Source organism: Chroicocephalus ridibundus, chromosome 12 (genome assembly GCF_963924245.1).
Source record: "Chroicocephalus ridibundus chromosome 12, bChrRid1.1, whole genome shotgun sequence".
In the NCBI taxonomy this organism is placed as follows: domain Eukaryota; kingdom Metazoa; phylum Chordata; class Aves; order Charadriiformes; family Laridae; genus Chroicocephalus; species Chroicocephalus ridibundus.
The window spans coordinates 14,944,815-15,085,649 of NC_086295.1; the positions used below are offsets into that span (position 1 = coordinate 14,944,815).

Sequence of the window (140,835 nt, forward strand, 5' to 3'; positions counted from 1 at the left end):
AAGTTGGCGTTGGGTTTGGTTGCTCCTGCTGGGAGCAAGGGCTGCGTGACATCACTGCGGCCACCAAAGTGAGGCGGGCACCGGGCCTCGACCTCACCTGCAGCCCGAGGAACAAGTAGGGGCTTGCTAGGGACGTTCTCCAACACTTGATGAGATCACGTCTTGTCTGAATATCAGGGATCAATAATTTTATGGATTTCTTGGGATAGATCTCGTTGTGCTGGATAGAAACACTCTCTTGATGTGAGTGAGCACGTTTCCCCGCCTGCTGTGATGCCAGTGGTCTTCCCACTGGTGTGGGCCTGAGGATTGGTGTCCTCTTGGAGAAGGCAGTGGGAGAAAGGCCCAGGACTGTGTGACTCGGCTGGGGTGGTGCTGCTCTCCGGGAACAAAGTACAGGAGGTGATGACCGATGACCATCTGCTGCTGCTGCTGAATCCATCACAAAATACCCGGCAGTATCATAGAATCAGAATTGTCTGGGTTGGAAGGGACCTTTCAGATCATCGAGTCCAACCAAGAGTCTAAAAGAGATACCTCCAAAAGCTGTTGTGTCTACAGGATTTAGCCAACATCTGAAGACTTTTGGTCATTTTGGGGTTGCTCAGCCAAGGTGTTCACCCCAGGAGGGATTTTGTCCTCTGGTGATGAAAGCCCCCAGCTCTCCAGCCCGAGAGACTGTCCCCTGTCAGTCACACCGCACTCGTATGGAAAAATCAGTGGTCCAGCAATTTATCTTCTGGGAAATAAAAGCACCTGAACTGAACCGATATTGGAACAACTCCATCTTATTGCCTGGGTGCAGCTGGGCATGCGGGGCTGCCACCACGGTCCCCCAGGAGACCCCCAGCCCCTGAAGGGGCCACCACAGTGACTCTGCCCTTCCAGGGAACCCGTGGTGCTCAAGCCTAACTTTGGGGTGACCGCCAGCGTCCTCGCAGATGCACAAAAGTGAGATCTTGCAAACCTCTGCGTTTCCCACAGGAGGGAGAGGCTCCGAGGGAGGACAGCCAAAGCACCACCCCAGCTCCATTTGATGCTCTCCAATTAATTTGAAATGATCCCAGCTTTGAGGGACCCATCAAGCCTGAAAGGCAGTCCCAAGGAGCTGGGCAGGCCAGCTTGGTCCTGCTCTGCCTTGCCTTTCCTAGGGTGTTGTGGTGTTTTCGCCATGGAGAATGTGTAAGTTAAGTTGGACCTTGGTTTACTGCGAACCTCCCCCAAAATGCCTACTGCAAGTTCCCAACATGATTTCTGAGGCTGCCACGAACCAAAAGCAATGGAAAACATCTTCCTGTTAACTCATCGGCACTTTCTCATGCACGGGAGCTGCATCATCTGTTGCCTTCACGGGAGCTCACCCTTCGTGGGCAGGGGAAGGCAGAGGAGCTGCAAGCCTGGCTTGGGAAATTAAAGAGCCCAAACTGAACCGATGTCGGAAATATCTTCATGTTTTCCATTTCTTCAGTATCTTCATCGCCCACATCCCTTTGCTGCACAGCACTGATGGGACCTAGAAATGGGGGTGGCTGGGGGTACCTCGCTGCAGCCCCCATCGCAGATATCCCCCCATTGTTCCCAGAGAGGTTGTTGTCCCCATGGGGATGTCCCTGGCCATGTGCCGTGCCGTGCCGTGCCGTGGTGGGGAGGCGCTCCCGGGTCCTCGTCTGTCTCTGGGACGCCCTGCGGCGTAATGCAAGCTGATATTTTTCTCCCACTTTAGATGTGTGTTTGCGCTCCCTTTTCCCGATCCATCAGGAGATAGGGTTGCTCTCATTTCGGACAGATCCGAGGCTGGGGGCCATTCTGTGCCGCTTCAGTCGAGTACATCTGGTAAATCTCAGATTTCAGAGCAGTTTCATGTGCTTGCAGGACGTTCATTTCCCAGTAATAGGGCTCGAAATGGCAGCGTGAGCATGACAAATCAAGAGGGTTATTTCTGCAGGAACGTGTCTGTGTTAGGAACACCTAAAATTTGTTTATGTGTAAATAAATCCAAACCAAACCAGGGCCTTTCTACTTTTTTTTGTTTAAATATACAAAGGAGCCGTCAGTCCTAACTTGCTCTGCCCTTACAAAAAGTGTAATAAAATGAAAAAACCCTAACACGTTTGCCAGTAAGGTACCATCAACACAACAGCATAACTAGAAAAAAGGTTTATTGTCATCACAAGGCACACAGTTGTGTACCTACTGGAGTAATATAATTACTTAAAGAATTTTCACAGTGCATTTAGGATATAACTGTGAGGCTCCAACAAAAGCAGTGGGGCTGGGCTTGGTTTGCGACCTGCGTTAATGAACGTTAGAAGTCGTCGATTGCTGGTGAAGAGCGGGTTGTGCGCTGCTTGTGTGCAGCCAACAGAACAACAGCTGAACACCAGCCTCAGATCTGCGTCTTTATTCGGACTTAATTTTTCACTAATGCAGCTTTGGGAGTGGAGCGAGTATATCCATGTGTGATGCTCAGATCCTGCAATCACAAAACTGGGAAATTTTGAATTATTTCATTGACGCCAGTGTGCTGCCCTGCAGATTCTCATTCTTTCTGTCTGCTCTACGGAGTTAGATTGATGGTTGGACTAGATCTAGGTCCCTTCCAACCTAGGCAATTCGATGATTCTATGATTTCCTCCTGTCAGGGAATGGGAGAGGGAAGGGGCTGGTCTCTAACCCAACCTCCTGCTCACAGTGGGACAATCCCTAGCATGAGGTCAGAGTGGCTGTGGCTTCACTTAGCCAAGCCCTGAAAACCTCCCAGTATGGAAACCTTGGTTTCCATTGGTTTCATCTCCTTGGTGACCTGTCCCAGGGCTGTACGATGCGTTGCTGGATTGCCTGGGAGGAAGACGAGGACCTTTCCTCGCTTGGCCACTGACTTGCTGATGACTTTGAACAAGCCCTTCACCCCGGACCCCGTCTGTGCTGGAGAATCTTCAACCCATCTAACCTGCGGAGAGGCTGTGGGTGGATTTAGACCATTTATATATACATACATACACATATATTAACCTAGAACATGACAGCTGAGGAGCGTGCTGTGCTCACTCAGGTGCTGCTCGTGCCCTCACCCTGGAGCAGCAAGGGAAAGCCCCAGGCAGGGGCACCCCGCAGTGGGACGCATTAAGAGCGGGGTGTAAAGGCAGCCCCCGACCCTGGGACGTGTCTGACCGTGGTGGAGAGGTTCCTGCAGCCCATGGGGGAGAGGTTCCTCCAGCAAGCACTGGGAATGCCTGTTGTTACACTCGGTCACCCTCCCCACATGGGTCATCACCAGTGGCCGGACCAAGCTGAGAGACCACCATCTCTTTATCCTGTTACCAGTGCCAGGACTCGTTCAGGTCGCTGCAAGCGTCTTACCTCTGCTTTTAGAGATCTGTCTCTCAAATAAAGCTCTGTGATTATAGCTCTCTAACGCACCCACCTTGTCTCTTTTCTGGACTTGGGAGTCCTGCTCCCTTTTTCCTCTCTGTCGTCCCTTTAATCGATAGCTGTGGATTCACGCCTTAATTAATACAGATCCAGGCTGTGAATTGGACTGGTGATCCGGCCTTGTCTTCCTGGAAAACTGCCCTGTGCCGGGAGCCTGCTCAGATGCCACCACGGGGCAAGGGCTGTTTGCCCATGAGGGATGGAAGTGAGGAACAAAGTCCAAGAGTTTTAATGACTATGCAGAAGGACAGAGTTTACTCAAACAGAAGAATTTCTCCTCTTAATCCTTGATCCTGGCAGGGTTCTGAGTCCTCCTTCCTCTCTGTTTGCTCTGAAAGTCTGAGAAAAGGAATAAAAAGCTTGAGTTTCTAAGCAAAATGTTGCAAAAAATAGTCTGGTTTCACCGCAAAAAGTTGGAAAAAGGTGCTGCCCTGTCCTTGGGAGTTCCCAGAATGAATGCACCCTGCTCAGACTGGGAAAAGCCTTTTTTAAAGAGACCTGTGACTTGCCATTTCTTTCTCTTTTCCAAATTCAGTCTGGAGAATGAGATCTTTTCAAAGTAATCCAGTTGCCTGGGGAGGATTTCTACATGCAGATAGCCCATAATCTCGGCTACAGCGTAAGAGAGCCGCAATGCAGCTCAGAGAAGGTTAAATGATAAAAAAATATGGCAGACATGGTAAGTACTTGGCATGTTACGTGCAACAAAAGATGAACAACAGCAACTGGGACATTATCTTTATTTGCTAAAAATAGAGTCCCACAAAGTTTAAAGAAAAGCGCTTTATACTTGTAAACCTCTCCTCTAGCTGTTAAAGAGCCTTCAAAGATGAGCTTTGTGGCTTTGGGATGTCGCGTCCCCTTTCAAAGGCTGCCCAGGGCTCAGACAATTGAAACTCAATACAACATCGGCCGGAACGAAGCGGGGGAATGAATAGTTCTGGCATGACCCTGCTTTTCTCCCTCATTGGAGACTGACGTGTGAACGGGGGCTTTGCGGCGGGTACGTCCCCCCCGCAGCCACATCCCGCAGCTGGGATGCTCCTGGTCCCCCAGCCGTGCGGGACAGAGGGAGCCCAGCACCGAGGGCACCGGCGGAGCCACCAGAAAGCGAGGAGATCGTTTGCCCACGACGCTGCCGAGTTATGCACGGGCATTTGATACACTGCAGCTGATGGGCCGGTTGTGGAGCTGGGTGCCTGGCTGCCCATCCGTGCCTTCAAAGAGTCGCTCATCAGCCGCACGCGGGCACACTCACTTCCCCTGGTACCCTGTAACGGGGGCAAAAAAAAAAATACATCCTTTGCTCTTCCAGCCGCAAAGAAACCAACTTAGCCAAGTCTGAGGTTTTGGCCAACTATGTTGTATCTCAGGATATTCGTGCATTGATGCAGAAACTCGGTTTCACAATAGAGTAGTAGTACCGAAGCCATTAACTTGACCCCGCGAGCGGAGGGGATGATGTGATGTTCGGCACCAGCCAAAGAAAGAGAGAACAATGGGGCTATTTTTGTGGAAGAGAGTTCAGAGGGCTCCCCGGGGAGCCAAACCTCTCGCTGGCCCATCATGCGCAAGAAAAACAAGGCAGAGCTCTTGCACCCTGGCTTCTCTGTCGTATAAATGCCAGCTTCAGCCTGGGCATGAAAGAAATCTATTGTCTCTAAGGACGTATTTCTATGCGAAGTGCTCTGGTAAGGCCAGCAATCTTAAACCCGCCACACGTGTGCCTATTGTTTGAAGTACAGAACAATTGAAGGGTGCTCTCATGGGCTAAAGATAGAAAGGCAGCTGGTGCTGTCCTTTTCCCTGTAACTGAGAATAAAACAATGCCCAAGTATTGTCTGCATTGCTGGAGCGATGACATTGGACTCTCTGCCAAGAGAGCATCTAAAAGATCAATGAAACCCGGGTTATTTATAAACGGGTAGTGTCATTTCTTCCCCCAAAGTAATTTCACTTCCTTAGCTTTTCCACCAGGCCTTTCTGCACCGTGAAGTGGCCATGGAGCGAGGTATAAATAGCAGCGAGCCAGGCTGTGGGAGAGGCAGCGGGACCGGCTGGTGGAAAACGAAGCTGCTGCGCTGAACCTGCCTTTGGCTGCACTTTCGCTTCCTCGAGCCGTGCCCGAGCTTCTGTGGCACCGAGGTGGGGACCAGCCATGGATGCTGATCCCCTTCTGCTGGTGGGGAGCAGGTCCCTGCAGCCACCGCCACAGCCGCCCTGGCCATGCATGGACCCAGCAGCTGGTCCCCCAGAACCCAGCAGAGTCCCACCAACACTAGGACTTGCTTCCCAGGGGAGCTTTTAGGGAGGTTTATTTCATCCACCAGTCAACAAACTACCTGTGTGTGTGTGTCCAGCTCAGCTGCCCTCCTGGCATGCTCAAGGTAATCCTTGGTAATGCCATGGAGCAGAACTTTGCTTCAGGGCAGGGGACACCTTGTAGGGGAATGCTGCTGTCTGCAAGATGGCATCCCACCAGGACATAACCAGACTAGAGACTGGAAATCAGACGTTTCCTGGTGTCTGATGGGCCACAGTGATGTGGGAAGGTCTCCTGCTGTGATGTGAGGACATGTAAGAATATTGATCCCTCCTACGTGACACCCAGTCTTAAGGAAGGTCCAAGCCTACCAGATCCCATGAGCAACTCCCACTCTTGTTGCCACTCCTTCTTGAACAGTTGTCCCTTGCCATGAGGTAGCTGAGCTCAATCTAGTGTGAGGCTTGATGGCCAAGCGCATTGGGGAGGACAAGCCAAGCAGTGTCTGAGCTCGCAGTGAGCAGAAGGATGGGTCAACGGGCCAGGAGATCAGAGCCATGGCCTTCACCAGGCCAAGGAAACAACTGCTAAAGCCAAGCAGCACACCCCAGCCCAATGCAGCCACTTCCATTAGCTTATCTCATCAACGTGACCCTACTCTAGTTTCCCATGGAGCAAAGAAGAAGGTGAATGAGGAGTGAAGGGAGCAGGGGGCTATGATAGGATTGCCCCATGGACCGACACTCTGCGAGTGGCTGGTTGTGTGGGCTCGTTGTGTGTGCAGGACACCACCCACCCTTGTGCTCCCAGATCTCAGAGCAGATGAAAACTGATGCAAGACCAGAACAGTTTGGGCACTGCAGGGGCAGATCCTCCCCGTGGACTGGCAGAACTGTGTCCCGGATCTGCTTCTGCTCCGGCTCTGTGCCTCCCTCACAGCTTCCGAGGCAGCTCTTGGCCATGATTTCCAACAGCTGCTGTGTGCCAGGGTCTGTCCTGGCAGGCCCGCTGTAATTAAGGTGCTATTAAGTATTCAAATGAACGGGGCAAGATTCTCTTTTCTCTCATTGTTTTGAAGTGCGTTGCCAAAACCTCAAGCATCTTCACTGAAGGCTCAAGCATTCATGTGATTTTTGCAGTGTTCAGTACAGCCTTCATTCTTAAACAGATGCTTTATGGTGTCAATCCCACTAGAGAAGAAAACCGCTAGAACCTCAGATCTGGTAAATTCAAAGCGAACAAATGAAAACTCTCCAATTTTACCATTCTCCAGGTGATCTCGCTGTCTCCGTGCCTGTGTGTGACCTTCCCAGCACCTTGCTTGCTAATTCTGGCCAGTAATTTCTCACATCATGTCTCTTCCAGGTACTTTCTCAATCTGATATTCATTTTGGAGACTCCTTGAATGCAGTGTAAGGCATGGTGCCCAGAGGCTCAGCCACCAGCATGCCAATGCTGCCCAAACCTCATGCTACAGTGAGCTGTGTCCCACTCCATGGAGGCATTTGTGGCACCAGCAGCTTCAGGAATGTTCCTGAAGGTTCATAGAAGCAGCACCTCACTCCCGATCGAAGAACAGCCAGCTCAGGGCAGGGGGACCGGCACTGTCCCTGGGGTGGGATGTCCTGTCAGCAGAACACTCATGCTGGGAAGTGCCCAGGGAGCTGTAAGACGAGGGGATCCAGGGCTTGTCCCATCCCAAGACCCATTGGAGCACCTGCCCTTTGGCGCCCCTGCAGCAGCATCACTGCTGCACCCCTCTCCTGCTGCTCAGGGGTGCATGGAAAGCTGTGCTGGGTGGCTGCCGTCTCTCTCACCCTGGGGGGAAAAAGGTTTGGGGATTTTGGGGTTTGCTTTGGAGGGAGCCTTGCATGGCCAGGCTGAGCCAGAGGGACGCTGTCGGACTGGCAGCGCTGGCCTGTCACCTCCGCCTGTCTCGCTGCAAGCAGACATTCTCGCTCGATGGAAATATGCCTGAAATAGCCCCTCCGTAGATTGTCTTTATCTAATCAGCCGCCTTCGCACTCCCCTCCAGTGCATTTCAGGGAGCTGATAGCGGTGATATGTTAAGTGTGGAAACCTCTAGCAAACTGCCCGACACGTAGAGTAATTCTCCTTCCTGCCACTTATCGGAGCCTGCTAATGGGAAACATTCCTCCTGGGGGTCGGGGAGCTGCCGGGGGATTTCACCAGAGAGGTCAGCTGAGCCCCTGGCACCCTCCTGGCCCTCCAGGACTGGGTAGGAGCTGGTCTGACCACAAAATGCTCACTGAAGGCGCAGCTCTGCTGCCACTGGTGGTGCTGGTGGTGTCCTGTCCCATGGGAAGAGGCTTGTCCAGCCCTTGGGGGCATGGCTGAGGAGCCCCATCCTCTTCCATCATATTATGGGACACCAACATCAAGCATAGAGCTACAGGGGGAAAAGTGCGGGTGCCTCAATGGTCAGGGTAGATGCTTCCACTGCTGAGGTTGGTCCTGCAGGGCTGTTGGGACATTCGGGCAGACTGTTTGCTTTGGGCAACAGCCACCTAAAGCAAACTCCCCTCTGCTCAAGCTAGAGCTGTGGGCTCTTCATTGTGCCCTGGGATTTTGTGGGAGGTCCATAGGAGCCCTCTGTGACCACTGCCCCACTGAGGATGCCCCATCACACCTGTCTGAGCAGGGCACAGCTCAGGCTTTGCCAGCAATATGAGGATGAGCTTCCTACCACCCTGAAAAACCACATCACAAACGCCAACGCCGAAAACGCCCGAACCCAGTGGAAGTGCACTTCAGCAGCTGCGGGAGCAACCATTCCACATTTCCCCTTCTACAGATCTGCTTGGCCTTTGATGGACCCTGCTGGAACCTCTTCAAAGAGGGAGAGAAACTAGGGCGAACAGAAGGAACTGCAGAAGGAATCTCCGAAAATAAAATCGCTTTAAAGATAAGGCAGGGGAGGGGGTGAGCAGAGCGTGGGGCGAGTACATGCCCTGAGAAGAATGTGTGAGGCTGGACCAGCTGGTAGGTCTGGACCGAGAGCTCGTCCCACTGCTGGGGTGCTTGTGGCAAAGGTACTTGGCACCGGACCTGCCAAAGGGTCCTCTAGGGTGTGGGTGGAAACCTGACTCCAAGCCCAGGGCAGAGGGGCAGAAGACCACCAGCATAATCTCAGAAGGACCTGTGCTCCACCAGTGCCTGTGGCTCTTCAGGACACCGAAACTCTGCCATCTTGGCAAGGTTGAGCACCTCTGTCACACCATGGTCAAGAGGGATCTCAGGAGTGGTGTCCCCCTGATGGTCTCCCCAGGGGAGCTGCAGTAGACACATCTGTGGAATCCATCTCCGCACCAGCAGCTGCCAAATCCCAATGAGGACCTGAGCTTCTGAACACCAGCCTGGTGCAAGAGTGCCCACATGCAACATGGAGATGGGGGCTTGCACCCCATTTTATCCTGCTGTGCTCAAAGTAACCTTGTTCATGCTACAGGCTCCTCTCCACGGGAGCATTTTAATTCATGGGGAATACTGGCACCGTGCAAAGCCATTACATTACACCCCACAGCCAATGAAAGCAACGTCAACGGACCCCTGAACCCAGCCATCCTCTCTGCTGGGGCTCAAGCCACAGGGGACAGGTCTGGAGTCCTCCTCCATCCGATGAATCTCCCTGACTTCACTCCAAAGCAGGGTGGGAGGGCAGAGGACCCGCCTGTCAGGGCAATGTGGAGGAGATGGCACTGGGAATCCAGACTCCCAGGGTGTAGCAGCAAACCACACCTGTGTGCTGGATGGAAGGACTGACCACGGCTGGGTCTTCAGCAGAACAACCCCTCCAGTGCCTGGCTTAGGACTGGGGCATGTTCCGGGGCTGCAAAAATCTCTGCAACCTGGGCTGTGTGCCCAGGCTGAAGCCACATGCCCTAAGCAGCTTCCAGTGCTGCTATTTTGGCCATGGCGGAGGCCACGCCACGTCCAGCCTGGGCACAGCACTGTGCAGCTAATCCTTCATCACCCCGTGCCTCAGTTTCCCCTACTGTCAGGAGGATACAACCCCAAGTTACTTTGGAGTGTGAGGGGTACTGAACGGGGAATAGCAAAACCCTGCAGCTATGGGCCCTAGTTCTCCAGTATCACCTTTTTGGGGTTATTTCTAATTTTTATGTCTCCAGGACATGACCACATGACTGGGGAGCCAAGAGGCGGTTTTGGATCCTGGCCGAGGATGGGGGATGCATCTATCGAGACCACCTAGGGGGGCCAGATGCTGCCCCTTCCTGCACGGGCGTGTGGGGGTCCTAAGTTGCCCAGCTCTAGTTAGGTTGATTTCCAGCTCCAGAGGCAGCTGCGGGTCGTTTCATATGAGTCTGCGTTGAATCCAAGCAGCCCACGAGTGCTCCCATAGGGGATGTGGGGTGGCTTTTTGTCCGGGAAGGAGCAGAGCAACGCTGCAGAGAGGAGATGGGGGGCAAAAAAACATCCAGCCCTGTTTTGCTTTTTAAATGCACCAAAGCCAAGGCAAAGAGAGGAGCGGAGCGCTTGGTGGGCAGGAATAAGCGTCCTTCATGGTCGCAGCAACAAGGCCAGCCCAGAGGGTAGAAACCTCACTGCGTTTTGGATGCCAGCAACTGAAATGGCTTTTCCTTGAGCCTGGCACAGAAATCCCCGTGGCATGGCCATGGGGCTGCTGGGTCCCATTCCCATCGTGGGCATCCCGTGATGGTGCTGCCAGGATGGAGGTATGCTCACCACCTCGTACACAGTGTCTTTGGGTGCTGCCCGGGTAAAAACGATGTGGAGGAAACCCAACAACCTCTCTGTTGAGAGATTTTGAATCTGGCCCCAACGTGAATGAAGCTCCCACGCCGAGGTGAGTGAGCTCCGGGAGCAGGACCTGGGGGGTTACTGCTGGGCAGAGTTTGCCAAAGGCAGAGCAGGGGGCTCGAGCCCCCCTGCCCAGCAACGTGCCTGCCCCGGGGGGCTGCCCTTGGGCCACTACAGCTCAGGGGAGCGTCAGGCCCCTCTGACAAAACTGTTGAGTTTCATGCATATAACCAGAAAAGTAAATTCTGGTGTTTGCAGTGGTTGGTGTTAAATGGGTAGCGGCTGGTGTGCCTCGGGAAACAAGCCAAGCCTTTTGAGAAGAAGACAATGGGGTAGCAGAGACTGAGCCCCAATGTCCTTCTCTGGTGCCTGGCTCCCAAGCAGCCTGGCTGGGGAGAGGCTGAACCAGGAGCTGAGCGAGAGGTTGGGATGCTCCAGCTCGCCAAGCCAGCGGCTGCACACATCCCGCCAGGCAGCAGCTCTCCTGGCGGGATGCGGGGAAGAAGCAGGAGGACCGATTGCTCAGGTGCAGGAGGAAATGGCGAAGCTCTCATTCCTCCGCTGCCCGCCAGAGCAGGCAGCACGGACAAGCCTGGAGGGTTGCGCTGCCTCCCCGGGCTGGAGTCTCTCACTCTGCCTTTGTACTCGCCTGACAATACAGGAATAAAAATAACCAGGCTGCATTTGCAGAGAGATAAAAGCGAAGTTTGCCTTTTGTGTCTCTCCGGGCAGTGGGACAGCAGCACCAATGGAGCTGTGTGGACATGACACATGGGAATTTCTGACATATCTTTTCCCACTCTGACCTTGACAGACACAATAAAAAGGGGCTTTGCTGCACGCACACAGCCACTCAGTCCTATCACCAAGGTTAGTAATAAAGAGCATGTCTGTGTGCACGCTTGTCCTCTGCTACTAACCCGCTTCACCTCTGCAGGGTGGATGTTCCCGGAGGACAGGGGCTGACTCTGGCGGTACCTGGGAGGGTGGGACAGACCTGGATCGAGAGCATTTTTGCTAAGGTCCACGCGCTTTGCCACGTTGCTAGCCACCAGCACTGGTCACGTTCGTGATCGCTGCGGCGTCTTGGAGCTCTGCTGTGTGATACCGCATTAGATGGATATTAGAAAGCACTCTCATAAAAGCGCTTTTCCAAGCAGCTGTCACGGTGGTCTTCTAGAAGAGATCTTCCCAGGGATAATACCTCCAGTCTTGCTTTTGTCATCCTGCAATATTGCTCTGCAAAATGGACCTGGGTCTTTGCAGAGATTTTGTGCAGGGCACCAGGGCTCCAACAGGTCTGTAGAGCTGAAATAGGTTTTAGCTGAGTTTATCAAGAAAACGAGTGTCGTTGATGATCTCTGGTGATGCCTAAAATGCAAATGTGGATTTTGACACCAAAGCGATGCTGGCTTACCCAGCTGGGACTTGCAGTGAGGGGCTGATAGCAGCAGAAGGGAAAGTGTTCAGTAATTGTCTTGTTATTATAGTAATTATTAGCTAGTATTGTTGTCAGTGTCTTCTCTCGCTCTCTAAAATTAAAAGCGCGTTTGATGACGGTGGTGCTCTTGGTTAGCAGCCCAGCGGCGGGTGCTTTCCCCATGCACTGACTCCTTGTCCCTTCCCTCCTTCCAGCATTCAGGTGCTTTTCACTCTTTCTTCACTGCTGCCAAGTCTTCTTCCAGCCGGGCAAGATGTCTATGCTGGACATGACCGAGTTTGGGGAGGCTGCTGAGTACCTCCGGAAAAGCTACACAGAGCAGCTGAAGCTTCAGACAATTCCGTTCGATGGTAAGACCCCGAGGCACAGCCCCGTGTGTGTGCTCCAAGCCAGCCCCTTGGCCATGGCTCTCTTTGGAGAGCATCCCCGTCCCTTTCCCAGTGCTGGTACCTGTGTGCTGCAGAATTGCCCCCACCACCCTGGAGGACAGGAAGACCTCAGAAGTAGGAAAAGCAGATTTTTGACTGTCCTCTTGTCTTCTGAGGTGCAGGAGGAGGTGATCCTTCATTTCCCCAAACCCTGAGGAGCTGAGAGAGATGGGCTGAGGGACTGATGGCAAACCTTTCTCCAGCTCTGTTTAGTTTTGGAGCTGCACAGAGCTCGCCCTGCAGCCCTCCTGCTCTGTCCCTGCCAGATCGCTGTACCGCGACTCCCTGTGCTCCAGGGCCCGGCTCGTGCTCAGCCTTGATCCTCTTGGCTCAGCAGACATGGAGAGTTTTGCTTGCTCTCGCCGTCCTTTTTTCACGGCAGTCTGAGTGCGCGCATGTGTGAAGCAGCAGAATTCTGTCAGACTAAAAGTTGGTGCTGGCAAAATAAACAGCTGCCAAACATGAAAAAGGCAAAGAAATCCCAGCTCCTATGACCAAGAGCATAGGAAGGAATAATGACTGTCCTTCCATGTTACTGGACTGCGTTCATGTGGCTTTCAAGTTGACAATTTCAAATGCTTCCCTACATTTCAACCTGTTTTTTCTCCCTTCCCTTCCCTTCCCTTCCCTTCCCTTCCCTTCCCTTCCCTTCCCTTCCCTTCCCTTCCCTTCCCTTCCCTTCCCTTCCCTTCCCTTCCCTTCCCTTCCCTTCCCTTCCCTTCCCTTCCCTTCCCTTCCCTTCCCTTCCCTTCCCTTCCCTTCCCTTCCCTTCCCTTCCCTTCCCTTCCCTTCCCTTCCCTTCCCTTCCCTTCCCTTCCCTTCCCTTCCCTTCCCTTCCCTTCCCCTCCCTTCCCTTCCCTTTCTCCTCCAGGAAAGAAGCGAGCTTGGATCCCAGATGAGAAAGAAGCTTATATTGAAGTGGAAATCAAAGAAAGCTCTGGTGGCAAAGTCACTGTGGAAACTAAAAATAAAGAAGTAAGCAAAATATCTTTCCTTTTCCAAGGGCTAGCAAGCGTGTGCGGAGGGGGGATATGTGTGACAAGACTACATCTGAAAGTAGCCAAGCTCTTGCTGATAACCTTCCACACTTGGTGATCTGTCATGCCCCGAGGGGACACACACCGCAGTGTGTCAGGACACGTAGGCCAATTACTTGCCAAGAGCGGTAAGGGTTCAGCATCCCCCCATGGAGTGTTTGCTTCCAAACACGGTTTATGTGCGAGACAGACGGAAGGGGGACGGTGGGGCTGGCCCAGCACAGCTCCTGGCCATGGGAGGAAGGGCTGCCCGGCTCATCTTGAAGGTCGAAACAAGAGGTAAGGGTCCGATTGGCCGATTCCTGCTCATTTTAGCTGGGATTTGCAGCGGAGTGAGCGGGGCTGTTGGGGGAACGGGCACTGGGCAAAGAGGTAGGACCAGCTGCGTCTGGTGGGGAGGCTCCAGCTTTCCAGCAATGGGAGGGAGGCACATCAGCTGAGATTTGTCAAGATAATATCCAGTACAAATAGCTGCAAATGAGCTTAATTAATATTCTTTACTTAGCTATGGGAGCCGCGTGGCCTTGCAACATCGTTACACTGGTGTAAAACTGGGAAAAAGAACAAGGACCTGACCAGGCAGTAAATGGGAGACTTCGTTATTTCTGTGTCTCAGCTAGTCCTCATGGCACTGGGAAGCGCTTGTGTCTGCTGTATTTGAAAGAATTATATGTAATTGTCTTGGAAAAGTGTCGAGGTTGTGAAAATATTTTTGTCTGAAATTGGGAAAAAAAAAAGAAAAAAAAATTTCCCTCGCCAAAAGGAAATTTATTGGGGAGGGGGTATCGATTTTAAAAGTTTATTTTGATGTTTAAAAGATCCTCAGCTTCTGCAAACAAAGTAGTTTCCAAACCTTTTTTTGCTGTTCCCTCTTGAAACTGTTGGGTTTTTTTTGGACAATTCGTCATGGATTTACAAAATTTAAAACTGTATCTGCTTTCCCTGGATCAGCATTTCCAGCAGAAACAGTTTCAAGAGACATAACCCCACCCTTATTCTTCCATCCACCTTCCCTCTTCTAACGTCTGGCACTCCGTAACACCACGCGCTTCATATTCACCTGTAAAAAAAGGTCTTTGAAATTTTCGTTTAATTTTTATTAACAAGACCATTTGCAAAATCCAGCTGCTTCCATTCAGGCTGGACATGTAACACAATAGTTTCCCAGTGCTGGGATTCACGGGATTAAATCAATCCAGTTCTAAATGATGGGGTACAGCCTTCAGCTGGGTTTCAGGCTGTGAAGAAGAGCCCAGGATGGGGGTGTCGAGCACATTGTGGGGTGACGTCTTGATGCCCCCTAGCTTGGACCTCCTCCGCCGGGCTTGGCTACAGCCTGTGTCCCTGGGGAGGGGACGGGCTTGGGGCTTGCGTTTCCCAGCTGGGCTTTGTGGCCGGGGTGCTGGTGGGACTCCCCTAGCCTGGCACCTCAAAATGGAAGGCAACACTCTTGGGAGGACAGCAGGCACAGGGCTAGGGTTGTCCCCAGCATGGGGCTGTCAGTATGTCTGTCCAACTGGCAGGTTTTTGTGGGGAGAGGGTGTTTGGTGGGGTCCATCTGACATGTCCCCCCCTCCTCTGGCAGACGCGGGTGGTGAAGGAGGATGAAGTGCAGCCCATGAACCCCCCCAAGTTCGACATGATCGAGGACATGGCCATGCTGACGCACCTCAACGAGGCCTCTGTGCTCTACAACCTGAAGCGCCGCTACTCCCACTGGATGATCTACGTAAGCCGAGGGCACCAGGGAGGATAGGGGATCACCCCGTGGGGCGGGGAGGTGAAGGGATGCTGGGTCCCCCCATCCCTCATCCGCCTCCTTTCCCCCCGCAGACCTACTCGGGTCTCTTCTGCGTCACCATCAACCCCTACAAGTGGCTGCCCGTCTACACTGCGCCTGTGGTGGCCGCCTACAAGGGCAAGCGGCGCTCCGAGGCCCCCCCGCACATCTACTCCATCGCCGACAACGCCTACAATGACATGCTGCGCAGTAAGCCTTGGGGACCACCATCTTGGGTGGGGGGGATCCCCAGGCTCCTGGGGCAGGGGGTTAAGGTGGGTGGCACCAGCCTAATGCCTGCTCCTTCTCTTCCAGACCGTGAAAACCAGTCCATGCTCATCACGTAAGTGCCCCTGCATGCCAGGACCCCCACACCGTGCTCCTGGGGGACCCCTGGGCACCCCCCGGCCGTCTTCCCCCCCCTGCCCCAGCAGCTGTCGGTCCCCGCCTCTCCCTTCCCCCCCAGCCCAGCCTGCCGCCACCGCGCCAGGTGACAAAGCTTTGTCTCCCCCGCACCCCGACAGCTGCCATGGGTCACCCCGACCCTGCCAGCATCCTCCGAGGAGTGAGGGGGGAAGGAGAGATGGAGGCCAAGGCCAGAGGGAGATGGCGGAGGGGCGGCGGCGGGGGAGGAGGGTGACGTGGGAGGGTGTAGGCCAGGTTGATTTCAAGTGACATATAGATAAGGGCTATATAAGGGACTCTAAAGGACGCTACGCCGCCGCCAGGAGCCACGGCCATTTTTAGCCTCGGCCATAGCCTAATTAGGAAAGGCAGGGGCTGTGGAGAGATGCTTGGCGCGTGTCCGGCAGCAGCTCTGCTCCCCAGCCCCCCCCTTCCCGGCTCTTTGTGATCTGGGATTACAATGGGAGAGCGGCTAACTATAGGCATGAGCTCAGTGGGGCCCGCCGGCCGCCCGCATCCCGCGCCGGGCACGCCAGCCCCCGCGCTCCCCCAGGCAGGGTTCGCCCCGGCGCGGTGCCATGGCCATCTCCAAACCCCCGCAAAAGAAAGTGGGGCGTGCTGAAACCACCCCGGGAGAGGATGGATCCTGGCTGATCCCCGACAGCTGAAGCCCCGGGGCCAGGGCCGGACGGCCTTGGTGGGCGCCGGCACCTCCCGCCATATCTGCGGCGGGCAGCTGAGCCCCCGCGGCACCTTCATGGGGACAGGCAGAGCCTGGGCTTGCGGGTGGGGGATGCAGCGAGGATGGAGCTGGGTTTCGCTCCAAAGAGGAGCCCCCAAGGCAAGCACGTACACCACCAGGCTGGAGGGGATTGATAGTGCTGGCCTCCCCGTCCCCCCGATACTTCGCTTCTCCCTCCCGGCACGACGAGCGGGGCGGCAGGTCGGCAGGGTCTCTGTTTGAAGTTTTGCCTGTTCTTTGCCTCATGCCCTTGATCTGTGTATTTCTGTTACTCTAAGCGGAGAATCTGGTGCTGGTAAGACTGTAAACACCAAGCGGGTCATTCAGTACTTTGCCATTGTCGCAGCCTTGGGCGACACACCGGGCAAGAAATTAGTAAGACCCTCTTTTGAAACAAGTTCTTGCTGTTTTCTTCCTTTCTTTCTTTTTTTTTTTTTTATTTAATTATTTCCCCCCCTCCTCCTTTCTTCTTCTTTTTACCTTTTTTTTTTCTTCCCCCAACCTTTTTTGCATTTGGAAGCGTGTTTTGGTCTGACCCACCCAGGGCTTGGCTTTTCCCTGACTTTTGAACAAGCAAGGCTTGAAATTATTCTGCTCAAGGGGAAATGGATTTATTTTTTTTTTTACGTGGCTGCTCAATCTGTGCAGCCTGGAGAGCTGTTTTAGATGGTCTCTTTATCTTCTCTTCCTCCTCCAACACCCCACTGATCTTCTTAAGGAGCATTAAAAGAATGGAGTAAACCTGCCATTTCCCACCTTGCCTCTTTTAAGCCTTGCTTTCGTCCTTTTCTCCTTTTTTTTTCTCCCCTTGTTCATTTTGACCCTTTTCTACCTTGTGCTTTTCTTGCTCTTGTTTTGATTCTTGCATTTCTTTGGTGCTGTTATTTTTGAGCTGCCCTTGCAATTGCTTATTTCTTCTTGATCCGTTGAGGCCCCAGCCTGCTTTTCCCTTGTAGAAGCAAACTGGCTGCTTTAGGTATCAGACGAGCAATACTTCAGCATTATTTTCTTTACTCTTCTTTGGGTTTGGATTTAACTGTTCTTGCTTTTTGACGCATTTCTTGATTTTCTTGAGCTAATCTATTTAACAACTTTTTGGCATCTCTTATGAAGTTTAATCCTCCCATTTTTTTCTTGGACCTTTTTTGGCACTAAGTGGTCATGCCCTGCTTTTCTGACCATGCTTCTTGTGGTTCTTGCCTGGCTTTTCTGGATTTCTAAAGACAATTTTCTTTCCTTTCTCTAGGCAACTCTTGCCACCAAAACTGGGGTAAGTGTTGTAGACTCCTAGTCTTTAACACTGAGGACAGGGTTGTGCTGCACCGCAGAGCTACGGTGGGGTGATGGGGAATGCCTGTGTGGGGCACCTGCCTTGGGTCTGGGAGAAAGGGCTGCCCCAAGCTGCTGGGCAGCATTTAGTTCTCTGCTTGGCTTTGTATCTCCTCCCTTCCCATAGTTTGAAGCTTTGGCGTTTCATCTCTTAGTGACTTTCTGCCTTCCTGATTCCAACCTGTCCTTCAAGGGATCATTACTCTACACTCGTTTCTAACCAGCACGGTGTTTGCCTAGGGGTGGTGTGGGCTCTTCCAAAGTCAAGGTGAAGCCTCCACCCTCTGAGCAATTAGTGTCCCCCCCGCAGCCTGGAGGCCCAGCTGAGGGTGATGGTGCTGAGGGGCAGGAGAAGAGCCTCTGCCATGGGCGGCACTCTGCTCTGGCTGCGGACCGGCAGAGGTCCACACGATCCCTGGACATGCCACCCCCTGCAAAGTCCTGAACTGCCCCAGCCCACCACATTGCCGGCAGCTGATGACCTTCTCTGGGGTGCATTTCTGAGGTGCTTGCCCAGCTCCAAGGAAACAACTGAGTGACTTTGGAGATCCAGCAACGGTTCAGTCCCTGGTGCTCCCAGCACCCCAAAGGCTCAGCCGTTCCAGCAGCTCAGTCGTACATCCTTGGCCCTCAGTTTCTCTGAGATCTAAGCGACAGCCTTGAGCTGATGCACGCTCCTGGGTGGGCGATGCTCACTAACACAAGAGTCTCAGACCACCTGGGCAAACTCACTAAGAGTGAGGTAGTCAGTGGGCTGAATCTGTGGGTCCCGGAGCAGCCCATGGGGCAGCCCCCATGGCATCTCACAGGCCAGGCAATTTTAGATCACGCTGAATTTCAAGATAGCAGATCAAAGGATATCCAAGTGATGTTTGTTAGTAAAGCTGTGATTCGTAGCTGCTCCCTGTCTCTTTTGCCCTTCACACGCCTGGAGCTACAGAGGTGGGGAGCAGTTGTGGGCCCAACATTGAAAAGACAGGGCGACTCTTGGTGGGCAGAGCCCAGAGATGGTGTTTCCCACCTAAGGAAAGCCCTATGGACTGTAATGTGTCAGAGCATGGGCAAAAGCTGTCATGAAAAATCCTGCAGGTGCCTGTGCTACCAAACTCTGCTGCTGTTGTCAAACCCCAATGTCCTTCATGTGTCTCTTGCTTCTCTCCTTGAATTCTTGTCCTGCTTTGCGTGCATTAGGTGGACGCTGTCGCTTTCTCTTTGAACTGTGCATATGAAAAATGAGTGGAAAAATGAGGTTGGGGGAAGATTAATCTTGGGCCTTGCTCAGGAGAGCTCCAGGGAGTTCAGCACATCACACCAGCTGGGACTTGTGATGTGTTGCCATCACTCTGTGACCCTGCTGCGCGTGTGGTTGGTGTAGGGAGTTGTAGATCAAGCCTGTTTTCTGGATCTCTTCTTTTGCCATCTGCTGTGATGTGAATTGTCCAAGACTTTGGTTTGGTGGAAGAGGAAATGCCTGGCAGAGCCAAAGAGCCTGAAATGTTTCAGGCTGTTGTGGTGATAACATGTGCTTGCGCTTGGTTTGCATGCTGTAGCAGCCAAAAAAGGGGCTAAGGACTGCTGTGTGCAGAGAGGACAGTAGTCTGGATCTTCAAAGGGACTGGTTTAGGCAAGGAGAAGCCACCTCTGCTGACCCCTAAACTGAGCTGCATTGCCTAATGAGACAAGGAGATGCCTCAGGAGCAGCAGGCTCTTAGAAACAACTAAAGTGCAGAGGAGGCAGATGGTGCAGGGGCCCCCACTCTCTGTTTCCCTGTGTTGTTGGTAACAGATCCCCTCGGGCTGGGTGGGAGCTCACACATCCTTTGGTTTTGTTTTCCAGGGCACCCTCGAAGATCAAATCATTGAGGCTAACCCAGCTATGGAAGCTTTTGGCAATGCCAAAACCATAAGAAATGACAACTCCTCGCGTTTTGTAAGTGTCTTAGCAAGACAGAGGGCGAATGGGCTGCGTTTATGTAAGCTGAATGCATCACTCGTGGTATTGTGGTTTTGTACAACGTGAGGCAAAGGCACGTAGCAGGAAGCTAGCTCTGCTTCCCAGTGGGATTGGGCTGCTGGGGCCAAGTTTCTTCTTACATCAGTAAATGGTACGCTGGTCAGAGTGAATCGCCCTGACGTCACAGCCTGTGGATGGAGAGAGGTCCCTTACAGGACCAAAACTGGGGGGGCCAGTAAGCACAGCCTGGAATGCTGGACAGACAAGCCTGCTCCTTCCAGGCGGTAGCATCCTTTTTGTAAGCCCAGCCTGGGCTTACTGGGCTTACTGGGGCTGCCGTGGGATGCAGAGCTCATCAACCACAGGTGGCTTTGATGCCTGTTCTTGTGCCTTGGAGGGAAAGGAGACACTCCTGGGTGAGATTCTTCAGCACGCCCCACAGCAGGAGGCTGTGGGCAGACTCAGTATCACACTGCCCCGCAGAAGTGCTTAGCTTTAAGAACAGGCCTGAGGACAGGGATTTATCTGCTGTGAGTGATATTTCTGCCTACCTAGTGTTTAAAGCCTTATGCTCTCTGACTCCCTGCACATTACAAGCCAGACAACTTCACCCGCCTCCCCCTCACAGAGCCCAGTAACTTGCCTGGCATCAGCAGAAGCCTAAGAAGTGGGAAATTACTAGTGTCTTGTAGTTACAAGAGGTTCCTTGGAGCTGTACAGAATTGTACCCGTGTAGCCAAGCCCAGTGCTTAGCTCCCCGTTCATGTTTTCAGGGCAAGTTCATCCGGATCCATTTTGGCCCCTCAGGGAAGCTGGCCTCTGCGGACATCGACATCTGTGAGTAGACGCGTGCCAGCTGCAGTGGGGAGGGATTTCATCTCCCTGTTCATGCTGATGCTGCGTCGGTTCCAGGAAGGAACAAGCCCTTCTCTAACCCCTCTGCCCTATTTGCTTGTAGATCTTCTGGAAAAATCAAGAGTGATTTTCCAGCAGCCCAAAGAGCGAAGCTACCACATCTACTACCAGATTCTCTCTGGGAAGAAACCAGAGCTGCAAGGTAAGGCAGCCAAAGCTGCAGCGTAGCCTTTATGGCACAGTGGCTTGCAAATAGCCACAAAGAGCTCTGTTGTCAGCTTTGGGGTCCACAGGGAATGAGCAAACCCAGCTCACCATGCAGGTACTGCCCTGCAATGCTTTGCTAGCTACGCAGGATCATAGGATTGGCAGATAATTCAGGGTGGAAGGGATTTCAAGAGGTCATCTAGCTCAGTCTCCTTTATCCTCACAGACTGAGCAGCCAGACTAAAGCTCTTTCTGCAACTGTCTAGGAACAGAGAAGTGGTCACTAAGGGTCTATCTGCAGGGTGGGAACGTGCTTTGCAAAGCTGCCTTGCGTAGACTCCTCATATGGTGACTCAGCATGCAAAGGCTGGATATTTATTCATTTTGGGGTAAGGTAAAGTGTTTTGCAGCCTCCTCTGAGCTCTTTCAGCCACCCTAGAGAGATGACCTGCCTCAGGTGAGCTTGAAAACAGCTGCACAGCTCATTCACTCACTGGTATCCCAGATGCACTCCCCAGGACAGCCCCAGCTGACGTGAATTTGCAGTGGGGCAGTCCTGTGCTCTAAGCAGCCCTGCCTGCCAGGTCACACGGAGTGCACAGGAGACCTTTCCACAGTGTGGAAAGATGGCTGGCACAGTCCCCTGGAGTGGTCAGCCTCTTGGCTGCAGGCTCTTGAGCTTGCTGCTGGCTCGAGAACAATACCTTATTAGGCAGGTCTGGAAAGCTGTGCAGAGCAGTAATCTTATCTGGTGGTCACAAGGACATGAATGGCCACTTCTAAATCAGTCTGCAGCCAAGCCATATCCCAAGATAGCAAGCAGGAGGCACATCATGGAAGAGATGGACCCATGTGTGGACCTGCCTGGGCTTGAAGAGGCTGTTTCTCTCACTGGCTGGTGCCCTCTGGTTGAGGCCGGTGAAGCCTCGCCTCTTCATCTGGGGCCTAGGGTTGCCCTTGTGCCCCAGCTTTGTCTCTGTCAGGCTGGCCTCACGCCCTGCATGTCTTCCCCCCAACAGATATGCTGCTGCTCTCCCTCAACCCCTACGACTACCACTTCTGCTCTCAGGGTGTAACAACTGTGGACAACCTGGATGACGGCGAGGAACTCATGGCGACAGATGTACGTGTGCTTCCTTCACACCGCACAGCCCGAGGCGGGGGCCTGGGGAGGGGCACAGCCTCATTGCAGGCAGACATGGGGATGTGTCCTGGCTTTTCTGTGTCTCTCTCTAAATTAGCTGTGAGCTCCCTCTGGTTCCTTGGCTAGGTGCCCACCAGATAGAGCACCCTGCCCAGAGCCATGGGACAGGGAGGGCACCTCAGGAGGTGGTGGGAGGACCAACCTCAGAGCGGTGATTTTGTTCTATCTATACTGCTCTGTCTCTCCTCAGCACGCCATGGATATCTTGGGCTTCAGCAATGATGAGAAATACGGCTCCTATAAAATAGTGGGCGCTATCATGCACTTCGGCAACATGAAGTTCAAGCAAAAGCAGCGAGAAGAGCAGGCAGAGGCTGACGGCACTGAAAGTGAGTTTAGCTCCATGCTGCCAGATCTGCCCAGCCTGGGCTGGGCATGCAAATTCCTCCAAGGGCAGATTGTGATAACTTCATAGAATCATAGAATAGTTTGGGTTGGAAGGGACCTTTAAAGGCCATCTAGACCAGCCCTCCCGCAATGAGGGACATCCTCTCCTGCAGGGACATCTTCAACTAGATCAGGTTGCTCACAGCCCTGTCCAACCTGACCTTGAATGTTTCCAGGGATGGATCTGGCTCCTCATGCCTTTGTACTGGTTTACAGGTGCTGACAAAGCTGCCTACCTCATGGGAATCAGCTCAGCTGACCTCATCAAGGGCTTGCTCCATCCTCGTGTGAAAGTGGGCAATGAATACGTGACCAAAGGTCAGAACGTGGAACAGGTGAGTGTGCCAGGGCATGGGCTTCCTGCTCACACTGGAACGTGACTCCTCCGCAGGCAGGCCCACTGCATAATGTTTTCTGCACAGGGCAAATGGTGCTTCAGTTCAGTCTCTTGGGTTTAGGAGGAGACTCAGAGCAGCATGAGAAGATGTATCCAAAGTTACTGGCTTTTAGCAGCTGGGGAAGTTGGTGGCAGAGCTGTCAGATAACTTTGGATATTAACCAAGGTGGGGGGTTCAATTCAGTTTCTCTGAAATGTGGGTTACATCACAGCCAGAAGGGGTCCAGTTTCTATGGATCTGCTTCAGAGACAGTCACGCTCCCATGAAGAGTTCAGCTCTGGAAAGTAGAAAACTCATCTAAATACTCGTCTAAAACTCATCTAAACTGATCTTTGCTCAGTTGCACCTCAGTTGGAAGACTCAAATGCACCAAAACTGTATCTTGTCAGATTCCAGCCACATCACAGGAACTCCAACCTGCCCTGGGTAGCGCAAGCCAGTCCTTGAGTAAAACTTAAGAGGACCGCAGGAGCTGGTGTCTTATCCAAAGTGAGCTGTAGGCTTCTGCCACGCACAAGGCTTCTGAAAATATCACTTTAGATTGAATCTGTATCCTAAGATCTTGGAGGCTAAGATGAGGCCAGCGACACAAGAACACACTTGTGAGCATGTGAAAACTATCTTGGAGGCTATACTGTAACCATGAACTCCCTGGATCTGTCTGTCTGTCCTTTGTGTGCCAAGAGGAGCTCTCTTCTTTGACCTCTAGCTCCTACAAAAGTAGGGAGAAGTGTAAGTGCTCATGACCTGCTCTATGGTTTGCTTTGGCAGGTTGTCTATGCCGTGGGAGCCCTGGCTAAAGCCACCTATGATCGCATGTTCAAGTGGCTGGTGACTCGGATCAACAAGACCCTAGACACCAAGCTGGCCAGACAGTTCTTCATCGGAGTACTGGACATTGCAGGCTTTGAGATCTTTGACGTAAGTTCTGCAGGACCCCTGCAATGGGCTTGGGGGAATGTTGTGGCTAGACAGGACTGAGAGTCCCCTAGTGTCCGACAGCTCTATGTCCTCCAAGAAATTGCTGGCCCTGATAAGAAAAATAACTCTTCTCTGAATTAATTTATCTGGAGCAAACAGGCAGATCACAAGGACTGTTCTAACATTGCTGTGAGCACATCTCCAATGATTCCTGGCTTCCTGTTCTGGGAGCAATCCAGCTGAGCCTAGCAGAGATCACTCTTCACATCCAGACAAAGCAGAAGGGTGAATCCCTTCACATCTGGAGATCCTCCTTCTGAAGCAGGTTTCTTTTATTCTTGCAGTTCAACAGCTTTGAGCAGCTGTGCATCAACTTCACCAATGAGAAGCTGCAACAGTTCTTCAACCACCACATGTTTGTTCTGGAGCAAGAAGAATACAAGAAGGAAGGCATCGAATGGGTCTTCATTGACTTTGGCCTGGACCTGCAGGCTTGCATCGACCTGATTGAGAAGGTAAAGCATGAATCAGGGCATAGGAGTGGTACTTCTGGTAGGCGGCTTATTTGCAAGACTGAAACAGTGAGGGGTGCTCTGCTACCAGAAATTAAATTATTCCCTCCCCAGGCAGTGGCAAGTGCCCAACTTTGTTTTCCCCACACTTAGACCTCAGAGCTTCCGGATCATTGAGTCCTTTTTGACACAAATTTTGAGTTTATGAAACGACGAAAATTCTGTTCCTACCCACCGGTGACCCACAGAACCTGGGGTGACCTTCTGCTCCAGAGAACAGTGATCTCTACGCCTTTTTTTCTACCCATTTTCTGCCCCTCAGTGTCTCTTACTTGAGTACTTGCCGATTCAGGGCAGCTTGTATAAAAGATTTCCACCCTTGCATGGAGGAAGCTCACCTTTTTTTTGGAAAGGAGCAAACCTGTCAGAATACTGGAGAGGATTTTCCTTTCCCAACAGTCCTATGGAACTGGGCAAGCCCCCGTGTCTGGCAGAACTGGCCAGGCCCACTGTGTCTGGCTGGAGGTTAGATGCAGCCTGGAATACACCAGTGATAGTTTGCCCCATGGTCAATGTCTTGCAACATTTGCCTGAATAAGGACGGCATCTCCCAAGTCAATCCCTGTCACACCTTGCTCAGTGGCACAGAGAATCCCCCATTCTGGGATGGGACATGGCAACACTGAGCTCAAACCTCTTTATACCACCTTCTCCCTGCAGCCACTGGGAATCCTGTCCATCCTTGAAGAGGAGTGCATGTTCCCGAAAGCCTCTGACATGTCATTCAAAGCTAAGCTCTATGACAACCACATTGGGAAGTCGCCCAACTTCCAGAAGCCCCGACCAGATAAAAAACGGAAATATGAGGCCCACTTTGAGCTGGTGCACTATGCTGGTGTGGTACGTCCCTTGTCAGCTCTTCCACAGCATTCACTCCTTCCCCCTTGCAGGGCTGTCCTTACCTTTCCCTCTCTCCTCTGGTGACAGGTACCATACAACATCATTGGGTGGCTGGACAAGAACAAGGACCCCCTGAATGAGACAGTGGTGTCCGTCTTCCAAAAATCCCAAAACAAGCTCCTGGCCTCCCTCTATGAGAACTATGTGGGCTCTACTTCAGGTGAGGAACAACCTCACCCTTCTTTTGACCTCAGACTCTCCCTCCCTCTGCATCCAAGCCTCCTCACCCCCACACCCAACTGCTGGTGCAGCATTCCTGCACCTAGCAGCCTGGGCAAAGGGAAGACCTACGTTGTCCCCTAAGGTCTCTCTGACCTGGGTCGGTGGGTACTCTGGATGTGCAGTGCTGGCCTAGGGGCTTTAGGTGGGTGCTCAGGATCAGGCTGAGCATTTGCGATGCTGTAGAGCTGTCCTAGTGGCCCTGTGACCTGGAACATGGAAGGGGTCTCCTCTTACCAAGAGCTGAGGAGCAACACACAGAGTTGGGATGCTGTGGGAGATGTTTTTGGTGGTCTGCGGCTTTGCTCTGCAGCAGGGCACTCTGCTTTACAGAGAACAGGTGCTGTGGGCATTTCAGGGGTGTTTGAGGGAGCTCCTGAGTCCTCCAAGCCAAGCAGATGCTTTGCTGATGTAATTAATCAATATTTCAACCCAACAGAGGAACCTCACAAGCCAGGGACCAAGGAGAAACGTAAAAAGGCAGCTTCTTTCCAAACAGTGTCGCAGCTGCACAAGGTAAGAGCCAGACCCTCATCCATGGCCTTGAGGGAAGCATGCTCAGAGAGTCCCAGTATCAGTCCCACTTCCCTGCCAAGATTCTGGGGTATCTTGTAGTTGAGTTCCTGGGGCCTGAAGGACCACCAGGGCTCCTGAAGGACCACCACTAGGCAAAAGCTCCTAACACCCTCTCATCCCTGGGAAGGGACCTGTGCTCGACAGAGTCCCAGCCCTGGTCCCAAGCTGCTAGAGAGGGACACAAGGCTCCAGGCTGGGAGAGCGATGGCTCCCTTTGAGCTGGGGTTTGCGCTGCTTCTGCCCACGTGATGCTTGCGCTGCTCAGCAGCTCCTTCGCCTTTGAGAGAGCGGCAGTTAAGACTTGTAGTGATGTTTAGATAATGTATTACATGAACATCACTTTAAGTCTGTGCTACTTCTCTCCTCATTCTTGTCGGCGGGAAGGACAGCCTTTGGGCAGAAGAAAATGGAGGAGGATCCTACAGGTCTCTAAGCTGGCAGATCTCTGCTGTCCTGTCCAGGGAGGTGACCTGAGCTATTTGACAGCTCAGGATAACACACACCCTAATTCCCATGCGCACCAGAGGAGTTATTTGTGCACCCCAGAGCTTAAGCAACTGGAAAAGAGAACAGAGGGGTGTGTGAGCCCAAAGCTGTGTCCTGCCATGACAGCCTTGTGGTGACGGGCTGCTCAAAGAAGGCAGCACTTTTGTCAGAGCCCCTGTGCAGGAAGATGCGTGACTTTCTTCCTCATGGACAGCCACAGGCCCTGGGGAAAGGTGTCTGCAGCGAGAAGTTGCCCCATGATGACATGGAGCTGTGGGAAGGCATTCCCTTCCCTGAGCTGGTCCTGGACAGGCTGAGCCTGTACGAGCCAGGGAAGGCAGCCTGGAAAGATCGAGGGTGCAGATGCCCTTCCCACAAGAAAAGGCAGGGCCGTGTCTTGGCTTGAGCCCTGCCATGGAGAGAAAAGGAGGCCCAGGCTGGATAAGCAGGGCCCCCCGTCAGAGCCGAAGGGCATGGGCAGCACTGCTGGGGTACAGGGAGACCCCAGTGAGATGGCACTGTGGCTGATCCCCTGCAGCAAAACTTTACCTACAAATCCTCAGGAAGCATCTGCCACCTCTCTGGCATAGCAAAACCTGCAGATGCCACTTGGCAAGTCTGCTGGCCCAGTCCCCTCTGTCGTTGCTCCTACCTTGGCAGAAGGCAGTGGTCCTGCTACGGGGCTGCACAGGGAGCAGCCAAGCAGAAGGAAATTCCCCCTCTCTCATGAAGAGTGGGAAGGGGCTCTCAGTGTCTGCTCTCTCCTATGTGAGGGAGGAAAGGGGCTGGAGAGAGTTGTTGTAGGGGACCAGAGCTGCCGCTTCATGCCTCATCCCCCATGTCTGCCCTACAGGAGAATCTGAACAAGCTGATGACCAACCTGCGCTCCACTCAGCCCCACTTTGTCCGCTGCATCATCCCAAATGAGACAAAGACCCCAGGTATGCATGGACTGAGACTGCACCCTGGCAGTTGCCTTGGGTGACATCCACGGGTGGGAGCTGGCAGGGACTCTTGCACCCACCTTCTCCCCAGCCCTTTCCTTGCGGCAGTTTTGCTGCTGCTGAGACCTGGCCCATCTCAGTGTGGAAACCCCTGTGACCAGCGCCAGTCTCCTTTACTGGGGAGAATGAGTTTTGCCAGGCTTTCAGTTTGGCTGTGCATTGATGGTTGGGCTGCCTTGCACTCGTGTATAACAGCAGGCAGGGATGCACAGGCTGACTTCCACCGTCTGGGGCCCAGGCTGCAACACTGGTGCTCAGCGCAGGTCTGCAGGGCAGGTTAACACCCATGTTCAAAACCGTGGGCTGTTTCCAGAGTTCAGGCCCATGCTGCAGCTCCATTTCCCCTGTCCTCTTGGGCTGAGTGCTCCACCTTTTTCTCACCCTATAGGAGCCATGGATGCCTTCCTGGTACTGCACCAGCTGCGGTGTAACGGTGTCCTTGAAGGTATCCGCATCTGCCGTAAGGGATTCCCCAACAGGATCCTCTATGCAGACTTCAAGCAGCGGTAACTCCCTTTTCTTCCTTGCCCAGCAACCCCTACATGTTCTGAAGGGAGACAGACTTGCCCTGGCTCTGACCTGCTCCCCAGCTTGTGCAGGGCTGGTCTGAACCACCACAATATGCCCAGTGAGTGCACAGTTTGGGATAGCTCTGCTGCTGGATCTGTGGTGCCAGACATGGATAGTTTGGTGCCAGACATGATGAAACAGCAGGGCTGCTGAGGTTTGAGATACCGAATGCAAGGCTGGTGCAGGTGGATGGTGGCAAGGCTCAGGTCCTCCAATCTTGGCTCGGATTTCTCTCTGCCCTTGGGATTCTCCAGGCTGGCTCCATTCACCCTGCTTGGCCTGGGCCTTACCAGGCATGGTGAGGCCAGCGTCCTCCTCCGCCACAGTCTTCCTTGTGTTCAGGGACTAAGATCTGGCAGGGTTCCCTGGTGTCTGCTCTGCAGAAGTGCCCATACCTCACCCTGGAGCTCCTGGTTCATACATGGCTCCAACCTGTGCTGCAGCAACGTGCTTCCAAGGGGAACTGGCATGACTGGGGTACAGGGATGACGATGGAGCCATCAACTCTGTGCTGAGGTTCTTTTGCATATCCTCCCTCTGCATTGTCCCTGCAGCTACCGTATCCTGAATCCAGCAGCCATTCCAGATGACAAATTTGTGGACAGCAGAAAGGCCACAGAGAAGCTGCTGAGCTCCCTGGAGCTGGACCACTCGCAGTACAAGTTTGGTCATACCAAGGTGAGACCAGGCAGCTGGTCATAGGGAGAGAGACATTGCCCCTCCTGTCGGCAATCCCAGTTTGCTTTCCGTACTCTCTGCCTGGCCACAGCCCTGCTGAAGCCCTGTGCTCTGCAGGTTGAGTGTATCCCTCAAAGGGATTGAGGAGGGCAGAGGAAGAAACAGGTTGGGAAGAAACAGGTCTGAGCAGAAGGTCACTGCTGCCTGATCTCATACCACCCAACACGGCAGCTAGTCCCCGCTGGGGGGTGCGAGGGGATGTGTGCAGTGCAGGGAGATTTGATGCCCAGCCTCGCGTGGGTGCATCTCCGACCAGTGCAGAGCGGGGATGTGTGCCCGTGCAGGGAGGGCACCTAAACCTGCAGCGTGTAGCCCTCACTGCTCCGTGTAACGCTGCTTAGGGCCACATGTCTGCCTGACAGGTCATGTTACCTCTGAGCCCTCTGTCTTCTCTGGTGTTGACTCTGTCCTCACTCTCTTGCCTGCAGGTATTTTTCAAGGCTGGTTTGCTGGGTTTGCTGGAGGAGATGCGAGATGAGCGTCTGGCCAAGATCCTGACCATGCTGCAGGCCAGAATCCGTGGGCACCTCATGCGCATTGAGTATCAGAAGATCATCAGCAGGAGGTAGAGTTGTGGGGGGAGGCAGAACTTTTCTCTCCTTGTTCTTTCTACATGTTTCAGTGGGTTTGACCTCTGGGGGTTGCCTATGGCTCGCAGTAGTTGGGTAAAGCCCTGTCGTGAGGGGATGGAGGCAGATCTGTAAGAACTCTGGCATGGGCCTGGTAGGGAGGGTCAGCGTTTCTAGGTGTGGGGAACCTTTGGTTTGCTCTGGAAGATTCAGAGGGTTGTAGTGAGGGGACCTGGCAGACAGACCCCGCACCACCCATCCCACTAGGGCCACTACAGCGTGCAGACAATGTGCCATTCATTCAACATACTGCCATTTGCCCTCCTGGTGGAGAACAGAGTCATGTCCAGGCCTGCAAAAGCCAGGTCTCTGCTGCAGTGAGGATGGGAGTTGGGGAATCAACACCCATGATGGTGCTGTGCTTGTATCCCTCCAGGGAAGCCCTCTATACCATTCAGTGGAACATCCGGGCCTTCAATGCTGTCAAGAACTGGTCCTGGATGAAGCTGTTCTTCAAGATCAAGCCTTTACTCAAGTCTGCTCAGACTGAGAAGGAAATGTCCAACCTGAAGGAGGAGTTCCAGAAGCTGAAGGAGGCTCTGGAGAAGTCCGAGGCTAAGAGAAAGGAGCTGGAAGAGAAGCAGGTGTCCATGATCCAGGAGAAGAACGACCTGGCTCTCCAGCTGCAGGCAGTGAGTGGTTCACCCTCTCTCTAGAAGTGTAAAGATAGTGCAGAGTCCATGGGTAGAAGAAGGAGCAGAGTGCGCTAGATCACGTGCTTCAGCCTCTCGTAGTTCTGAGACCCCCTCGTTGCCACTACCTGTTTGAATTGCAGTATTAGACTCGGTGCAAACCTGAAGCAATGTCACAGACCTGCCATCTCAGGGCTGTCACGGGGATTCATGCTCCCCTGGCTCTGGAAAGGGTCATCTCCTCACATTGGGGTGGGAGGGATAGGAGTGTTTGCTTGCCAAACTGTGGCTAATCTGTGCCATTTTTGTAGGAGGAAGTGTCAGTCCAGTGTTTCCTTCCTCTGGAAAATTTAGTTGCGGTTAGCTCTCTCACCCTGGTTAGTGTTAACTGTTGTCCCATGGCCCTTGAAAACGGGCAGTGGCTGGAGCTGTCTTTTTTGTACACCTGAGCACCTTGGCTTGCTCTGCCCTTTCTACAAGGAGACCTCCAGCTCTGGGCCAGGATAGCACATCTGAGAGCCTGCTGGTATGCTCTTGGGGCAGTGGATGAGCGCTGGCTCTCCTCTGCCTGCCCCAGGAGCAAGACAACCTGGCAGATGCAGAGGAACGCTGCGACCTGCTGATCAAGTCCAAGATCCAGCTGGAGGCCAAGGTGAAGGAGCTGACGGAGCGTCTGGAGGATGAGGAGGAGATGAACTCAGACCTCACTGCCAAGAGACGCAAGCTGGAAGATGAGTGTGCAGAGCTGAAGAAGGACATTGATGACCTAGAGATCACACTGGCCAAGGTGGAGAAGGAGAAGCACGCCACAGAGAACAAGGTAACTGACGCTCCCTGCAGAGTACAGCCTCATTGCCCAGGAGCCTCGGTTCTTGTGCGGCACGAAAGAGAAATGTCAGGGGCAAGGCTACTGGTGTGTGGGAGCTGGAGCAAGGCGGAGTGCAAAAAGGTGTGGGAGAGGGCAAGATCCTCTGGTGACCTGCCTCACTGCACAGGAGCGGTATGGGCAAACGGTTCTGTGCAATGGCAAGTGATTTGGGGCATTGGCAAACCACCTGGTGGAGCCAGTCTGGCCAAGGGGAGTGGGGCTGTTAGCTGCTGTGGTGCTGAGCTGCTGTTGATCATGGACTCCTGCCTTCCATGGGTCAGGCTACTGTGTTAGCTTTGCTTCCCCTGTTTCTGAAGAGATGCACTTAATTTTTGACCCCACTGATCTAGGTTAAAAACCTGATTGAAGAGATGGCTGCTCTGGATGAGATCATTGCCAAGCTGACGAAAGAGAAGAAAGCACTACAAGAGGCCCATCAGCAGGCTCTGGATGACCTGCAGGCTGAGGAAGACAAGGTCAACACGCTGACTAAAGCCAAGGTCAAACTGGAGCAGCAGGTGGATGATGTGAGTCCATAGGCCAGTGGCACTGAAGTGAGAGAGGTTTGAGCCAACATCCAGGAAAGCCCAAAGGGTATCCCTGAACAGTATCCGGAGCGTGGGATCGTTATCAGATCCCCATTTATTATTGCCAATTGATGAATAACCCCATTGACAAACTGCCCCTGAATCAAGAGGTGGTCCAGAGTAGCCCATGGAGAGCAGTCCTGGGCTGCGGAAATGGGACTGGAGACCAACTAGGCAACCGCTGGGGATCTCGGGGATGGGTGAAGTTCCCACAGCAATGGACACAGGGAAGGTTGGGGCTACAGAGGGCCTTTTCCCTCCCTAGCCTGTCTCCTTTCATTCTCCAGCTGGAAAGCTCTCTTGAACAAGAAAAGAAAGTCCGCATGGACCTGGAAAGAGCAAAGAGGAAGCTTGAAGGAGACCTGAAGTTGACCCAAGAGTCTGTAATGGATCTGGAGAATGACAAACAGCAGCTGGAGGAGAAACTCAAAAAGTAAGTGTGTGATATGTGCCTGGGCTGTGTGCTTACTCTGCTGGGACTATGCCCACCTCTACATCAAGTGGATATGTGGCTCCTGCAAGTGCTAAGGGGCTGTGGCTTTGAGCACCGCTGGTGTGATCAGTCCAGACAAAATGAGGACTTGGTTTTCCTGGGTACTATGCAGAGGTGCTGAGGAGCTTGGAAGCTGCACTGACTGATGAGGGTGCTATAGAGCTTCCTCTGCACATGGGGTTGGAGAGGAGCGACTTGCCTGGTGGGATCCCAATGCAGAGCTGGGACATCAGCTACAAGTACAGACTTCATCGCTCATGTCCCATTCTCACTGGGGAACTGGACAGCAAGGCCTAGGGACCTCACAGGGAAAACCTCAGAGCCAGAGTCCGCTTTAAGCCTCCCTCAGAGCAGTCCATGTGCTGCTTCTTACCCCCACAGTCCCTTTCCTGTATTGGTTGGTTTGTTTGTCCTCTGGACCTGGGTGCAGGGAACAATCTTCCTATGGCTTCAGGAGCCAGAGGGACTTGGCAGGACAGCATCTGTCTGACCAAAGGCTCTGCCTTCTTTCCCTACAGGAAAGACTTTGAAATGAGTCAACTGAATTCAAGGATTGAAGATGGGCAAGTGACTGAGGCCCAGCTGCAGAAGAAGATCAAGGAGCTGCAGGTATGGTGGGAAGAACTGTTGTCACAGCCCAGGAATCATAAATTTCCATTAGATGTCATGTGCTGAGTAATCTGCATGGGCCAGTCCTCTCACAAAATGTGGTGGACTGCAAATTAAAGACTGAACTATTGAGGTGAACGCTAGCACCAGCATGAAGAACAGCTTCTAGGATGTAATCCTCTGTCCAGTGTAAAACCTTAAGTCTAGTGCTCAAACTCTGAAGATCCAAATCTAGTATGTTGGGCTTCTTCTGAGCAGAGACAGGCCCCCAGGTTCAGGCTGCTTGCATGGAGGCTTCCCACCGAGAGAGGCTGGTATCAGCCTGGATCCTGATGGCAGGGCGTAGAGGAGAGCAGAAGCTCTGCAAAACAGTCTACCATGGAGCACCAGATATGCAAGCCTCAGAGAGTCCCAAAACAGCCCAAGTATTTGTTCCAGGCTGGTGGTTTGTTGCTCTCCAGCACCAGAGGAGACACTTTGCTCCATTGCGGGAAGCAAAGGTGCCGGAGCTTCACCAAGTTGCTGCCTTATTCTGTCTCTGCCAGGCCCGCATTGAGGAGCTGGAGGAAGAGCTGGAGGCTGAGCGTGCTGCCAGAGCCAAGGTGGAGAAGCAGCGGGCAGAAGTGTCACGGGAGCTGGAGGAGCTGAGCGAGCGGCTGGAGGAGGCCGGTGGGGCGACGGCCACGCAGCTGGAGATGAACAAGAAGCGAGAAGCAGAGTTCCTGAAGCTGCGGCGGGACCTGGAGGAGGCAACCCTGCAGCACGAGTCCACGGCGGCTGCCCTGCGGAAGAAGCACGCAGACAGTGTGGCGGAGCTGAGCGAGCAGATTGACAACCTGCAGCGCGTCAAGCAGAAGCTGGAGAAGGAGAAGAGCGAGATGAAGATGGAGGTGGATGACTTAACATCCAACATTGAATATCTCACCAAGAATAAGGTGAGCACCGGTTCTGCATGGAGCTGGTTCAGCTCTTCTGTGAACATCAGTGCAACTGGTTGTAGTGCATTCAGCACAGCCATGTCCATGGGTTCTTGTCTTGGGTTGCTCTTTGCCATGGCAAAGTCCCTCTTTTTGACTAGGTATAGCTTGTCCCTGTGTCACTATGGCAGTGCTTGCAGGAGGCTTTGCTTGTCCTAGTCAAGGATGGAGGATCTGGGAAAACATTTCCTGGGAGAGTACTGCAGAGAGCCACTCTTCACTTAGCAGAGACACAAAAGCTCTGGCAGGCTCCTGCTTTGCCTTGTGTGCACATGGGATCAGCTGAGCCGGGCAGCGAGGTCCCAGTGTGATGCAGTGTCCTGGTTTGAGGGACATAGAATCATAGAGTCGTCTAGGTTGGAAGGGACCTTGAAGATCATCAAGTCCAACCATCAACCTAACACTGCCAAAACCACTACTAAACCACGTCTGCCCGTCTTTTAAATACCTCCGGGGATGGTGATTCCACCACTTCCCTGGGCAGCCTGTTCCAATGCTTGACAACCCTTTCAGTGAAGAATTTTTTTCCTAATATCCAGTCTAAACCTCCCCTGGTGCAACTTGAGGCCTTTTCCTTTTGTCCTATCACCTGTTCCTTGGGAGAAGAGACCAACCCCCCGCGGCTACCCCCTCCTTTCAGGGTGTTGTGGAGAGCGAGAAGGTCTCCCCTCAGCCTCCTCTTCTCCAGGCTGAACACCCCCAGCTCCCTCAGCTGGTCCTCATCAGACTTGTGCTCCAGACCCCTCACCGGCTTTGTTGCCCTTGATGACATGCAGTCGCTGAGCCCCTCATGGGGTAACGGTGCTCTCTGGGCAGCGCTGGGTCTCACACGGGCTTTGCTTGGTGCCTGCAGGCCAATGCCGAGAAGCTGTGCCGCACCTATGAGGACCAGCTGAGCGAGGCCAAGTCCAAAGTGGACGAGTTGCAGCGACAACTGACTGACGTGAGCACGCAGCGGGGCAGGCTGCAGACCGAGAACGGTAGGTGGGGGTGGCAGCCGTGGTTCAGCCGGGCAGGCTGTCCTGCTTCTCCCACGGATAAAAATAAATTAGCAGGAGCTCCATTTGGAGTGGTGGGGAGTGGGATGTCTGTCTTGTGCCTCCGCTCAGGCCTTGCCGAGGTGCCGTATCGGAAGAGGACCTCTATGGTGATGCTAGTTGTGCTGAGGGATATGTTGTGATCTCGGGCATCAGAAGGAGGGGTTCCTAGCTGTCGTACTTCACCTTTAGCTGCTGACGTGCACCTCTGCCCATGGGACCCAGCTTGCCTGGGTGGGAATACAGCTGGGACTGCTGGAGGTCTCCATGCAGCTGAAGGCCACAGGCTCTGGTGGGTGTGTGGGCTAATGCAGATTGCAGCATTTAGGCCCCAAAATAGTTGGTTTGGCTCTGTTTGAACACAGGGGAGCTGAGTCGGCTGCTGGAGGAGAAGGAGTCCTTCATCAACCAGTTGAGCCGTGGCAAGACCTCGTTCACACAGAACATTGAGGAACTGAAGAGGCAGCTGGAGGAAGAGACCAAGGTGAGGCTTGCAGGACATGGCTGACCTCTGAGTGACACAGATTTCAGAATAGGACGTGTCCCACTGTGGCAGTGGCCCAGATTCTTGGACTGGGGAGGTGGGACACATGAGCCCCAAGGACAGCTCTTAGCCTGGGGAAAAGAGAAGTTCCTTCCTGCTGCCCCCAGTGCCAGCACCATGGCTGGTGTCCTGGAGCCTGGGGCCAGCGGCTCCTCTCATGAGCCCCCCCTTCCTCAGAGCAAGAATGCCCTGGCCCATGCCCTGCAAGCCTCTCGGCACGACTGTGACCTGCTGCGAGAGCAGTATGAGGAGGAGGTGGAGGCCAAGAGTGAGCTCCAGAGGAACTTATCCAAGGCCAATGCAGAAGTAGCCCAGTGGAGAACAAAATACGAGACAGATGCCATCCAGAGGACGGAGGAGCTGGAGGAAGCCAAGTGAGTCTCATGGCAGGAGTCTATTCCTTGCAGGTGGCAGGTTTCCATTGAAGGATGGGGCTTTCCCAAACCCCAGGGTGAGACTGCATCCTCCTGACCGGACCTGGGGCTGTTTGGGCAGGCTGTGGCCTCCTCTCCTTAGAGCAGTGGGGTGGGATGACACTTGGGCTGGGAGCGCTCACCCCTTGCTGCCATCGGCAGGAAGAAGCTGGCCATCCGGCTGCAGGAGGCGGAGGAGGCAGTGGAGGCTGCCCACGCCAAGTGCTCCTCGCTGGAAAAGACCAAGCACCGGCTGCAGACAGAGATCGAGGACCTCTCGGTGGACCTGGAGCGTGCCAACTCAGCCTGCGCTGCCCTGGACAAGAAGCAGCGGAACTTTGACAGGATCCTGGCGGAGTGGAAGCAGAAGTATGAGGAGACCCAGGCTGAGCTGGAGGCATCACAGAAGGAGTCACGCAGCCTGAGCACGGAGCTCTTCAAGCTCAAGAATGCCTATGAAGAGTCCCTGGACAACCTAGAGACCCTCAAGAGGGAGAACAAGAACCTTCAGGGTAGGTCTGGGCTCAGGCTCTCCCCTCAGACTCTGTTGGCTCCCCGGGGCCCTGCTCTCACAGGCAGACCATGGCTCCCCTGTTCTCAGCCATGTGGTGGGACGGGGGTCCCTTGTAGGCAGGGAGCAGACCTTGCTGCTCAGCCAAGCCTGGCCCATTTCCTCCTTGGAGGGATGCAGCAGCCCCACCAGGGACAGCATGTGTCCTACCCTCCTGCCTGGGACACTCCGGGCCAACAGGCAGTGTCACCCGGTTCTTGTTTGCAAATGGTGCGCGGTTTGCCGCTGGGAGTGCCATGGCTGTGGCATGACACTGGCTTGGGGGTGTTGCTCTTGGACAGCCAGGTCTCCATGGGTCCCTACACCTCTCCCGTGCCCTCTCCTTCACCCAGACTGCGGGGGAGCACAGCAGGGGCCAGCAATGAGGGCTGGTGCCTCTTGCCCAAGCACAACCTTGTCTGCCCTCCAAGGGGCCGGGAGGACACGGGCCAAGCTTGGGCAAGGGGATGGGGAAGCCATCTGCATGGGGCTGGCTCTGCAAACCCTGTCCTGACCAAATGCCCTTCTGTCCCTGCCAGAGGAAATTGCTGATCTGACTGACCAGATCAGTCTGAGCGGCAAAACCATCCATGAGCTGGAGAAGCTGAAGAAAGCCCTGGAGAGTGAGAAGAGCGATATCCAGGCAGCTCTGGAGGAGGCTGAGGTGGGTCCATGTTTCCCACTGGTGCTTGCACATGCCCACTGCCCTCGAGAGCCCCCATCCCACCCTGCAGAGCTAGTCAGACAGTGCTGGAGCAGTGACCCACACCGTGCTGGCAGGGTGACAGTCCTGAGCTGGGCTGCAACCCCTGGTCCATGTTCGTGGGGCTTGTGCAACCCCAACAGGGGCCTGGGGTGGCTCCACCTGCCCTGCTCCCCATAGCTCTGGGCTGGGGGGCAAGGCCAGGCTGGGCTGTGTGGCTAGAGAGATTTCCCCCTCCTGGAGCCACCTTCTCATGACTGCCACTGTCTCTAGGGAGCTCTGGAGCATGAGGAGAGCAAGACGCTGCGCATCCAGCTGGAGCTGAACCAGATCAAGGCTGATGTGGACAGGAAGCTGGCGGAGAAGGACGAGGAATTTGAGAACCTGAGGTGTGTGCTGAGAGGGGATAGGCTGGGCCATTGCTGTGGGGGCCGAGCTGGCACCATGGCCCTGTCAGGGCTGCCCCAGAGTGGGTGTCCCCGGGGGGACAGGGCTGATGCATCGTCCCTCCTGCAGGCGCAACCACCAGCGCGCCATGGACTCCATGCAGGCCACGCTGGATGCAGAGGCCCGGGCCAAGAATGAGGCTGTGCGTCTGAGGAAGAAGATGGAGGGAGACCTGAATGAGATGGAGATCCAGCTGAGCCACGCCAACCGCCAGGCTGCCGAGTTCCAGAAACTGGGCCGCCAGCTCCAGGCCCAGATCAAGGTTGGGTGGCCGTGGGTGGACAGGCTCGGTGCTGTCCCTGCTGCCAGCCTTGGCTCCCTCCTGTCCCCACTGACCCCACACTGTCCGGCAGGACCTGCAAATTGAGTTGGATGATACTCAACGCCACAACGACGACCTGAAGGAGCAGGCAGCTGCCCTGGAACGCCGCAACAACCTGCTGCTGGCAGAGGTGGAGGAGCTGCGGGCAGCGCTGGAGCAGGCAGAGAGGAGCAGGAAGCTGGCGGAGCAGGAGCTGCTGGAGGCCACCGAGAGGGTCAACCTGCTCCACTCCCAGGTGAGGAACCACCAAATCCCGGGTCTCTACTGGCACTGGAGCCGCAGGACACTGGTGGCCATGGTGAATGGCCAGTCCCTGTGGCACTGCTCTGCTCTGTCTGCAGAACACGGGCCTGATCAACCAAAAGAAGAAGCTGGAGACTGACATCTCACAGCTGAGCAGCGAGGTGGAGGACGCAGTGCAGGAGTGCCGTAATGCTGAGGAGAAGGCGAAGAAGGCTATCACAGATGTAAGAGTGCAGTGGGGGTGGTGCCATATGGTTCGGCAAGGATGCCCAGCACCCTGTGGGGATGGTGGGCAGCAGGAGAGAGGAGGTTCTCAGAGCTTCTCTGGCAGGGCTGCCTGGCCACGTGGTGATGCCTCTGTGCTCTTGGTCTTTCAGGCTGCCATGATGGCAGAGGAGCTGAAGAAGGAGCAAGACACGAGCGCACACCTGGAGCGGATGAAGAAGAACATGGAGCAGACCATCAAGGACCTGCAGATGCGCCTGGACGAAGCAGAGCAGATTGCTCTGAAGGGGGGCAAGAAGCAGATCCAGAAGCTGGAGGCCAGGGTGAGGTGGCAGGGGCAGGTCCCTGGCTGTTCCGTGCAGGAGCGGGCTCCTTGCACTGCCCCAGCCCCTGTGGCACCAGAGTCTGTAGGGCACTGGTACTGCCCCATCCCTCTGGGGCCAGGCTGGGCCACAGGGGGGACTGTGGGCAGTGAGGGGCAGTCCCTGGGGACCTGCAAGACCTCCATGTCTTGGCTTGGTGTGGCTCAGCCTTGGCTGTGGCTACTCTGATCTGGGGAAAAGTGATTTGACCTCAGCTGGGGCTGGTGCTAAGGAGGAGAGTGCTGAGCTGGCCTCTATCCACCCGCAGGTGCGGGAGCTGGAGGGAGAGCTGGATTCGGAGCAGAAGAAGATGGCTGAAGCCCAGAAGGGCATTCGCAAGTACGAGCGGCGGATCAAGGAGCTGAGCTACCAGGTACGGCAGCACCGGGCACAGCTCCAGCCCAGCAGGACTTGGCCCCGCTCTCCCTGTGCTCAGAGCCTTGTGTTACCCAACACCCCAGCCCAGCACAGCCCTGGCTCGCTCTGGGGGCTGTGCTGGGACCAACAGGGGCAGGATGAGCTTCTCCCTGGCCCAGCATCCACCACCTGCTCTGTGTCCCTGTCTTGCCCCTTTGCTGGCACCTCCTAAGCTGGGTGCTGGGCGACTGGGGGTGGGTTGGTGGGGCTGGGTTGGTGCTCTGTGTATAAAGGGTCCTGGACCCACTGGGACTCCCTGATAAAGGTACTGGGGCAGCCGGAGCTGGAGGGGTCTGCTGGGGTCCTGCTAATGGGGCTGGGGCTCTTGCAGGCTGAGGAAGACCGGAAGAACCTGACACGGATGCAGGACCTGATTGACAAGCTGCAGAGCAAGGTCAAGAGCTACAAACGCCAGTTTGAGGAGGCGGTAAGTGCCTGTCCCCGTGCAGATCTCCTCTGAGGGTGGAAGACAACGCTGTCCTTTCCGGGGGCGGCCTGGGATGGCCACAAGGACCACGAGTCGGCATGGGGAGCTCGGAGCCTGGTGGCCCGTCTGCGCCCCACGCACCCACCTCTCCCCTCACCCTACGCAGGAGCAGCAGGCCAACTCCAACCTGGTGAAGTACCGCAAGGTGCAGCACGAGCTGGACGACGCCGAGGAGCGCGCCGACATCGCCGAGACGCAGGTCAACAAGCTGCGCGCCCGCACCAGGGAGGCCATCACCTCCAAGGTAAGCCCACCCAGCCCCGCAGCCAGCGCAGCAGCTGCGCAGCCCACGGCCTCATCCTGCCCAACGCCGCCGTGGCTGCCACGGGTGGCAGAGTCCTCCCTGCCCCCAGGCCCAGGATCTCACCAAAGCCCTTTTGGGGACTTTTTTTTTTTTTTTCTTTTTTTGCCAGCACGAGTAGAGAAGCCCGGCTCCTGCCCTGTCCTGGCCCCAGCTCCCTGCTGGACCTTGGAGGCAAATGGCTGCAACAGCCACTGCCAGCTTTGCACCAGACGAATAAATGTAGATGTCCCAGGACTTGCTCTGTTGTGTCTGTCAGAGGGTAACGAGGGATCTGGGCTCTGCTGCTGGAGATGTGGGGGGCCAAGCCGGGGTCTTTGGGGCCATCTTTCACAGCCAGGAGAAGCACAGCCTTTCCCCAGCCCTGCTCTAGTGCCCTGGCTTGCTCCAGGCCTTCGGTGGGTTTTGGAGTAAGAGCCCTTTCCTCATTCCTTCCCACCAATTCAGCCCCCTCTCAGCCACTGAGGGGTGAGGCCGGAGGACACAACAGCCCTCACCGACGCCGTTACTCCTGGGGCCAGCACAAAAATCCCTCCCTGCAGTCCTGCAGGGCCGAGGGAGGGTTGTTAGGGCTTTGGCAAAGAAAGACATCTCCACTCATTTCTTTAAAATAGATTTCTTTAATAGTTTCCATTTAATACGTTTATTTGCAGTTAGTAAATTGGCATTAATCTGGGCAGCACAAACCTCAGCAATCCACGGGGATAGTGCAGACTTCCAGAAGTATCGGTTAATGACAGGGGTGTCCCCCCCCCCAGCCTCCGCCAAAGCCTGTGAGTCCCCCGGCACCACGCAGGACCCTTCCTCCCCGCGCTCTCCATAAACAAGACAAAACAAGGACGAAGGACAGAGCTGTCTGGTCCCTCTCAAAATGAGATTCTGGAGGCATCTGGCACAGGCAGATGCAGCCCCCACTTAAAAATGTGCCCGTGACGCTCCCTGCGCGCTCATCCCGCCGCAGGCAGAGCCTTACACATGGAGACCAGCGCGCTCCCTTGTCGGAGTTTCTTTCTTGCGCCCTCCTCCGCAGCCAGAGCCAACTTGGCCAAAGCGAAGCCGAGCTGCCTGGAGCAGGCGAGGACCCAAAGGTTACCGTGGTCCCAGGCCGGGGAGGAGGGATCCCCCAGCCAGAAGGGAGGCTGGCGCCATCGCAGCTCAGCCCCCCGGCCAGCGGCAGCTTGGCCCCTAAGTGTACAATACGTAAATAGAGAGATGTAAATGAGACTCGGCAGGTTTATAGCAGCAATCAGTGGATGCACCAATTAACTAGACTATGGAAAAGGCATCCCTTAACTTAAAAGCCTTTTAATCTGAAGCATTTATTTTTAAGTGTACATCTATTACAGTTAAGAAGAAGCAAAGATACACCAAGAACACAAATACCCCAAGAACAAAAAGAAAAAAAAAATACAGATGAGAAAGAAACTAGCTCAGGGGAAGAAGGGGGTGACCTGGTGAACAGAGAGTTGCAGCTGCCGCAGCGAGGAGCTCCCAGAAATGGGGCGGCACCGGGGACAACCTCACCAGAGTGGGGCAGAGTCTGCCCAGGGGGGGACACACAGATCCCCAGGAGCCCCACAAGGATCCCCAAGAGCTCCCGCAAGGCTCCAGGTCTGTGCACAAGCTCAGCAGCTCTGACCCCCCCTACAAGCAAAGCACCGACTGCAAAGGCAAGGCAGGACAGTGAGGTGTGAGATAAGCCAGAGGAGAAGGGTGACTTCTAGAGAGCAAGTCCTGCGCCCGGGGCTGGACGCCTTGTCCACTCGTCCAGGCCCCAGCTCAGGGATCCTCAGCGCGGGTTTCATTCTGCTGGCAAAGATCAGAGACAAAACGCTACAGCTCTGGGACATCCTCGTCACGGGGCCCTCTCCAGAGCCTGGACAGAGCCGAAGTCAGGTCGTCTCACATCAAATAAGTTAAGAAAAGGTAAAAAAAAAAAAAAAAAAAAAATCAGATGCATGTTTGAAGGAAAACTGGTTTGTTTTAGCTTGAACTGCAAGACACACATTTTTTGACTTAAATGCAGTGGCTCAGGACTTCAGACTGTATTTCATTCCTGGGAATCTGACTGTCTTGGAGCAACGCAACTAACATCGGTGAGCGGGCAGGGCATGCACAGGCTTGGCAATCAGCACCGCCAAAACCCGATTCCCCCTTTCCCAACGTATCCTACAGAGTTCCTTTCAACCAGGAGTGTTTATTCCTAGCATTTAACACATTCTGATTAAAATAGATCCAGGAAGAACTGACATCTCCAGTAAATATTGCACTTCAAGATTAATGTGTGTGTTGATATTAAAGACTGAAAGCAGAGACTGACAGAAGACTTCCAGACATAGCAGGTTAGCGTCAAGAGCAATGGTCCTGAAAAGGATTTTAAAACCAGATTAGTTACCCAAGAAGGGACAAGCCGCAAGTTGAAAAAATTAGTACGTTTTAATGCTACTGCTCCGTGAAAAAGCCAACCCCTGTTGCAATTCCACCACTGCTGAAACGTCTCTGTTCTCCGCAGCACTGTAAAACGCCTTCGGATGGGAAGGATCTGCAGGAAAGACAGCAGGGGCAGAGGTTCTCTCCTAGTGCACAAACAGACAGATTTAGTACCAAATGATCCAGAAGTAGATGGTAAAGAGGTGACTGGAGCTAGGGCTCTCAGGAATGGAAAGCGCACACACACGTACGCACACTCACACCCTAACCAACCCTAAACCCCTAATTCCAAACCCCAAGAGAAGAGTCACGCCTGCAGGGAGTCCTCCTGGCGGCTCTGCACGCGGCTGGTGTGTCGGGGTCCCAGTCAGCCCGGCTCCTTGGACCTCACATTTGGAGGGCAATTTCTGTGCTTTTTGACTTGCTAATTCTGGTAGCCACGAAAGACAGCCGCAACTAAATTGGCACATACAGAGTATCCTCATCTGTCAGGAAAAACATCTCTGACCAGCCCCGCTGGACTGGGAGAGGGGAAAAAATAATAATAAAGAGGCTGGTTTTTGTAGGTCAATATTTTTTATCCCAGAACAACTGGAAGATACATCCCTGAATGTGTTGCCCAGAGCGCTTTCAAAGCCTCATCCGTCAGAGATGGGGACCGGGAAGGGGCTGGGGTTTTGACAATGCAGTAATGCTCCACGGTTCCAAGCCGCACACGCACACACACACTACACAGCGTATCCCTGAAAATCCACGGGCTGCGAGGTACCCTCCAAGCGCTGTCCATCAGAAGCCGGAGTGAAGAATTACTCCTCGGAAAAGTCTCTGTCAATGTCCATATATGCCTCGTCGATGTAGCTAACTATGGCACAGGGGGATGTCCGGTCTGGACTGAGCAGTATAGATACAGTCTCTTTCCAGTAGGTAAAACTAATACATGAGCTCTGTGGGAAGAGATGAAGAGACTGGTTAGCGTGGTCCACAGGCACCAACATGCAGCAGAAGACGCATCCCAAAGGCACTCAGCAGAGAGAACTGAAAAATCGCCTCTTATTCGGCCCGACTTCCCCAGCCACACAGTTTCACAGCCCTGATTCACCCTTCTGCCCATCCTCCCTGGGGCGTGGAGCAGGAGGGGTGGACGCTGAACCAAGTGCACCTTCTACAACCAGCCTCCCGCTATCCCGCTGCAGGCAGGGGCTACCAGCACCTGCGGCAACTATAGCCCTGAGAGCAGCACAGGGTGACCACCAGGGCCGCCCAAGAGCAGTACACACACACACACACATACAAGCCCAAACTTCTCCTTTGCTCTTCAATCCAAACACAAACTGGGACACTGCGGTGGTGCAGATGCTGGCTGTAGCTCCCGCTCCTAGGGAAGACACAAGGACAACACACCCTCCCCGCTCACATCCCTCTTGCATCGTCCTCTGAAGGCCAAAAGGCCTCTCTGGCAGCCCTGCACCACAGCATCTATTACCCAAAGCCCCGAGACACTGGACGACTATTTCCACCCCACCAGTGGCCCAAGACACAAGCAGCACCATAGCATTCATGCACAGCACAACGCAGCCCTGAAATGCCACAATGGCAGAGAGCTTTGGTCCTGACAGCATCTCCCCTCAGCAGCTCAGTCTGCCGTGGATGGGTCAAACCATGGCACGGGCATTGTCACACAGCGCCCCAAGTCACCCTGCCACTCCCCAGCGTTACAAGTCTGCACCATTCACTGCAACTTCTTCTCCTTCCCACATGGGACTCCCTCCATTGTACTTCTCCTTCCCACATAGACTCCCTCCATTGTACTTCTCCTTTCCGGGGAACTGAAGCTCCTTATTTTATCTACTTCCAAGCCCTAACTCTGCCCCTCTTCAGGCACCCTGTCTATAGGAGACTGCCGGCCCTGTGCTCACGTCACAGCCGTGGGGACGTGTGCTGCAGCGTACATACACACCAGAGAAGAGCTTTTACATGAAAACACTAAAAACCTGTTAAAGCTGCAACCCGAGCACTGCAAAGTCAAGGAAGAAAGCTGTGCAACCTCCCTTGAGCCTTCTAGGGCATATACAAGGGAGTCACCTTCTCACCACAGGTCATTTCTTCCTCTTAGTGCCCAAGACAGAGCAGCTCTGGAGTGGAAGCTTGCAGGCTGCTTTCCACAGGGCAGCTGCCGCCTTCTACCAGCTACACCAGATACTTCTCCTGCGCTGTTTGCCACACCAGGGAGAGAGGGGACCGCCTGGTTAAGGTGCTAACTAGCCTGGGAGCTGGATTCTGTCCTGCCTCCACATCCCCGTGCAGGTCTGGCCATCTCAAACCTGCTCAGCGTTGGCAAGTCTCACTTCTGTGTGCCAGAGCCAAGACCTAAGGTGTTATTTGCAGGGAAAACCAGCACTTAACTTGTGGTAGTCTGAGTGCTTGCAGAAGGGACCTGGCTGGGTAAGCGGGGGTGAAAAGCACTACAGAAACCTACACGTGGGGGGCAGAACTTGCTCCTGTCTTTCCCTTCACCACCTCTCACTTCCCATTTTTGCTAGGTGACCAATAGGCAGATATTGCTATAATCGATTCTCGCTGTGCTAAGAGGTTCACATACATTTTCTAAGCAGGTGCTGTCTTTATCCTTGTTGAGGTAATGCTGTTGCCAGAATCGCAGGAGACTGTGGAAGTTGTTCAGGATGAAGCCTGGGTATTTTTCTGTATATTCCATCTGTTGCAAAGTGCGCAGGTAAAAAGGTAGCTTTTCTTTCCTTCGGGCCAGCATTAGGATAACTAAACTTGTGTTCAAACAACTGACGTTTTCCTAAAAGTAAAAATGACACAGTAAAATCAAATAATAAATAAATAGAGACATGGGTTATACAAATCCTTACAGAACGTGCTCGTGGTAAGCATGCAGAGGAGGTGGCTCCTGCATGCATCAAGAAAGGACAAGGGTCTCCTCAAGAGAAACCAGGTTCCTCCCTGCTCCCAGCCCAGCTCATTACTACACAGCAAGACAACTGCAAAGTTACTGTCAGCTCTTTACCTGTGTAAGTGTCTGTACATGAATAATATTAATGAGACGGAAAAGAAAGGACATTCTCATGGACATCTGGGACATATATGATAACAGGCGGCACTCTGACAGGACTTCTGCAACTGCAACAAGAGGAAAAAGACAATCATCAGGTGCTTAAAGTTCAGACACGCTGACCCAAGCAATATGCATTAGAACTGGTGCTCAGGCTGTGGCAAAAAACCTGCAAGGTGCCATTTTTTTGGTCTAAAACCAGACTTTTCAAAGCCCAGACTTAAAATAACCATTATCACTACCAAACACACCCACCCACCCCATTTCTTACTCTTTACCTTTAGCATCAGACTGATTCTCAAACCGGTCCAGGGACAGTGTAATGCAGCGAACAAGCATGTTTGAGTCAACCAATGAACTGTTGATCTGATTTAAAAATATCTGGAACTAAAGAGAAATACTCTTTAGTGTTGCATTAGAAAACAAAAAACCCAAAAAAATCCACCCTCCATGAACACTCTGAGGTCTGACAGAGCAGCATTTCACACCCTTTTCAGAATGGCCAGGAGGCGTACTGAGCCAATCACTCCGCTGGCACAAGGGGAACAGGCCAGCGAACCCAAGGAGGGAGAGCTACGAACAGGGATTGGCAAGTAGGGCAACAGTAAGCATTCTCCAGAATTTGGACACCGAGAAGAGTACAGTTCTTGAGGGTTACTGGAGAAACTGCTGTGAATTCTGAACACGAACACCTAAAACATGCACTTCACCAACATAAGGCTTCACAAACATGGCCGATTTCCCCTTCCCTTCAGAAACAAGGGTTAGATTCTGAATGCCAAAATACTCAAGAGTCATTCCCTTTTTGTTACCTCTAACACGAATAAGAGGAGACACACACTCCCAGGCCTGCCTCATCCACTCCAAGCCAATACTGGCACTGAGAGCCGATCAAAGCAACCCTACAGAAGTGCCCTAAAACCGCTATGGAAGACACATGCCAAAGTCCCGGCACCGCTAAAATCTCTTTTGAAGCTGTGTCACTTCAATGAGACCAAGATTTCACACACTATTTGTTTTCAAAGAGGGAAATGAGACAGCATGGCTGCTGGCCTCTGTAGCTCCTCCAGCTCTGTGTTTTCCTACACTTATTTTGTACAGCAGACAGTGCTGGGGAGGAACACGGTGAGGGATTCATACAGAATGAGAATTAAAAAAAAGTTACAGATCAATAAATAGGAAGCACACGCAAAATATAAAGACACATACTCTAAAACGTATGAATTCATTTACCAGAAAACAACCTGAAATTAAATACATTTTTCTTTTAAATACATCTCCGCTTGTATTCTGCAAGATCTGCCAGACCTAACAGCAACCAGAGAGAAATTACAGTAGCAAGTAAGAGCATGAGGTCATTCAAACCCTACCCAACAGTTGATGTTATATACACAAAGTGCATAAGAGCATGAAACCACTTTGCATAGAGAGCTGCCTGTTCTTGATCTACACATGCAACTAAGTTTTATAGGTCATTACATCAGCCATGACTTCTTAAAACGTCTGTAAGTTCAAATAACATCAAACATAAGACGGGTCTTTCCATGAAGAACACTCTCCCCCAGGCTACAGTAAAAGATTTTTTTGGAGCCTGTTTCAACGTCCACAACTATCAGCTTAACCCAAACCCCAATGACTTCACAGGAAACGTTCTACCATCTTTGAGCTCTGATCTTAGACCTGATCAAGTAACAGGGCAACGTTTTCTGAGCAGCTCATCCCCCGCTGACTCGGAACAGCTGGGAGCACTTCTGAAAAGAGGAGTGTGTGCAGCAATGTACACGCTTGTGATTTGGCAGCTTACTCCTCCAGGTTTACTGTGCACCAAGCTCAACCATCACACCAAAACCGGCAAACGCACCTGAGTTTCTTAGTGCTCCGTTTGGTTAGAGAGCATGTAATCTGACCCACTCGGGGCAGGTTTTACAAATATTTACCTTCTCATCTGTGTTGATGTACTTGTTGAACCTCTTGAATGCATCAATATTGAATTTCATCAGTTCTCCCAGAAGGTCAAAGTAACTCTGAAGCACATCTCGTGATTTGCACTCACTATCAACAATGCAGTAGAGAATATGCTGCCACGGGAGGAAAACACGTTATTGCCACCGTTTAGCCCAAGCCAGCAGTACAGCACAGACTCGGATTTAATCGCTATTTAAAACATTTGTCTGCAGGTTTAGTTCTTAAATGACAAAACTGAAGACAACAATTCAGATCAGTCTTTTGTTAAATTAACTCCCCAGTGACGCAGGCTATAGAATTGGCAACCCCACACCTGGCTGCCACAAGCAGAATTCACAAATGCTTTTCAAGAATTGCCCTATTCCCAGTGAATATTTAACACTACATTTTTACCCCCTTTTGAATTCACTACAGATTAATCCTTCTTGGTTGCTACAGAGATACGTTACAGAGGAAGCATGACATATACTTCATTACCTCCAGGAGTCCTCTCTTCAGCAGGAACATCTGGTCTGCATAGGAGGTGGTGCCTCGCAGAAAACTTTCAACTGCCCTTGCTTGCCAAAACCTGAGAAATAGAAGAAATGAGGTTTTAATTTTGGAGCGAGGGGAGTATTTTATCACAACTACAATTTAAATCAAATTGCCTAATCACTTTCATTCTAATGTGAAGCTGGCTTCAGACCTGTTGATTCTGCAGAAAAATCACTGCCTGTACTGGGGACGAGGTTCAACGCAAGCTTTGGCGTTCTCACCTGCACTGCCATTGTGGCCAAGTGCAACGAAGACAGATCTTTTCACAGCTTATGATTTTCAAGCATTTTCAACTGCTGTAAGCTGTATAAAAACAAACCGACTTCACAGACAACTCCAAACAGCATGTTCCAGCGCAAAGTGAACCCACCTGAAGGAGGATTCAGCTGGTTCCTTCTTCATGACCTGAAGCAGTCTGGTCAACAAGCCTCTTTTCCCATCACAGACAAGACTCCTAGAGCATGTGAAGAAATTACAGCATGAGTGGAAGGGCTGGCAAGCACTGTACCTTGTAGAACACTGACTCCGGTCTCTTCTCCAGAGCTTTTAATGATCAAAATCCCAGTATTAAATACACAGTACAAATATTAACTTTCATTACTAGTTCTGCCAGTGGAATAGTTCTCCTCACTGCCTTTGGTAAACATCTGCAATACCTGCAACACAATTTCCAAATAAATCCTAAAAAAAAAAAAAAATTTAATTTCTTCTGAAAATTTTAATGATTTCAGAAATACCAATTCATAGCTTGCAGGAATTAAGAGAATAGAAAAAAACCAACATATACCAAATTTGAGCTTAGGGATGAAAGAAAAACATGCCTCTCTTGCTCAACAAACATAAAGGAAGCTTTAAGTTCCGTTTAGGAGGCAGAGCAGTATGGAAACCTAGATGGTACATGAGGTAGCCTTCTTCTGTATGTAATAGTGAAAGTACAGAACCGCAATATTACTTGAATTAAACAGCATCTTCAGCAGAGTATCTACCTACAGTAAGCCTGTGCAGAAGCAAGGCCTTAATCTCCTCATATATCAAGAAAAGCAACATGAAAATGAAATGCTAAGGGTGGAAAAGAAACCAATTTTAGGCCAGAAACTGAGTAATGCTGCCTGCCTGGCTATACAGACCATCCTGCCGATGGTTCAAGTGGCACTCTTCTACCCCAAAACCACCCCAGCACACAACATTCAGCAGACGCAGCCAGGACAAGGGCTACGTACTCTATCAGCACCTTTGCTGGGCACTCAATAGCCGCTGACAAAGCCTTCGTGGGAAGCTGTTTTCTCACAGCGTGACAGTCCGTTCCACTAACACTCGAGAGACAGATGAGAAACTCTGCAGGTTGGAAAAAGCTGTGTACACCCTTGATACGCTTCCTTTCGCTGTGCTCCTAACACGGGGAATTTTTCCTCCTAAACACTTACACCTTTTCAAACAAAGCCAAGAAGGTGCTCAGAAGGAAAGGATCCGAGTAACACAGGCACCATTTCTTCCCAATTAGGCACAATATTATGATGATAATTATAATCTAAAAAACCTCTTAGAGAATTCCCCTTTGAAGCGAGGCAAACCTGCTCTGTGCAGACCAAGTCCCCGCTGATACTCTGGGAGCATTCTGAGAACTAAATCCTGCAAACAGTGTTTCACCTTGGGAGATTTGTACATCAGAATTGCGTATTAAAGAGCTTATTAAATCCAAATAGTCAATCTAGCAGATACTCAAATGTAACACTAGAGATTCTGTAAGTGGTTTACCACGTTAATCTAATTTAGCTTATTCTAGTTATTAGCTGCTCTTAAAATAAAGGCTCTGAGCAGGCACATTTAGATCTGTTTATGCAGACTGCAAAGGGACATTGTGTGTGCACAGGCTGCTCTTGAACCTCAAAACTAAGATTTATTAGTAGTAACAATTCATGCATTAGAAAGATCCCAGTTTACTTCATAGGTCTGCAATGCCTGTAGTGAGCAAGGCCAGACAAACAGGCAGACCCAGCACAGTCTGGGTTGCGAATAAAAAAAACCAAAACATTTTAGGCTGCTTTTGTTTTTAGGGTGCCTTACTCTGAGCACGAGCACACTGTAGATTTGCTAATGACCACGAGCACCGTACAAACCTAGACACTTCCTACTGAAACGCATCACTGAAATTAAAGCAAGCGAAGTGGAGAGAAGGATCGAAAATAAAACAGGTGACATCAAACCTCCACTATTAAGTGCCTGCAAAATGCTAGAAGCTGCTGACCTAAAGCCTCTATCCCTACTCACCTGTCTGTGTTGACAACTGCATCAACTTCAGGGATGTTGGCTTTATGGGAGATCGCGCTCAGCTCATTCAGTTCCTGGCTGTTTAAAAGGAGATACTTGTTCCTAAAGCAAGACAGGTGGGGAGAAAAATATGATGAATTTAAGAGGCAGGCAAACATCCAACCCCATGAAGAGTAAAGCCACGCTCCTGCAAGAACTGCAGGACCAGGCAACCAGCTTTCACTACCCTGGCTCTTCACACTCCCCTCCACCACAGCACCTACCAAGGCCAACTACCTGCTGTTTTATAAGCCTCCTCCAAAATTCACAAAATTCAGGTTTTACCACTGACCAGCTTTGTGATGCTGGTTCTTTGCGGACCGGCTCAGGATCTTACGGTTTTGTTGTGTGAATATTTGCTTCCAGATGGCACTCGTTTTTGAAGATCTCAGCAACATTTTGCTGAATTTCAGCAGACTTTAAAGCAAACTTTTTCACAGCTTCCTACAGTCTTCCTCTGCCATATAGAGACTATGCTTAGCAGTAATAAACCTCAATTAGAAAGCAGAAACTGCAAAAAGTACTCAATCATCCCTGGTATTTTATTACTTGGAGAAAATTGTTTAATCTGGAAATATTTAAAAGTTTCAAGAAATACAGAAAGTAAACCAGGAATAGAACTAAAAACCACTGAATTTACATTAAGTATTTTATTAAAATACTGAACTTTTTATAAGGAAAACCAATCTGTAAAATAAATTAAATGCAGAAGAAGTCTGACAAAGTAGAAACGTAGTCCAGAAGCTCCCTTTGCCAGACTCCCTGTCCAGTATCAGTGTGCTCCCTTAGAGCCCTCCTACTTCCAAGCGCTCAGAATCAGACCCAGATTCCCCTAGACCCAGGGGAACCCAGCATGCTGTGGGGAGGGCGTGCAAAGACAACCCATTCACCAGAACATAGCAACTACACAGAGGATAAATTATTAGACCAGAAAGGTGATGGGGATGCCGCCTTGCCTCAAACACTATCTTCCGGATTAGTGCCCACTGAGGCTGTCACGTGAAGCTGCTTTTGATCTGGATCAACAGGTTTCTGTAATGAAAATGCAGCCTCTCTCTCCACCCAATAAACAGCTCTGCAAGTTTGGTTTATACACAGTTTTACCAAAGTTAATATTAGTATATAAATACTTGCTGTCATCCTGTCCTCGGCTAACTCAGCTTATCTGTGATTTCCTAGAAAGTTCATGTAACTATTTGTTTAAAGCCCGAACCAGATTCCACACATTCCACTTGGTCAAATGCTAGAGCTGAAAGCTGTCTTCTGTTTAAAGAAGCCTGAGATCTTTGCAATAATGACTGAAGTAGAAACATCATCTAAAGAAACTTTATTGGAAAACCTGGAGTGATTCCTGGGCAAACAGCGTCTGGCATGGAGGATTTACAATAGGTCAGCCTTTCCCTTAGGTTTACAATACGTCCAGCAGCTCCCCATTCTTAAAGCCAATATTTACCAATCAAAAAGGCTGATACTTTCAGTTTGTGTATCTAACAGTACTAGATAAAGCCTACACAAAAATATCACTCCGGCTGTAGATAAGACCTGCTAGACAAGAAGCAAAGGCGTGTACATATTTAGTGTAATATGCCTCAAAATGCAGGTGTCTGTAAAGAATAGGAAACCATCTTGCAGGACTGAATTAAGCGCGACAGGACATTTGACAGAACACAAGATGTGATTCTGCAAGTCAGAATAGAGCAACAAGTACCTCTGTACCAGCAGAGGAGGTGTGATTCTTGAGTAAATGCACTAAAAAATAAAAATAAATTGAAAAAAAAGATATCTGCATCACCCTTCAACTACTCCAGCAGACTCAAGCTTTGTAAGTATGCCTTTTGAAGGCAAACAGAAGCTTTCTTCCTACTTCCAACCTAGGTTCCCAATGGCTACCCAACAGATAATTGTTTCCCATCCAGTTTAATCAGGTCTTCTCCATTTCTGGCATTTAGACAGCATTCACGTCTACCCAGCCTTTTTGCAAAGGCAAAAGAGTATTGATTAAGCCCATTCCAGAAGTACACTGTCTTTAACCCTGATCTTCCAACAGCCTTTGTTTCATGCTTGTTCCACTCTCAATTAAACCTGAACAGGTCCTCACAGGGCACACGTTCTCTTGCGAGCACACTGGCTCGCCACCAGCTCCCAGGGAGAAGACAGATAAACAGCATCATGAAAGCTGCCTCCTTATTTCTTCAGCCAGAAAGCGTTGACTCATCACATAAATGTTTCAGTTCATTTCAACATGAAGCAAAATGGACTATTTTTAATCGTCAACAGACATACTAAGACATGCCCATCGGAGAGCATATCCATAGCCTTTTCATAGCAGGAGCTGAAAGGCACATGAACATCTGAATTGAGTTTTAAGGACAGTACAATGTTCCATTCACAGGGAGCCTGCAGTGTGCCTGGGACACCCGCTGGAACTGCGACCAGGCAAACAATACCACCGAGCCGCAAGCTACCCCAGCTTTTCATACTCACTCATGGTGATCACTAAAGCTCTGGAGAAGCCTCAAGAACTGTATCTTTAAAGTAATGTCCTAAAAAGAGACAAGAAAGGTCAAAAAAATTTGCTTTAGTATTTTTGCATATCATTAGTTACCAAACCGAGACGAAACAGCTGAATTGAAAACCTATCCAAATCAGCGCCATTTGGACGGCAGAGCAAGTGCCTTGCATAAACGGAGAAGGCTGCACTTTGCAGGCTTCCCAAAATAGAACAGAACTGGAGACTGCCTCCAAGCCTATGCATGTAACGGTTAATATTTTCTTCTCACCGCAAAGACCAAAGAGCTCATCACTGTGTCGATTGATTTCGAATATCTAGGTTCGAAGAAATAAAACCCACCCAACAAAAAAAAAACAAACCAAAACAACAAAACCCTCAACCCCTCAAAAAACTGACGGCAATCCATTTTTTGTCCTGTGCCTCTCCTGTGCCTCCTCTCCTCTACTGTGCTAGACCCAGTGGCTGTCATTTCTTTAACTTTGGTCATCTTCCTCCTTTGGCCTCCATGGACCACAGAATTTACCCCTTTCCCAGTTCCAAAAATGGGAGAGAGGGGAGAGGCTAAATTGCCCTCTGCTAAATTGCTAGCATAAGGCAAAAACTTAAATGAAAATAATAATTCACAAAAACCTGAATGCTACCACACCTCAATTCATTTATTGTACAAGCACCCAGTTACTCAATACGACTCCTCAGAATTATACGATAAGATAAAAGTCCAACACAGAATTTAAAAAGTTACTCACTGGGCTACAATCACAATTTTGATTGTGTCCATGCAGAACAAGGACTGATGCCGAATGCTTTCTCCAGATCAGTTTGTCAAACAAGTTATTGAGGCCGGGAATCAGTTTGAACTCTGCTATCATTTTATGAACCTGGAAAACAAAGAGAAGTACATACTCATTTGCTGCCACCTCAAATACAGGTACAACGTAGTCTGGTAAGCAGATGGGCACAATTATGTCATCCTCTGACAACAGAAAGAGTGAATTCTTTTATCAAACAGCATGTGTTTGTGTTTACATGCACACTAACCGTGGTGTATCATTAGAGTAGCTTCCATTTGGTGGACCTGGATAGAAAACAGACATTTTGGGAGACAGCTGTTAGCCAGTGCTTCAATTTACCACTGGAAGCAGCTTTGGACATCGGGAGATCACTTACAGCACTTTAAAAATACTTCTATACCTAACTTCTATGTATCACAAAACTAAGCTGTGGATATTCTGCTGTCAGTCATCCACTGTGCACCCTTTGCCTTTCTAGTTCATCCATTTGAAGGTGAGCTACTCCTCTGAAACAAACAAACTATCGATATCCCTTTTGTTCAAGTGACTAAGGCAGGAGTTCTGAGCAAAGCAGAGTGCAGCAGTAACACAACCACACTGCAGTTCAAGCGCTGCTCCTTCAGGTTAAGAGGAAGTTGAAATTCTTCAGAAAATGCTCAGGAGGGAAGAAAATGCCAAATTACTCAGGTTTATTTATCAGTCTGCCCACCAAGCAAGGACATGTACATCATGACATGTTTGAAACAGGTTATAGAGCTACTCATGTAAAAAGGCTAATAATTTTGGTGTCAATGGCTGCTAAATACCTTCATTCCAAGTTTTGATACTTCTGATGTGAGTGATTTGGAAGACAAGGAATAGAAGTACAAAGCAGGATGAACTCTCGTCAGCTGTAGGCCTATGACAAGCAGCATCCCTTGAGATGCAGCGCAACTGAAAGCTACGCGTGACTGAGAAGCCCAGCATGCTGTAAAAATTAAGTGCCCAAATCAATAACAGACACGTTCCTTAAAATCAAGTCACCTAAACAATAACCTAAGTCATCCCTGAAATGCAGAATTATAACTAGCAGTATTTCAAGATAACTCCATTTGTTCTATTTCCTCCAATACCTGAATGAAGCAAAAATATCTGAAGCTGATGATATTTTACAGGTTTTCATTCTTATTCTTGTTTGCAGCATAGCTGAGACGGCCTTTTGCATTCCTCTTGGCTGTAGCCACCAACTTTCCCATCTATATGGAAATCACATTCCCACTGCTGGGCATCTCTGAATATCACACCCGAGGAAGCATGCAGCTCCATCCCACCTCACCCATACGCCCCTGACAGATTGCAATGCCTGGAGTCCTTCGGTGCTCCCTTACTTTACACTGCTCTCAGACACTTGGACCTAGTCACAAGCCTCCAACAAAAAAGCTCTGAGGAATCCGGCCGAACAAAGCACTCCCTGTAGTCCCCCTGTCCCTCCGAGGCCAGCACGGCACACGCACAACGGGCTGAAAACAAGTGTGCGAGCTGCCTGCGAGAGCCTCGGCCCCTCACTAAAGGAGGAGCTCTCAATGCTCATCGCTTCAACTCCTGAATCTGCTCCTTTCCACACCGAGCATAATCTGCTTATTCCAAATGACTCATCCCCTAATTTCACATGTGTTTAGTTTGCTTAACTCTAAGTTCTCACCTGACAGAGGGTTGCATGACAAAGCTCCTGAGTCACAGCCATTGCCTTTGGATCACGCTCTCTCCCAGACCCCAAACTCATTACAAGTACTCAGCCTGGGGTGCCAAGACAACCCCTGCTCTATACTCATCCTTCAAACTCCTTTGATTTTTTCCTGTTGCTGCCCAGCTTCACAGGAATTGTGTAGCTTTCTCCCTACTAGAACTATTATGATCTTCTACGGCGTGCAGTTTGGTTCCCCGTAGCAGGAGCAAGTAAATCAGCTGACTGCCTTTCACCACAACACAGACATGCAAGACAGCCCAGAAAAATATATGAGGAGAGTAGTTTAGGGTGTGACCATAATGAGAAGGAAGGCCCAGATCTGCAGTGAAACACCACTTATCCCCAAGGGTGTGATCAGCCCCAGTGCGGCGGCAGGTAGGAGCCGAGTCACTGCTAGCACAGTCGGCAATTTTTGCAAGTTAGCCAGCAGTCAAGTTTAAACCAATTTAGAGTAAACATTCAGCAACAGGTTGAGTTTGTTAGGAAGCTGCATCATGCTTCAAGCGAACGCCAGGCCATTACGCCGATTATCACAGTGGACTGAAGCAGGTTTGTGATGCCCTTTAAAAAGTCTATGCAAAATTATTCCAATATGAAACCTTTGGATGCTCAGACTGGAAGAGAGAGATCACAGATCCTGTGCTTTTATTCCCTCATAGAAAAAGAGATACCGTCAAGCAGCTGAAATGCTTCTCAGTGAGCAGTCCTACTGCAGACACTGCCATTCCCTGCTTAGCGGAGCTTTCCATGCAGAACGGCTCAGCTCTCGTTCTTAATCTGGCTGCCGCTCAGGAAGGGGAATGGATCTGCATCTGCCAGACAAGTCTTTGAAAACTTTTCCTAGATTAAGGAATGTGCTTCAAAGCAGTGGATTTTACAAAATGAGCTGTCTCTGGACAAAAAAGCGTTTGGGAATGAAGTAACTCAAATCTTTCAAGGATCCAATTCCAGTCCTGAATCAGGCCTAGGGAAGGGAACTGCATGCCAGCTTTATCCTTAGACAGCTTCCCTGTTTGCGTGGGGGCTGAAGCAGCAGAGGAAGAATAAAGACTTGTTCTTCCAGGAAATTATAAAAAAAGTCAGCTTCAAAGCTAGCTATTTCAGCAGCATACTTTCTACCTTGTCACATTAGACAGAGACACGCCAGAAGTGCCCCAGGGAGGTACAGAATCGAGCACCTCCAGCTCCTTGAGCCGAAGGCAGCAGGATGAGTGCAAGCCTCAAGTAGTTTCTGCGTTATCTATAAAACTGCGTTCTTGTGGTGAAATCAGGCAGGGATGAATTATTTGACTTGATACAATGGAAAAAAAAAAAAAGTCCTCCTAACAAATCCATGTTTTGGTAGTTTCAGTTATGTCTTGGGCTTTTTTTTTTTTTGCTAATTTATTTTATGCCCAATAGAAACAGTATGTCTAAAAGGATTATGAGTTTCTTATGGCAGTGACTGTGGTTTCTGAATTGCTAGTTTCCTCTGGTTACTACTGTGCAGAATTTATTTCTTTTTAATGCTGAGTATCCATTAGTAGGGTCAGAGTGAACAGGTTAGTTATGTTCAGGACTGTTCTACAAATGCACTTCTATTATAAATTCAGATTAAGAGATTTAAGAGACCGACTGTGGCAAGTATTTGTGACTCCTATACAGTGGGAGGTTACTAGCAAAGAACAAAATACTCAAGATAAGTGTGCTCAAGCAACTGCCCCCCTAGCAGAGCTACTCTTGCCTAATACAACAGCCCTCCAACAACTCAAACAATTTGATCCTCCCACTCTCTAGGGCATCCAAATGCCCCTGCTATTCCAAGCTGCTCTGCTGAGCTGAGCAGACTGCCAGTGTTGGAAGCCTGTCAAAACTGCACCAACAGATTGCTCCTCTTTTCCCTTCACAATATGCTTTTGACCCGTTTAAAATCAAACTACAGCCAAGCCGCGGCGACTGGTTCTCCGTAAGCCTATGTGGGGCAGGGAACAAATTATTTTTCATTTTGAAAGCAAGAAACACGAAACAGACGAGTGGGATTTCCAGGGAGAGCCTAGTGCAGGCAGCACTGAAGTGTATCCTCCCAGCTGAGAGTTTAACACCACACTCAGCCAAGATGTGGGAACCTGCTGCAGAAATCACCCATTCACAAATCACCCCAGAGGATTTCCAGAAGCGAAAGCAGCCAAAGATGGGGGAAGCCTGAAGGTGCTCCGTCCAAGCGGGTCAGCAGTGCACCAGGAGGGGGGAAACAAGGCCTGACTGCAGCATCCAGGGCCATCCAGACCCTTCCTGGCACACAGAGACAGGATGTCTCACCTGGGAGGGATATTCCTGCATCCCACCGGAGCAGCAGCTCTGCAGAGACCGACCACAACCCCCCTGCGGGTCAGCACTTGTGACAAGCCCTGCCCAACGGCTCACTCTGGTGCTCGGCAATGAAACACTGCCTGTTCTTTTGTGCATCACTGCAATGATGGGATTTGCCCAGCTTTATGCCTTGAGATTTGCCCTTCACGTTTCTGCATCCGTGACCTAATTAACAAGCACTTAGGTTTAAAGAGACATCAACTTCTGCGTGCGTGACCTTTCACAAGTGCTCACCTGATTCCTTTGTCTCCCCATGAGCAGCACGCAGAGAACATACAACACCTCCAGCTTATACATAATCTCGTGCATGATCTTCATGGACTGTGGAAGCTGCGTTCGTGTCGAGGTGTTGGCCAACCCACTTTCATCCGAAGACTCTGAACAAGATGGCAGAGATGTTAGCCCGAGGCAGCTTCAACAGGAAAGGATTTGTTAGAGTTACTACTTTTACACTGAAACACTGCGTATGTTAAGACCAGCACACCTGCTTGAATCTTCTCAACTAGAAATAGTGACATACAACAGATAAGCAATTTAAATGAAATGCTACAGAAGAAAAAAAAAATAACAGCTGGAACCTTAGAGGAGATAAAATTAGATTTTTAAAAAAATTATATAAATTTTCCATAATAAGCTAAATGGTATCATCTACCTGAAATAAGTAGGAAGACCTATATGAATCAATAGACTACTGCACCAGAACGGACAAGGCAGAAAAGCAAGTTAAAGTAGGGGTGAGATTATCAGAAGCACCTACTCTCAGTCTGCTTTCATTTCATACCTCAGAACCAGTATACTGAGGCCAAAAGTTAAGTAATTTTCATAGCCCTATCTAGAATTACACTACTAAGGGCAGAAATAGGATATAACACACTGTGATTGCAAGTGGAAAACATGACAGAAGTTATGAGTGGCACAGAGAAAGTAAATAAGGACACAGTGACACTTGGAGGTTGCAGTTCAAAAAGTTGTTATGTGTTGTGTCAAGAGCCAAGTGATGGACTGCCCTGCCGCAGGATAGCGTGGTCGCTTTCGAACCCACGTGAAGGAACAGTAAGTAGGGAGACACACAAAGAAAGGGAACCATCAAAGGCTAAAAAGCACAGACACCACCTCTGACTCAGAAGTCCCTAAGCCACAAGCCACTGGAGACTGAGCAGTATTCTGGGTAAGTATGTCTAGGTTTGCTCACTGACTATGCTGTGGGTCAAGAGCTGCGACTGAGCATCTGCAAAATTGCCTTGTGAATTCTGTTTCAAAATACCAAGCGTCCTCCACTTTCCACCAACTTGGTGTGTATAAAGGTATGTGCAAGATGCTGTTGGAGCATCCACATACTTCATTTTTTGTGTGTTTTCAGAACTCTTAATCATTAATTGCCACAAAACTAATGAAGCTGGATAAGGAAGAAAGTTTTCCCAAGAAGCACAAAAGCAAAGATTCAGATACCACCATTTTGGAATAATACTCATTCAGTTACTGAGTGTTTTGAATTACACAAGACATATGCTGCATTTTTGCGATACTGAAGGGTGAAAAAACAAATCAGGTGCTTGCTTCAAAGTATTTTCCTATGATTTTATTAACACTTCCATACGTTCACCTAGAACAATTATTTTTTTCCAATTAACTTATACAATTTTGCTGGAACTACCTTTTCTCTTTAAAGGAGGGACTGCTTGCTTGGTATGAAGTATTTGGACCTAAAGCCACCAGCCTAATTTTAGAGCAAAATGCTGGTAAAGTCACTTACCTCAAATGTAAGTGTATTTTTGTCACTCCAGGGGAGATTAGTTCTGAGGATGTACAGCATTACAGCGTTATCTAGATGTGCAAAGGGCACAGTTTGCCTTAGGACATTCCCTTTTGCTAACTATAGTTCATGAAAAAAAACAGTGCTACATGCAAACAAAATGGGAGTCAGACCTAAATGCTGACGTATCAAGTCTTTCATGCAAGAAAAAGGGAATCAATGCCAATTGAAAGGAAAAGCAACACATGGCAAACACTGAAGGTTAAGATACGTGTCAGCTAATGGTGGCTAGAGGAAAGCAAGCCAGATACCTGTACTGCTTTGCTCTGCCTCTTCATTTGCCACTCTCATCAGTGCATCAAGTACCAGTGCGTTGTCCAGCCAAGTGTACCATTCCTCCAGCTCCTGGAGGAAGCTGGAAGTACCTGTTGTTTCAGACACCTTCCGTGTTGCCAGTTTGCACAGCCGCTCAATGAAGCCTGGAATATTCAAAAGCGTGGCTGAAAAAGAAAAATAATTTTATTATGATTTAAGATCACCAACACAACAGTCATGGAATCCTTAATACCGCAAGGTACCAAAACATCTATATTAGTAATATAGAAGAGTACACAGAAACCAATTCCATCTGGTTAAAAAGATCCAAAGATGGAAGAAGTCGGCGCACTCTGCTAGTAAGGACTAGGAGAGAGCGTACGTACCCTAGGCATAATACAATCAGTATTAAACAGGTTTGTTTTGGACTTACACTGGAAAAAAATTAGTTCTACCCTACTCTAACTGCTTGTTTCCGGTCAATTCCCTGTTGCTGGCACTGCTGGTTTCCAGTCCACAGTGAGTCAATATCAAGGAACTGATCTGGCTCAAAATTAAGCTGGCAGAAACAAAGCAGCAGGCCTTGGAAGGTGCAGCTCCACCTCCCTCTTCCTCTCTGCGATGCCACCTCCTTAGTTTTACCTCCCATGGTGTTTCAGTCTCATAGCAAACTGAACCAGCTCACTTCAGTAGCTGGGTGGAAAGCTGTTAGCTTTTTAAGTACTAGTTTCCTGAATTAGTTCATCACAGAGCAAAACAAATGGGGAACACACGACAGCAGCCCCAAGTTAAAAGGTTTTAATTGTTGTAGAACTCCACCCTTCGAAACAGCAGTTCAAGGAGAGAAGTCACTGGTTTGCAAAATGTTCGGGGGGCTTGGAGAGGTGCTAGGAGCAGGATTTTGTCCTAAAGTTTTCACATAATAACTTAATTACAGGTGCTGTTTATTATAGATACATGGCTAAGTCTTTGCTTCGCTACACACTTGCAGACGTTAGTAGAAAAGGACAAAGAATTTGGCCATGAACACTATGCAAAAGAGTTGCGAGATTCTGCCCTTTGGTACCATCTCTGAAAGAATAAGCTCCCTGATAAAATTTTTGAAACGGAATATGCTTTACAGTCTTAGACATAGTCTCTAATTGTGCAAACAACAAATGATTAGTTAAACATTTGCTTAGCTAAGTTGAGCTCCGCGGGATCCAAGTTTATTCAGCTCAACTAAATTAAATTAAACTTTGTACCCGCACATACACATCCTTGTCCATTGCTCTTTACCAGCAAGCTCTGGTGATCACAGGGCAGGAGACAATACACCCCCCTTTAAGGTTTCTCAGCTTCTGCGCGCTGGATTATGCTATCCGTCTCTCACTGGATGCTGTAGAGGTGACAGCAGTTACAAATGGAGCTTTGTTGTTCATGGCTAACACAAAGCGTTAGAAGATGGGAGAACCAACTCCAAACCCCCTTTTTGCACTTCCCAAAATTGTTTGGCATAGGCCTATGAAACATCTGTTTCAGAAGCCCAAAAGCTTCTCAGCACAATAAGAGCTGAAAACAGCAGATTCTACATTTGAGGGTACTTCAATTTAAATCGCTTAAATTCACACTCATCCTTCTAGACAAGACTTCTGCATCTGAGAAGCACTCAGCAAAACAAGGAAACCTGCACTGTGCCCAAAGTTAAAGTTGAGCTCAGACCCACAGACTTCCAAGGCTGGTGAGGTAAGGATGGTCAACGTGATAAATATTAAACACACTTTCCTTGTTGATAAAGAAAGACATCCTGCTCAGGACAATGGCAGATAAAATCAGAGAAGCAACTGCTCCAACAGCAACCACACTGCATGCAGTTTTAGTTCAGGAATTCGTATTTTTAAGGAGGACATGGAATTTCTGAGAGTTGCTAAAGGGAAGGCCATGGAAGCGACTGTGGGATAGAAAACAAACCCAATTATTTTAAGCCCCTCAATTCATCAGAGAGGGCTGAAATAACAGAAATTGATGCATCTAATTACCAACACCACATGAAACTGTTAAGTTTCATTAACAGAAAAGACTGTTTCCAGGAAACTGCTCGAGAAAAGCGAATAAAGAAAAATCCTTTACAAAAGACAGAATGCTTACAGCATCCTCTAGAAACACACACTAGGGATGTGACATTAAGAATACGGAAATTTTACACGCTATCGAGATTCTTCTGCATTTGTTCACATACTAACAATTACCTTGATTAATTTCAGCTCGAGAAGGACCCAAGTTTTTTTTCTGCTGGGCATTTTTGGCAAGAAGCGTGTGCTTGTCATCGCTCCCCGTGTCAAGTTCAGAAATCGTGACAGCAAGGATCCTGCAGAAGTTTGCAAGCTGCTGCTGATCAAAACTGGACACAAGGCTCGCGAGATTGGGAATATCATCCAGTTGTATCATTTCCTGGAGAAGACAACATCAGCTGAGTCAGTCACAGATGATACTCAAGAAGGGAACACAGACACAGCTGCAGCTCTCCCCTGGCAAGATCTGAATGTTATTTCAATGTTCGTAAAAGAGAAGCAAACAGGCAGTGAAAAGTGAAGAGCCTGAGAAAAAACTGTGACTTACAACTGGTGTCACTTATGTTTATCAACTCTTACAACTTTTAAAGACTAAGCATTTAAGTCAAATTTTGGGGGCGTTTCTTAAAAACCCCCAAAACCAACAACCCAAATTTAACAGACAAATTACAGGCATTACAAAGCTTCAGTTCGGTTTTCCACTTATCTATTCTCTTTGAAGCTCACAGATAAGAACTGAAGAAAAAAAAAATCTAGGCATCAGTCCTTTTCCATCAAAAGATATTAAAAACATGTTGAAAACAGTTTTCAGCAAAAAAAACCCAAACATTTATGTTCAGATAAACTAAGCTTGTTTCCTGTCTCAGGAAGTACATCATCCTCAACTTTACTCTAAAAAAACCCAGTAAGAAGTTGCAGAATCCTGATCGTCTCCACAAAATGTACAGACACATTTCATTCAGGGTTTTCCCAGGGTCACACCTCTAATATTTCATTCGCATCGCAGCAGGGCACTAAGCTGTAATGATGCTGGCAAGCAAGTTCAAAAACCTAGTTTGTGCTGAAGACCTAAATGTCCTGTTCCCCCAGCCTACAACTCCTCAGAGAGGTGACAAACCCCAAGGTAAGAGACGGGCACGGGAAGCCCTCCAGCTGTCAGGAAGACTAATAAAATATCTGAAATGTAATCAGAAGGCAAGGATGAAAAATGAATTTATATTAGGCTCATTTTCTTTATTCGAAATACTGGTTGTACTTTAGTGACAGCTAGGCGCTCAGCCGCCATCATCCCCCGCCAGCTAGGCAAAAGCATTATGATACCACACGCATAATTTGGCTTCTGTATGAAATGCGACTGAAGTTAATCATCACTGTAAACAATCAGGTTTCAAATAAGCTACAAGTGAGAATCCTCGCTTAGAGGATTATCTTCAGCACCTCTTCAAAGAAACAGCTGTCTTTTCCCTACTGGCCTGAAAAGCCATACAAATAAAATTAAGAAACTAGCAACTAACCTTTTTAACTCCCAGGATATCTTCAATGAGTGTTGCCGTTTGTAGGAATGTCTTTTTGTTTGTCATCAGTGTAAACAGGAACAACACAAAGTCGTTTCTTTCTGCCAATCGCCTTGTGACTCCTTCCGTCTAGAAAGCAGCAAGAAGCACGCACAGACCCAGAGTCAGAGCCCACCTTGAGCAGTTGTGTGTCACAGGCACACGCAGGAGAGTTTTACGACAATGTGCTACTGAATCAGCTGTTCCTGAAACCAGGAAACATTGTGCTTATGGTGACCAAACCTAGCTCCAGTCCCTGTTTGAAGTTAACATGACGCTTGCAAGAACTACAGGCTCCAGGATGAGAGGTTTCATCTCCACGCTGCTGTTTACTTGCCTGCATCAAAAGTAAACACTGCGTGCCTGGAAATACGTTAGAGGCTTCTCTCTGCTTTCCCATACAAACTGTAACCAGCTCAATTTTACAGTATGTAAATGTACTCCCCAGATTCCTCCTGAACTGTCAGCAATACTCTCAGCTCAGCCGAGTATGAGCAACCAGAATCAAGCATTTGCCTTAATGAACTAACGCATGAACTCGGGTTCATCAACGGGTTCATTAATGGCAGCTTTCATGCTCTGATCTCTGCTGAGAGCACAGCCAGTCTTTTCCGGAATTAAACGTAACTTAAAATGACATCCTTACCACTTGCAAAGCTGTCTATTATATAGCACTGACATACTACCAGTGCTCACAGAACTAGACTAGCTCAGATAATTCCTGAGTATCTACGTACAAGCACAGGAACAATTAATATTGCACACACATTTCTGTGATCCTGAAGACTTGTCATTCAAGAAAGAGCAGTAATACTGAAATGAATTAAAACGGCAGCTGTCTATAAATTGCAAGCTTGTTTCTTAGCACATTATGCTATTCACAGTTTGTGCAAGTTGCATTACCTATAGCTAAAACAAAAAATTAGGTATGTCAAGAAAAAAATGTTCCTTCTCTTCCCCCTCCCATGTGTACACAGATACTTAGTGGTGAGAACGTGATCTATTAAGGCTCAAACTCTCAGGATTAGCTTGATGTCTTTGGAAAAGCTCCAAGCCATGAACTGCTTTTTTTAATTTTTTGTTTAACAGTGCTCCCTAGGTTATGACATAATAAAACGTGTGATTAAGTAAACAATGTTGAGGACGTTTCCTGCATGCATAATCTGAGGCATGCGCTTTTAGCATCAGAATTTTAATTGCAAGGTATTTCAATAGGCCTTTAACCCAGCGTTTTCCTTAGCGCTGCTCTGCCATCAACCGAACTGAACTAACACTCAGCACATGAAGGAGTGGGAGGATCAAACTTAAAGCACTTCGCCAGCACCATGACTGAACAAGACTAGCTATAGCTCGGGTTAGCAGGCATCCATTTCCAGTTTCAAATATTGACTACAACAAAGGTTGACATGGCTTTCCTATGGAAACAGATACAGAAAGATGCAAACAAGGGGACTGAAACTGGACAATGTGGCTGAGAAAACAGAAATTGTTTGAGTAACACATAAAAATATAGGGCGGTCAGATACTTAAGCAAAGGAATTTCAATGAAAAGTTTCAGAGTAAGTTTAAAATATGCTTAAAAGAGTCTGTATGTTGTCTTATCAAGTGGCACATGTAAAACATGACCAGCAGAACACTCTTCCATAGCAGCTGTACTTACACATATGCAGGTGTTGTACAGTATGCTTAAACAGTCCTTGATGAGGTCATCACTTACTGCAAAGGAGAAAACAGATGTTCACTAGCTATACACTGCCAAGGAACACTAACTTCCACAGTCGTGACACAAATAGATATAAAATGGGAGAGAATTTCAGGCTAGCTGCTAGCTCTGATCATATGTGCAAATGCCTTGGAGGATAGAAACCAGAGGAAGAGAAACACTCTGTACCTGACCCGCTCATGTGATTTCTTCCAAAACTACTGTCAGCACAGCCTGGGACCACAGACAGAGACATACCTGTGGTCTAGCGCACTTCTTAGTCACAAACAAAAGAAAACGACAGGGGTGTAAACAGCATTTTAGGAAAAATATCATAGATCAGTTCAAAATTTGTCCAAGTGAGAAACTGCTGAAGACACATGACAGTTCCAATTATTAAGCACGGGGGGAAAAAAAAAGGACAGTTCATGCAGTGCTCCAGGCAGCATCACGAATTGATAGTAAAGCTTTCCATCTGATTTACTCCAGCATTTTAATATTTAAAATATGTTTTCAGTACAGACATACAACAGCTGCCTCTAGCTCAAGTTCAAGTTACTTCACCTTTGAAGTTCCCTGGCTGATGGGCACGACCATGACATTTCTGTTCCTCAGAAGGGTTCAGGGAACCAGCACAATCCCAGGCAGGAGAAATGAAAACACCAAACTAAAGCTGCTGCAGCAGGAAAGTTGGGCTGAAGCTACTGTGCCCCACTGGCAAATTCTCCTTGTAGCAACTTGGAAATGAGTAGTCACTGTGACTAGGTCAGGAAAACAGCACACTTTTCATTATCTCACAATCTCTCTAACTCCTATTACATAAACTATGTTTTGTGGCTTATTATTAATAATTGGGAACTGTAGCTCTAGCCACAGTAACAGCAGAAGTTTCCAGTGATTGCAGATTTACGGCATTGAGAGAAGTATGTTCTGCTGAGCGCATGAACACTCCTGAGCTGTGCTTTGCAACAGGTGACTTTCCTAAATCCCATCATGGCTCAGTACCACAGAGAACAAAGAAACCAATGATTCGTTAAGAAACAGGAAACTGCTGGTATGGAAAGAGAGTAACAGAAAAATAGAATAATTTCTGTCTGAATAAGAACTCAAGGCAAGAATGAAAAAAGATTAAACACCTATTTACTTACTTTTCTGTTTCTTTTTCTGTGTAATAAGAGTTGGTCTCATGAGAATTTCTACTAAAAGCTGTAACAAGATAAAGAATTAAGGGAACAATCATTGGGATACAAATAACCAATTAATTTGTCAGTGATAAATCCAAACTTAGTCCTGTCTCTGCTGAAGTCACAGAGGTGAATAATGGAAGCTCTACAATCAAAAGCCTATTGGTATCAAAACTACATTGACAAAAAATAGTTGTATTTACCCTGAAGAAATAATAACAGTTGTATTAAACAATATCCCACTGGCAAGTTTTAAAGAATTTGAGTCTGCAAAGAATGTAATTTCACGTGCATCCAGGTAACATCAAGGAGAGCTATCACACACCTCCCAAAATAATGAATCTTTAGCAATAACAAAGATGCAAATTTTGCAAAGACTCTCCCCTAAATCTTGCTGGGCTTCAAAATACATTTCAGGTCCAGACATAACAGAACTCAAGTCGCTCCAGATTTTAATCTCGCCAATAAAGAGCAAGCCACTGCCTGTGTATATGCACCTTATATGTATACTTACATATACATTTACAGATATGTGAAATGTTGTTTCATGTTAACAGTCAGCTTTCCAAGACTAGGACTATGGTTCTGATAGATGTAGAACTGATCTTTAGTTAGTTGTTCTCCTATACCACTGGTTTATTTTAAAGCATTAAGAAAAAAAAAAAAACAACCAGCTTATTTAAAAATTTAGAGGAACTGATGATTTCTGCAAGAAGTACTGCAAAAAGCCCCTAGTTTTAAAATCCAGTTTAAAATTGTTAACAGCAATGTAGGGATCACCCAGTCAAATTATGCCAACTGACAATATACTTAGATTTTACAACTTGCTCTATTTGTCCCAACTTAACTGTACTGTTCTTTTAACGAACTACCTACCCAGACACAGAGGAAAACATCTGACAGCACCAGAGGCACTGCCCACATTTTAAGCACCGATAAATAAATAAATAGGCAATTTTAAAGAGGAATATCCATTTTCCAGCAGTATTTGTAATAGCTGCCGGAGCTACTATTCTAGGGTAGAGAAAAATGACTGCAGTAGTAATGCAGTGCTCATATTAACGGCTTACGTTTTAGGAGAAGAATGCCCACCTCAAGGCTCAGTACCCGAGATAAGCATCCAAAGATATCCCCATGCACTTGGGATGGAGGTCACCCGCACAACAAGTCTATCTTTTAAGGGTGGCTGCAGTCATGCTCGCTCCTGCCTTGCGGAGCGGATCTTTTGAGCTAGTATTTATTTTTTTCCTGGTCAATACTACAACCCACCATGTATTTATCACCTTATTCTTGCAGAACAGGTATGCTCCTCACATACACTCCAGGGACTGGACTGCAGTGGTGTGAGACACTCCTTGGAGAAGGCTTTCTTCAACCATCCTACTGAAACTGCAATAGTTTGCAGCAAGAAGCACAAGAGTCCAATGGCAGGAAGAGAATAGGCAAGAGGGTGCCTCACCAGAGGCAGAAGGAGCAGAAAGGGAGTTATGAGAACTTATTTCTTGGAAGGGGGTTGCATTCAGTTCTGAAGCCCATGAGACTCGTATATCAGTTCACGCGTTTGTACTCTCACGTAGTATTTTACATGTATTCATATAAAGGGTGGAGGCACAAATGTGCTTTTGTTCTTCCTCGATGTAAAGGATGTCAGAATCCAAAAATATTTTAAGGAATATACTACCACACATTATACCATACAGAGTATACTGCAAATTTAGCATCCTTCAAAGTTACTCATGCTTCCCAGTTCAAAATACTGCAATACAGAATCAGCACGTGGCACACACGGAACCAGCAGATTAGACTACTTCCCTTTCAAGTCCTAGAGTAGGATTTTCATTGCACTGGCTTCTACCACTGCCTTTAACCAGATTAAACCCACTTGTATCACCCAAATCTCTGGCCATAGTACCAGATAATTACAGTGTGTCTGGTATTTACCACCTCCAGCTCAAGAAAAAAAAAACCCAACCAACAAACCCCAACGAAGCAACCAAAGAAAACCCCCACACACTTACTTAAAGATGAAATATAAAGTCATTTTCTGTGCATTCTTACGTTAAAAGCACTTCTACAGGAAGTATCACTATTTCCCATTAAAACCAAGGGAAATTTAGAACATTTTCATCCAATGTTCTAAATTGCTTGGGTAGCTGAAGACTTTTGTGCTCAGTTAACAGGATACCAGCAACTAAACCAGTGCTAATTTCAAAACAACGTAACCTAAACGTAAGTTTTACTTAAATCAAGGCATGCTAAGTGTAACAAGAGAGAAGCAGCAAAGACACTGTTTAGTTAGACCAAATAAAAAAAAAATAGGGAGAAAGTATCAATTAATTCACTGGAAAATACAAATCATACATTTCTAATGAAGCTAAGATCCCAGAGTGTGTCATCATAAAACTGAGCAAACTTGGGTATTTGTGTAATGTAGAATTAAAACAAATAAACAAAAAGATAAATTGACAGAATGTCTACAGAAACCACACAGTTCTGTTTAAAAAACTTTTCCAGAGATGAAGTAGTCCGCACTGGATGCCAGCAATAAACAGAGACAACCTGGCTAAAAGATGTCCTAGTGTGCTTAAAAACTGCCACACACCCTTTAGTGGTCAGTGAAATTCGCAGTGCTCCAGTACCAACTGTAGTATTTCATCTCACAACTAGAAATCATTTGAAACTCTTTTAATTGAGAACCTAGAGGTCTCACCTTTAAGTTAAAGACAGACAACCTGAAGAAACAGCCAGGTCTTCTGTATCATACAAGAAAAAGCACCTCACTTTTGATGATTCATACCTTGCAAAATACACCCTTTTCAAATTTTGATTAACGGGCACAATTCTAACGCTTAACATCAAATTGGTAAAGTCATTCTGTAGATTCTGAAGCGTCAAAGGCCTCAAGACCTCACTTACAGATTTCTCAGTGGTATGACTACCATGCAGAAATCTTTTGACGTTGAAAAAACACACTTACGTCGACTCCTCCAAATAAGTCAAATGTGTATGTATTTGGGAAAGTGGACTCTTGAGCAGCTTTTCTATCTTCCGTAACAAATACCACGGCTTCCATTGAAAGAAGTGGAGAAATTTCCTGCATACAATAATAAAAAAAAAAAAAGACGGTTCAAAAAGAAAACTGTTCAACAGTATAAACACAATTGTCTCCAGCTATCTGTGTGATCTACTGACTAATCAACTACATGAATTCCCAGCTCTTATCTACCAGCCAATTCACAGATACTATCATGCAAACAGTTTCAAAAATTAGTTAGAATATGATTGCAGTAGACTTTACAAGAAAGCCACAACAAAATAAGGCCTAGCTTCCAGGAAGGACGGTGCAGACAGTACCTTTAAGATGCTTTGGCACTGGGAGAAATCGCTGTTTGGGTGGCTATGTTCATACAGCTTTTGCAACAGTAAGGGAATCCCATTCCATTTTGCTTGTTTATCTCTTTCCTTTAACAAGGCCTCTGTGATCTGCAACAAAGGAAGAATATTATTCCTATGCGTCTGATGCTTCACAACCAGGAAAACCACCTTATCACCTTCCCAAAATATCAGAATATCACAGAAAAGTAGTTTATTGTAGACAGTACCATTACAAAATCCAGTACCTCTTTCTATGCAGCAATTTATCTGGTAGCTGCTGAATTTTACTGACGGTTGAAGTATGTTAAACAGGACAGGGGTTAAAGCAGATGTCAGCATTTCGAGTACTTAATCTCATTTCATATTTTTATACTGGTCATGTATTTCAAAATGGGAACACATACGTCTCTAAATAATTCTGTTAGTAGAACTCCAGTTGACAGGTCACTGAAGGAGGAAATGGGTGCCCTTGACACTACCAAAAATTACACCGGTCTAAGGTAGAGAGAATACTGAAGGTGGAAAGGCTTCACGGCTCATGACATTCAGCTAGTAATGAGAATTTCCTCAGCCAAGTCCCTGAAGCCATTACTGCTCACAGCAATGACCCAAACCACTAAGATTTACAAGCAGGCTCCAGAAGAATGCATCAAACATACAGGGAAAAATTTCCTCTGTAGTCTTGGGCTGGTTATAAACGGAGACCGACAACTAAATGAGTTGGAGAACACCGGTATTATCCTCTGGGACGCAGGCTGCAACCACAAAAAAGCATTTGCTATCACATTCATGCACTTTTTCCAATTTTCCTCTTCTCTCCAAAATATATGTATAAAAAAATCTCAATATTCACCACTATATTTTACTCCTGAAAAAAAAAATATGAAGGAGCACACAACAATACTCTGCGTAGAATCCACAAAAGTTGTTCTGAAGCCTTAATGCTTCCAGGTTACCGCCAGCAGATACTGTAAATGAGGAGCTCTTCATGAAAGTTCACGATCCAGCTAATGCAGACCAAAATCCAACCCCCTTCCTTAACAATACTTCAGAGGTACCTAGACCAACCCTGAAATAGGGACTTACCCTTGTACAGAAAGGTAAGACAGACAATAATAATTATAGCCAGCAGGATTTCTGGCTGGTTTTACAGTATTTTTATATGCCCTCCAAATAAAATAAAATAAAAATAATAAAACCAACACAATCCTCAGGCCAGCAAGACTGCATCTGAATGCAACATTTGTGGATTTTCACTTACTCCTAGGTCTAAACCTCCAAGCTGCTCTCATCCTGTGTAAGTCACTCCCCAGACCTTTCTGTGGTTAAATTGCATTGTTTCCCTCCAGCCTGCTCAAACGTGCAATGTTAATAGTTAACAGCCAGGAAATCTTACTGCTTATTGTGTCAGCCAAGACATCTTTCTCGGATATACTTCAGTGTACAATTCCAAAGGGCCATTCAATTCCTGATTAGACAATTATATGCAAATATACTCCAATTTCGGACTGAGAATTTAACCCTTTTCTCCACTTGTTAGACAGCATACAGAAAGACCAGAGAAGTGATGCAAGCACACGAAAATTCAGACTGGCAATGTTAGCTGCTATGCCCTTCTTCTAAGCTTTCCAGATACTTAGCATTCTTTCCTGGATGAAATATCAAAATTTGTACATAACTGAGAATTTCAAGGCTCTTGGAAATATCAGGTTTTCTTGCTAGAAGGGGTGATTGAAGCAGCATCTGCTTTCTGAATAAGAGTAATCAACCAGCACTGCTGGAGAATGACGCAGAGCTCCTTCCGAGGAGGCCATTCGCACAAGAAATGGCAGGACAAAACCATGAAGTCAAAATAGTTTCTCATCGTTTGGACTGCGAATAATGGGTCAGCTCGTTTGAAGTCACAAATTTCCATTTCTCCCTGTAATACCCAGAATACAGAGAGCGAGAGGAGCTCTACCACTACCCCATCTCAGGTGTGGGAGGAGTACACAACCCCACGAGCAGTGGGAGGAACCCGCTTAATTGCTGGGTAAAGTGCAAAGAACAAACAGGCAGCAAAATGCCAGGGAAAGAATCATTCTCCGGCTCCAGCTGATGAGGAAGATAGTGCAGGCAATGATGACGTGCATGGGTTGTGATCTGAGGTTCCAGTAGCACAGTGCAGAATTCTGCATCCAAATGCTCTCAGAAAAGGCCAAAATAATCAATGTTAAAACCTTGTCCCCAATACCGCATTTGTTAATCGCACATATGCTTCTTGGTTTGGGGCAGGATCCATCTCCATTCTCATTTCTGTACCAGTAGGTCTTCCGCTCCCGGTCCCGGACTGAGAGGCAGTCATTTGTGCTGATCTGCAGAAAACTTTCAGAACTGAAATTCTGAAAGAATGAAGCAAACGTTTCCTTGCTCTCATCTTCTTTTAACTGCTTTCCAAAAAAAAAAAAAAAAAAAAAGAAAAAAAAAAGATTTTCCTTCTCTTGATTTAAGACATGTCTTTGGTTTCAGTGCAAGCTCTAGCTTCTGGTCCCTATTCTGTATTTATAAGGCTTCCCTGGCTCTGAATATTTCCATTGTGGCGGGGCAGTATTTGCCAATGCAAAGATTTTGGATTCTGTGGAGGGATTAAAATTCAATTAGATTGTATGGAGCGGTCTTTCTTTACAACCATTTTGGTTAAAAACTGGATCTCATGATTTCTGTAATAGCTGCTAGTCAACAGTTTTCATTTGTAAGCAAAGTCAGTTTCCGTATTGCTCTTTTTGGGCAGATATTACTGAATAGTCACCAAAATTAGCACTGGGTCTTTTGGGGCCCCTTTCCCTCTCCAGCATTTTTTTTGATCTCATCCAAGCAGGATAAACCAAATCCAACACCAATTTCTCAGAAATTTTCTTTGTTCACTGAATAGCTCTGGATAAAATCTCTGAAATGTTGCGTACAAAGCTTGAGTAGTTCGATATTACCTAGCAAGAAGGGGAGGCTGCAGAAGCCCAGCTGGAAATGGCATCAATGAAAAGAACGGGGCTACCTAAACCATGGTTGCCGGGGTTATGAACTGTCACACCTCGCTGGTATTAGAACATGACACGATAAAAGACTTCAGAGAGGACTAAAATAGAGTTAAAAATGTGCCGTCAAGCCCATCCAGGACTGCCCGGCAGAGCAGAGCGAGGGGTTTTCTCTTTAAAGCCTCCCAAAGGACCGGAGTCCAGGATTTCCCAGGAGATTACTCCAAAGACTGGTAACTACCATAGGAATTCCTTCCTACCACAGAGTATAAATAACTTTGTGCATAGTTTTTCTTGAAAGTATACAAAGGTCTGTACAAAGACACTACACAGGAATCTAAATATTTCTTTTAAATTTCTTTCTAATCGTCCTGTGCTATAAATCCTTTTAAAACAGCCCAGCATCCATAAACAATTGTGAACAATACCTAAAATCTTCATCAAGTTATACTGTTATGTGTTCATTTTTACCTAAATCCATCCCTTGATCAGTTTAGTTCCCCTTTCTGTTGTACCCCTCCACTTTGCTGTAGTTATTTGCTACTGATATTCCTACCCACTTGTCCTGGTTCGAGGTAAAACAGAACAGTTTTCAGTCTTTTTATTTTTCAGTTAAGTCTCTTCTATCAGCACCATTTGTTACTGGCCTGAGATTTCTTGTAGTTACGATTGTTTCAAAATCCCTTTGCCTTCCAGTGAGGAGTTTCCTTTCCATTTGTGTTCCTGCACTGTGACAATTCTCATTGCCCTATGAAGTAAACCTCTTATTTCCCCAACCTCGTCTCCACCACTTTTCTAAGCTGTGGTCAGTGACACATCTCCATGTCTCCCCATAGCTGCTGACGCACATGACAGTAGCAGAAATACCATGAGTTAACCCTCCCCTTTGCTCTTCAGAGTAAAGGTAACGCTTTCCCTAGTACAATTGTGCCTTTATTTCGCATTTTACCTTTCAAACATCTCACCACCTTGCTCAACAGAGGAGGATGTTTTAAAAGTGTTTTCTGTGATCTTTCAAAAAGCAAAAATAGTGTCCAAGCATCCATTCCAGCACTAAAGAATTCATGCTGTGACAGATTTTACAGCTATGACACATCACTTGTAATTTTTCCTTAATCCAATTTTTTGTTGCAATCATGCATTAAGCTAAGATTGGAAGTCCTTTAAAAAAAAAAAAAAGCAGAATTGCCATTCCCAGTATTTTCCATGACCACTTCTGAAGTACATATTCAAATGTTCTGAAAGCTTAAGAGAAAAAAGACACACAAGATTATGGCTCTCAAGAAACACATGCAAGCATATCGTCTCTACATATTTTTAATAAAATCAAAGCCTTTCCATATCCTTTCCTTCAAACCTTTTAGGCCAACCTTTAAAAAACAGGAAACTAATATTTGTGCAATTAAATATTTAATTTTTCTGAATAGTAATAACTTAGGAAGTCATCTCTGATAGACTGCCAGGAGAACAATCATTCAGTATTTTGGGGAGTGCCCCGTCATCCCAGCTCCTCATTACATTTTCCTTTTCAGTCGCTAACGAACATGCATCGGTCTGGCCAAGCTGCCTCTTTCCTCACACAGCTTTTCACAAAAAAGCCTACAATGAAGGTAAACGACCCGTTCCCCAACCCCCAAGTTTTCATTTTAACACAACGGCATAGAAACAGAAACACATCTTGTGGCCTATAAAGCGGTTGTGGAAAGCATTCCAAGGGAGAAGCTGTGCACTGCTACCCTGCAGCTGCGGGGCAGTAAACAACGCAGCCAGGCACCAGCTGGGTCTTTTGCACGTAGCTCTGGTCAAGAACACATCAAAGCCCCCAAACTTTTATTCCTAAAAAGAAACTCTGCTGATGATGTTAAGCTGGGAGAAGTCCACGTATTTCCAGCCTCTCTCCAGCTCCTAGATTCTTCGAAGTGCAGATCAAGTTTCCCGTAACTACTGTTTCTCCACCCTCCACAACCCTGGATGGAGCTCGTCATCCTTTCTCCTGCCAACCCAAAAGCCAGGCATGAACCCAAGGACACGGTGTCCTAGGATAAAACCTGCCATAGCTTCTAGCCAGGTCTAACCATCCCCACAACTCCCAAACCACTGCCCTACTCCCCTCACTGGAAGAAGAGCAAGTCTACCATGACAAAGAACAGCTCTCGCGAATCTCAAAACCCCACGGTGCTTCTGAGAGCAGAGCAATTCCAACACAGATCTTTAACACCAGCAGCTCTTCAAAAACACTACAGAATCTACCAGATCGTGGTAATAGTTACTAATGTTTGTTTTGATGATCTTACTCTCAGAAAAAAATATATAAAATCAACTAATATGTAAAATTGTATTAACTACTCAGTGATCACATTCTCCTTGGAAGTTTCTTCTTTAATTCATTTTGAAAGAAAGCAAAATCTGTAGAGATATCTAGGAAAAAGCAAAGGGGCAAGGAATATTTACATCTACCACAGTTTTATTCCTACTCATCTTCAGTCACACAAAATAAAGACTACTGCAGTCCAACACTTCTGAGCATTTCTAGGGTATGACAGAGCTCTGGTCCTGGTTATATAAAAAGTGTGTGCAGGCTTTCCAACACTCACTAGCTGTCTTCTGCTGAAGAGCTCTAAGCCTGCTAAGACCCATACAATTAGAGCTACTAAAGTGGATTATATTCACGTGAATGGGTTTTTTTGTTGGTGCTGTTGTAAGGAGGAAACAAAACTGATTAGAAACCAAAATATTTTCCTCAGAGTTGGGAAACTACTACAGACTACCAATAACTTGTAATGGTAGGAGCTGGAAACCAGGATGTCTGAGGCAGAAAACGTTTTCCTTCCACAGAGAGTTTTTTTCAGAGTGGACAGGGACTGTTCTGCTAAGGGAAGCATCTATTCCTAGGGATAGCAGATCATGAAATACAGCTGGAATAATGGTCTCTTTTTTCCATTCTGATTGTTTTAGCTAAGCTTTGGCAATCCTATGAGAGTGAGACCAGCGCTGACGATTTGCTCTTGGGACTGCACCAGAAGCACGCTGTTTTGCCAACAAATCACTGGTTAATCCATTATTGTATTGCTCTGTCTCCAGGGGTTCGCATAGCTGCACCTAAATATCATCTGGTTTCATGTTATATACAAGCTTTTCGCAGTTGGCTTGCAGCAGATGAAGTGCGTGCCCTCTTGCTAAGGGAATCTCAGCTTGATCAGCTGAGCCAAAATGTTCCTTTGCCTTCAAGGAACTGCAGCATAAACCTCGTCATGTCTTATTTGCAGCCAGCGCAGCTGTGCCAGGAGAGGGGCTACACAACAGCCAGTTCACCAAGCAATATTTTTCCTTATTAGAAAATGTGTGTCACTTCTGGAAAGTTGGCCTGCTTCTGGTTTTCCACTATGTGAAAAGCCCCTTTCACTCGCTCTGTACTCGGTGCTAGGGCAAACCTTGACACAAGGTTATGCAATCTGATACCAATGATTGAGGCTCGCATCCAGGGCAGCAGCTGATGATAGCAATATGGCTAAAATGGACATGAGAACAGATAATAGCAATATCTACTGAAATCTGCTTATCCATCAGCCTTCTTATTATTAATAATAAAGCAAAGAGACCAACCGGCAAGAAAGCTACAGCTCCTGGTAGGCAAGTACAGCAAGAACACATGAGAATCCAGATTTCAGAGCCTTAGCTGGCCTCAAAACTGACAGATATTCAGGTGGCTGCTGCTGTCAAAAATATTTTTATTTCCCTGTAAGATCAGGCTGATGAACCTTCAGATGCAGGCGTGTCAAAAATTATCCTTACTGATTCAAAGACAAGCCCCTGCTTTCGTCATACCAAAATGGATCTTGGGATCACCTAAAAATAGTATGCAAGGCTTTGTTTAAGAATAAATGCCACTTCCGCCTACAGAAAGGTACTAATTGTCTCCCAGAGATCAGATGCTAAAATACAGTGACAACATTGTAGGAGAATGCTACTCAGATGGCAGGCATCACAGCAAGGAACTGTGTTTCCCAATCTCTCTGAATTAAGATCTCAAAAAGGGTTTCTCTTCCTCACGGGATACCAGCAGTGCAGTCCGTGCAGCACATGACACAAAACTTCCTTGGGAAGAAAGAGCTCAAAGGACATTGTCCTGACTTGTTCTTCTAGACCCCAACACAACAGTTGGAAACCTGATCTGCTCTTCGGCTTTTGAGGAACAAATGAGTTGAGAAACTTAAGCAAGGGGTACCACACTGCTGCTGAGGAGTCAACTGCAGAAAAAGCATAAACATTTTGATAAAAAACAGAACTTAAAAAAAGATGAGCACCCAAAACTGCCTCATACTTCTTTATAAATTGCATCAAAGTGCTTTCTATTTAGATTGTCTAAAAACAAAAAACTCCTTTAAGGTAAAAGTACAGAGATGCGTAATTTACAAAGTTCAAAATCATTCAGGGATTCAAAATCATTGTTCCCCATCCTTCACCTAGGCGATTTAAAAATGTATTCCTAGAGCATTTATGAGGCACTGAGAGCCCTAGACGTCTAAGTTTTAAGTCTTTCAGGGCAGCACAGTGATACTGAAATTCATAAAGTAAAACAAAACAAACAAACAAAACCCCAGCAAAAACCCCAAACAATACACCTCAAACTTGGGCATTATGAGAAGAAGGATATAACTAGCAGAAGTTTCCTCGACTACTGTAAAAGCCTGGTCATTTGCTTCAGCATTTATTTCCAACAATTCATAAAAGCCCCAAATTAAAACACGGTACCACTGCATTTCTCAAGCAAACCAAAGCCCAGAACAGAGGTACCAGATTACGTTGGTGCACAACATTGTTACAGGTTTATCTGACTTAAATCGTTATGGTTGTGGGGGAGCGAGCCAGCAAGGGTATAGAGGCGGACAGGGAAGTTCCTGAGACAACATGCTGCTTTGTCCACATGCTGTATGAAATACACTCCTAAAACAATCCCACGGAAATAACTTCCTTCAAAAGAGACAATATCAGGTTTAAATCCATGCAAATTATTTGCTTTTCTTAAGTATTAACCAAACTAGTGTCTGAGCAAGCAGCACAATAAGGACAAAAAAGCTGTTAAAAATCACCTCCTGCTCTTTCACCTACCTCAGCTACAGAGCGAGGAATGAACATTTATGATGAACAAGTCTTCTCTTAGTAATTGCTCAGAATCCTTGTTAATCAAGGAAAATATTGTTGTCTGCACTACTGAAAACCACTTAAGAGAAATCCCATTTTTTTTATTCCATTTCAACTCTTTTAAGATACTTTAGCTCAATAAGTCACTGCCCAAATGCAAGTTCTTTATCCCACGCTTCAATTTCATAGTCTTTGCAGCATTTCATATTTAATCTGTAAAATAAATGCCAATTAGTCTCCATAAAAAGAAACGAATAGCCCATTATCTGTGAGCAGCTTCTTAAAAACGCCAGCATAAGCACACGATAGGCACAAGCCTAGGTTAACAAGCTGATTTCATTTTTCAGTATTTCCCAGCATCATCAACTGGGAAAGATGACAAACTGGAAACGGAACTGTAAAAGTTTCACGGAAAACCACCAGCATAAAACCTACCCCATTTCAGAGCTAAAAGGTCTCCTGAGCACTAATATTATGAGGTTGCCTTTGTCCATCAAATATGCTTAAATTTTGATGCTGCACTGTTACGGTTCACAGGAGAGCTTCCTTTCTGTGCAGGAGAAAGCCACAACCTCTTTCACCAACCAAAGCAAGTGAGGAAAACGGCTCTTCTACAGCATGGCAAGTGCTTGTCCTGCTCCACAGTCTTTCTACAACAGGGAGACCGAGGATGGGAAGGAGGGAGAAGGAGCAGGAAGGCACAGGGGCATCGTTCCTCCCCACAGCGTGCGGCTGCAGGGCCACCCCTCCAGTGCCTGGGCCGGGCCCGAGCGGGCAGAGAAGGCCGGGGAGCCCCGGAGAGAGCCCGACTCCGTGCGGAGAGAGGCTGCTTCGCCAGACGCTGCCTCCAAGCAGACCTGGCCGCAGGCCCCGCTAGGCCGGCCAGGCTCTTCCCGGCCTCAGAGCTCCAGGAGAGGTTCGACGGGCGGGAGCCGGTGCTCAGCCCCGCCGAAGGGCCGCGAAGGCCGGCAATCACCCGCTCCCAACCCTCCACGGAGCGGGGCCTTGCGCGGCCGAGCTGCCAGGCGGGCTTGCAGGCCCCGTCCGAGGCCGAATGGGTTGGGGGGCGGGCATGAGGCGCGGCAGGCCTCCGCCAGCTCGGAACCCCGTCTCAGGGCTCTGCCCGGGCCCGGTCAGCCCCCCCGCTCCCCGCCCACGCACACCCACCCACATCCCGTACCTGCGCCCCCCGCGTCAGGCCGCAGCCGCTGAGCTGCCCGTGCCGGAGCTGCGCCAGGATGTTGGTGGTGGTGCCGGTGGCCGCCGTGCGGGCCCTGCGCCGGCCCCCCCCGCCGGGCCCGGGGCCCGCCGCCGCCGCCATGGCCGCCGCTGGGCTCGGCCGGAGACAAACAGGAAGCGCCCCCTCCCTCCGCCGCTTTGTACGGAGCGGCGCCAGGGCCGCCCCGCAGCGCCCCCGCCCGGGCCCGCGCCGCCGCGGGGCACGCTGGGAAATGTAGTCCGCAGAGGCGCCGCGGGGCATGGCGGGAAGGCGGGGGACAGGCCGCCATGAGGTGGCGGGGACGAGGAGGGGGGTGCAGCGGGGGCGGAGGGCTGACGGCCATCGCGACGGACTCGCCTGGCCCTTCCCTTCAGCCTGGAGGAGAGAAGGCTCCGGGAAGGCCCTAGAGCCCCTTCCAGTCCCTAAAGGGGCTACAGGAAAGATGGGGAGGGACTTTTCACAAGGGCACGTAGTGATAGAATGATAGCATGGTTTGGGTTGGAAGGGACCTTAAAGACCATCCAGTTCCAACCCCCCTGTCCTGGGCAGGGACACCTCCCACCAGACCAGGCTGCTCCAAGCCCCGTCCAACCTGGCCTTGAACCCCTCCAGGGATGGGGCAGCCACAGCTTCTCTGGGCAGCCTGGGCCAGGGGCTCACCACCCTCACAGCAAAGAATTTCTTCCTGATATCTCATCTAAATCTCCCCTCTTTCAGTGTAAAACCATTCCCCCTCGTCCCATGGCTCCCCTCCCTGATCCAGAGTCCCTCCCCATCTCTCCTGGAGCCCCTTTAGGGACTGGAAGGGGCTCTAAGGTCTCTGCGGAGCCTTCTCTTCTCCAGGCTGAACCCCCCCAGCTCTCCCAGCCTGTCCTCACAGCAGAGGGGCTCCAGCCCTACCAGCATCTTTGTGGCCTCCTCTGGCCCCGCTCCAACAGGTCCATGTCCTTCTGCTGTTGGTGCCCCAGAGCTGGAGGCAGCACCGCAGGGGGGGTCTCCCCAGAGCGGAGCAGAGGAGCAGAACCCCCCACCCTCATCCCGCTGGCCATGTTGCGGCACAGGACCTGGGGTCTTTCAGGGCTGTGAGGGCACATTGTCAGCTCACGTTGAGCTTCTCATCCACCAACACCCACACAATGCTTAACAGCTTAACAGCGCTGCCTAACCAGTGCTGTGATGGCCTCCAGGTGATGTATTTGTAAGTTTTACAGCATCTTACCTCACTTTTTACCACCATGAATAATGGGTGGGCCCGATGATGACCAGAGTTTTATTTGTAAAAGGCAAGATCTGCTAACAGATGACTTGCTGTTTAGATAAACTGCTGTCCGCAGAAAGCCACCAAGCGTTGCATTTGAAGAAATGCAAACATGGCAATCTTTTCACTGCCTCAAAAACAAAAGGCTGCTCTCAGTCCCCGTTCCTAGCACTTCCCCTGCACCTTGCTTTTTGGTATGTTTTTTTGCCATTTGCCAGCTATTCATGCAAAGCTCTGACTCTTTTTCCTCTCTCTTCTCCTGTGTTAGCTACATTAAAATAGTCTTTCACAAGATGCTTGTCTGACCTTTCATCAATCCACAGCCTCTCCAAATCCAAACAATTGCTTCTGAAATACCTCAGAAAATCTGGCCTGAAGTTTTGGGCTTTGCAGGCTGCTTAGAGCGGAGAAAAAAAAGCCAACGCAAAACAATTACAAGGACGGCATCAACATCAAATGCTAAATTTGGATTCTGTGCTATCTGTCACAACTCAAGCAAAATCCAGTTTCCTTCCAGCTTTTGACAGATGCCGTGAGTACACACCGTAGGTGGAACCTTTTAAGTGCTGACCTGCCTCGTTTGGAAACCATCCCAAATTGCTACGTCTGTGTTTCACGCACATCTCATTTTGGATTCCCGACAAAACTCCTCTAGGTTCTGTTAACACAACCATATTGCTCGATTGGAGCTCTCCCTCCAGCTGGAATATGCCAAAATAGACCTGCCATCTCTTCCCACAGATGTCCCTCATTGTGAGGCCCCTGGGAGGAGAGGCAGCAGGAGACCATAAGTTTTAGCTTTATTTTTTTTTTCCCCAGATGACTTGTGATGGTAATTTTGAATCCATCAAGTTCTCACTAACAGCAGAACCTCTTACGTTATACATAGAGGGAATGGAATCTGATCTCTCGTGGGACAGTCAGCCATCAATGATTTCATTCCGTCATCCCTTAGAGAGAGATTCCCAAACATCTGTCTTTCATCACGTAGCCTACGACATGGCACGACTTGTACACGTGTCATGAAGGCTCAAGCAAGCTCTCTGCCCTCCAGCAGCTCGGCCAAGTCACACAGTTCTCCATTTAAAGAAAAGGCTTACTAAGGATCCTAAGAAATCATATCACAGTTCTTTTTGTTAAAAGAAGGTCTTAGTAAGATGGTAGTTGCTCTCAAATACAGGAACAAACCAAAATTAAAGTTGTCTTGTGTTATTCTGACTCAACCATGCTGTAGCACTAATCAAGATCCACCTATTTACTCACAGTAGAACAGTAGCTGTGGACAGATGTGCTGCAGAAAGATCTTACTTCCTACGGTTACTAGCTGCTAGTTATGCTACTGGAGCCTCTTAGGTGAGGGCACCAAAATGCCGTGGTTATCAGATCTGCTGTGTTGGCAACCTGCAGCCTCTCCCACAAGTCTTTCATTTTCCTCAAATTCATGCGTGGGACAATGCTGAGAGAGAATTAGGACCGAGCACCGAGTGAAGCCATTGGAGAACGCCTGCATTTTGTTGTTCTACAGATTAGACAATGAATAGCATGTGAGGTATGAACAGCTGGAAAAGAAAAAGATAACCTTATGGTTACAACAAGGAGCTGCTAATAAGAGCTCCATCTTTGTCTAACAACGCCTCAATTTTTGGGTGCTCCTCTCTCAGTACCTCCCCTGAAAAGCAGTAGTTCTAGAACAGCAGCTGCCCCACCTCCTAGAAGGAAAGGAGAAATACAGAACTAGCAGGACCTGTACGGGTTACCAGTCCTTCCAATACGTCTGTCTGTCCAAAGTTGCAAGTATCTCTTACTGCAGTTTACTCACAACTGCAACAGGATTTCCATCCTGAAAGGTAGGAGTGCAGATTTGATGTAACTTTATAGCACTAGTACAGATCAAGACAAAACCAATAGTTTCTCAAAGCACCCCCACATCAAAGTCTGGGCATTGAACCAGTTGTATTTAAGTATTTCAGTGGCCACATAGATTTATTTATCCCTTATCTCTAACCCACTCAAATGACCATATTTGTTTGTGCTTGCTCCAGACTCCTCAACTTCCATCAGGCTTGAAGAAAGCCCGTAATTTTTCTGCCCCCACCTCCTTTTTCTTTAAAATTAAGAACCCTTTTTATCACTACTGATTTCTCTCTTTCAGGTCACTGCATACACCCATCAAAAAGACATCAATAACACATTTAAAGGTTTGGATTTGTCAAGTCAGCTGAACGCCAAGAGGTCACATGCCTTTCACCTGTTAAGAAACTTATTCAGACAGAAACGCAGCCTGGGTTCCAATAGAGGAAAAGGCAGAAGGAGCTCTCTCACTGCCTGCTGCAGGCAGCAGCTTATGAATGTCTGTTCAGCTGCCTCCTGCACCACAGGAGAGTTACATTTCAGTCTGAACCAAATCCTCTTCCATCCTACCCTTACGCACAGTACAGGTCTACCCTGAGGCCAACTTCACTGCCTGAGGTGGCTGATGTGGAGTTATGCAAGTGAGGCCCCAAAGGGAAGCGAAAAAGAGGAAGGAAATGGGGAAATTTCAGAAGAAAACCATGTTAGATTCTATAAGAAGAACGCAAGCTCCACTGCAGGGTAAATCAAACCTTTGCTAGTCTACACCCCACCTCAGTTTGCAGATGGCATTACCTGGATGCTTACTAAACCTGGTTTCAGGCAGGTGGTACTGACCCACACTGATTCTACATACAGAGGAACCAAGCAATATTCTACGTCGCAACTGCTTTCCTCCCCCCATGCCATCCTTCATGCTTGACAGACAGGCTGGATCTACAAATCTGAGACTCCACCTCAAAATCAAAAGGTTTTTGCAACTGGTCATCAATCTCTCAGGCTAACGACATATTCATATAGAGGCTGAAGATAAAAGGTGGAGCACGTTACAGTCTCAGACATGAAGCTACATCTAGTAATCCCTGCTCTTCCCCTTATGACAGGGAACTGCTCAAGCTCATTTTCATAGAAAAAAGCAAGCTGTGGACTCTGCATAAGCCTGTAAAACTTCAAAACAAACTCAGAATGACATAAACAAGGCATCTCTAACCTGTAGACTTTTCTTTCTCTTTCGGAACACCTGTTTGCTATTCAGGCAACCAATTGGTTCGAGATAAGCAACTTTACAGCGCTAGCAGCTGGTATCCGAACCACAGTTTATCAACCAGCAGTAGCAGAATTTAATGGGAAGCTGTTTCACTTCATAATACAATTCACATTGTGAGGTATGACTTTTTCCATTATGAAACTATAAAAATATATTTCTAGAGTCTGCATCAATAATTTAAACCGATAATAAAATTCTATGAATCAAGTGTTATCTAGGAAGACCTGTCCCAGTACTGCAAGTTTAGAGTTAAAAGATTGACTGGGGCAACTCAGGAGGGAGTGTGAGTTCTTCTTAGAGTTTCTCTTCTCTCCACTTTTCTCTGAAGGGGCATCTTCAGGGTCTTTTGGACTTTCCCCTTCGCCACGGTCGGAAGTTCTTTTTAAAGTGAATTTCTTGGTTTTCTTCAGAGAGTAAAATTCCCGCATCAAGTCTTCCACCTCCCACTGCTCTTCCTTACGCTTCCTACAGCAGTGCAGCGCAGCAGGGTCTATAGGATGAGCTTCGGTGTTGAAGACAAATCCTCCAGCATTCAAGACACATTCCCCATACGGTGTAGTCACCACATCAAAGACTGATCCATCATTGTGAATGAAGTTGTCTGGGTCAAACAGCAGGTATAAGTACTTTACTGTTTCAGCCAAAAAGAAGGATTCCATTCTATTATCCAGCCTGTGATCTCTCAAGTCTTTGATCTACAAGACAAGAAATACAGTGGATTATGGTTATATCAGATTCAGCAAGTTATAAACTTAGGTGGGAAAGTTAAATCAGCTTGCAATTCATGTCAGTTAAACAGCACAGCATGGCACCAATCCACCCTGTATTTTAAACAATTGTATGCAAATAATGAACAAAGTTTCATAAGTTTTGAATTAGCAGTCTAGTGATAAGGAACAGGAAACTAACGATCAGGAGAAATACACTTCCTACCTGGGTAAGAAGAGTGAGTAAGCTTCCCAACATTTCCCCCACTAAAAAAAATCATAACGCTTTTACCTATTTCCCAAATCATAAGGCCTAATTCCCAATATTCATATGGAGTTTTTGTGTAAAATAGAGCTTGATAGTATGTTTGAAATCTTCTCCTAAATGATTTTAGAGAAATCATGCGCTGCAGTTCTCTTATGTTTGATCAGATTTTCAAGGCATAGTGGGAAAGCAGCATCGCACAACTGGGAGGCAGAGAGCCTGCATATGAGCCTTCCTGCTGAGCTGGAACATCTAGGACCTACTAAGATACAGGAGGCAGGAGAAGCTTCTGATGCTTTCACATGTTTTGGGCTCTGGTGCAACAGCCAGCGACAAAATTTGTCCCACTGTTCAGGCTGTGAGGGAAGTTACCACTAGAAACATGACTGGCAGTTACCAGATCAGCTTCACAGAGAAGGGGTTTGTTTGAAAAAGAAGTCATGTTTCAACCAAGGGGTTTGTTTGAAAAAGAAGTCATGTTTCAACCAAAGCGATCACTTGACTCAATGGCAAAACATGATTCATGAGAACACTTTCTAAAACCCCATTTTTAGCAGCCATTTAGCCAACTTCGCAGTTGATTTAGCACTTACAGTTGCAAATCCGCAGTCCACCTTGCTGATTTTCTCTATTGACTCCACTGCGTCTCTTCCCAGTTCTAAGAGCGTGGGATCTCTTGTAGCACGGTACAGATACATTGCACTCTCAATCAGCTCTGCAAAAACCCCCAAACATTTGCAAGCATAAAGATTACCAAACCATGTACACAGGGAAGATGAGATATTCCTCGAAATAACTTAACAATACTACTTTAAGACGATCAGGTAAACAGCCTAGCTTGCCTTGTATTTCCTCTGGCTTAAAGCACAGATATTGCTTTTACTAGGGATGTGCTACAAAGAAATTCACTGTAACCAGACTGCATCAGCTCAGGTAAGAGTGAATAATGCTTCCCTCCCACACTCAGAGAGTAGGAGGGGAGAAAGAGAGAAAAGGATTAAAACTCAGTTGTCAAAGGAAGAAAGGAAAGATGATTCTAGAAAGGATTAGAAACCAGAAGTTCAACCCCAAAATACAGTTTTTAAACAACACCGTAAGCCTCTGAAACAGGGTATCTAAACCACCACAAAAACAGGCACTATGGACATACTCTATACAGGCAACACATGCACTGTGCTGTGTTTACTTTCTAAAGAAACAGGTCTTTGTGGATGCTATAATACATTTGAAAGTTAACGCTGATGAATATTTTTGGTAGAAGTATCCAATGTGGAGGTCACCTGAACACTCAGACCAACACGAAATTAATTATTTTCATTTACAAAGTTTTACTGATCTAATAATCAGGTGTGAATTATTTTTTTTTTGGTCAGAGTTGTAAAAAAGCAGAAGAAAACACAGATCATTTCATTGCAGTATCACAGACGACACATAATCCCTCTTATATGTTGAGCTTTACTAGCGCAACTAGAATTAGTTTATTTCAGGAATCCAACAGAGCTAGAGTGGCCTATTCATACTCACTTTCGCTTCCTAAATTTAAAGGACACGGGCAGTCACATTAGCATTTTGCGTGACTTTAAAATACCCCATGTCTGACAGTCTAACACTTAAACATGTCAAATCCTACAATATGAACCCAACTAATTAAAAGACCCCCCCTTTATATTGTAACGCTGCTTTACTTCTTTTAAAAGGTAGCCCTGCCTTTGGGAATGTAGCTTTGACTATGAAAATCACTGGTTAAACACATGCAGGAACTAAGTCAAAGCAAAACTGGGGGGGAACTTTTTGAGGGCAGGTGCTGCTAATATTTGATCTTACCACTACAGCAACAGCACAACTCCATGCTCCTTTTTATTTTATTATATTTTATTTCTGCTTACCAGGCCTGAGTGGATATCCTTCTCTCTTGTCCACTGTATAGCCCTGGGGAATGTTGTAGAACTCGGGCAGCCCACCAAACTGCTTCCAGACAGTGTAATAGTTGAGGAAGGTTCGCATGGCATTATCTACATCTCCAATTAGGCTCTGAGAGAGAGGGAACAATTAGCAAAGCAACATCTGGGTGAAGAAGAAACAGCACAGGAACTGATGCAAAAACACTCCTATAGTCAAAGCAAGAGATAGCGACAGAAGTGGGCTGTTCAGCAGGTCTGAATGGTGTAAATAATATTTAGGCATGATGCCTTAAGAATAGATAGAACTAAGGAGACAGGTGCTGCTTTTCTGTTTCAATATTTTTTTTAGTCAATCACAGCAAACAGTCTATTTTAGTGGGGATAACAAAGTCCCAGACCAAATGTTAAGTACTGATCAAATCTGTCAATGGGAAAGTATTCACACAAATAAAGCGTTTATAAGGCAGTGGAAAAAGAGGCATGATTTTCTTTTGCCTTATGTCCCAATCTGGATTACGAGACCCCTTGTCAGTGGGGTTTCCTACAACAAAACTGCCCTCCCTTCATGCTCAATGGGAGGCTTTTTTTATAGACCATAAACTTTTAAACCAGCACAGACGAGCGTTATACTTTTAATTTTTATATTAGAGGCTGACTCAAGATAGATTAACAAAATCACCATATGCTACTGGTATGACAGCTCTTACCTGTAGGCCTGGCCAGTAGGCCTCCAGAGACTGAAAAACGGGCATGGACACTGTTCCTTTGTACATCTGAACCCAGAGGTACCAGTCATCAAACTTTGTGTAATTTTTGATAGCTTTGTTATATTCTATAAAGAAACATAGATGGGTAGATAATCCAACAAAAAAAAAAATAAATCTTTTTTTTTTTTTTTTTTAAGACTGAGAGAAGCCCCTTTTTCACTTGAGCCATGTCAAATGAATGACTTCTCAGGATGCTCACTTGGGCACCTCTTTGCTATCACTGATTGTTCAAGAGTATTACAACAAACGCTTCAGGAACAGTCTTGAATGCATCCTGTTAGATTCTTCGTCTTCTTCCAGAGTCCCTCGTGTAGCGTTTTTACAGGTGCAGTCAGGGAGGAATTCCTGGGACCCTTCACACAGAAAACAAACTGCTCACCTAGAAACATGGACATCAGCTCTTTGTCCTGCAGGAGAATGGCTCCTTTGACAAGGTATTCAAAGTAGGAGTCCACTCCAGCCCCAATGCCAGCATCTTGGGCCACCCACTTGGCAGTTATCACATCGATGTGGTTACCAACCTGGAAGAAGCAAGGGGAGGAGGAAAGAGGAAGTTAAAGTGGAAATAAAGCTAATCTGCTAAATTATAATAATAATAAAAAATTCCCCACAGCACAACCACACAAGAAAACCTTGACCTTTTTTTCAGACCATCCATTTCACAGATTCACAGTGTCCACATCAACCAGCATTTTGTCCATTACAAGACAAATTTATCAGTATCAGAGAACTACAAATTGTAGAAAATATAACTTTGGAATTTTATGTTTCCAATATAAACACTGCACTGGCCAAAACAAAACACCATTATGCTATTTCGAAAATGCACAATTTCAACATGATGTGTCTGGTCCTAATTCACATCCTACAAAAGACAGAGGGAGGATGAAGAGGTACAGATACAGAGATGGAGGCCAAAGGCATGACAGCTGCCATGCTAACATTTAAGTAGATCCTTCAAACCTGGGACTCTTCAGTCTAGAAAGAGACCCAGCTGATGAATAATCAAATACGCAACGGTAACTTGCTTAGCAAAGAGCAAAAAAACCGAGCTATTCAATTTCTTTCTTGAACAAGGATTAGGGGCATAAACCAAAAATAAACAGATCCCAAAGCAAACAAAAGGAAACACTTCTTTAAACAGCACATGAATAAATCTCTTCCACTTCACATATGCAACACTAGGACTTCATGTAATTTCTATAGCTGCTTTTTGAACCTAACTGAAAAACGATTGCCCAGGAGACAGTGAACACAGGGATAACACTTCTAGCTCTGGATACTCCTGAAACACAAGAGCTGTAGAGGGTGGCAATATCTTGTTGGACTTGTCACGCTCTTATTCTCTTCCATAGGCACAAAAGGCATTAGACAGACCTTCTATTTAATCTGTTACAGCTGCTGTTACAAAAACTGCAATACCCAGTAGAAAGCATTTGTCTCCCACCCACATCTGCTATGGAATAGAACAATGGCATAATGTTGGGGTGCACCACTAAAGCTGAGATGCGGATGCTGCAGGTGTACAGGAACAATGTCAAACGTGCGACTTCAGCCCAGTTATTAGCAGTGTGGTTATTTATCTAGTTCTACTGCCTCTCTGTTTATCCTTCTTATGCTCAGAATTGCATCCACAAAACTATACAAAAAGCAGGCCATCAAATTTAAAGTCCAGTCCTCACTCACCAGCCCAATATCTGAGCGATTTTTCCACAGTGCCTTCAAAGCCTTCCTGGCAACGTCCTCGAACACTGGGTCACCAGTAAGGTGGCTTAAAGTGGCAAATTCCACTATAAATGTACCGATTCCAGCAGTACAGGTAACCGGGGTCTCCCCAGGGTTTACGCCATGCAGCAAGTTCACTGTTCCATATGGCATCCCGGTTGGGGTCTGAAAAGCTGAAACATAATATTTTTGGTTCACGTGAGCATTCACTGTTACATCTGACACACTGCCAAGCAAATGTGTGCCTCACATTCCACTGCATGCAGGCAAGGAACGGGACCGGAGCAATTGCAGTAACCACAAAGAACGAAATGAGAAGTAGATTATGATCCTGGGAGGGGCAGTGAGTGTATCCCAAGCTACACAGTCCTGGAAAGGTACTGCAGATCTTCTCCACCTTGCCCAGAGTAGCAGACTGTATCCCGACTTCATTTACAGCAAGGGCAGGGTAGTCAAAATAGAATTACACACACTGGTCGGCAAAGTGCAAACGCTGAGCCTGTGATTCTTCAGCAGTAGCCCAGGGTGCACACCACACAAGGAAGCAGTGCCATGCGGTCGGGGCACACATCCCAGCAGCATCCCACAGAGGGGCAGATAAGGCTGCATCTTCTTGTCTTTACAAGCTGCTGATTCACAGCCTTTATTTATATTAAATATATTTCCCCTTAGCAAGCAACAAACAAACTGATGTGTTAAATGCCTACAACACTTGGCACGCGTATATACAACAGGTATCATGCACTTCACAATGTTTTCTTCACAAGATTAACTTTCTTTGAGCCTAGAGTACGCAGGGCTACATTATGAGTTCACACATCAAGCAGCACCATCTTCACCAAACACACCAGTCACCTCCTGAACTACAGCACAGCGACACAAACCAAACAAGTTCTCACCCGGCAGGAGTTTGCGAGCTGCTTCTTCCGCCATCCTGAGGAGAGGTCCAGAGCACGGCCAGCCCGCTTCTACTTCAACACCAGCCTTCTTCGACAGCAAGTGAGCTGAGAGGAGACCACCCACCACTGGAAGGTGCACAGTAAGAATCAAATTAAAGAACACGAGGCAGGAATGAAATCCGAAACCAGTTCTATTTACTGTATTTATCATGACGCAGAGGCAATGTTTCTGGAGAAGTGAGATGGCTCATCCTTAACAGCCTAATTCAGTATGCCACAAAAGAACAGCGGTTTGTTTCTTCCTGCCTGTTTGCAATGGGTAGCAGATATATATCTTCCAATATTTTAGAAGCATCAGATCCTACTTGCCTTACTATACCTGCACTGCCCTGCAGACAATCAGTGAGCTAACAGTATAATGAACATGAACCTCTATGACAGCAATTCTGTTTCATTTCTTCATGACAACTTAATACTACATTTGTGTAAAGTAATACAGTGTACCTTCTTAAACTCCTTGGAGAAAAATGTCTAGGCCAGAGCCTAGAATTTCAGTGTGACTGCCAGAAGCAGGGACTTATTAGCTCTTTTCACAGGCTTTGTCTACTGTCACATAACAGTGACAGTACAAACACACAGACAAATTACATTGCTGCAAAAACTGGCTCAGCAATATTTGACAGGAGAAACAAAAAAAAGCATAACGAACAGTTTTATGCCCTGCCAGTGCCTTTTAGCTGGATGGCACTGAAGCAATTAGGCGTTCACCTGGGTACAAGATTCCAAAGGCCTTTGCAATATTCAAGAAAAAAAGACAAGTTTCACTTTATGACACTAAAGCAAGAAATTAATAATCTCTATTCCAAAACAGTACATAAAAAAAGACAGTATACAATTTGTACTGTTTCAGTGGAAAATATATTTATTCCAAAGTTTAAAACCTGTCACAATACTGAAACTGCCACACCTGCTTCTGTGTCCAGGCAGGAAGCAGAAAGGTGACGTGCAAAGACAAAAAGGAAGTGACACTTGTTTGGGATTTTTCTGTGCATTTACTTGTCCTGTTAAAGCACATTACAAATTCACTCTGACCGCTACCTCAGGTTACTTCTGCGTACAGTTCAGAGACTTGTACAGGAAGAAAATCCAGTATAAACACCATGGAAAAACCCCACCTCACCTCTAATGTTAGTTTCAAAGACAGATGCATTGACATCGATATCAAAATCCACCCCTTCCTGCAGCACATTGACAACTCGCTGGAACTCGGAAACATTTCCCAAGATCTGCAGGGGAAGCAGAACAACAGAGAACACGGCTTAGAGTTCAGGGGAAAATTCAATGTTAGGGGCTAATTCTGGTTTTGCTTTACTATTTTGCGAAATCACTGGTTGTAAATAGTACTAAAAAGGTGACTGAGAGTTTCACCTCATCTCAAAACATTTTCTTCACACGCTTTAGGTCTTTTTTGCTGAGTAAGAAGGTGTCAGGGACAGGGAGCTCTGGCCACCTGCCTCTCAGGGCTGGAGGGAAGTGAAATACAAACGCTCCTTGGTCAATTAATAACTTACTTTCTGGCACTACTGAATAAAAAACAGGTGTGGAAGTGGCTGACAGCGGCCTTGAGCGGGCTGAAAGCTGGGCTGCAGCAGTAGGCATACACCGGAGGTGTGGGACAGCTCGTACTCACCAGGAGGGTGTCCAGGGCGTCGATCAGCGTGAGGGAGAAGCTGTGAGGGGAGAGAAGCGAGGTGAGGCCCGGCGGAGGGGGCCGGGACCGGGGCCCCCAGCAGCGGGGCACTCCGGGCCCGTCCCCGCGGCGGGCGGGGGCTATGCCCCGTCCCGGGGCCGGTCCCTACCTGCCCCAGGTGTCCTGCCCGTCGCATGTCAGCGGCCGCAGCTCGTCGTAGGGGAAGGCGCTCTCCAGGTAGTGCTCGTAGGCGTGGTAGAACATGGCGCGCACCCGCTCCCTGAGGTACAAACACAGCCGCGCTCAGCCCCGCTCCGCCTCAGCCCCGGCCCCGCCGCCCGGCCCCGCACTCACCGGTAGGAAGCGACGTCCAGGCCGCGGGCGGCCGCGCCGGAGCCGGCTGGAGCCACCGGCAGCCGCAGCGCCCAGAGGCAGAGGAAGGAGCCCAGGGAGCGCAGCATGGCGGCGCCCGCCGCCGCATCACCCACGCCCGCCCCGCCCCCGCCCTCCAGCCAATGGGAGCGGCCGGGGCGGGCAGCGCATGCGTGCACTGCCGGAAGTGCCCCGCGCTGCGCGTCTGCTTCCGGGGCGCTTCAGGGTGGTGGTGAGGGGGCTGTGGGGCTGTCACTGCCATGAATGTCGTCGGGACTGGAAATAACTGCGCTTACCTCCGTACAGAAGGGTGCCGTTCTTGTCTTACCTCACTGGAGCCCGTAACTCCCCGTCGTAGGGACGGGGGGGGACGCGCAGGGGCAGGAACGGGCCTCCCGGGCGGGTGGGAAGGCCCTGAGGGAGCTGGCAGCACTGGAGATGTAATTCTCAGACCTGAAAATAAATGTAACGCGCACTGTGACGTTTTTATAGTAATGAAGCGTTACCGGCAATGGTGCCAGCTGCCCGGGAAGGTGCTTGTCCCGTGTGGAAGGAGGAGATGGTTCCTGGCACTACTTCAGTGCCATTTCTGTCTGGAAGTCAGTCTGGAAATGGCCCGTGAATCAGTTGAGAGGATCCTGGCCCATAAGCCTTCCTCCTGACTAAGCGTCCTTGTACTCTTTCTCCCTCTGATTTAAATCCAGCTTGTCGTGAGTTTTGTGTGATGCATCAGGACCTGCTTTGGAGAAGCCAGTGTCCAAGTCCACGAATCGAGCCATGTGGTGGTGTCACCTTCCCACACTGGAACTGGGCTTCAAATCCCAGTGTATTCCCCCGTGTCAAAGCAGGACTGTCTCCGAGGCAGCTGGGCTCGCAGCAGCCTGGTTACCTGCAAGAGGAATGAGTTTCCTGAGGGTATCAGTGCTGTGCCTCAAGTCAAGGAAGATTTCCGAGCCTGTACTGCTGGTGTGATTACACTGATTTTAGCACTCCGCTCTTTAACCAGACAGTTGCATTTTAACACCAGAGTGGTTAGGAAAGTGCTCTCTACACCTGCATCTTTAGACCTTGATTGATCCACAGTAAATCCTTCTCTTTCTCCCCCATCCATGCCCATAGGTGAGGAGGTGTGGGATGGGACCCTGGCACGGAGAGCAAGAACAAGAGAAGTGATAAGTCAGTCCTTTGCCTGGCAAAGGTGCAGCACATAGAAATCAAAGCTAAAGGCACTTGCTCACAGGAGAGGAAGGGTCACAAATAAGGGGCACAAATAACCAAACACTTTGTCACCTTGTGCTGGCATTTAGCATCAGGGGCGGGGGGCTGGCTGGTGATGTTCTTTACTGAAACAAACCCATTTTACCCCAAGGCTTCTCGCCCGGGACTGTCCCACTAGGTGTCAGTGCACACTCATGTGCTGGCTGCCCGCACCTTTGCTGGGCGGCAGCAACAAAAAGCCACCGAGTAATTTCCGCATATTGTTCATTTGCTGCAGCTGTGATTTAGGTTTCTAGGGCCATTTATCATAAAGCTGTCTGCTTTCTTATTCCATGGCTCAAGGCTGCTGGAGTGTATCTCTCTGCGTTCCTGGGAGAATCAAAGTATTGGAGTTGATTTCACTAAGAGCTGTCACAGTACATTACTGGAGCGCATTTTATTAAAGTTCATTTTCCAGACTGAAATTTAACAGTGTTCTAGACCACTGTCATTTACCATATACTGGAACAGTAATTTCTCTATCAAAGTCAGTTATTGAATTCTGAAAGTTGACTGAGGTATTTTTGAAATAGATACAGTATGTGAGTTGAAAGAAAAACAGGACAAGACAGAGGCAGAGCCGTGCAGCGTCTCTCCACCAGCTTCTGAGGGAGAGTCGGGAAGGTGGGAGTGCATGGCTGGCACAGCCGTGGAGGAGGCTGACTCCATGGAGGCAACTTCATAGGCACTAATTGCACTAATTGAAGTGTGGTAGTTAGTTGCCGCACACCACTAAGTGTTTGTAAGATATTTTCATGGGAAAAAAGTGTAGCTAACTAACAGAGTTGAGCTGACCATCACAAAAGAGCTTTCTGTCTCTCAACCTGCAAGGGCTGGTGAGTAGCAAGGACCAAAATAAGGGATGGGCAAAGGACGATGTAAGTGGGACTGAATCGCTGCTCCAGGGACTGCTCGGTGAGAGAGCAGCGGCTGAGCGCCAGCTGGATTAAAGCTAAGCTGGTTGTGGAAAAGCCACTTTTGGTGCAATGCTCATTACCCTTCTTACAGTTTCTGAGAGCGCTTCAGGCAGCTGAGCACCCTGGAGCGCATTTGGGAGCCAGACAGGGCCATCTCCTCCCAAGCGTTTGCTGCTCTGCCTCCTGCCGTAGCCCCAGGTTTCTTGCAAGCCCCACTGAAGCACGGTGACGCTGTTGTTGCCACCACAGAGGGGCTGAGAAAACTGGCTGCGGAGAGCCGGGTGGGAGCAGTTCCCGTTGCCAGAGGGGAGGACACTGTGCCGCGGCTCAAGGTGTCAGACAGCCCAGGCTGCTGGTGCCGCTCAGCCCCTGCGCATGGGATAAACAGCGACTTCTGGGTGGGGTGACATCGCCTGTGTGTTCATACGTACAAATACAGCTGGTGGGACAGAAATTATTCGGGGGAAAGGGTGGTTTTCAATGTGGCTGTAGCATATACCAGAGCAATATTAACCTGGTTTGCACATAACATCATACAAGTTACATGGGCTTTGATGCAATAAATCAAAGGTGCAGCGCGCGGTGCTTTCAAATGGACAGAGCACGTTACTAAAATATTTAGGCTGCATCAGAGTTAAGTGCTTCTTCAGATGCCTCACTCCACCTCGTCAGGCTTTCTGCCTTTATGAGAAGGCCACTGGCAAAATAATATGAAGTTTCATTTGGATGTGGGGGAGGCTGTAATTATAGGGGCGTTTAACACTTTGGTTTATGACATCTTTAGGCTGAGGACTTGTTTACTACTTGCTATTACCATAAGTGGTGCTGTTGCCCTGCTTGCAATTTTGATGCCCATTAAGATGGAAACTGTATGTAAATCAGGATCGCCCATTAATATTTATAATTCATGGTGGAATGTAGGAGTTTGTCTGTTATGAGAAGAACCGTAAACAGGAGTTTTATGAACACTGAAAACTGTTGCTAAGGTGGTTCTCTTGAAATAATTTTCCTTTGCAGCCAAACATCAATTCTTAATTTTAGTAGCACGCATAGCGGGATGGAAACGATGATTGATTTTTCTCCAAGTGCTGTGGGCTGCTTCAGTCGAGATTTCACTATAAAAGACTAGACATTTCCAATTGCTTTTTATAAGTTCAGAATTGATTTTATTTGTTTAGCACCTGACTAACATAATAAAAGAGAAAAGAAATACAGCCGGATATAAGACACAGAAAACTGACGGGCTACCTGGTTTCTGACCTTCCTTTTGATGCCATGATTTTAAACCATGCTGCAATTTAAAAAAAGAAAGAGCCAGACTGCCGGCTGCCTAGGTGTGCCTGGCGAGGTGTCCCAGTGCTGCGCAGCCCTGCTCTCCCAGGCAGGGGGTACGGAGAGATATGTCCCACCAAGACGGCACTCAGCAAGCAGAAACGACAGCCGAAGATGAGAAAGGGAGAGCTGAGGGAGCATCACTCCACCATGCAGCTTCCCTGGCTCCAACTGGTTCTCTTTAAACCTCTTCTTGCTTTTTCTTTCACAAACTACCTTAGCTAACTAACGTACTTGCAGGAACTGTTGGTTGGCAGCAACCAGAGAATTAATGCGGGTCTCTTCCGAACAGGGTCACACAGAAGCCGTTTGCACCGTGTTCACAAAGAATTGTGGCTCTACATGGAGTCTGAATATTTTATGCAAGTCTGGCTTGCTGTTGGGATTTTGACAAGTGAGAAAGCAAAAATAAAACCGAGTTAGCATCAATGTGTCTTGGTTTTTAGGGTGGGGATTTATGGCACCCACGTTACGTGACATCAATAAAGTCCAAAGCTGCCACACTTGTGTGAATGAGGTTTCATTTTCTTTATCCAAGCTCGGATTTTCCCATAGGGATTGTGGCTTTGATATTCTTTTACCAGGAAGATTTAGAGGTGTTTGGATGATTGGGATCTGTAGAATACAGATGGGCAAACAGGGGACAGGCAGCGTTTCCCTTTTACATTAACTCATCATGTCCCCAACAGCCAAGGAGCAGGGACGCAGCTTTTGGGTGCGGGCAGGGAGAGGTGTGGGTCTGGCTGCTGTCACGATTTTGTCAGGGGGTCTGCAAAGGGCCTGCCTTCTGTGTCTTTTATTTTTCTTGGTGGACTTGCAAATGTAGGGAAGAAAAAAAAGGGACAAGGAGGGTTATTCAACCTTACGCATGGTGGGAAAGGGGTGGGAAGTTTGGTTATCAGCTCCAGTGCAGCCAGGATTTTGACTTCAAAATTCAGAAATGTGTATGGCTGAGAGAATCCCCCCACCCTTCAGATTCGCGTGGCGAACGTGGTTAAGACGGGCTGAGTTTACAGCTGGGGAGATGCACTGAGAAAACCCTCCTGTGGCTCTCTGGAAATGCAGAAAGATGATGGCAGAGACATCCTATTCCCTAGTTTATGACCGTGTAAAACAAATTAACGGAAACTTGTCACAGAACAAGGATCTCCTGCTGTTAGGTAAAGGTCAGAACAGGGGTGAGTGTGTTTCTCGAAGCAGAGACAAGGACTGTGTGGGGGACTGTGTAACTCTTCACCAGTAACCGCTGCCAAAGGGGCTGCGGAACCAGGGGGAGGCAGGTTGGGAGCTGCCGTGGGGATTTCCCTTGGATTTGGGAAAAGTGACTTTTGTCCAGAGGTTTTGGGAGGGCACAGAGGAGGGAGGGGGACACCACCATGCGCTGGGACCTGGCTCAGGCTGGGGCTTGCACCAGAGCCCGAGTGGCAGAGAATCAGCCAGCTCCCGGCTGACACCTTTCTGTGGGGAGGCACGAACTGAAAGGAGATGCAAAACAGATCTGGAGGAGTCACTTCTCGCCAGCATTCATCTGCTTTTGGCCTTTTTACTTTTGCTTTCAACCTAAAACTACTTTATTGCCGCTACACAAAGTATATCATATATAGATAACATATACTAAGGCCAGTTGTGTATGGCATATATATGACATATATGAAGGCCAGTTGGATGACATCGATTATGGCTACCTTCTCTCCCTAGACTTATTTTTTGAGTAAGCTCCCCCCTGGCAGTGTTTCCGTCTACTTGGGGTAATAATCTGGCAAACCCTGAAAGACATTGTTCTCAGTGAAAATCACTTTGATATTTCGTAACTGCCAATTTTGAGACATAGAAATCACTGTGAAGACAGCACGATCCATCTCCGTAAATGGTCATCAACAGAAGCCACTGCCCTGTGGTGCTTGGGAAGGGGGTGGTTTGCAGAGGGGAGCCCCGTCCCTGCTGGGATGTGCAGGTTTTGGTCACTGGTTTCAGTGACATCTCCCAGGGGATGCCTGCTCAGCAGGGCTGGCTCACGGGAGCCAGAGCTGCCCCAAGAGCACCAGTGCACGATCCCAGCAGGATTTGTGGGAGACCCATGTACCGACATCACCTCGCTCCTCCCTGCAAAAGGAGTGACGATCTGGGCAACTAAATACAGCCCAAATGAAGCTCAGGCTTTGTTACCTCTCCATTTTTCAGGGATCCCATCAAGTGGCTGGGAGACAAATCCCAACTGGGTTTTCTGGAATAAATACCCGCTTTTTTTTTTTTGTCTATGCCATTGGTGCCTTCAAAACTTACATCTCCCTAACTGCACTCCCACACTGAACAGGGTAACCTCCTCCTTGTGAGGTCCTGGCCTCCTTTTCTGGGGACCCACCATAACGGCATTTTCAGTGTCTCATCCAGGTTTGATGAGAAGGATTCAAGCAGCAAGCTGATTTTGTTAAAAGCTCTCTGCTTCTGCTGGGTAGGTGAAGAAGAGGTGAGTTCATTAGCAAAGGTGGAAGGAAATCTTTGGATGCCAACAGGCTCGGCTGGACCCTCCTGAAGAGTGGGTGAGATGTTAATTGCAGGAACCCATGGACCTGTTGGAGCATGTCCAGAGGAGGCCATGAAGGTGTTCCAAGGGCTGGAGCCCCTCTGCTGTGAGGACAGGCTGAGAGAGTTGGGGGTGTTCAGCCTGGAGAAGAGAAGGCTCCAGGGAGACCTTACAGCCCCTTCCAGTCCCTAAAGGGGCTCCAGGAAAGAAGGGGAGGGACTTTTTACAAGGGCATGTAGGGATAGGACGAGGGGTAATGGCTTCAAACTGGAAGAGGGGAGATTTAGATGAGCTATCAGGAAGAAATTCTGTGCTGTGAGGGTGGTGAGCCCCTGGCCCAGGTTGCCCAGAGAAGCTGTGGCTGCCCCATCCCTGGAGGGGTTCAAGGCCAGGTTGGACGGGGCTTGGGGCAACCTGGTCTGGTGGGAGGTGTCCCTGCCCAGGGCAGGGGGGTGGAATTAGAGGATATTTAAGGTCCTTTCCAATTTAAGCCATTCTATGAATCTAACCCCCTCTAGCACAGCCGAGGGTCAGAGCAGAGCCTGTGAAGCAGCAATGTATGGGGACCGTTCCCATCAACACCTTGGCCCATTTTCAGGGCTGCCCTGTGCCTCGGAAGCTGAACAGGTGGGGTGTGAAAACAAAACACAAGGGTCCCTGAATTCATCTTAGCTTAGTTATTCCAGTGGCAGTCTGTAGGAGACACGGAGGGTTTGCTGGCCATGCTATGGAAGAGTGCTCCTGATGGGGACTGTCATCTGTGTGCATGCATATCTGTCAGCCATGGCCTGATCTTTTGTAGCCTGATCTGATGGCCTCATCATCACACTGCAGTCCCACTCTGCAGGTGAGGGGATGTGGGCTCCTGACTCTGTCCTTTCTGGTGCTTGTTCCCACAGAACCATTCTCCTCTCCTGCAGTGTGGATGGAGATAGAGGGAACTCTCCTCCTCTCCTCTCCTCTCCTCTCCTCTCCTCTCCTCTCCTCTCCTCTCCTCTCCTCTCCTCTCCTCTCCTCTCCTCTCCTCTCCTCTCCTCTCCTCTCCTCTCCTCTCCTCTCCTCTCCTCTCCTCTCCTCTCCTCTCCTCTCCTCTCCTTTCTCCTCCTCCCATTCACCAGGTTCCAACCATGACTCTGATGGCCAGATGGTTATGGGTCTTCCAGCGGGACACCCACCTTGACTCCCACCTGCTGTATGCAGCAGATTGGGGTCTCCCTTGGTGCACTCATGGCTCTAGCAGGTCTAGCAGGACGTTGTGGTAGTAGATCATCTTCCTGCAAGCTTCAGCCTCCATCCCCAGATTCACCCATTAGGCCATGCTCGCTCCCTTGCTCCTGCCCCAGACAGGAAAGGGAGAGGGACACATACAGGGTGGGTTTTCTTAGGAAGGACCATCTTTCTTTCTGGTCCTGCCCATGTTGCATCTCCTTGACTTTTCTGTGCAACCCCAAAAGCTCAGGAATTGCAATGTGTTTATAAGCAGTCTGAGACTCTTGGAGTCCCACAGATTCAAAGAATGGGTTTTTAAGGAGGAAAGAAACCCAAAAATTGCTCAAAGGTCTCCAGTAGGGGAGGGCTGAGGCCCTCTCCCAGGCCTGGTGTGGGGCAGCACCGTTGGCTGGAGGATGCTCCCGTACACCCTCAGTGACTCAAGGAGAGCCTCAGGGGGATGGTGGTGAACTGTGGGTGGGAGTGAGCTGACAGGGGGTGGCATCCCCCATCCCAGCACCTTGCGGCATCTTGGTGCTTCTTCTACATCCATGGACTGTCACCTGAAGGACTCCCCTAAGGCCTTGGCTGTGCAGCTCCCAGCGGGACCGTAGGGACATTTTGATGTCCCCTTTTGCTGCCTGGCAAAGCTGAGGACAAGGACAGCTTTCAGTGGGGAGAACCAGCCCAGAACTGGCCACTTCTGCAGCAGCCTGGACAGAGGTGCCAGCCAGAAAGCGAGGTACTTGTGAAGATATTTGTGTTGAAACCTCTCTGGCAAATATTTGGTGGTTCGTAGAGAACTGAAAGAATGAAAACTTTGCTTCAAAAACAAAACTTTCAGTTTTCAGTTGTTAGTTTGGGATTATTGATAAAAATCAAGCATGTTTTCACTGGCAGTGACTTTTCAGAGTAGGGTTTGGTGGCTAACCACCTGCTCCCTCCGCGGTCAACCAGAACTGTTTCGAAGGTGGTTTTACACCCCTGAGTCCCTGGTCTGTGTCCCCAGAGGGCTCCTGCGCCTCTGGACAGTGCTGTGGGACACAGCCCTGCCACCATCACAGAAGGGGTGCCATGCCTTTCTGTCTGCTGCTTCTCTGGACCTCTTCAGTGATGGGCTGTCCAGCCAGGTCCCTAGTAACCCACCCTTCCGGGTTTCCAAAGCTTCACGTCTTTTTTCATTCCTCAGCTTCTCATCTGTTCTGCCGCTCCTTTCCATCAAGAAAGGGCACGGAGCTTCTCACTGGAGCCCCTATAGCAGCACTTGGGAAGACACCTTGCTGTCCAAACTGGCCTTAGACAACTGCCCCATTGCTTCCTGTGCCCCTCTGATGTCAGCCCCCCAAGGTAACTCCTGGGGCCCTGGGAGGGCTACTGTGAGCCCCTGGGAGGGCTACTGCTTTTGCTGGGCCCTTGTGATGCTCTGGTCTCCTCTTCTCCCAGGGAAAAGCCTCTTCTGCTGCTGGCCGTACGCAGACGAATGACCAGAGCGCTACAGAGGAGTCAGGCAGCTGACAAAGCTGCCAACATGGGAATTATTTTTAAAGAAAACTGTGTGCCTTATTTGATAACAATTATTATGAGTGGTCAAATAGTGTCTGTGTCACGAGAGGACTGTTTTCATGGCAGTTCTGCTGCTGCTGTCTGAATCCTCAAATGTCAGTGGGCTGAAGGGCTCCTTCCTCTCTTATTTGAAGATGATAGTTATTTCTCCTCTGTTAATGTTTTTTAGAGCTTGCTAGAGCGCTTTGAAGACAAGTGCTGGCTCTGCTTTTGTGTCAGACAAAATGCATGTATTGAGGCATTCTTCACCGCTCCAGCTGTGAAGCTCCTTTGAGGCAGTGAGGTGACACGGTGGCAATGGACTCTGAAAGCACAGGCTTCCAGGTGGGAAGATGACAGCGCAAAACTCCCTGCAATGACCTTCCAGCTCTGCCAAAACAGAAGCAGGTTCCCGTTGATGTCGGCATGGCAGGAGATCTCCTGAGCTCCAGAAGTGGACGTCCAGTCTGGGCACGATTGAGTGGAGGACAAAACCACCACCTGCCTCTGAGCTTCTTGTCCCTGGTGAACCCAACCATTTTGTCTACAAACCGTTGTATAGCCAAGAAACCAGCGGTGGTACAAAGGGACATCCCAGCCACTCCTCTGTCATGGTGTGGTTATCTGCAGCTCAGAGTGGGTAGAGGATGCCATGGTGGGGCACAGGACCTTCCCCTGGACCCTTCCTACAGCATTTTGAAGGTGCAATGCATTTATGACTGGTCAGTTGTCGCCTTCACGAGTCCCCATTTTAGCCCATGTCACGTTTGTTTTTCAGTGCCAAACACCTTCATGCTGTGGCTTGTGCATCTCAAGTTTTCGGTTGCAATTTCTCAAAAATTGGATGAGCAAATAACAACAACAAGGTACCACCCTACCGCAAAAGTACACTGCAATTTTGGGACCGGGTTTGGTAGGATTCTGCCAACAGATCTGAGCTGAATTTTGCTCATTGTGAGACCTAGATGTTGGGGCTCGTTTCCTGTCTTTTCCCCTTTGTTTTTTTGTGGTGTAAAAATCTGTGAAGCTTAGCTTTAGAAATGGGTTAGGACTTCACTGAACCGTGCTTGGATGTTTTAAAGGCATTTTGGAGAACATCTTGTTGTATCAGTCACTCAAAAAATGTAGTGAACCAAGTAAAATGTAGTTAAGATTCAGATGACTAAACTTATCTAGATTTTAATCTAACAAGTCGTTGTGGGTAATACCTTATACCAACACATACTTTCTGAATTTGTATACATGTATACAGGTGAAAGAGCTGTTTTCATAGCTAGAAGGGGAAAATATGACCTTTCTGAAATTCTAAAACTTCCCCCTGCTCTCTGAAAATAGAAAAAAATCCAATGAAAAACACTCTGAGGGATTTCTTTTGCCGATTAGAGAGGGGTCTTTTAACCTACAGTCAAGGGAAGCTCCAACTGTCTTCTGCAAATCCTCAGTGGTCCCTACAGCGGATGACAAATGATCCCTATATTAGGTTTGAGGACTCAGCAGGACTCTGCAATCGGGATATGGGCTGCAAAATTAGGAGGTTTTAAAAGTTGTGAGCTCCGCCTGTTTGCCTCCTTGTTTCAGAGACCTAAAGGGTCAAAGACCTTTTCAAACTTCCTCTTGCTACCCTCGGTGTTAGAAACATAACATTTTTCTTACTGACAGTGGAGATTTTTAACTGGACGGCATGGCTTCAGGCCGAGATTTTAGGAAACAAAGCAAATCTCCTGGGACCCACTGGTTCTTGGCCAAAGCAGTGGAAATTCAGGGTGTGTCACGTCCTTCTCCAGGCACCGCCGTGTGCGGCGCTTGGCTCTTCTCGAGCTTTTGGGCAGGTTTGGTTATGATCGGGCTGACACCTGAGCATCTTATGAGTGCCCGTGCTGCCTGCGCTGCCTGCACACCAACTGGGGCTCGCCGGGGTGGACGTGGAGCTGCATTGCAGGCAGGGAGCACCAGCCTGGTGTCCTGCCATGTCCATGGGGCTGGCCACCCCCATGGGGGGCTGAAGTTGTGACTTTTGGGGGGCTCTGCTGGTGTCACCTGAGCGGCCTCGCTGGTGCACCCTGTGGCTCTCTAGCCATGCGGGTGCCGTGCAGGTGAAGCGGCCAGCTCATCTCACAACTGCTGTCATCACAGCCCGGTGTTGGGAAGCGAAGCGGTGCAGTGATAGAGATCAGAGGCGCTTGCGCTCCATGCCACGCGCCCTGAGAGGTGGGTGAGGAGTGGTTACCCGGCTCTGCAGCGCCGGTTGCGACTACAAACCCGTTCCCGCTATGGGCTGCGATGGAAATGTGGCTTTCTGACATTTCTCATGAGAAGCAAGACTTGCCCCTTCCAGCCCTTGGCACGGCTGGTGGCCAGGCCACCTCTCCCCTTTGCAGCCATGCTGTCTCCTGCCTTCTTCCAGACCCACCTGGGAGCAGATGCTCCTCATGTGGTCCTTCCCTACATCCTCTGGGAGACTCGCGCATGTCCAGCCCATGCTGCAGTGAAGGTCTCCCAGTCTCCCCACTCACCTCTCTCCATTTGAATAACTAGAGGGGGCAAATTGTTATTTGCTGGAGCAGCCAGCTCAAACTTGGTCATCCCCTTCCTTACTGAGGGCCCCGACGCACTAGTGATTTTTTTACATCTCTGATTTTAACCAGCTCTTCTTCCCAGACCAGAGAAACCTTTTTCAACCCAAATTTCAGAAAACCTAGGACATTGCAGGGAGAAATTCCGGTTTTGTCAAATCTGCACTTTCCAAAGTAGTGTAGTGTTGCCAAATACTTCAAAATAGAGTAATTAGGAAATTCTCATTTGGCTCCACCTGGCCTGGTCCTACTAAAATAGAAAGTCCTGATTTTGCATGTTTCCCCCATTAAGAGCATGGCTGCTGTCAGGCTGCTCCAAGCTCAGTTTGCTGCTGTGGCCGGCTGTGCCACCGACTGCCTCTGGATGATGGCATTGCAGAGGCTGATGCCACGACGTGCTGCAGAGCTGAGCTTTGTTTTTAACTGTACAATCAACCACACCTATTTTTGTGTCAAAATGGGACTTATGAACAGGTGGAATTAGCTAGTGAGGTGCATCCAATTGGTGCCGTAAAATGTTACCGTCCAAAAAGGAGAGGAGTGAGGGAAGATGAAAGATATATTTTGTTTGCAGTAAAGCACCTCTCCATTGATATGGACTTGAGCTGAAACGAGTCCATAAGCTCTTCATGGCTGCAGAGACCTGCTCTTGCTGCTCATTTCCAAGCCTTCCTATAGCCCACGAGAGCTCTGCTCCTGCAAGGATAGCGTTGTTTTGGGACCGTTGACCCCTGTAGCACCTGGATGCACACCTGGAAGGGCCGGCAGGAGCCCCTCACTCTTTTGATGAGCAAAAGGCGAGTTGGGTTGGTTGGGCATGCCCAAGCATCTGCTCTGCTCTGCTCCTGTGAGACAGTGGGGCTCCGGCAGGAGGCTCGGTGGCCCGTGGTGGGCAGAGGACAGGGCAACTCTTCCCTTGGCCATGGACACTGCCAGCCCATCAACAAGCCTTATGCATTCACTGTGCCCCTCAGTATCCACAGGGTGTGGTGGGATGGCTGCCAAGGGGCAGAGATGTTCATTCTGCCCCATTGGGACCAAAGGGTGTGATTTCCCTTGGGTTTCTATAGGTTTCTACTGGTAACCATAAGCAGGTCACTCTGCTGTCATTGAGAGAGGTGTTGGATATGTAGAAGAAAGGTTTGGGAGCACTTTCCTCTGCTTTGCAATGACAGGGAGAACTCCCTGGCACCTGCCTGTGTATTTTATCAGCCTCCCCTTTCCCACCTCAGGGGCAGGGAGAGATGCGCAGCCAGTGTAGGACATGGGGACACTGTACATGCATGTCTTCTGGCCAAGGCTGGCTGTGATGCTGGTGCAGACCCCGTGGGAAGTGCCTGTCTCCATAAGAAGGACCATGCAGTGCCTCTGCCTAAGTGATTTGTGGACCACTGACCAACCTGGCCAGTGCCCAGGTGGGAAACCCTCATTTCTCACCAAGGAGAAGTGGCAGAGGGTGACTTTTTCTCAAAAGCCCCGTGAAGACTTTTCCCCTTCCAGTCTTTGTCTTGAGTCTTGCTGGGCATGTGTCCAGCTACTGGCACAGCAACACCTTTTACTACACTGCCATGGCCTGACACTGGGAAATGCAGTCATACATCAAAAGAAGAAAATATGAAATAAAAAAATGGGTTTTAGAAAAGGCTACTGAGGAAGCAAAGCTTCCAGGTCTTGCATAACCCCACTTGTCTGGGCTGGCAGCAGAAAGTGAGCTTTGGATCCTTTGACCACCATTTTTGAGGCATAGAAGGAAACGCATTACAAAATCATAATGAACTGGTGGCCCTTTCTTTGGGAAGCTTGGTGGGGCTTTGGAGCCTGGGAATTGATGGCCATTTTGCTCTGGGAATGTTTTGCTTTTGTTATAGCCATGTGCCCCAATTCGGCTGTATCACAAACATTTGGAGAAATCTCATTTAGTGTACGCTCAGTGGCGGGGTCAGTAATAGTTTTGCATCTCCCATCTACACCGGCCACAGCTGGGAGGTAGGTTCTCCTGGGTGCTCCATGGCCCTTTCCCAAGTACTGAGCAGGAGAGCTGGGCTGCAGCAAGGACAAGAGCATGTGAAAGGGTCTACAACAAAGATCCCAAGACTTGTGAGGAGCTGGGGCTGGAGCTGGGCAGCCGGGAAATTGCTTGGCTGGGGGAGCTGTGGTTGGGGTGGGAGCAGTGCCAGCAGGGTTTGGTGAGACCCACAGCTTCCTTGGCAGAGGAACTGTGAAGTTTCCAGCCCTGCTAATAAATCACATGGGCGTGATTATAATGACAAAGGAAATAATTACTTCATTGCGTTTTTCTTCTTAAGAAACTCATCTCGCCGCACCCCGGTGCCTGCAAGCGGAGCAGTGAGAAGTTTGTGAGTCTGGAGTGTGGGAGTGAGTTCAGACCGACAGGGCGCAGGTCGGCTGCGCCTGTGGCGAGGGCAAGAGAGCTACGGCAGCCAGGGCTCGGGTCCTGCAGGGCCAACGAGGTCATTCAGAAGCCAACCTAGGGCAAAAACCTGTGAGCCAAATCCTGCCCGGTGCTAAGGCAGCCCTTCGTTATGTGGCCAATCCCCAAAAGTCATCCAGCTGCCTATGAAGACCTGCCGAGCACCTAAAGTCAGCAGGTTTTGGCCATGAACACCATTACTAAGCCCTTAACGGGACAGCAATTTCAGAGCGCTGATCTAAGCCTGGCCACTCTATAAGCAATGGCTTTGTTTAGTACGTGTCTATCTCAGCCTGCCATTAGAAGTTAAAATCGTTCCTTACTGATGGGAAATAAAACACAGCTTTGAAAAAAAAAAATGTATCCTGGTGATGGGCTTTGTTTTGCATTTCTTTGTGTCAAAAGTGATTAAACTGCTAAATCACAGCTGCTTTTCTCATAAAAAAGACAAAGCATCTTTAGATCCTTACATCATTTCAAGAGTTGCAGAAAGCTCTAGGTAAATGGGAGTGATTTGATCTATCTTGGTTTTATCGCTGTATCTCCTACACCCACCGGCTCCCGAGCAGGGTGTATTTGCTGTCTCATGGCCTGATACCTTCCTGTGTTACTCATAACTTAAACACCGAGAGAGAGATAAGGAATTGGGTTTGGTTTGTTTCCTTTAAGAAGAAATGAACATTAATAAATATCTCATTACCAGAAAGTGTCATAGCGAAAGTACAGAGCTTTCTCCTGTTCCACAGTTGGCTCTTTAATTTTCACCGTGGTTAAAGAGCAACATGAAAACCCTGAAAAATGATCCCAGTCACACTCAGCTGAGTTTTCAATAACTGCTGGATCAGATAGGGCTGTGCACCTATCGCAGGAGATGATCAGATACAGGCAGCAAACTGCTGCAGTCTTTGCTCGGCACAACTTATTCCCCACTAATGTCCACGGAAAGGGCGAAAATTTGCTGTTGCAGCATCCGTGATCACCAGTATTTCAGAAAGCTCCTGAGCCCTTGGGCCCCGAGGTTGGTTGCGAGGAGCCCTGGTCCTGCTGTGAGCCATTTCCCGTGACACCTTCAGCTCATCTTGCTCCAGAGAGAGCCGCTGACGAGGGTCTCCTCCACCAACCTTGTTTCAAGGAGAGGTGGGTGTTGATGCCGCAAAAGCATGGGCTGTCCTTGGAGGTGGCCAAAGGATCTGCGGCACTGGAAGGCACTTGTGGTGACTGTCAGTCCCGTCTCTAATCTTCTGGCCATTGGGCTTTGTTCATGGTAGTCTCCCGTGTGGGAGTGAAGATGCCTCTCCTGCAAAGGACGGCTGAAAAGGGCACCAAGAAGGGCTGCCCAGAAATGAAGCTGGGGGAGGCAGAAAGAGAGGGGACCACCAAACTTGGGGTGAGAGGGAGCAGTGCAGAGGGTGGGAGAGAAACAGTGAGTCGGGGGCTGTCCCCAGGCAGGGGATATGCAGGACCCCCAGCAAGGAAGCTTTCTGCTGTCCTGGCTTCACTTGGGCTGTGAGTCCCTCTGCGTCTGTTCCCTGGAGTGGAGAATGGGAATCATTGCCAAAATCACCCCACAGAGCCTTAAAAGATGATATGAGCCAAAGAGGCCCCACAGGCTGTCCTGGGTAAACCCCAACAAATCCACTGCTGGTAAGGAAAAGCCAGCGACAGAGCGATGACAGAGAGAACGGGCATCTGTGCTCAGTTCCCCATTGGGGACGGGTGGTATCAAATCCAACAAGCCCCTCCACGCTGGGCACTAGTGGTGGGGGTGACTTGATGTATGGGTTTGGATGGCAAATGCTTTTGGGCAAACTGTGCTCTCCAGCACCGTGAGAACAGGAGAAGCAAATAAGCAGCGTGCTGCTCATGTGTCAAAGGTCCAGGTACAGGAGACTCAGGGGAACACCATCTTCCTTTTAAAATATATGTATAACACACAACCAGGAGTGGGGAGTGGAGAGGAAAGCTTGAAAAAGCGGTTGAAGAAGAAAGGGTTGGAAAGCAGAGAAAGGTCCGCCTCCTAAAACTGCTAGAAAGGGAAGATCTCATGACTTTTAGGCCAATCTCCTGACACGACTCCAGGTTTTAGAACATATGGGGTTGGCAATACTGTGGATTATTTGTTACAAATGATTTACAAGGCCCTTCAGAGGGAAATAAATTTCACAGGACAGTGCCTCCAGGGAAAATAATACGTATTTGGATGGGTGATTCATCATTCTGCATTAAGCCCATAAGCTCAGCTGACATCGAAGTATACCTGATAATCTCTTATCTAAATAATTTCCCCTTGAAATCCTCCATCTGTGCAGCTTTGTGCTGTTGATGTCAGGATAAACTGTTGGGTCAGAACTTCTGCTGGGGAAACTGGTCTTGTAATGGCATGGTCGAGATGGAGAACTGCTGGGTCCTCCCCAGCAGACCCCACACCATGCTGGGTTATGTGGAAGGCAGCAATGGTGCCTGATAGCCCCAGGGAGGTGGTGGAGAGTATGGGTGGAGGCCTGCCCTGCGTTTTTTTGGAAATCTGGGTCCCTTTAAAGCTTCTGGGGATGACCTACCTGGTCATCTCTTGACTCATGGTCAGTACCAGAGGAAGGCTAAGAGCTTTCGGCCGAGCCTTCATCTAGCTTGGTCAACAGGGAGCATTCCCCACACTTCAAGAGGTAGTAATTGTCTTAATCCTGAGACATTTCACCAGATTTCTCCAAATCTTTTCTTTGCCACTGTCAGTCTGGGTCATCTTTGTTAGCCATCCTGGGATGAGGTCAGGCCCAAATTCTGGGCTTCCAAGTCATCTTCCACTGGTGACTCTGAAAACATCAAACAAACCTCAGCCCCCAGTAGTCTCCCCCAGACTCCTTCTTTTGCCTTCCTCTCAGCATCCGCTTTTTTTCTGCTGTTGCAGACACAGGCGATTCTCCATCATGGGGCTTCAGGGGTTATTTTTTCGTGGGAGATGCTGGCCAGGTGTAGGTCTTCATTATTGCACGCTGGGTGCTGGGGCAGGACAGCTCCAGCTATGATAGGAGTAGAGCTTGGAAAGACCGTCATGAGTTTGGGCATGGGCCCTTTGGGTGTCCTACAGCCCCATAGCACCCTGTGGTCTGCTCACAGCCAGCTGGGACCTGGCTTGGCAGGGTGACGTGATGCTTGTGCTACCAAATTCAAGAAATTAGTCACTAATTATAGCAGCCGCCCACAGCATCCCCAATAAAGTAGTATCTGAGAAGGTCATGAACCCCATGAATCACCTACGAATCCACATGTAACTCCGGTAAAATAACAGGAAATATAGGCATACTGAGACGTCACCCCATCACTGATTCTGCCGATAGCATGTACTGTGCTTGTTCCTTTGCCATGGAAACAGGTTTGGATGGGACCCAAAAGGGTAAACGCTCTGCAGCTACCTCTCTCTCGAATTCAGGCTGCAGGTTTGCCTCCTCGCCTGGCTTGCAGGGTTAGCTGGAGCCCCGTACCAGCAGCCCCACGGCTCACAGCCTGCTGGACCTCTGCTAGCCCTGACTGGTGGAGGGGACATCTGCAGAGAACTCCCATCCAGCCTCAGTGATCACCCCCATAGTCATGGTCAGCCTGGAGAGGTGGAGGCAGCCCCAGTGATTGCCCCCATAGTCATGGTCAGCCCGGTGGAGCTGGTCAGCATGGTGGAGGCATGTGGTCGGGCTCTGTGTCCTGGTGAATGCATGGAGCTCCATCCCTCTGGCTTGGCCTGTGGGGGCCATCCATCCTGGACAAGCTCCAGGATGGAGAGGTGGGGAGCATCTTCCCGCCGTGCCAGCAGCTGGGTCCCCTTCCCAGCGCGGCTCGCTGCTGCTGACACAGTTTCTGTGCCGACGTAGTCAGCGGCAGCGGGGCACAGCTGCCGGTAAGCAGCGTAAATAGAGCCTCTCAGATGTGGTTATTTTGTTTTTCTCCCATCTTCTCCACAGGGGAAAGCTGCGAGCAGAGCTTGCCACCAGTAGTTTTGATGCATCAGGAGCAAGGGGCTTGCAGCCCAGGGCACGCATCCAAGTGCCTGCATGGCATGGTGGGCAGCAGGAACGGGTCTTCCTCTTCCACCTGGCAGCTGTCCCATGGGTGGTGGGCACAAAAGCTGTGTCTGGCCCCGTTTTGGGGCTCCTCTGCCCATCAGCATCCATGATGCTCCCTCTGTGCTACCTCATGAGCCCCACTGCCTTCACCCGTGAAGCTGGTCTGCTGCCCAGCTCCTCTCCATCCCTGCCAGGAGACCTTTGACCTCTCCCAGCTTCTCCCCACCTCCTCCTCACCATCATACAAGCCATTGTTCCCCTCAGTTTTCCCTCTCCAACTCCTCAAACCCCATCGCGATTCATCCCTGCCCCTCGCTCAACCCACATGGCTGCACGAGCATTTCTCCATTAGCATGAAATTCATCAAACCCAGGGTGTTTTGGAAGGGCTGAAGGGATCTGTGAATTTGCTTTGAATATAGCAACATGTTTTGGCTAAAGGGAACAGGAGAACATTTTGAAAATGTCAAAATATTTTGTTTAGGCATTTTTTAAACAAAATGTTTCACTTGGTAGTTGACAAAAAAAAGAAAAAAGGTTCAAAAATCTCCAAAGCAAAACCTTCCCACTTTTGTTTTGAGATGGCACCTGCATGTGAGAATTCAAACTACAAAGGCACAAGAGACGTTTTCATTAGTAAATAATGTCCAGACACCCATGGGAGTTTCTTTGGTGGAAGTTAAAATGTTTCAAAGGGAGTCAAAACATTTTCTGATTTTATTTTTTGCCCTGTTTCATGTGGCGGGGGAAAAAAATATCTGTCCTTGCTAGGCTTGGATCAAGGACTCCTGTTCATTTTTATGTTGGCTGCTAAGTAGAAATATTTATGACAACACATGCGGCTTGCTAGGGAGCTACAATCTACTTCTCACATTAGAGAGGGAATTAATGCTCAGGTCAGGTCCCCCGTGGTGACCCTCTCTGTCTCTGCTACTCTACTTTGCCTTCCCAGCCCGCAGGATGACGGGGCCACAGAAAATCTCTTTTCTCCATGTCTAAGTTTGCTCTAGCCCCAGCTCTGACCTGGAGATCCTGTAACTTTTTCCCAAGTGAGACTGCAATTTCTTTGTGTTTTTCAGGGCCTTTCTTATTTCATAATGTATCTGACTGCCTGCCCCTTGTCCTCCTGTCCTCTCATCTCCACCAGCTCTCCCTGAACACCACCAGTGGGAGAGGAGCCCAAGGTCATGGTCCATCTGCCCCTGCCCAGCGCTGGCTACATTGAGCCCCTTCTGAAAGGCCTAAAGTCAACAGACATCCCATTTTTCCCCTGGTTTTCTAAGGCAATGATGTGCTGCAGTCATGCCAGATGCTTATTTGTCTTCCTGCCATCTGTCTGGCAGTCCCCCACAGAGCTTTTAGAGCCGATGAGTAATTTCAAGCAAACTTGCCCGAAGACTCAGAGGTGGGAAGTTCCTACGAGCACGGTGACAATGGGGAGCAGGGCTGGGGGAACCAAGCAGGAATGGGCGATCTCATGGTGTTTTACATCCTGGTGGCACCTCCAAGGCCTGGATGGCTCTTCTGGTCCTGTTCACCATGAGCTGTCAGATGTAAACATACAGATGAAACAAAACTTAAGACAAACATTTTTATAGCAGCCCTTTCCAGTACCTAAAGGGAGCCTACAGAGAGGGTGGCGAGGGACTTTTTATCCGGGAGTGTAGTGATAGAATGAGGGGGAATGGTTTTAAACTGAAAGAGTGGAGATTTAGATGAGATATCAGGAAGAAATTCTGTGCTGTGAGGGTAGTGAGCCCCTGGCCCAGGTTGCCCAGAGAAGCTGTGGCTGCCCCATCCCTGGAGGGGTTCAAGGCCAGGCTGGACGGGGCTTGGAGCAACCTGGTCTGGTGAGAGGTGTCCCTGCCCAGGGCAGGGGGGTTGGAACTAGATGATCTTTAAGGTCCCTTCCAACTCTAACCATTCTATGATTCTATAATTTTTGGTTAAACTGTCCAGGTTCATTACAACGAAACTGCGGAGAAGAGCCCCAGGTAAGCAAGCCAGGCTGCTGGTTTCGTGCTGTCTTCACACCAGAAGGTTCAGGGCTGTGTTTCTGTCAATAATAACGTTTTGCTGTTTCATTGCACAGTGGAAGGGTGGAAACCAGCCAGCTGTGGGATTTCCCCCAGCCAGACCCCCAGCCCTGGAGCTGTGTGGGTGCATGGCTGTGTGGCTGAGCTTTCTTTTGGAGCGACAACCCAACCCTTCCAGCAAAACCCACAGCTCTCCTTGCATGGCACCCTTATGATGTGGTTGGAAAAAGACCATTGTGTTGAGGTGAGCAACATCTGAGTTTTGCCGGGACATGTATTCGCTGTTAGAATTATGAACATTTTGATCAACATTTAATAGTCACCAGATTATAGAGACCCACAGGTTGTTATCTGCTGTCTCTTGTGATGTTTGGGGGTTCTGCAGCGGTTTTGCAGATGACCGTCTGAAGTGTTATAGCTTGCCCTTGGACCACAGTGATATGAGTTTAGTTTTGAGTGTGAACTCCTAGGCAGACAGCCCCATCTTTCCTACCTGTCTATATACTTGGTCCTTTGAATTCTTGAGTTGTCAGGATTGTCCAGCAAGTCTTCATGATATTCGGTGTTTTTCTTATAGCAGCAGGCCCTGATGCTGCACTTGTATCAAAAAAACATACACAGTTGGAAAAATAGATTCCAGTAGAGCTCGGTGAATGTTTTTGCGCAAAACTCTCAGGTGGTGGAATTTTCAGTTCATCAGAAGTGCAGCTCTTTTGTGAACCAGAGCAGTTCACTGAGGAATCGGAGCTGACATGCACCACAAAGATTCCATTTTTATTCTGTGTCACCTCTGTGAACCGCTGTTTGCAGAGAAAAACGCAAAGTGATGTGGGTGTAGTTTAAAGGCTTGGAAACCAGAAGACAACCAGAGGAAATCCAAAGGATCCATAAGTGTGAGAAATGTTAATGTGTATACCTCTAAGTGGCAATCAGAGGTAGACCATATGAAATTTGCCATCATCTTTGATTAATGAGGATAATTAATTGGCACGATGATATCCAAACACTGGCGTGCTGTGGTTTGAAATAAATCTTTTTTAATTTCTTAGGCCTGATCTGTATCACCTCATCCTTAGTTTGGAGGGTTTGGAGGAGTACCAGTGATGAGCTGAATGACACCAAGATCTTCCCTGTCACAGGGGAAGGTTTCAGAGTGAGGGAATGGTGTCTGTGGTGGTTGGGAGAGAGTGACTCACTGCGACAGGGCCAGGGCTTGTCTTCTTGCTCAACATCAACCACATTTATTCCTGCAGCTCATGTCCAGCACCTCTAACCCTCCCTGCAGGCTGGTCCCAACCCTGGCGAGCTTCACTTAAGAGGAACTGGGACAACTCTTCAAGCTCAGCCCCAACATTAGCCTCGCCATCCCCAAGAAGCTCATTCACACCCTTAACCCTGCACCCCCAGAGTGCTGGGATTTGGGGATTTTTCACTCTCTGACACTTTTCACATTGGGCCAAAGCAGAGGACGGGGCAAAGTGCTCAGAAAACACCATCTCAGTGCAGCAAGGAGGAGGTGGTGGCCAGGACACTTGTCAGTGTTTGCACAATAACAGGAAGAAAAGTGCAAACGCAGCCCTTGCACCGGGGTGGAGGACCGGATACAGCGATGAGCGTAGAGCCTCCCTCGGTTTTGAAGTTGCCTGAGGAGTGCTACTGTCTCCATGCCGAAGGTAAAGGGAGAAAATGCACAGAGGGAATTTGGCCCAGAAATGCCTTCAATTCATGTTCCAGCTCACACAGTCCATGGTTATGGGAAATAAGTGGTTCTGCCCAAAGCCTCCATCTTTGCTGTCACGCAAAGCTGATGTTGAGGCTCAGGTGGGTTTTCCCATGGGAGAACAGCCTAATGACAAGAAAAAAATGGGTGGAAGAGGTTTTGGGATACAGGATCAGTTCTGGCTTTAGTACTCACTGTGAGACCAAGGGAGATGGGCTTGGAGGTCTTAGCATGACCCCGTGTCTCTATGGCATTTAACAGAAAACTACAGCTCAGCAGTAGGAATTCAAGGGTCTTTGCCAATTTAGTGCCATGGCAAAAGTATCAGGACATTCATGTCAATGTCTGGAAATGTTTAATAGGAGAGAAAAAGAATAAGAAGTAAACCTACGTGTTTGTAAAGCAAAATTTGACATATCTAAACAGAATGTCCTCAAGTTCCTGTGTTGGGAGAGGGCTCTGAGCATTCCTCCCCTGACAGGACCAGGCATTTCTTCTCTGAGGAGAAACGGCTCTGCTGGGCATGCACCATGGACAGGATCGGCTTTTGGCAAAAGCCAGGGAGAAGAGTGGGGATGGCAGATGGGAGAGCACCAGCTTCTGCTCCAGGATGCCAGGCTCCTGCCACCAGGACATCTATTGCTTGATGGCAGGAGGATACCATCTCTGAAGCAATCCAGGAGCATCCGAGTCTTTCTCTGGGGAATCTCTGGGGCTCTCAACATGCTCCTTCAACAGCTGTGGAAAGCAAAGGGTGATGGGGAGTAGCAGTTCCCCACCAGTCCTTGCCTCCTTGCCACTTCTTCTCCCGTTGGCCAAGCATGATCCAGCTTGGTACTTCAGTCATACTGGAAGCCCTCTTGCTAGGGCTCATCTTTCCACCTCCCTTTCGCCTGCACCCACTGCATGACACAACCACAGTCACGGGCTTCCCCAGTGTCCTGGAGTTCATCTCCCAGTGATGGCACATCAGTGGCAGATTCCATCCTGCAGCTCTGCGGTGCAGCCCTTCCCTTCCCTTCCCTTCCCTTCCCTTCCCTTCCCTTCCCTTCCCTTCCCTTCCCTTCCCTTCCCTTCCCTTCCCTTCCCTTCCCTTCCCTTCCCTTCCCTTCCCTTCCCTTCCCTTCCCTTCCCTTCCCTTCCCTTCCCTTCCCTTCCCTTCCCTTCCCTTCCCTTCCCTTCCCTTCCCTTCCCTTCCCTTCCCTTCCCTTCCCTTCCCTTCCCTTCCCTTCCCTTCCCTTCCCTTCCCTTCCCTTCCCTTCCCTTCCCTTCCCTTCCCTTCCCTTCCCTTCCCTTCCCCTCCCTTCCCTTCCCCTCCCTTCCCTTCCCCTCCCTTCCCCTCCCTTCCCCTCCCTTCCCCTCCCTTCCCCTCCCTTCCCTTCCCTTCCCTTCCCTTCCCTTCCCTTCCCTTCCCTTCCCTTCCCTTCCCTTCCCTTCCCTTCCCTTCCCTTCCCTTCCCTTCCCTTCCCTTCCCTTCCCTTCCCTTCCCTTCCCTTCCCTTCCCTTCCCTTCCCTTCCCTTCCCTTCCCTTCCCTTCCCTTCCCTTCCCTTCCCTTCCCTTCCCTTCCCTTCCCTTCCCTTCCCTTCCCTTCTTCTTTCTTCTCTTTCTTTCATCTTTCAATCTCTCTGTCATCCTGCAGACAGTAAATACTTCCTTATCCCACTGCTATTTGTGCCTATAGCTTAGCAGATAAGATGGCATGTTTGATTAGGCTCCTAAAGCTGCAGTGATTCCTTGGTTCATGAGTGGCTTATTTTCTCTCCGCAGGTAGCTGCCCTACATAAAGCTGCCTGTGGATCACACATTGTCAATGCACTTGTGCCCGGAGCAGCCTGGCAGAGCCGGAGAGGAGAGAGACGTATGGACCAGCTTGTGGGGTTTTGGGTTTTGGGACTGCCTACGGCCATTTCCCTGCTCTCTCCCAAGATGATGGGGCCAATGCTGCTGCCTTGCAGAGCTGCCTCCTCCATCCCACAGCCCTGGCAGCTCCAGGTGGGCTCTGCCAGCAGACCCGTCCTGGCTGGAGTCTTCCCAGTGCGGAGTTAACTGGGACTGGTCAGAGGGGCCCTGAAGCTGGCCGCTGTCTTCTCACATGAAGAGGCAGACAGTGGCAAAAAACATATTTGCATATGTGGCACACTTGTTATTCGCCAGCACCAGGAAAGGGAGACAAATAAAGGATCTGTATCCACTTGAGAGGGAGGTGATCCTTTGGGGTCTGAGTGGATGGAAGGACCTAACGAAGGAGCGCAGCAGAGCTCATGGCCTGCCTCTGTTACAGGGCAGAGCTGGGGCTGTGCCCTTGGACCAGCTCTCCAGGAGGTTCTGGGTCCTGTCCCAGATGGTGAAACACCCTAAAGGATGGCCTCCGTTAACAAATACATCTGACATCAGTGCTGGATGCATGGGCAGAAAGGAGTCTTTGGAGGTTGGACTGGAGGACCTTCAGTGGTCCCTTCCAACCCCTGTCATCCTCTGAGCCTGTGAGATGGGGCTTGGTCAGCCGTTGGGCAATCAGGCTCCCCAAGACTGTATCTCAAGAGTTTCTTCCGCGTGGGCCTCGCTGGCAGCTTTCCCCACTCACCCTCCTGCCCGAGCACCGCAAGAGGCTTTGCGGGCAGGGAGGGCTCTGGCCGTGCTTCCCTTCCAAGCTGTCAGTGAGCCAAGCAAAACTCCTCATGTTGGAAAGCCTCCATATTTCAGCAGAAATAAGCCCAAGTGTTGATTTTCACTTGGAGTCCTAGCTCCTTTGCTCTTCAGGCTCAGCAGAGCTCTCTCTTTTGGGATCTGCCGGGTCACAGCGCTTCCGCCATCACCGTCAGCCACCTCTGATGGAGCAAATGTCATCTGTGCCAAAACCAACTTCTTTCTGCCCTGAATTTTCAGAAAAAAAAAAGCTGTTTTTTCAGCTTGAAATCTCAAGCCAAAATTGTTTATGGTGTTGACAGTCTTCTTCCAGATTTCAGCCTGACGTTGTCCCATTTGTACCCAGTAGGAGCGATCCGTCGACGTGTAGGGGCTGTGGCTTCCCCAAAGCATCCGCAGGCCCCAGAGCTGAGCTGGTTTTCAGTTACATTCCTCAGCTCAACATCACAGAGGGCTGGTTTGTTTCTGCCAGAAAGGAACAACAAGGAAACTCAGGCGGTTCAAATAATGAGAGAGAAATCGCCTGCAAGGGTGCACTGGGGTGGTATGACGTACACAGAATGGCAGGTCATACATATGTGTGTATATAGAAATACATAAAAAACAAGACACATATATGTGTGTGTAAATATATATATTGACATAACCTACATCATTTGTGCTGTCACCCACTCCTGTAACGCAACTCCAGAGTTAACATCACAAAGGATTTGTCTGTGCACCACTAGAGGCCAGTGTGCACCTTAAACAAAGAGGCCAACGCGCTAATTAATAACCGCACGTTGGGAGGACAATGTTTCTTGGGGGATGAGGTCTTGTTGCACAGGGGATGCTGGCCAGGTCAGGGGAGGCAGTCGCCCACTGCTGGCAGCCTTCCAGCTATGTGTCCTGTGTAACCCCGGCAACTTCTTGCAAGATCCTGCTGCACCGCGATGGTTTGAGCATGGTCCCGCCTGGGACCCGCTGCATGACGCAGCTGTAGCGTCCTCTCCTCCAGCCCTGTGTCACCAGGCAGTCACATCCTCGCCGCTCTTCGGGGACCGCTGGGACACAGTGGTGGCAGAGCAGGTCCCACAGCTTCGCTTCCCCATGCCACTGCCAGAGCCCCGGCTTGGAGATGGGCAAAAAACCGCTGGCCTGATTCGCTGGTTGAGCTGCACATGGTGAGTTTTGGATGGCCCTGAAAAGTGAAATCAATTTCTGAGAAAAAAAAATGGAAGACCATTGCAACACTTCGTTTAACTAAAGATGGAGTGTTTCATGTTGCTTCGCAGAAGTTTTCACCTCGACGTCGGTGGCAGCAGCAGCAAATTGAGAAGCCTTTCTCCATAGGAGGTCATTTTGACACGATAACAGCAGAACCTTTGCTTCATGAATGTCAGCATGAAACATGCAGCCTTTTAAAAATCTGTTCTGAAATGGGTACATTTAAGTGGGAATTTGCCAGCCCCAGATCCACCGACGGTATCTCTTCAGCGATGGGGAGATGAGGGGAGAGCTAGGGGTCGAGCCGGGGAGGCCGGCACTGGGCTGGGAAGCGGGGCTGGAAGGGCAGCGAGGAGGGAGCGCTTTGCTGTGGGAGCTCCTCGATAACGCAGCTGTGTTTTGGGAACTTTTCAATTGCAGCTGATGTTTTGTAAAACCTTGTTTGTTGCTAGGCTGCTTTTATCTTTGGGAGATGGAGAATGAGACCAGACTGTTGCTCCTGTGTGTAACAGCGTCTCTCCTTTGGCCAGTCTGGGTGAAAGAGTGAGGAGTGTAACTTCATGTCCTGTTAGAAGCCCAAAACCAAATTCTCAATTCTAAGTCCTTTCTTTTCTTTTTTCTGTGGAACAGAAACAAAGACAAGAAACAAAAGCAAGGTGATATTTTTCCCACAATCCTTCCAAAAATCTTTTTTTTTCCTGCCTCTTTCTTGCACTCCTGTTCACAACCTGGACAATCTGAGATTTACCTCAACATGACCTGAAACAGGGTAAGGTCCCAGGAATGACCCCTCGGGTTGGAACTGAGGGTCCCTCCCAGTGGTCACAGACAGACACCAAAACCGCAAGAACAGGGCAAGTGTACATGATATCCCATATCAACCTTCCGTCTGTTTTCAGACCAGGGGATTCTACCACTTGCTTAAAAATCAGCATTTTCACTTGTTCCATGTACTGACAGAGAAGCCAAGGGATTTGGGTTATATATATATAGATATATAGATATATAGATATATAGATATATAGATACATAGATATATATCCCACTGGCAGCACACCTTGCTCAGTATCACCCCGAGTGACCTGGGGTCAGAGGAACTGCCAAAAAGCAGAAGAAAAGCCCCTCAGGAGGGGTGTCTCAGAGGGAGCCCTCCCCTCGCCATGTCCCTGGAGCACTCAAAACCATTGCCAGAGATGTGGCAAGCTGTGAGCTGGCTGAAACTTTGAGTTTTGTTGAAGTCGGATTTCGGTTGGAACAGGACAACCCCCGTTGCCAAGCTGGGGGTCACTACTGCCTGAACTTTCCTGGTTGGAGACCTGGTGGGAGCAGACCTTTTGCTTAACCAGGGACACTTAGCTGGGAAATGTCAGGCTGGATGGACTGCCATTTCCTGCGGGACTCTGCTTCCCGTGGCCCCATTCCAGTGTGGTGAGAGGAGGGTTGAGAAGGGAGGAGAGCCTCTGTCCTTTGCCCTGGGCAGCTCCTAGTGCAGGGTATGACCATTCTGTCATCCCCACGGCCAGGGTGCAGCATCCTCCCGTCGCTTTCTGGAGCTGGGCACAGGGCTGCCCTGCCAGGATGGCTGCATCTCTGAAGGAAGCTTTACTGGGCACCACACAGGGCTCCTTGTGTCAACCAGCACAGCTTTGGTGGAGATCCACTGGGTCCCAGGGAGGTCTGCAGATCTGGTCTGCACCATCTGAGGGCATCACTCTGGCAGGCTCAGCTGGCACAGTCTGCTGGACTGGCCTTGCCACCCTACTCTTCTCCTGGTGCAGAAAGGACTGTTGCCTGTATCTGTCAGTAGGGCAGGAGCCCGAGGAGGGTTCTTCTCCCACCTTACTCGATGTCCATCCTCTTGCAGGACCTGCCATGGTGATGCTTCTGTGAGCAAGGAGGTCCCGGTCGTCACTGTGTCCCATGGATGGAGCAGAGCTGCGTTATCACAGGAGAACCAGGACAGCAATTGCCTCTTCTTCCTCCTCCAGAGGCCTGCCAGGGAAAGATGCCCCATGGCACCATGTGAGATCTGCGGACCACCACGCTCCCGCTGATCCCACCAGCCTGGGAGCGCTGGAGCCCCATTTCGCTTTTTACAGAAAATCCACATGAGCAAAATCCTCCCGGGGGAGGGCTCAGGGTCTCCATGCTGGGGCCAGAACAAGCCGGGAGCAGCCCTGAGAAGAAACAACATTATTAGATCCATTTCTCTTTCCCCCCGAATCCCAAAGCACCGCTTGCTGCTGAGAATGGTCTGATGGAGGGTATCAGGGGCTGCGACCTGGGGACACATGTGCCCCAGAGGTGCTTCATGGGCGGCATTGCTCTGGTCACCGACGCACACCCAGGGCTGGACCAGCGCTGAAGGCAGGAGCTGGGCCCAACTGGGTGTCTCGAAGGAGCGCAGCTACACAGGGGTTAACCAGGATCCTCTCTCCTGCCAGTCTGCTGAAATCCGCTAACAGAATTAGCACTGGAAATTTGTGCGCTGTACTATGTAAAAAAAAAAAAAAAGAAAAAGGCAAAAAAAAAAAGCATGAAATATATTTAATCTCTCATTTCAGAACTGCGTTTGACATCTAAGTTAAATAAAATGTTCCTGAGGTCATTAAAAATCAGAAATAGTACAAGATTTGGGTTTACCATAGTTTCAGAATGAATCAGGTTTCTGAACTTGTTTTAATCTCTGTATAATTGCTTTTCTGTATACGGTAACCTTTAGAAAATGAGTTTAATAATTAGTCATCTCAGACTAGTTAAAGACAACATCCTGCCCTCAGTTCAGTTTTATTTTCAACAAAAAACCAATGCCAAAGTAAATTCTTCACTATAGCTGGAAACATAGGTTCGAGCTACATGTTCGGCAGGTGAAACAGCTTGTGTTAAACCCCTGAAGAGTTTGAAAGTTCAGCAGTGTTCATCTTGATGGCTTTTCACTCCCGCTCCGCAAGAAGAACTGGAAGAGAAGTGGAACACATCAAGAAGCAGTGCCAGCTGTGGACGGTCCCTCGGCTCTGCTCCAGATCAGTGCAAGGGTGGAGAAACAAGGCACCTCATGCCTGGACCCTCTCTTCTTCCAGGACGGCAGGTCTGGGCAGAGTCCAGGCAGTTTCCAACTCCCGTGGGCCAGTGGCTGGTGCTTGCGTTGCCAGCCTGTAGATCACCATGGCTGGGGCATGCCCATGGTCCTGGTCCTGCTCACGCCACCATCTGCCCCGCTCCCTCAGCACCTCGCTCATCTGTATTAAAATCTCACCTGCTTTCTCTCTCCTCATCACATTTCACGCCAGTCTGGATCTCTCCTGTGTTTATGAGTTACCCAGTGCCCATACTTTATCCTCCCTGGTGTGTCGATATCCTCCAGGTCGGCAGCCCAGCAGTGTCGGTGACCCTCTGGCCCCTTGTCGCTCCTGCAGTGTGTTGTCCCTGTAGAGTTTGGTCCCTGCTCCCTGGATCCTCACAGGGGGTGAGAGACCATCCCACCCCTCTGGGACCACAGTGAAGAAAGAGGCAAAGCCCCGTCTGTGCTGACAGCGTGTGCTGTGCCTGGGCACCACAGGGACAGGGCACCCCGTGTCCCCAGCTGATGTGTCCCACAGGGCTGCCCTTGCCCTCGGGAGACAGAGTGGCATCCCAACACTGCCATCAGCCACCCAGCTCCTCTTCCCTCTTGACTTCTGGCCGTTTAGTGGAAATCCAAACCGCAGGTTTCCTTCACTGTTGCAGAAGGCAGTGGAGGGGGAATGTCCTCCTCCAGGCTCTGTTTCTTCCTCACCAGGGAAAAGGCACTGCAAATACGTTCCTCTACATTGTCTTGTGCTTTATTGAGTTTAAATTTCTAAAAGGTTGGACCTGTTACCATTTCCCTGAAGAGATTATTCCAGTATCTGATAGATCTCACTTTGGGAAATGCTTCCTGCTACTCACCTTACTTTTCCCATTTCTTAATTTCATCTCGTTATTCTCAGTTCCAACCCCTTGGCTGGTAACCGTCCCTTTCCTCCTTGCTGACCCAGCCTCTGGTTGGATTTGCAGGAGCTCTTGGCATTTATGACCAGGTCATTCCCACCGAAGCCAATGGTTTCTGTGGTGCACAGGCTAACGGCAAGTGCTCCTGGCTTGGAGAGACCTTCTTGGTCATCCTGTTCCCCTTGGAGGGACTGTGCTGCAGCCCTGTTCACCTGGTGTCTCCAGAAATGGGTGAACCCTACCCTGGGGACTCCAGGTTACTGATCCAGTTCCCAGGCCTGGAGCGCCCATTGAAGTCAGTGGAAAAGCTCGCGTCAGGGGTGGGATGAAGCTGTAAGCCCACAAATGTGCTAATCTTTGGATCGGGAGAACTCAGTGCTTAAATGTCTCTTACAGACGGCTGAGAGCGTGTTTTGCTAAAGCAAACTGCAATTACATTTAGTATCTTCAATTTAGCTTGACATGTTGGCTCTAAAAAGAAGAGATGTCTTGCATTAAGGGCTGTGCAGCACAGACAGCATCTCTGACCCTCTCCCCTCTTCTCTTGCAGCCCTCCAAACCCTCTCCCAGGCTGCACGACCAGGCGAGCAGAGACGGTGGCAGCAGGCAGCCCTGGCCAGCAGGCAGGACCTGCTAATGCACAGCTATTTCTGTCACAGCAGGGAGCATCGCGCAGCACTGACCGAGGAAATGAAACCAGAGCCTGTGTGGAGACCAGAGCAAATCCAGGAGAAAAGGGCAGCAGGAACCAGCTGCTTCACTACAGAAACCGGAGGAGGTTTCCCATTAGCCCATGGTTAAACTGCACTTTGGGAAGAGCCATGCCATAAGTAAAGATCTCCTCGGGCTTATGGAGGAGACCAGACTCCATAATGGGTCAGCCAATAGCCTCCTAATATGGCCTCATTGTTTCAGTCCAGGTTACTTGCAGGAGTATTTCTGTTGCCAAAGTTTGCTAAGATCTTTTTTCAAACCACTCATAGCTTAGATCAGTTTTTGACCACACTCCTACCCATGGTCCTTTTACACCGCATCTACCACATGTGGGATGCAGGTGTGCAGCAGATCCTGTACTGGCCATTAGAACATTCTCGGCCAAAGAGAAAACAGGGGTGTGTGAATAAAGTGCCATAAGACACGTATGTAAGGTGCCTCAGGATGTCAGGAAGGGTGCGGGTCTCCCATAGGTCTCATTGCATCCATGGGGAAGTCTCATCTATCCTATGTGTGTGATGCAACACATGTATGTTTAGACACCCAGTCCCTCCCTGGGTTTCTGGAGCCCCGGGACTCATCAGAAGCTGTAGTCCCGTGTGTTTGTGTAGACCTCAAAGCTAGAGCAGCTCTGAGTTTTTACAGAAAAATTAAGCAACGAGAATGCTGGTATCTGGAAAGGCTGATGGTTGGCAGCAGGAGTTTTCTTGACTGCTTGGTGTGAAACATGTTTTCAAGTCCACAGTGGCTGTTGTACATGAGGAAGAACAAAGCACCCTCAGGAAAAGAGGCAAACGCAGCACTTGGTGAGCGTCTCCACAGCCGGGTGGCATCAGAGCGTGGCTGGCTCTGTCTCACACAACCCCTGCTTTCCTGGAGAACGTGGTGCAGGGGGAGACAACTGCAGTGACAGTTGTCTGACAGCAGGCATGGGCTGGGGTTTCCCACAACTTAGGGATGAAAGCGCTTGGCTGTTGGTGCCCATGGAAGCTATCTCACACGTGCTCAGGTACTTGCTGGTGTGAGGTTGCAGTGTGCCTCAGCGGCTTTGGAGGCTGCACATTTCCAACCTGCTCCTCTTCTTAAGACCTGGTGGCACAGCTACTGCTTTAAAGCACCAAATCTCACTCAAGCTGTCGGAGCTCCCGCTGGCGAAGCACCCTTCCATCTCATCCCCAGTCTTTTATATCGCTCTGCTCAGCAAGGCACTGAGGTGCCGAGGGTCCCTGTGTCCCACTTGGCTGTGACTGGGGACTTCCCCAAAAGATGGGGAAAACAGTGTGGGTTCGGATGGCCTGTGTGACTGGTGGGAAAGGAGGTACGGCAGGAGGAAGGGAGAAGGAGGAATGCCACTGTCCTTGGACTGTCGTCACTCTGTCATAGTGGGCTGATATGTTTAAATATATGCCGACAGGCTCCAGAGCTGTGGCTGGGGTACGCCCAGAGGAATTCACCAAAGTCAGCATCTAAATAAGGAAATACTGGACTTGGAAAGCTCGTCTGTAGTGTGTGCGTGTGTGGAAGCAACGTCAGCAGAAGAAGGTCCCTTCCCCCTCCCTTCACTGCATTAACGTTTGCTTTCATTTTACAACTGAACAAATGAAGACAACAGCTGTGTTATTTAACAGTGTGTGTTTTACTACCAACAAAGACTGGTCCTTTAAAACATGAAAAATGCTGTGTGCCCTTCCAGTGAAAAGTGGAATTGCAGGTTTAGACAGAATGACCTAAACAATAAAAGTGCAGCTGGAGCATTAAAAACATAGTTGGTGGCAAGGACGGTTGGGTTTGGCTTGACTAATCAGAATGATGATCAAAAGGACAATTATGCCGCTTTGGGAGCAGAGCCATTTGCCACATATTACTATAATAGCAAATCTTAAGGATTGGTGGGCATTCAAAGAAGTGATCCAAAATAAAAAAAAAAAAACAAAAAACATATCTCTGTTGCTACTATTTTTCTAAAGGTCATTCAGATACCGTAACAGTTGCTTTGCAAAGAAAACCTTGTATGCAATAAATGAGCATAGGTTATCATGCCCGTGCTGAGTGAAGGGGATGAAAGCAGCTCTTGGGGCCAAATTTGAGCTGACCTGGAAACAGCCACCGCGGGTACCAGAAGCGGTGAAACCATGGCAGCGCGTCTGCTCGGTCAAAATATTTCCTCTACTTTCAGCCTACTGCTTGAGTTTACCTCTTTGAGTCGCCTTGACCCCAAAATTGTAGTGTAGGCTGGCACTGAGTCTGGGGAAAAGAGTAAGCTTGAATATTCACGCTGCGGTTGCAAGGAAAGTTGTGCAGAGAATAAGTCTCTGACATGAATGACACAACACATCCAACATCTTGTCTGAAGCACTCAGAAATGAAGCTTGAGCGTGTGAGGCATTTTGAAACCTAAATGAGAATGTTTATGTAAGCTCAGGTGACAGTCAAAGGAGATATGATGCATCTTTGGGGTTAGTTTGATGCAAATGGGCACTTGAAAAGAAATGTGATGGTTGGTTAGCCAAAGGCGAGCGGTAATGTGTGCTAAAAAAGCTATTGTATTGATTGAAACGCATCTAGAAAACATCAGTCTGATGTAAAACATGAGTAATCAGCAGAAGCTAAAGGCTATTTCATAGAGCTCACGAACATGTGTTTTTGAACACCCTTCATTAATAAATCAATGAAATGTTCATGTTGGCAGAGGGTTCAAAGCAGCCTTCAGTGAGCTGCTGGAGGAGGCGGTTGGATCTGAGGCTGCTGGAGGAGGTGGCCGTGCCTCCAAAGGGGTGATCAGTGCCGGGGTGCTCAAGGACACCAAGGGCTCCACTGGCAAGTGACCCGCAGTCATGGGGGATGGTGGTCCTGGGATCTGTCAGGGACGAGATGCCGCAGAGCACTAATTGCAGAGCGAGGGATCTGCCTGCTCAGGACCAGCAGCCAGTTCCTGCCCCGCTGTCGGATCCCGGACTGGGAAATCCCTGCACCCTGGTAGTGAGAAGGAAGTTTCATTTCAAAGAGTAAATCCATTGCTTTTATCCTGTGTCTACGGCAAAGGAGATCTCCGGTGGTCTCCGATCCTGGCAGCTCACAAGCCGTCAGGGAGATGCTGTGGGCTGTGTGAGACAGAAATTTAGAAGATACTCACAGAGCTTCCATGCCAGAGAGACCTGTGGTGCAGCAGTTAAAAAGAGTGTGTTTTCTGATGAGTGATTGAACTTTCACTGCCTCCTGTTGGTGCCTCCATCCACTGGCCCCTCAACACTTCTGCTGATGGTTACCTGATGGACTCTTTCTGCCTACAGGACCTTCTGTACATCCTGGGGACAAAGTGGGCTCCCTGAGTCCTGAAGGACAGGCAGGACCCCTTGCTCTCTCCCATGCTGGGACCGCACAGAACCCCTGGGAGGTTCCACTACAGAACTGACAAGCTGGTTCTGTCCCAAGTCATGGGCAGGGTGCAGACCCCCTGCCCTGGTGCAGGCCCCCTGTGGATTTTTTTGTGTAGGGAGCACTCCTGCTGCAGCTATTCTGCGTCTTTCATGGCCCTGGAGCTCTCCCACAGCCCAGTGAGGTGCCCTCAGCGCTGGCCTGGAGCTCTGGTTTCCCTCCACGGTTTCGTTCTTACTAAGAGGTTTCTATAAAATCCAGCATCTCTGTCCAGAGCTGGTTTTGGAGGGAGAGGCCACAAGCGAGTGATGGGACCGGCTTCTTCCCCAGGGCATGGGGTACCGATTCACGGATCTTTGCCCACGTGAGCTGGAAGCAGGACCAGCCAAGGTTAGAAATAAAGGGGTTTTCTGTCTGCCCTCCCCTCCACAGCACCCACTGCTTGCAGAGCAAGGCATTTTTAAGTACTTTTACAGCACTTTTCCGTGCTGCTGAAGAGCTCCTGTCCTGGCAGCATTTTTAGCTACTGCATCCCTTCCACTCCTGGGATTTTGGGTCTGTAAAAGTGAGTTAAAATATGCATTGGTGTGAAATGCAACTCCCCATTCCTACTCCTGCCTGCCTGCATCTCCTGGATGCTCCAGTCTAAGGGGGAGCAAGGCTGGGAGTGGGCTGTGCTGGTGGCTCAAGGGAGGTTTTGGTGCAACAGCGAGGTAAATGGCTTTGGGATCTTGGGGAATATGGCTTTCTCCATAAGAAAAAGCATGAGCTGCACTCAAGCTTTGCTCCTCCTGATCGTAATGCAGGCTGATGGCCCTGTCATGGCAAGAGGCTGTGACGCCGGCTGACTCTGACGTGGCCCTGGGGTGTGCAGTGGGTGTGCACCGTGGCAGGGGTGTCACTGCATCATGACAGTGATGCCATAGGACGCGAGGTCATCGCGGCAAGACGGCGATGGGCTGTGACAGCTCCTTTACAGGGACTGGCAGCAGTGACTGGAGAGCTCTGCAACATGACGCTGATGCGGGAGGAGCGTGTTGGCACTGACGTGCCAAGTGGTGTCCATCATCTGTGGCGGGTGAAGAAACGGATGTAACAGGTATATTGGGTTGTGAGGACCAATCTCCTCCACAATACCTCCCTGTGTGACCATGGGCATGGCTTCAATGTTCAGCAAATGGTGGGGCCATAGGACCACATCCATGCTGACCTTGCTTGAAGGAACTTGAGCCATCCACCAACCCCAGCTCCCCAGCACAAGGCATAGGATGCACGCCCTGCAGAACTCTTACGGCTGTGATCTGCCCGAGTTTGTAGTCTAAATCTTGAGTTTCCTAAGGATCCTAGAAATTAAAATTCAGTTGGTGGTCATGGCTTCGTGCCTCTGCGGTAAGCAAACCGTGCATTAAGGACTCACATGTCCGAGCAGCACATCTTGGTGTGCCTCTTTCTCCATGGCTTCGTCCAAGCACAAGCAACACGGTCCAATAGAAAAGCCATCTGCAAGCTCAGATGGTCTTGGCTCCGTGCCACAGCCCACCTTGGTTTCCTTGGAAGGGGGCTTCCCTCAAGAAGAAATGTCCATGTCCCCATTCATAGGAAAGACCCAACCCCAGAGCACATGCTGGAAAGGTAAAACTGAAAACAAAGTTGTCCCGAACATCCATGGCTCCTGCCAGCTTACGTCTCATTTTTGCACTCTTTGCCCAGGAAGGACCTGGAAGCCAATGGTAACCCTGGGAACAACATCCTGCCCGTGTGCAAAACTCTGTTTTTCTGATCTTTCAGCCATAGAAAAGTTTTGGGAAAGTAGTTTTTTGGAAAGAGTTGCAGTTTAGTTGCACATGTAGTGCCCCTTGCAGAGACCACCAATAGCGAAATATTAAAAAATGAAGCAACCTGACTATTCTTGGCCCTCTCCCTCCTTCTCCTACCAATTTGTACAGTAAAATAGAGGTTTTACTTCAAGAACTATGCATTTTTAATAGATTTTATTTACATAATTTTTCTGTCTAATAAGATGGGTTTTAAATGCATTAACTGCAGCACAGTTTTCTCAGACCTTTGGAGAAAAGAAACTACAATAAAGATTCTTGTCTCCTAATTCTGTTCTGGGTTTCAGGCAAAAATTATACTATAAGATAGAAATGCTTAAAAAAACCATAGTTCCACTGAACAAGAAAATCCAGTTAGAAAAAACTGTATTGGAAAACATCTATTTGCCCACAAAATAATGTAAAAATAATGAGTCCATATTCCTCTTTGATGTGTGTGGCACATGCTCCTTTAAGGAGAAATTCTGTATTTCAGAGATAGTGTGCATATCGTGGAATGAAACGGTTGTTATGGCAACAACTCTCAAAAGCGAGTACTTAACTGAGAAATGTGTTCCACATAGCCATAGAAAAATGAAAACATGAAAACAGAGACAGGAAGAATGGACAAACAGAAGCAGTATGAGACAGCAAAGCCATTTCTGATTTTCAAGCGCGCAGAGAAGCAGCACCAAACTGGCTTTTGGGATTTTCTTTTTTTTTTTTTTTTTAATTTAAAACCAAAGTTTAAAGCTGCATCTCTTCCTGGAAGGTTTAATACGTCTTCTATTTGATGACGGTGATCTAATAATTAAAAAGTGCCATATCGTATTAGTCTCCCCTTATTGCTGTGGACCAAAGGATGGGATGCAGTTGGGGCACAGGGATCTGACACCGTGGGACGGCTGCATCTCCAGGATCCCAGGAATGGCCAGATCCAGTGTCCCACGGCTCAGAGCCTGTGGGGCTGGGATCTCTGCCAGACAGGTCACCAGGTATAACCATCTGGATTTAACCACCTCTATGTGGGCTTGTTGGAAGGCTGAAGCTCAGACCCATGGGCCAAGCTTGGTACATGCAGCCCCTGGCCACCACCTAGCAGAAGGTCGGTCTATAGCACTGTGGAAGAAAGATGGAGAAGCGCAAAAGCATTGACTGCCCTTGATATTGCTAATGTCTTCTGCCACCACATTCACAGTCTGGAGACTGGACCATTCCCAGTGCCACAGAGAAAACCCCTCTGGTCTGTCTCTGCCTGGGAAAAAAGTCATTCCTGAACCCAAATCTAGTCATGGGTTAACCCAGGGCAAGCAAGCGAGGCAGAAGGTGTTGCAGCCAGACCGCGGGTTATTTTGGTATCCATTTCAGCATTTTCAGTATGGAAATATGGAGTCCCTCAGCACTGGCAATACCTTCTAACTTCATAACATCCCCCATTTCATAAGCACACACCTACCTTTTGCATGAAGACCCCAAGGCTGGTCCCTGAGCAGCTCCATTCAGCGCTGTTCTCTAGGCTGATAACTTCGTTTTGTACAGCCTTGCCTTTAACTGGATCCACATCCACTTTGTAACTCCTGCAACTTCTTCAACAGAGATTCTTCCCAGAATGTCTATTGAAAGACTAATTTCCCATCAGGCTCTGTATGCAATATTTTGTTTAAACCTAGATAGATTAGCTCCTCTGCTCCTCTCTGTTTTCCTATTAAAATGATATTAAATTAGTCTAATATGATCTACTTTCGATAAAACCTTCCTGATTGTTTCCCTTGCATTTTCTATTTGCCTCCACATCCTCGGAGGTCCATGTCTCAGTAAAATTTTCTGGGACAAATGGAAGTGCCTGAAACCGGAAAGCGAAGCGGCGCAGAAAAAAAAAGTGCTTAAAAAACACCTCTAGTGTTTGAGATGATAACCCAGACTGATCTTCCCAATTTGTGTCCTGGGTGACTTTGCCCAGCCTGAGCTGGGTTTGGGTGCGGTCTAGGAATGGGTCCTTGCTCGAGCAGCGTTGGCTGTGGCCAGTTGCTGCCGTGCACCCTGCCATGACTCACCACGCTGAAGCACCCAGGGAGGACAAAGTGTCATCGCTGGTGGTTGTCATCTTGTGTTTAGTGATGCCACGTGTACCCACGGCTGGTGGGACTGCGCTAGACCCATCTCCGTGAGGAAGAGCAGCAAAGACTAGGACAACTGGAGAGAGCAGCAACCAGCTCCACCACTCCTACCCCTCACTGACCTCCTCAGACCAAATTTCTGAAGGTGCTGGTGATCCTCAGGTTCACATCTAGGGCAGGGTGCATCTCACCCAAGCTCTCTCACTACGAAGCCTTTCCTCTGAGCTATTTGCCCCTCTCTCTCTGTGATCTGCAGGGAGAGGAGGTGTCTCCAGAGCACAGGCATCTTAAGACAGTGTCTAAACCAGGAGGCTGACACCACTCCAGAGCATCCATTCCTCTCCATTGACTTTTCTGGAGCTCATAACTAACCTCAAACTTCATTTGGGAGACAGATATAGACTGGCTGGGTGAGGATTTATCCTGCGTTTTGTGTGACGAGTGAAGGGAAAGATTTCTCAATCTAACCCAGGTCTGCCGAATCCTCCTTTGCAAATAAGTCGCTTATGTGTCCCAAAGGCAAAGCAAGAATTTGTAAATGAAAACTTTTTTCAAATAAATCTTTTGTAGGATTTACGAACCTTCTGATCGGATTTGTAACTCCAGACACAGATTTGTATACTTGCTGGGAGATTTGAAGGATTTAAAAATCCATCTCTTGACTTGTGAAACAATCTAACGTTTTAGAAACCAGGTAGCTAAACCTATGACTAAAAGCACACAGCACTTGGGCCTGAAGGTTTAGTGACAGGATTTATACATTAGAACAGGGAGATAATGTAACTCAGGTGTATTAAATCCTGATTTATTAACAAACTCAGAAGTAATAGCTTTACAAATAACTCCCAAGACATTTAAAAGAGCTTAACCCTTAGCGTACTAGCATTTGTCAGACTGCCACCTCTGTGAATGCCAAGCAATATGTTTAAATATACCGTGGAAAATCAACTGCTCTGCAGACGAGTCCTCCAGCCCCTCTCCCTGTTGTTTCCCTCTCCCGTGGGAGCCGGGAACAACTCCTGAGGGTCTGGGAAGGGGCTTCCCCAGGTGCTGCAGACACTCCTGACACGTTTCTGGGGTGATTTTTGGTCCCATTGTGCTCAGACACTTATCCGGGCTGCACGTCTCTGCCTGCTCCACGGGACAGCGCCCCGTCGCATCCCTCTCCTGGTGCCACCAGTGCCACCACGGTCTCTCTGCCTTTAGGGAAGTGATGGATGGGCTCAGAAATTTCTACCAGGTGGGCTGAGACTGGTGGGGAGAGGGCTGGGAGCCCCAGGGGACCAGGGCAAGCAGTCTCCATTATTGAGGGCTTTGTGAAAAAAGACTCTTTCTGGGGATGCTCTTCCTGTATCTTCTCTCTCTCATCTCCAGCAGTCTCAGTTTTTTCCCAGTTACCTCCTATCTAGGCTACACGGCTTTGAGCTCCTCAGGGGGTGGAGATGGGGGCCCTCCACTCTGGGATGAGGAGGCAGGATTTCATCCAGCTGTTCAAGCGCTCTGTGTGCTCTCATATCTTTAAATCTCATGGGTTCTGTAATAACCAGAAGCTGATTTCTTCCCGGTCACAATCAATTCTGCAGTAATTTTAGTTTTGACAAACCTGTTCAAAGATAAAGGTTTTCACTGCAGAACCAACTCTTCTCCGTTCATGTTTATGCCAAATGCCCCAGCATAATGCAGCATTTCCAGAGCAGTTGTAAATTTTAGATAGAAAAACCATAATTACCTGGAGGAGCCTGACAGGGCTGGTAATTCCCCTTTCCTCTTTCCTCTGGTGCCCTATTAGCTTTTGTTTAGCATAATTGAGTTCTCACGGCAGCGGCATGGCCCAGCGAGCAGCATGTTTCGGGATTGCCCTGGACACTTGACAAGCTCCGCGGGTATCCAAACTCGTGTACAGGGAGGGAAGCCCGGGGTGTTTTCAGCTGGTGAAAGAACTCAGTGCTGTTTGTGTCCAAACTTGCTTGGCAACAAAATGACCATTCACAACAGCTTGCCCCATTAATGGTATAAAGTGCACTAGAAAATGATTGTGAAAATAATAGCTACTTCTTGATGAGAGCCCAGAGGGGCAGGCAAAGGCCGGAGCGCCACGTGCAGGAGGAACTGGGATGGAAAAGGCACTTGACATCTCTTGTGGGTTCAGCTTGCACGAGCAATTAAACATTTTTAAAACTTAACTCTTATTCCTTTTGGTCAGCTTTTCTCTTTTCCTTCTATTTGGCTCTTCCAGAAATGCCTGCTCATTATTTTTGGAACGTTTTTCTATCCTACTTTGATCAGGACTGATTACATGTAGCATGGGAGCACCCAGAAACCAGCCACTGAGTAAAAGTGGATGAAGCCTTCCCTCCTGCTGAGGGGTGCATGCCACTGGTCTGCCTGCAGTCACTGCAGCATCTCCGAGAAGCTTTCCTTGACCTTTCCATGTTTTTACAAATATATTTAAGATTTGAACTACGTTAGGGATGAAATATCTGCTGCACCTCCCTTTATGTGTTTAGCTTTTGCATTTTTCACTTTAGGCACTGAAAGGCATCAGGAAAGGTTTTCGGTTTCTCTCCCGAGTTGGCTTGGGTTTGTGGTGGACCAAAGCCCTGATTCAATAAAGCATTCAGTCACCGGCTGAACTTTAACCACATCCTTAAGCTCAACCTTATTCAGGAAAGCTCTTAAGCATGAGCTGAAATCCCAAGAGTTTTCAAGGATTTGGTAAATCTTGAGTGAGGGAGTGGGCTGCTCCTTTGTCCAGCCGAAACACTCGGCAAAACTCTCACTGAAGGCAGGACTGGGGTTCGTGTCTCGTTGTGAGCGCGTTTTTTGTGGTGCTGGGTCAGGATGCAGTTCCCAAGGGCACCACGATGGCTGATGCCTCACAGTGAGAGAGCAAAGAGTCTGACCCTCCATCCATCCTTCCATCCTGGGTGATTCTGTGTTGAGTCCTGACCTACAGAATCACAGAATCACAGAACGGCAGGGGTTGGAAGGGACCTCTGGAGATCATCTAGTCCAACCCCCTGCCAGAGCAGGGTCACCCAGAGCAGGTGGCACAGGAACGCGTCCAGGCGGGTTTGGAATGTCTCCAGAGACGGACACTCCACCACCTCTCTGGGCAGCCTGTGCCAGGGCTCTGCCACCCTCAAAGGGAAGAAATTTTTCCTCATATTGAGTGGAATTTCCTGTGTTCCAGTTTGTGCCCATTGCCCCTTGTCCTGTCACTGGGCACCACTGAAAACACAGGCTTGAACACTGTGGTTGTATAGGGCAAGCAGAGCTGTGGTTCCTCTAAACATGGCAACAAATAGGGAAGAAGAAGAGGTGGCGATGGCACTTATCAATTTGACCTGGAGCCCTGAAGGGCCCTTGGGTCACCCATGCACACCCAGCTCCATCTGAACCGTCTCCCACCAGAGACGGTGCCAACACTTGGACATGCTCCGCTGGGTACCGCTTTCGCTTCCATCATCCTTCTCACGATTTAGGTGACCGGGAGAAGGGAAAGGGTTAAAACCAGAGTAATTAATATAAGAAGACTGTTCATTACTATAAGACGTCTGTGTATCATTAAATTTCATTTGAGCTTTAATTAGAGGATTTTTTTTTTTCATATAAAAGTCTTTGTTGTGTCAATTAGTTGATTGACTATCATCTGGTTTCTGGGTTAGTGAAACCTGATCCGTTGTGAATGAATTTGTTTATCAGGGAAAAGGGACCAGGGGAAGGAAAAAAAATTCAATTAAATGTCAATGTGTGGAGTGACAAGCAGCATTCGATAGGGCTTTTAGTTTAATTGCTTGTATTTCATTAAGAGATGTATTTATCAAGAGAATTCTTCGTTTTCAAAAGATCTTGGATGTCGTCTTGTTCGCTTCTGGCTTTTTAGGTAGTCTTGTGGTATTCAAAAAGCATAGAAAAATCTTTTTTTAATGAGAAAAAGGACTTTATTGCGACATGTCCTGAGACTGTTACATCACTGACATTCTGTAACAGCCTTTTGATGACATCCACATGCAAATCACAGGGGACAGAGTGTACCCCTACATCATCTGAAAGGCTATCACCAAAGGTCTGCCGCTCCCTCTGCTGTTCCGCGACCACGTTGAAAATAGTGTCTTAATCCCGAAAGTTTGTGTGAGGAGGAAATCACTCAGCTCCCAGCCCTGGAAACATTTTGGAAGGTCTGTTTTAAATCTTTTAAAGGCTGTAAATCCCATTGGGAGGGATGGTTTTCATTTGTGTTTTATTTGGATTCCATCTCATCACTTGTGGTTGACAAATAAAAATGAAATAGCCTTTGGTAGGGCGCTGGCAGGCGCCCTCGTAATACGGCGTGTTTGGCCTGAGCTGGTGTAGTTATACAGAGGCATCATCTGGAGTACATACAGTCACACTGGAATAACGTGCTGAGAGCACTGAAGTTTATTTTGATAACTTTCTGTTTATTTCTAATCTAGCCTAAAAACTGCGAGCAGATAAGCGTGCAGCTGGGCTTGTTTGAGAGGTGGCAACAGGATTCCAACAAAGCTTCCAAAATGTTAAAGAAGTGGTTATTTTCCTGTATGTCCAGGGAAATGGCAAGAGCGGGGAACCCCTGCAGGCAGAGCGTGGTGGTGGGTGCTCACCCCCAGCACGCTGCTGAGGGAGGAGCGGTGGGATGTGGATGCCGAGTTAATGTAGGACCTCCAGCAACGCTTCTCCAAGAGCCAGACATCAGAGCCCAGCTTTACTCTTGTAGAGCACTGGGGACTGGACGCATCGGCCAGCAGTTTTTGTGAAAAGGACTATCTTTTGGCCTGGATGTAGGAAAACACCCGGCCAAGTGATCAGTCTATTGGGCAAGAAGGAGAAGTGGAGCAAAGGAGCACCTGTGACACCAAGTCCTGCCCTCCACTCGTGCAGCAAACCCTGTTGGGCATCACTTCGGTAAGGTGATCAAGCTCCACCTCAAAAATCATTTAATTCCTTGCCCTGGAGAGATTTGCTTTTCAGATATTGAGGTTTGGGAGCAGGTAGTCTCTCTCCGTGGATTTCCTCAGTGCCCAGCAGAAATCCTGGCAGGGCCTCTGGGAGTGTCTGTATGCTAAGTAGCTCTAATGAGCACTAATTACATCCAGCACATGGGTGATCAAGCTCTTTTCTGAAACGCATCGGAACAGTTCAGCATTTTCTGCCATGTCTGTATTCTGCGGCCCCATTTGCTTGGAAAGTACAGCCAGGACAGGGTCTGTTCGCAGAAACTCATTATTTCTCTCATTCCGTGATGAGAATTCACTTTCAAAGAATTCTGAGAAGATGTTGGGAGGCAACGCATGAAGCAACTGGCAATTATATCCTCCCTGAACATTTTGTCTGCAATGCTACACCAGCATCACGACAACGACTGGGAAGCCTGGGCTTTTACATGAGCAAAACAGAATGGCATGACACGAAGAAACACTCCAGGTTGTTCTCTCCGGAGCAAACCATCACTTTACAAATGTACTCGGAGAGACCCAAGTTCGGGCAGAGCAGAGCTGACATGGGTGAAGAGTCTAGAGTTTACCTGAACATATTGAAGAAGGAAAAATAAAAATCAGACCAGCCTTTCCAAGGAGGATTGATAGCAGCAGAAGAGGAAGAAGGACCTGTACAGAGGGAGGAAATACTGTGTGATGTGTGGGAATAATTATGAAGAATCCTGCACTTCCAACGTTGGGCAAGAGCTGTAGAAGAGCAACGGGAGCGTGCTGTGAACACCAGTCACCTGCATCAGATACTCCTCTGTGCTTCCCGCTGGAGTGGTCTGGGCAAATGTGGCTTCATTTTGAAGGCTGAAGGAGGCGGCTCAAGCTCTTTAGGTCTGGCCCTGCTCAGCATCTCCTCCCCTCTACGGTGGGAGGAGGCATGCAGCGCTCATCTTCCCCATCTGTCCATGAGTGGTGGTGGTTGAACAGCCATGTTGTGTGGCCGTGCAGCCCAGGAAAACGCCCAAGAGGTTTCTCTGCTGGTTTTTTGGAGCACGTGGTCCTGCAAGCTGTTTCCCTGTGTCCATCAGGAGCTGGATGTTCAGAGTTGGAGACCACAAGTTTTGATCCCTGGCTGGGCAAGCCACGGCGCTTTTAGGTATGTGTGTCTTCATGGATGTCCAGACATGGACAGACTGTGCAAGTTCAGCCAGGGGAAGCAGTTGGGCTAATTCTCATTTGTTTGTTACTGCAAACTGGGTTTCCATGGAAAAAAAAAAAGAAAAAAAGAGAGAGAGAAAGATATCTTGCAAAAAATGTCCTAACTGAGAAACAAATACACACCTACGCATCTCCCCTGGAGCGAGACCTTCCTGGACATGTCTCTAGGAGAGGTCCCTTTCCTTGGCAGCATTAGTCAAACTTATGGGGTTAATGCCTAGGGTTTTTAGCTATTGCTTTTTCCTGATAACTAAAAATATTCTGTTGGGAGAACAAATATTTTCCAGTCACGCCTTCTCAGTGTCCCCAGTGAGCTGCTGGTTGTGTACAGGAGACAGGGCGTTAATATTGCTCTGGAATTCCCCGGCCTTGTGGAGAGCCCAATGGTGACCGTGCAGCCCCATGGCTTTGAACAAGGACCTCTGGCTCATTAGACAGACATCGTTACCCTGGGAAGCGTCAGCACTTAATCAGCCTTTGTGGCTACTCCATCCATCTTGGCTGCCATGACAATTCAGAGGTATGGAGAGGTTCCCGGTAAACCATTCAGACCTGCCTCCCCCCCTCAGTTCTTGAGGTTTCCCTGGTCAGGGGAAGGAGGGACCATGTCCTACGCATCCCTTTCTAGGCGTCCTCATTCTGTCCTTTGCTTCACTGAAGCCTTTCTACTGCAGAGCCTGGTGAGCTATCTCCTGAGGTCCTGGTGGTGGGCCCATGGTGGAGAGGACTGCTGGGAGGTGCTGCGGGGAGACGGTTCAGCGTGCCGAGCAGCTCCAGCCCCTCAGCCACAAGCGTTTTGTTTTCATCTCTAAGTAGCTGCAGAAGTGTGTGCCTATCAGTAAATCTCCATCATCCCAACTGCTGCGTGTTTCCTCAGATAAGGGTGCCGTGTAATGGCAATTATGTTTTCATTTGTTGTGAGAAAACTTAATACGCAGAGTGGCAGAAATGTTATTCATCCTCTGTTAATTATGAGCTACTTACTGTAGGGAATCATGCAAAAACAAAAAAAGTGTAATCAAATGAAATAAAGGGGAAGCAGCTCGTGCATTTGCCTTTATGCTGGTTGGAATTAGCTCCTGCAATGCTCGGCCACCAATTATCGTTAATAACGCTGCATGGCCCAGTGTGTGACCTTGCCTTCGGCTCCGCAGCAGCATCCCTGAGGCGATGGGTGCAGGGGCAGGTGCCTGGGGCTGCGATCCAGGGGTGCTTCGTGCAGTAATACTCCTGTGGGACTGGGCTTGCGTGGACTCTGCTTGTCCCACTATAAGCTGTGGAATGGAGCTGCAGGAGAGTCCCAGCAGAGCCCCAGATGGATTAAGGAGCTTGGGCTGTTGCCTTTTTTACATCGCTGTGTTTCGTAGAATCATAGAACGGTTTGAGTTGGAAGGGACCTTCGAGATCATCTAGTTCATCTAGTTCATCACAGGAGCTCTGCTGCTGGAGAAGCCCCTCCAGGCTGTGGGATGCCCCAGGAAAGAGAAGGATGGGGTGATGGTGAGGATGGCTATCCGTGGGTGAGCCCAGGAGCAGGACTAGCTGTCCCTGTAGGTCCATGGCGAGCAGATGGCAGAGACAGCTGTGGTCCCACATGGTCTAGCGGTCAGGATTCCTGGTTTTCACCCAGGCAGCCCGGGTTCGACTCCCGGTGTGGGAAGCCAGCTCTATTTCATATTGTGCCTGTTTTTGGGCTCCGTCGGACAAGGAAGATGCTGATCTGCTGGAGCGGATCCAGCGCAGGCTGCCAAGGTGGCCAGGGCTGGAGCACGGGACAGAAAAAGGGAGGCTAAGGGATGGAGCTGGGTCTGCACCCCAGAGAGAATCACAGAATCACAGACTGGCAGGGCTTGGAAGGGACCTCTGGAGATCATCTAGCTCCAACCATCTGACAAAGCAGGGTCACCCAGAGCAGGCTGGACAGGAATGCATCCAGGGGGGTTTTGAACATCTCCAGAGAAAGAGACTCCACAACCTCTCTGAGTAGCCTGCTCCAGTGCTCTGGCACCCTCAAAGTAAAGAAGTTTTTCCTCATGTTGAGGATGAGGCAAAGGGAAGATGTCATTGTTGCCTGGTGAGAAAGTACATGGAAAATAGGGCCAGGTTCGTCCCGGAGGCACACAATGAAGGGACAAGATGCACCAGCTGGAGCAAGGGAAGTTCTCCGTGGTTATGAAGAATAACTTTGTCACCACGTGGTGCGGAAACACTGGAACTGGGGCTCAGGGAAACTGTGGGGTCTCTGTTCCTGGAGATATTCAAAACTCAACTGAACAAGGCCCTGAAGAACTTGCTGCAGCTGGACCTACTGGAGAGTATAGGCTGGACTATAGACCTTCAGAGCATACTTCTGACCCATAAAGTTCATTCTTGGAAGGTGTTAGGATGGTTTTAATTTCCCCAAGGACAGGATAGTTGGTGGTTCCTCATCCTAGTTAGGTTGCCTGAGCTCTCTTCACCTCTCTGGTGACCCGGGGTTGGCTCCATTGCAAGGCTGGGCTCCATTAGAAATCAGCAAGACGCTAAATCTGCCTCATAAGGAGTGAGAATTGCACAAAAACATTTATTTGAGATGGCGAGGAACAGACTATCAAGGAGGCAAGGCTGGGACGCTGCTTCCCTGATGGAGCTGCTGCCCCTGCAACTGGGACATCAGTTACACCAGGGCTGTGGAATACTCACGCAGGGGGATGAATTTGTCCTGTGGGTAAGAAAAGAATGAAATACCCGGGGTGTGAGCCGTACAACAGTTCGGCAGCTGATGAGGATTGTCAGTAATGCATTTGTTGCACACTGTATACTTAACAGCTTGACATAACGTAGCGAGCGCTTTAATTCGCAGAGAAAGATTTTTTTTCCCCCAGAAAGTAATAAATAGCAACCGTAGCTTCTTTAAGGGAAATTTCACTGCAGATCGATGCCATGTCTAATGAGAAACTTCCTTCTGAGCTCATACCAGTAAGTATATAAGAGGAGGGACTCTAGCTACCTTTTGGACCCCTGTAAGTAACTCTACATAAAGGGAGATGCTTTTACAGAGGTGTCCACCTAATGCGTCTGCACGGTGTTACAAGACTGGGATTTTTCAGGGTTCAGTGCTACCACTGAATAACTTTTCCTTTATCACTTATTTCCGCTGAGTTCTTCGGTCCATAGCAGGGGACTCACCAGACCTAAAACCCCATGAGCACGTTCAGGCCCTAAAATGGACACAAGCCGTGAACAATGCTATTTGAGTAATTTGAATAACGACTAAATTCTTGATTACTAGGATCTTTCCAGGAATGACCAGGAACAAAAAAAGAAGTGAGATTCATCGTCTCAGCCCTCAGCTGTGAATTTTCTGCTCGGCTCCGCGGCTGATACCGGGAGAGCAGATGCTGCCTTACTCTGCAGAAACGCAGCGTGCGAAGCAGTATTTTAACAGCTTTATCTGATATTTTATATCTCACTGTCAAACATAGCAATGATTCCACTTCTATTTGGGTAAGTAATCTGAAAAGAAGGCAGCAATAATCTCTCAGGAGAGCCAGGCACGGGACTAATTACTCCAGCTAGAGATTTGTAAAGACACATTTTCAGTGCAGGGATTTTATCATTCCACAGGGTAATTAAAAGACAACCCTGTCAAAGGAAGTTTTGCAGTCTTAAATATTCTTTTTCCTCTATGAAGAATAACCCTTTCCAAGCTCAGCATCGGGATGGCTTTATTTCCCGGTGACGTGCGAGGGCTACCCGTGGTACCTGCCTTCCAGCCAGCTCCACGCCGTGCTGGGGTGCTTGGGGCGGCTGGGCAGAGCGGTGGCTGTTCCTGTGTCACCTCTGAACGGCACTTGTTGGGAAGGAGGGATGCTTTCGCAGAGGGCTAGACCTCAGATCATTTATCTGGCCACTGGAAAGGTTTAAAGAGAGATTTCTCTTGGACACATTGATCAGATTGTCAAACGCCGTTAAGTCGGAGTTGTGCATCAGCTGCCGACCAGAGGCAGAATTTCTGCTTGAAATTTGTTTCTTCAGTGAAGCATTTGCTGAAATCAGGACAAGGAAACCTGCTCGCTGCAACGGGTTATGGCTCAGCCAGCTCTTGAACAAGGGTCCACAGCCTGGGACCAGAAATTACATCCTTGGCTGCTGCAGGGAAGGGATTGGCGTGTGCTGATATGGACAGATGTTGCCCTTAGGTCGTTCTTACCCCTGGGTGGGGAACAGCCCTCACATGGGGTGAGCAACAGCCCTCACATGGGGTGAGAAAGGTGCTGTGGCTTTGATCCCTTTCTTCAAGTTTATAGAGAACCACCCCTTCTGTGCCAGGCTGGCTCGGTGCAACCAGCGATGATCACAACGGGCATATAAAGCAGAGTTCAAAGGATGACTGTTTGGCAGAGGGGATTTAGGCACAGGTTTGCAAATGGTGTGGAAGGACAAGCTACGTTCAGAGCAAACTATTTGGTTATCCAAGGCAGTTCAGGTCTCTAATCAAAGAGTCAAACTGCTAAGTATCTACAAGCTCCTCCAAGGCTGACGCTGGGTTTTTCCAAAAGGTATCACTAAGCCATTTACTCTTTTAGATAACTTGGTTTGGATAACTCTTTGGCTAACATTGACTTTTGGATAACTGGTTTGGATAACTTGAATAATTTGAAAATCTGAGTGTGGGCATCGTCTCCAGGTCCCCGTGACTCCCCCACAGCAATGGGGTGCTCGTGCACAGCGTGGTAACGGTTCGGCATGGTCCATGCAGGTGAAAGCAGGAGAAGCACATCTGCACTGCCTGCTCCATGGGATGCCACAGCCTGAGACCTCTGCTTCATGCCTGTGTCCGACGCAGCCCCTTTCCACACCTTCCTGCTTTTTTAAGATGCGTTTTATGTCCAGTGAAGGATTTGGAAGTTCAGGAGGTAATTCTTAGAGAAACAAAAACTTTGGAGCTGATTTTAGTGTCCTTGAACAGAAAAGCAAAACACTGGCCATAGTGTGAGAACAAGGCACTGCACCTGCACCACGTCTCCTTGTCGTCTCCTCCTTCTCCTCTGCCTTAGTGCCTTTTGATGCAAACGGGGGCCGGGGATATGACAGGCCAGTGAGACTGATATGACATGTGTAATGAGAAAGAAATAGTATCAAATGCAATGTATCACAAAATTAGCATCACCCAACTGCCTGTTCCTTGGCATCCTGCCGGTTTCCATCTTTATCTGGGCATTGTTTAATTGCCTAATTGTTATACTTAATTTATTTATTTTTAACTTGCCGTGAGCATGTAGAAATGTAAATTTAGCGTTAGAAGATTGCTTAACAAAGGATTCGGTTTTGGAGAAGTTGACTTCTCATCTTGCAGCTTGCAAGTTTTTTTCCCTGGGATGGGAAAATTTTGGGCTCCGGCTGTGCCGATTCCAGCCAGACCCTGGCAGATGGCAGCGGAAACCGTGCGGCAGGACTGGCGACGGCAGAGCGGGGCCGGTGCACGGGGCTGCGCATCGCTGAGCTCTCCCTTCCCCTTCCGCCAGCAGCACCCTTTGCTCAGGGTCCTCTCTCCCCTTTCCATGGATGATCTCGCAGCTTGAGGCTTGTTTCAGATGCAACAGGGGGAAAACCCGAGCAGCAGAGAGCCGCTCAGGCTGTGGGAGGGGGGGACTTGGGGGCAGGAGTCTCTTTAATTTGGGAAAAGCTGCAAAAAAAGATCCTCGAGGAACATGGCAATCGCTCCAGCTGAGTTCAGCTCTCATGAAATAGCATCTCTGCCCACAGAAATGCATTTCAACGCCAGTCCTGGGGAGTGCACGGCCGTGCTGCTCATGTCCCAGCGGCCTCCAGATTTCCAGTCTGATGTTAGGACTGGTTTAAGTGGAGGGCAAGTCAGAGCCTCTGGAGGAAGAGTAAAACAGCAAATTGAGATGAGAGAATTAGAGAGAGTTTTCCGTTTACTCCATCCTAGTCAGGCCACGGAGCCTTAGTGCCAACGGCATTAATCTATGCAGCCATTTACTGTTTGGTTTTTTTTTTTTTCCATATCAGTATTTAGAAAATCTCTCATATTTCT

At 48.9% G+C, this 140,835-nt stretch overlaps 3 protein-coding genes and 1 non-coding gene across 5 annotated transcripts; 2 read left to right on the forward strand and 2 right to left on the reverse strand.

Moving 5' to 3' along the window:
- Window positions 1–12,133: 12,133 nt before the first annotated feature.
- MYH7B (myosin heavy chain 7B) lies at window positions 12,134–39,734 on the forward strand. Of its 2 annotated transcripts, XM_063350236.1 has the most exons (42): window positions 12,134–12,289; window positions 13,239–13,342; window positions 14,990–15,133; window positions 15,238–15,394; window positions 15,500–15,527; window positions 16,610–16,706; window positions 17,578–17,601; window positions 19,498–19,590; window positions 20,388–20,451; window positions 20,573–20,671; window positions 21,696–21,799; window positions 22,071–22,209; window positions 22,484–22,602; window positions 23,437–23,586; window positions 23,931–24,101; window positions 24,819–24,998; window positions 25,086–25,218; window positions 25,717–25,793; window positions 27,193–27,280; window positions 27,732–27,849; window positions 28,468–28,591; window positions 29,080–29,216; window positions 29,657–29,912; window positions 30,490–30,732; window positions 31,131–31,307; window positions 31,655–31,800; window positions 32,379–32,469; window positions 33,015–33,404; window positions 34,300–34,426; window positions 34,849–34,967; window positions 35,205–35,401; window positions 35,603–35,952; window positions 36,530–36,654; window positions 36,967–37,082; window positions 37,210–37,402; window positions 37,494–37,697; window positions 37,804–37,929; window positions 38,083–38,253; window positions 38,561–38,665; window positions 39,041–39,136; window positions 39,303–39,440; window positions 39,610–39,734. In XM_063350236.1, exons 1-42 carry the CDS (start codon window positions 12,193–12,195, stop codon window positions 39,616–39,618), a joined length of 5,826 nt encoding a protein of 1,941 aa, XP_063206306.1. In that variant the 5' UTR covers window positions 12,134–12,192; the 3' UTR covers window positions 39,619–39,734. The 2 variants fall into 2 exon arrangements, with proteins under 2 accessions (XP_063206306.1, XP_063206305.1); XM_063350235.1 differs by lacking the exons at window positions 12,134–12,289; window positions 13,239–13,342; window positions 14,990–15,133; window positions 16,610–16,706; window positions 17,578–17,601 and having other exon boundaries at window positions 15,283–15,394.
- A 363-nt stretch (window positions 39,735–40,097) lies between these two features.
- TRPC4AP (transient receptor potential cation channel subfamily C member 4 associated protein) lies at window positions 40,098–78,669 on the reverse strand. Its single transcript, XM_063350238.1, has 19 exons — window positions 78,454–78,669; window positions 69,100–69,228; window positions 68,723–68,839; window positions 65,710–65,767; window positions 64,520–64,575; window positions 62,821–62,949; window positions 61,484–61,685; window positions 59,252–59,440; window positions 57,422–57,564; window positions 53,068–53,199; window positions 52,294–52,352; window positions 49,771–49,872; window positions 47,873–47,956; window positions 47,446–47,536; window positions 46,941–47,081; window positions 45,282–45,390; window positions 44,959–45,071; window positions 44,527–44,733; window positions 40,098–42,871 (listed from the first exon to the last, which is right to left on the reverse strand). Exons 1-19 carry the CDS (start codon window positions 78,592–78,594, stop codon window positions 42,734–42,736), a joined length of 2,340 nt encoding a protein of 779 aa, XP_063206308.1. The 5' UTR covers window positions 78,595–78,669; the 3' UTR covers window positions 40,098–42,733.
- Window positions 78,670–82,879: 4,210 nt separating this feature from the next.
- On the reverse strand, window positions 82,880–91,334 carry EDEM2 (ER degradation enhancing alpha-mannosidase like protein 2). The gene is made up of 11 exons (XM_063350242.1): window positions 91,177–91,334; window positions 90,992–91,102; window positions 90,823–90,862; window positions 90,313–90,418; window positions 89,133–89,258; window positions 88,195–88,406; window positions 86,888–87,029; window positions 86,449–86,573; window positions 85,727–85,871; window positions 84,434–84,555; window positions 82,880–83,563 (listed from the first exon to the last, which is right to left on the reverse strand). Exons 1-11 carry the CDS (start codon window positions 91,281–91,283, stop codon window positions 83,072–83,074), a joined length of 1,728 nt encoding a protein of 575 aa, XP_063206312.1. The 5' UTR covers window positions 91,284–91,334; the 3' UTR covers window positions 82,880–83,071.
- Window positions 91,335–136,383: 45,049 nt separating this feature from the next.
- On the forward strand, window positions 136,384–136,455 carry TRNAE-UUC (transfer RNA glutamic acid (anticodon UUC)). The gene has a single exon. It is a non-coding gene; the product is annotated as a tRNA-Glu (tRNA).
- Window positions 136,456–140,835: the final 4,380 nt, after the last annotated feature.

What these genes read in the sequence shown, in the direction of transcription:
- MYH7B (XM_063350236.1), top strand. Translation starts at nt 12,193, where the DNA reads ATGTCTATGCTGGACATGACCGAGTTTGGGGAGGCTGCTGAGTACCTC. An exon ending in CAGGCTGCAGACCGAGAACG is followed by an intron (nt 34,427 to 34,848) that starts GTAGGTGGGGGT and finishes GTTTGAACACAG; the next exon opens with GGGAGCTGAGTCGGCTGCTG. An exon ending in AGCTGGAGGAAGAGACCAAG is followed by an intron (nt 34,968 to 35,204) that starts GTGAGGCTTGCA and finishes CCCCTTCCTCAG; the next exon opens with AGCAAGAATGCCCTGGCCCA.
- TRPC4AP (XM_063350238.1), bottom strand. Translation starts at nt 78,594, where the DNA reads ATGGCGGCGGCGGCGGGCCCCGGGCCCGGCGGGGGGGGCCGGCGCAGG. An exon ending in GGCAGAGCAAAGCAGTACAG is followed by an intron (nt 57,565 to 59,251) that starts GTATCTGGCTTG and finishes CATCTTGTTCAG; the next exon opens with AGTCTTCGGATGAAAGTGGG. An exon ending in AGCTTTAGTGATCACCATGA is followed by an intron (nt 49,873 to 52,293) that starts GTGAGTATGAAA and finishes GTCTTGCTTTAG; the next exon opens with GAACAAGTATCTCCTTTTAA.
- EDEM2 (XM_063350242.1), bottom strand. Translation starts at nt 91,283, where the DNA reads ATGCTGCGCTCCCTGGGCTCCTTCCTCTGCCTCTGGGCGCTGCGGCTG. An exon ending in AGCTCGCAAACTCCTGCCGG is followed by an intron (nt 88,407 to 89,132) that starts GTGAGAACTTGT and finishes ATTATGTTTCAG; the next exon opens with CTTTTCAGACCCCAACCGGG. An exon ending in CCTACTGGCCAGGCCTACAG is followed by an intron (nt 85,872 to 86,448) that starts GTAAGAGCTGTC and finishes CCTCTCTCTCAG; the next exon opens with AGCCTAATTGGAGATGTAGA.